The sequence below is a fragment of the Cyanistes caeruleus genome, chromosome 4 (genome assembly GCF_971803275.1).
Source record: "Cyanistes caeruleus chromosome 4, bCyaCae1.hap1.1, whole genome shotgun sequence".
Classification (NCBI taxonomy): domain Eukaryota; kingdom Metazoa; phylum Chordata; class Aves; order Passeriformes; family Paridae; genus Cyanistes; species Cyanistes caeruleus.
Window position 1 is genome coordinate 10,280,662 of NC_141704.1, and position 144,179 is coordinate 10,424,840.

The following is a 144,179-nucleotide window of genomic DNA, read 5'->3' on the forward strand; positions in this document are numbered from 1 at the left end:
TGCGTGTCATGAAGGCCGGTCTCATGACTTTAAACAAAACCCAATGTCATTGCTTCCATGAGGTTAAAATGAAGTGCAAGAGAAGAATTACAATGACTTTGCCTGCGACAGAAGGAAGGTCAGGCATCGCTTTGGACTGAAGCTTGTCTCCATGGAGCCACGCCAGCAGCTGATACTTGACCTTTAAATTCCCCAGAGCTGCCACAATTTTGGGGAAGTGGCATTTGTCAGATGGCCAAAGAGGGTGATGGAAAGGCCAGGCTGGTGGCAGCCGTGGGCAGGTCAGAGGAAAGGTGTTTCCTTACAGTGAAATTCTCCATGGGGTGGGAGAGTCCCAGTGAAATGGCTGTGGATGGAGGTGCTGCCTGGGGATGGGGCCAAGGGGCAGGTGCAGAACGTGGGACGTTGTGAAGGGACACGTCTGCAGGGAAGGAGAGGTCTGTTCTGGCTGCAGGTGAGATGGAATTGGGGTGTGTGAGGGAACCATGCAGCAGGAGCCACCAGCCCCGGGCCAAGAGCTGAAGGACCCGGCCCGGCCCGGCTGCTCCTCTCGAGCCTCTTAGGGATGGAGAGAGAGAGGCGGGGTGGGGAAGGAGGGAGGGAGGGAGGGATGAGGCGATGGAAGCCCTCTCCCTGGGCTGGTTGAGGGGTGGGAGGGAAGGGAGGCAGCTCCCGAGGAGGGGAGGAGAAGAAGAGGCAGAGAGGGGATGTTGTTAAACAGTTTCTTACCGTAAGAGGGAGTTGGGACCCAGATCTTTCTAGTTAATCACACAACAAACTTAGATCATCGCAATAAAAAGCTCGGCTCACTCTGCCTCCTCGAGTGACCGGCGGTGCACGGGGTCCCTCCGAGGAGCCATCACCCCTTCTCCTCCCCGCCGGCCGCCGCGGGGGCCGCCAGCACCATGCGGGCCACCCAGCTCCTGCCAGCCTTGCTGCTCCACCAGCTGCTGCTGCTGCCCACCGCCATCCCCGCGGCAGGTCAGTCCTTCTATCACTTCGCTAGCGACCCCCGTCCGCCTCGCAGCCGCAGCACGTCCCCTCTCCCCCGCTCCGCCGCGGCACGGAGGCTGCAGGGGCGGCGAGCCGGGGCAGCCCGCAGGTCGGAGCCCGCAGGTCGGAGCCCTGAGCCCGCAGGTCGGAGCCCGCAGGTCGGAGCCCTGAGCCCGCAGGTCGGAGCCCGCAGGTCGGAGCCCGCAGGTCGGAGCCCTGAGCCCGCAGCCCGCAGCCCGGAGCCCGGAGCCCGCAGGTGGGAGCCCTGAGCCCTGAGCCCGCAGGTGGGAGCCCGCAGGTGGGCTGGCACAGACAGCCTCACCCTGCGCGGCCGGGCGCGGAGGCAGCGGCGCGGAGCCGGGCGCGCAGCGCTGCGGGAGGCGGGTCCCGGCCGCGGCTGCGGAGCGGCCGCCGCTCCCCTCCGCACGCACCGTGCGCGGGGCTCGCTCAGCACGGGCAGACCTGGAAACCGGGAGAGAGGGGAAGGAAAGCTCATCTTTGCCCAGAGGTGCTCCCGGCCGTTATCAGGACGAGACCGTGTATCCTTAATTTCCAGTGGTAGAATAAACGTTAAATAACAGAAGTTGACGAGGAATACCCAAAGCACGGGATAGTGCGTTGCTGTACGGGAATGCCCTTGCTGAAGTTCAACAGCATGAACATGCTATTTCCAGACTGAAATACTTGTAATTTCATTAGATGTTCCTGCTGAAATCCGGGAGATGGAGGGGGGGCAAGGAACAAACAATAAGTAATCAAGTGCTGGATGCTCTTTAGCTGAATTTCTTTCCTGAAGTGTCCCCCCTGGACCGGTTATCTGAAGAGCCAACTCTGTGCTTTCTATTGGCCCTCTGGGAAGACGTTTAAGGAAAAAAGTTTGTAAAGGTTTCTACAAACCTTTCCTTCCTTCCGGCAACATTGTTAGGGTCAGACCTTTGCACAGACAGAAACAAAGGACAGATACAATTCAGGGAAAGAATCTGCCAGGAGCGGGCAAAGCAAGGGCAGGGAACTGTGGCAGCTGAGTTCTGGGGCAATATCTGAGGGCATTGGGCAAGGAACGCTGATGGCTTCCAAGATATAACTAGATGCTTTCCAGTTAAAAAAAAAAAAAAATAAATATTCTGAAATGGGATTTCAAAGTGGAATATTTTGTGATCTGAGTGGGCAAGTCAAAAACAAACTGGCAGCATCACGTGCAGTAAAACCTGTTGTTTTCCCCCTGCAAGCAAGAATGTGGTTCTGTAGGATGCTGATCAATCTCATTACAGCTTCTGAGCTCAGTCTGCTCACTGGGGATATTGTTTTCACAGGCATTCTTTAGCAGGTGACACAGAGATACAGACACTGTGATATTATACTCTTCGGAAATCCTTTTCCATGAACATTGGAATTTCCATTTTTTGGACATGCAGCTTCTCTGAAAAGTGATGACTAGACCTGGTTAGGAATTTTCTGAGAAAATAGTTTGGGTTTCTTTTACTGGAAAATGCTGATACATTGAAACTTTTCACAAAAATAATTCCTGTTAAAGAAAAAATTTCTTTGGTTTGTTTCCCTCAAATCAAATGACAGAGAAATATGCAGCAGGGGACTTTGCCAATAGCTTGTGGTAAGCTGCTATTGAGAAACCTTCACCTGTGACAGAAACTCATCAACTGATGGGCTAGGTAGAAATAAAAAAGCAAAATAAACACTGCAAACACACTCACACTCACACACACACACACACACACTTCATTGCATGGACCAAAGGTACACAGCTAGTCTATAGCCAAGCTCATAAGAAAGGTCATGTTTTGCTGTCCTGGTAAGTCAGGTGCTTTACTTGAGTGAGAGAAAGTCCTTGCTGTCCCTGACTGTAGGCTCTTAGTGTTGGTCTGTAGTTTACCAGCTTCAATAAATGTTGGACCTATTTGATATTTTGAGAGGGACACTGAGAGACACCTTCTGTACTGCCTGTATCACTACTGGGCTGATGAATAGGGTTGTGCCTTAACCAAGGGGACCTCCAGTTAGGAGTGAATAGTTCACCTTGATGAGGAGAAAAATTATATTTCCAAAACTTCAGGGTTTTTCAGAGTAGGACTTGTTTTCAGACCAGTTCTCATGGTGACAGTTTCTTGACAACCCTGACTTTCTTAATTTTCCTCTTCCACCTTCCCTAATATTAATTAATCTTGTTTTTTTCCTTATTGGCAAGAAAGATGACTTATCACAAGCTGCCATTTTGCTTACCTTGTTTTTAAAAACACATGATCTTCAACACAAGTGTCTGTATATTTACACTGCAGGCAAGAGAAAGTTGTGCTACTTCTTTCTGAAGTACAAATTACAATTTGCAAATTTATGGATCATTTCTGAAAATGATTGCTTTGTAAACATACGTGTTGTCTTTGGGACAATGGATCCTTTTTACTGGGATGTTTTTAAAAAAGATTAAGATTTGCATACATATTATTGTTTTCAGATATGAAAAACAAGATAAATAGTGAAAACAGAATTAAAACATGAATTAAAACATCTTTTGTTAATGCACATCCATACTTCTAGTGCTGTTCTGTTAAATCGAATTTCAAATGTACATAATGATGAACATAGCTTCTTCTGTGAATGAATATTCTGGGTTTGTAATCCCATGTCCTAACTTCTGTGCAAAGACAATGTCCTGTGTAACAGAAGTTGCTGACTAATACAGTTGGGTTATATTAAGGGGCAAAGAAAAAGGAGGGTGAAGAAAACACACGAAATTAAAATGTCAGCAAGCTGTCTACGCTATCACTTTCTGAGTTTCTCTTTAATATATAAAAGATAAGACTATGATTGATGAAAGATAAATGTGCATGGTTCCTATAGACTGCTTGCCTAGTCATTATCAATATCCTCTAAGTCTCTGTCACTTGCACAAAGAATTTAATCTGTAGCTAATAACTTTATTAAGGAATTTTCATTCTTGTTAAAAAATACTTATGATTCAGTATTCTTGGGAAGTATCTCTTTAATAATGTTCATCTAGTGAAACTAAAAATGACTCTTTAATCAAAGCAACAAGTAGATTGGCATGTTGCAAAAGAGTGAATGTTAAAGATTTATTTAAATTAAAGATACATTTTTCTGTGAGAAGACTGCCAGCCAAGTGTGTTTATTTAAATTTATTTAAAGCACATTCTGTAGTTTGGATGATCTGAAGAAGTTGCTAATGAAGATGTGGGAGTTGCTCTTAGTTCCTATATATATAATTATCACTTAAAGAAAAATAAAATCCAATTCCATAGCCATAATCGATTTTTGAAAGTTGTGTATTCCTGTGGTCTGCATAGCTCAGTATATTTTTAAAAATTAATGTGATTTATACTTTCCCATCCCAGCTGTAGATAATCATTATGCTATATACTGTCAACAAAGTGAAATGATACTGTGCCAGTTGGAAGAGTGTATTCCTTCTGTTTAATGGAATCCTTTTGGTGCTCAGTGCCAGGGGCTGCTTGTTTTGCTCTCACATGTAATACAGCACTTACCCTGCTTAACAGATTTTCTGTTCCTATTAATGCCATTTTCATAAGCAACATAGCAGGAGAAGATAGAGTTGAAAGACATGAGATTAAAATGTTGCGTAAAACTGGAAAATTGACCACTGAAGTCAAGGAAAGGAAAGCCTCTTATTGGAGGAGCTCATCTGTCATTATTGTAATACTTCAACTGAGGCCAGGGTTGGAAGGGAAATATGCAGTCTCCCTGAGAGAGCACAATATCTCCCTTTAGATCTTTATGCTGAACATTAGTTTGCCACTTAAGCATTTCAAACTTTTCCAAGGAGGTTTGAAACCAGGATAACTGGGCCTCTTTTTGAGTTAAAAGCATGATGTGGAGTGAAAAGCATTGCCCTGAATGTTTTACAGTTACTTGTACTGGTTGGGTGTTGGAATTTCACTTTCTCCCCATCAGTGTTGAGGTGGGGTGGAATGGCAGAGACTGGAAAGCAGAGGAGAGAATGGAATGACTATGGAGGTGAGAAAGGATTGATCTCCATGCTTACTTGGGAAGCAAGGGTAGTAGGACAGCTGCCATAATGGAAGCAAAACTTTGCTGTGGGGAAAACATGGCAGCTAAAAAAAGCTGTCAAGAAGAGGTGAGGACATCCTCACTGCTACCCTATCTTTTCCTGTAGGTTTTTGTGGCAGTGCCCTCAGAGGGCTGTAGAGCTGTTCCTGAATGTGGTTAGTACCTACATGCAAAGCAGCACTGTGGCGAAGCAGAGCTGGGAACACGCTCCAGATTAATCAAATGTGCTGGCAAAGTCTAGCTGTAGTTTTCAGTGCCTTGTGGGCCTCCACCCATGTGCTGTCTGATGAGCCCAGCCGTGCCTGGCAGTCCTCGGTGCTGCTGGCCCAGCTGGGGACTGGCTGCTGCCTCTGTCCCCCTCAGCTCCAGCTTTTCCTATGACTCGCTGCCTTGGCCAGCAGCACTGTTTTTATGTATACAACATGCAGCAAGGCTCTCATCACTCCTCACAGGGGCTGTTTTGCTGCCCTCAGACATCTGTTATGCTTTGTCTTGCCCAATCCCTGCCCTGCCTATTTGTGCTTTTCTCCATACCCCTTGCTGCATGCCCAGAATTCCAGTTGGCTGGGACACCATCACAAAGGAAGGGCACAAGATGCTGGGTGTCTTGAAAGAGCCACCAAGTGCTTGTAAAGATTGTGGAATGCAATGGAAAATGGTGAGGATTTAATGCTTGTGCACAATATGCACAATGCATAAGAAGACAAATCTTACAAGGGAAAATCCTCTCAGTAATTTAGCCAGAGGTTAGATACAGTACGTCAGAGTACAAACTGCAGCACATTTGTTTCTGCCAGTGGGTCCCAGCATCCTGCTGAGCAGATAACCTTTTCTTGGAAGGAAAAGAGCTGTCCATTTGCAGCTTCCATCCAATTTTAGAATATAAATATCAGTTGTTAGCACTGTCCTTAGCTCCTAGAGCTTTCATGCTGACTATGGGAGTGGGTTCCAAAGGCAGGACTTAGCATAGAGTTGGGTTCCCAGTTACATGGCAGTCTTTGCAGTTGTTAATAAGGGGGTGGGGCTGTGTGATGTGAGTGGTAATGTAAAGCCAGAAAGAAATATCTTTTTGAATTTCCTGAATCTCCTCAACAACTAGACTGAGAGCCAAAGTAGAAATACTGAAATCATTATCTATTATATATAGATATTGTATGGATAGTTATATATATTTCAAACTGCTTTCTAAAAATTGTGTTTTTTCCCATGAGGCTCTTGTGCCAAGAAGATAAATTTCAGAAGTTAAAATATTCACATCATCTTCCAGGTACTTCTGAGAAACTGTTTAGTTTTGACAAGCTAGAGATGCCTCCTGGACAGCTGGTTTTATTTTGGTGACTTTCCATCTACACAGCTGACTGCAGATTTTATGGGTATGGTTGGTAAACTTCTTTTACGCCAAATTATTGTCTTACATAAATAACCGCATTAAACTTAATCTGGCATTTTTAAGCCTATCCAGTCTACAAAGTTGTTTTCTTGGGCACAGCTCAAATTGTTCCAGTTTCTCATTATGTTGGCCTGCCTTTCTTCATTTTTTTTTTCCTTCTCCCCCCAAATGAGAAGTCATTTGGAAAAGGTGTTCACTTTTTGCATTCTAGCCAGGAATCTGGATATTTCTGATACTGAAACAGGCAGAAGGAAAAGTCAAAGTAAATGAAAGTAAATTAAAAGTGTTGAGCATTAATTCTTTGTGTAAAGTGACTCTGTTATGACTTAAGAGACAAAATTACCTTGAATGTATGTATTGAAAAAGTGCTTTCTAGTTGTTCACACAGAAAACAATTCTGTGATGACCCTATTAATCACCTTAGTATCAGCATTCATCTTTAACATCTTTTTTTTTTTAAAGTGACCACACTGTTAAATTAAGCATGTTGCATCCAAAAGCATTTAGTAACATCTACTTTTACCATCTGGTGAAGATTGGGTTTGTTTGGTTTTTCTTTTTTTCTTGATGAAGCCAGTATATTTATGTATAATACTGAGGCACACACCAGAATACCTTTACCCTCAATATTTTATATCCTTTAAAAAGCATTGTCTTGGAAATACTTTATTGAATATAATCAAAACGATCCCTTCTATCATATTTTATAGACAAGTTAAACACCTCACTCTATTTGCATACTGGTGTCAACCCATATATGATGAGAACTCTTGCTTTTTTTTCAAACCCCACTCACTGATTTTTTCTTTTTACACAAGTTTTGCCAATGCTATTTTATGCATATAAACATGCTTTTTTGTATTAAATTGTCAATGTTTATGCTTAGATAAGCATTCTGCTTTGATATATCTGACGTTGTAATCATACATTCCTTTGCAGATTTTTGCTTTGCACATTTTTCCCATTCAGAAACTTATGAATATAAGTTATATATAACTTATTCATATTCTTATAAGCTACCATGCATTTTTTGTCAAGTATGGTGTCCCCTAATAAAATGTTTGACATATTTATTGTGTTGAACTGTGCTTTCCTATGTTTACTTCAGGTGTGTTTAATGTTGGGGATTTTTTTATTTTTTTATTAAAGGCCTTTCATAGGATGGTAGATTTCTGATTTCCCACCCTCTGCATCCAAATTTTAAATCACATGATATTCCCCTCATCATTGTTTTTTTCCTAGCTCATTGGGAAAATCCAGTTTACTTTAGCTTGCAGTGATGATTGTTTGCAAAATTAAATTAATAGCTCATCTCATTTTAGCATCTGACCTGATTATCAGTTATAACACAAATAAGTCAATCTCTAATTAGTCCATCTATGAACTGCTTAAGGTCAAGTGACTTTATTTCATTACAAACATGGTGCAAAATATTAAACAGAGATCTAACATGCCAGTTGATACTAAAGAAAGCGCTTATGCCTGTTTTATATTTCTGAAATATTGTGTCACTTTATATGACCATTTTTCTTCACTGGAATATATTTTGAATCATCAGTTTCTCTGTGCTTCCTGCACAGCATGTGGACAATTTCCCTCTTTTAAATATTTCTCCACATGCCATGTTATTTTGTGTTTCATTCTCCATTTGGAAGGACTGCAGTTGATTCCTGCAGTTCTCTGACAACATCTTCTAGTCTAAGGAATTCAGGTATCTTCATTTTCCTGATTTATTTTCCCTATAGATTTAGTTTATCTCTTACATCTGACAAACAAAGAACAGTGATACTTTTAAGTGAGTGTTCATATTTTTTTAAAAACTGGAAGTCATAAAAAGTCCTCACACAGTTGGAAGTTTAGCTCAACAAAGCAAATAAATAGTAAAATGCTCAAGTTCTTCAAGACTAAACAAGCAGAAGAGGGAAATAAAACTTAATCGCAAAGCACCAAGTATTCATTAAGAACTTCAATTTAAAAATAAATATTTAATTTAAATGTATTTATCTTCCCATTTGAAAAACTTGGTGTTAAGCTTTGATGGTTTTGTTCTGTATAATAAAGTGGGATGCAAAATTAAAAAGAAACAAAAGGAATAAGCTTTCTTTCATTATCAGGAGACTTCAAGGTGTGCTTCTTTAAGAAGGTACTAACATTTGCATAGAATAGAGTGGAATTTGGAAACCCTGGAAGCTGACATGATGAGTGCACCATAACTGGTATTTAATAAAAGATTTGTAGTCTGTAACAAGTCCATGGACATTAAGATTTTTCTAGGGGAGGCAGCTGTAGTGCTCCAGTTGTGCTCCAGTTGTGCTCTGTAATACCATAACTTTGCAGCCTAAAATGTACATCTTTATTAGAAAAAGATGGAGGGGTGGAGGAAGGAGAAAGGGATTACCAATTAAGCAGGTGAATTCAGGTAATCTCTTAGTAAAATTTTGCTGTAGATAACACAAGTAATGTTTTGATCTCATTATAATGAATAAAGGTGGTCTTTGGGCCCTATCACACCCTGTATGTTATTTGGATTACCACAACAATGGTATTGTATTTTCTATATTAGGTTTTTTTACTACTAAATAGATAATGCAAAACCAAATGTTTTTGTGATCAGACTAAGAGCTGAGGGTGTAAAATGTGACTTGCTCAGGTGTTTGAACTTTAAATTACCTGCAACTAGATTTACGCTGCATTTCTCGACTCTCATATAGCTCAGTATCAGACTAATTCTGCAAGGTGTAAGTTTTAATTTGAGATACAGAACATAATCAGGTAGTTTGAGAATTGAGGGATGTGGTAGCTTGGGAGCCCAAAGCCCTTTTCTGGTGTGGGACATGAGGCCAGAAGCAAAAAAAATTAACTATTTTGATGTCATTTTTCTATCAGCCCAGTGATTACAGAATAACTGGAGAGAGAGATCAAAATACAAACACCTTTGCTGATTCAAACCTGTTTCTCTTGTTAATCAAGAAAGTGTCTTTCTATGATATTCATACTGTGGGTTCCATTTCTCACAGTTCTCTGTGTTGCTGGTTCTTTATGTATAAATATAACTAAAACTAAAGTTAAGCAGGTTCTAGAATACAGGCACTGCAATTTGTTGGTGAGTTTTCTTACAAAAATGCTGCAGAATGTCAATTCTGATCATCTCTGATTATTGAAATTACTTGACATGGACTGGAACTGCTCCAAGAAAAGGTATTGTTGAAAATTTTTTCCTCCAGGTGCCCTATAGTTTGAGCAGTCTCAGTCAGTGATTCCTGTCAGAAGACTGTACAGAAATCTCATTTGAAGATTTAGTAAGGGAAATGAAAGGTGAGCTCTTGTAGCTCCAAGGTAAATGTATTTCCCTGTGAGGTACCTTTTTAATTAAGGAAATATTTAAAGTCTCTTATGAAAATGGGGAACACCAGCAGGGAGACTGTGGAAATCCCAAATGAAATTATGGAGCTCTTGTCCAATGCTGCATCCTACTAGAGCTGATGTGTCAGTTTCAATTTCCAATTTCCTTGGGCACTGACTGAGCTCTTTTCTTTTTGGTTCAACTTCATGTTAAGAAACAGAAAAGGGAATCACCCCACCTTTTTGAGTTTTTTTTTAAGTTGACTGAAGAAATATTTTTAGTTAGTGATTGTTTCTGTTGAAGAGAAAAATGTTGGTTCATATTTGACTGGATTCCTTTGTGTTTGAATCAGCTGCTGATATTTTCAAATTTAAGTGGAATGTCAGACTTCCTTGGTAATGTGATATGAAACTACATAAAACATCAGAGGACATGGCCCACAAAATGAGCAGAAATCCTGATTAATCAAAGTTTAAAAAATTTAAATGAATAGCAATCACAAATTAGTTGCATTGTTATAGCATTCTGAATACCTAAGGCATTATTTGAGTTAACATTTTATTAATAAAGGCACCTAATTTGACACAAAAAGAATATTATTTTTATATATTTTGTTGTGAGAATTCTTAAAGTAGTGCTTTGCATTATTCTGATGTTTCTAACAGTCACACCACAGATGCACTTGGCCCTTTGCCTCTTGGATTATAAGCAAGACGTAGAATGTTGTTGTTTGAAAGCTAAACTAAATCAGGCTGTTATGAATTACTAAATGCAAGATCAAACCCATAATCCTCTTTGGACAAATGCTAGGAAAAGAAGGACAAAAAGAAAAAGCAGAACTCTGTACCATATTTTTCAGGCAGAACAGAATTTCTTGATTTTTTAAATCATATTCTTGCATGCTGGCTGGTGAGTTTAAGAAGCTGTTATCGTTAGGAATTAAGATAATGACACTTATCAGTAGATGGGAAATGTTAGTATCGGGAACTGAAAGAAAATACTTTGATATTTCTCACAGATTCCTACCACCATTTGACATAAAAATCTTGGCTGAGACAACTCAAAATGAACAAGTATGTCTTGGAAGATAATAGATTGAGAAATAAACCGCAAAATCTTTATAGCAGATTTGTTTTCCTTTGGTTGTCTTAAAGGGCAAATCCAGTCCTTTTTGGAGCACTTTGGCTCTATCACAGGTACAACAAAAAATAAAGCAGCTTCAATGTAGACACCACCTTTTCCAGTAGCAGGGTGAGGACCCTTAAGATGAAAAAGTTATAATAACATTTCTCTGTGCAGTGATTCATTTAGGGTGCATGTGCACTGTACAAATTGAAGGCTTAAAATGCTTAAGAGAGCTGATAGAAGTTCCTAACACAACACCAAAATTATTAGCATTTGATTTTTCAGTCAAAATCTTCTTCATAATACCAACTATATTTAAAAGCAAATAAACTCTTTTTTTTTTTTCTTAATGTTTTGTGATTGGGATTGAAATTGTGAGTTTTTAAATGCTGGAGAGTAGCACAGTTTACTTTGATCAGTTCAAAAAGAAAGAAAGGAGGATGGGGTGAAGATTATTATATTGAAGGGATGTTATAGCAGAGATATTCTGCTGTTTTGTTTTTCTTTTTTTTAAAGATGAAGCTTGATGAGATCTAATGTAAATGTCTTTGTTATATTTCTGGGTGTCTTAGGGATAACTGGCCACTGAGAGGTGTGATTTAGCTGAATCCAGTGAAAATGGATCAGTGATCAGGATGGAAGTTCTGCAAAGGGAACACCCCTAAGCCCTCTTTGGGTTTCTTTCTGTATGTGGAGCTGTCATTAACTATTCCAGAGCCTCAGCTACTGCAATTTACATTAATTTAAATTTTTATTCTGAGCTTCTGCAGAGTGCACCAAAAAAAACTGCACTGGCCTAAGTACACTGCACATGCATGAGGATCTATTCAAAGCACTAGACTGAGGTTTTTTTTTGGAAAAACTCTGGCAAAATTTAATAATATGAACTGGAGAATTTGTGTTCTATTATTGTTGCAGTTTGTAGAGAAAAATGAAAGGACAGATGTGAATACAGTTACATGGAAATAAGTTACGGAAAATACTGTTATCTACTTTGTAAACTAAGGAGGAATTTATTCACCTACCTTACATGGATAAGCCATCTAAGCCAAAAAGATCATCTGGGATCACTGAGTGAAACTGGAGAAATAGATCCACAGGGCAATTTATTCTCCCTGTGTTATTCATCTGACAGAACAGGGACTCTCCAGATGTGCTCATCTGCCTTCACAGACAATGGAGTAGCCTTCACTGGCAGACTGGTTTTCATGAAATGCAATGCAAAAATATAAACAAACACTGGCAAAACTCTGGACTTTTCTTTCATATATCAAAGACCTTTCCTCTTGCACTTTTGCCAGACATCTCTAACCAGTCTTCCTCCCTCCATTTTATACCTCTTCCACAGGGCCTTTCAATAGAGACATGGAAACGATATCATTGTGTTCGTTTTTGCAGGAATTTTTGCAACACTGCAGACTGTTTCCATGCTATGGCCTCTGTTTGACCTTGTAATCTTTTCTGTGAGCTAACAACTCTAGTTCAGTCACACTTAAACTGGACACAACACTCACACAGAGACTTCACTGGAGCAGCGAGTGGACAAATGATTATTTTGTGTCACTTCCAGAATCCACTTCTTTTCGCATTTTGTGATAAATGTATTGTTTTAAGAACAGTTTTTTTTCATTCAGCAAGTGATACTCTTTCACTTGAGTTTTTTGAATATTTACAAGCTCTCAGGTAACTATTGGGCATATTCTGGAGGTTCTAAAAAAATTTACAAAGGGTGAGAAATTTTCCTTTTACCCTCTTACAGCATGTCTTTATTTGAAACTATGTTTTATATATTTCCTACTATTTTGGTTTTAAAAATGGAGATCACCATCTAATATAATCAATTCTTCTGCAGTATATGCTTATACCCTATTTTTGTGAGATTCTTTATGCTTTAGGTACTGAAGATGCTAAAATTCCTTGGAAAAGTTATCCATATCCATATCCAGTGCCATCTTTACTCTCAGCATTCTTCTTAACAATGTTTTATTTTGTTGTTTTGTTTTTTTTTTCTTTAATTCTTTTATTAGAGGGTAAAGGAAAAAAGAGAAATCCTCTTCATGACTTCAAAAAAACAGGAGAGCTGATGCTCATTAAAGTAAACAAAACACTGGAAGTAAAAACGAAGCTGTTAAATACCACAGAGCAATGTGCAAAGAGATGCAGCAGGAACAAGGGCCTCTCCTTCACTTGCAAGTAAGTTATGTATCTCTTTTGTCTGTTTTTACCCCTAAGAGATCTCTTTTGTTCAAAGGTCTCTGCAGTTATCATCAGTGGTAGCTTGTACCAAGAACAACCCAAGGATTGTGATTTTTGATTTCAGTGATCTGGCTCTACCTGTCCAGTGTGTGTCAGTCTTTTCTGAGGCTTTTAGAGGCTTTATCTGAGTTGCCTGTCTTAGCTTGTCCAATATGTAATCCTTTTCGTAACATAGCTGAAAAAAATATTGAGATGCAGATGACTTGGGCTGCAATGTAGCATTAGGTGAAGATTTCTGAGATTTTTATGTCTTTTATAAAATGGTTATTGTCACACATCACAGCTGCAGGATTTCAGCACCACTTCAGACCATATTCTGTCTTCATTGTTTGCACATTAGTCCTGCTTAAATCAACGAGAACCTCACACATGGAGCACAGATACACGCTCTGCTGAAGTTCACTGGCAAGTGCTGCAAATCTGATACACTGGGATCAAACCTGGGCTGTGGATCCTTCAGCATCTGCTGTCTCTTAGAAACACATCATGCAGCTGATCACTTGTCTGCCTTGTACACATTCTCTACTATTTTTTGGAACAAATCACTATCATTTTTCTGAAGTATTAGGCTTATACAGTCCCCCTGGCCTCTCTTAGTCTAGACCATGAGCAATGAATGAAAGGCCATGAATGCAGATCTTGGAGACAGTGGATCACTTCTGCACTGGTGAGTGCTGGGCTAAATGTGACCCTGAACTTGAAATGTAAACAGTTTTGACCATTGGTACAAATGGAAGCTAGGCAAAATATGATAATGAAACTTCTTCTTTGGCAGAGAAGGGTCTCAACTGTGATTAAATTCTTCCATAAGCCTTTAATTCCATTGTTGCAAGATCTCATTTGTATCATTCTGTACTTTGACTATTTGTATGTGTAAATAATGAGCAGAGTTAACTTTTTTCAGACAGAAAATATTTCCAGGCACTAATATTTTCCCCATTGGCAGAACTTCCATTGATGTCATTGCCAAAAGGATCAGGTTGTATTCAATACAGCAAGACAGCCCTGAGTTCTGATGAGCAGCAACAAGGAGTATTGCAAAATTAAGTATCACAGTATAAAACAAATTCTGAATAACACCAAGCAAACAACAATTCTGCATTCTAGCATCAGTTTAGGAAAACTTTCTCAAGCCACTTGTAGTTGCTCTGGATGCTATATTTTGTGTCCTGAAAATAAAAAGCAAGTTAATATATGTGTCTATTCTCTTTTATAATAAAATTAATTTAGAATCTCTCAGAATTTTTTAAATTATTTTGCAGATTTTTTTTTTTCAGACAGTGTCTGATGGATATAAGGGGCAATTTCTACTTTAATGAATCAATGCAACAACATAGAGGAGACATGAGGGACTTTTGAGAGTAGAGCTTGGAAAAGCCCTGCTCACAGATAACAGAATGGCAATCTGTCATGTAATTATTTTGCATTGAGTGTGGAGAAGAATTACAGATCCTGATGACTTACTCTCTGAATTTCTGTTTTCCCTGGCAGCTTTTTAGCATGGACAGTGCTAAAAATCTGCTTTAGCAGTAGAGGTGTAGGTGATGAGGTCTTGCCTGTGCTACCACTATGCACAGAGCGCATGGGATTTTCTTTTCTGGAACCTCAGAGCACTCTTGTGGTTTCACTTTTGGCCTCATATGGGTCCTATTGTAGTATGAACTCTTCTTTGATGCTACTGTAAACACTCATTTTACATGTGTTCCCTTTTAAAGGATCCAGTGTTTCCTAATGATTCCCTTTTATTCCTAGGATCCCAGTCTTTAACTTCATACCAGCACATGGTAACTACAAGGTGAAATTTGTTGCCAACTTAAATGAAAACCAATTAGCTTCCTGCCTGCTGTGGGAGCATTCTAAATTAAGAAGTAACACAAAGTGACATTTTAAATGCTTGAAATATGATACTTGAAATTTCCTATGTTTATTGACATTTTCATGGCTTTATTCTTATACTCCATAGCCATGCAGCAGTCCATCTCTTGGGCCACCGCACTGATGTTTTATTTTCTGTATGCAAGCTTTTAAAAATGGAATTGCTTTGTAACATAATTGTGACAATAGCACTGGGAGCAACAACATCTGTGTCTGTGCTCTGTGAGGTATGCAATCAGGAACAGTATTAGGTTTCTTTTTTGCCAGAAAGTGGTGAAAGTAGCAGATTTCAGGCCCTACAGACTTGTAAAGGTTCAGGTACTCCTTATTTTCTGGAGTGGGGGGGAAATTAAGACAACTTTTTATTTCTTCATTGTAAGTTTCTGCATCACTTGTAAGTAAATTTTGAGTATTTTATTGGTCAATCATTAATCCTTGCTGGTTTTAACGCTAACATTTTTATGTTTAAGCTATTATATGCCACTTTTCATAACAGATATTTTCTCTATTCCCTGGCTGTCATGCTTGCACAGATCTTGTTCATTTCCAACACAGTTACAAGACCCTTATCTAGACTTGTTTCTTTTGCATAACATTATTCCTAAAATCTTCCATCAAAGAACTTCTCAGATTCACTTACACTGTGTTTTTGACTTGATAAATCTCTGTACCTCTTTACCTGCCTTCCCTATCAGTTTTATCAAGCTACTGCTGCTGAACTGTTCTATTCCTTTGTTTCACCACCCTTTGCAGTCCATTGCTCCCTCTGTTTTCCCACAGACATCCTTGCAGCTTTTTCCACTAAAATTCCTATGGATAAAAAAGCCAATATAGTTACTATTTTATTTGCTATACAGGCGACTTTTGCACCTATCCCTTCCTTAGCTGCAAAGCTGTCACTGTCTTTGTTATCTGTACAGAGTGTCTGTATTTACACAGGAAGGGATTTCAGTACAGACAACAGAATTTCAGTACCTGATAAGAAAATTTACACTATCTAAGACTATCTCAGTAAAAAGAGAAGCAAAAAAAAAAAATTTGTTGTGATCGGCAGTATCAGTAGAAGAAAGTCCAAGAATTTGCTCAAATATGTTGACTTTGGAGGTATAAAACCCCTCCAAATTTGAGTCCAAGAAAAGATTGTTACAAACTTTTATATGAAGAAGTGTTTGAAGCCAAACTGGAAAGAAACCATAAGGCAACTGAAAGGCAAAAACTGAAAGAATAGTTTGTAAACAGTGCATTCTGCATTCCCACTTTAGGAGGGAGGAGCAGAATCGAGAATGTAATTGGAAAGGCAGGAAAGGTCAAGGATATTTTTGTGAAGATGGAGTTAGAGGCATTTGGATATGCTCAAATTTGAGAATCAGCCAGAAGAGAACAGAAGGCTGCACAAGGGCAGAGGGATGAAGGTTAGCAGGTTGGAAACATTTGGAGTCAACAGAGTAGAGAGAGCAGTTGGATGAAAAATCTGTTTGGTGATGGAAACGATAATGAAGAAGATGTTTGAAAGAGAGAAGACTGGGGAGATTGGATAGGATCTTGTAGCATTTTTAACTGAAGCCAGCAAGATCTCACATAGAAAGCTTGTATGGTGAATTAAATGAAGATCAAGGAACTTCTTGTTGAAGGATGCAGTACTGAAGAGTATGGCAGAGCCAAAGTATGGATGAAGTGTAAGAAATCTGTGTGACTCTTGGGTATTATCAAGTAGTGTTAAAATGCCTTCTCAGATGAGAATAAATATCTCAGAAGGTATGGGATGAGTAACAAAAATGTAGATTTTGTGGTAGGCTGGAGGAAATAATGTCAGTCATTATTTGCTTCAAGTGAAAAATTAAGGAAAAAACACCTGTGGTGTTTTTTATTTCTTTTTTAAAATTTCCTTATTGGAGTAACTGTTGCCCCCTCCAAGGTGGTCAGTTGTGATTTTAAAATCCTTTAAAATATTTTACCTATAGTTAAAGACTATCCTTTCAAAACTGTTATAGGAGAAAAAGGTCTGCTTTTTCCATATCAAGTATTGAAAGAAAGTATTTTTGCTCTGTGGATTTGTTTGTCTTTCTTGCCCACCTCCATATCTAGTCCATTCAGCACACATTTTACTCACTCCTAGAAAGTAGTTAAAAATAAGAGAGAAAAAAACAAAAGTAAGCAAGGAAAAACTTTAGGTACACTATCACAGTTTATTTTATTATTACAAATAAAAATATTCTTGTTTTTAAACAACTCTGTTTTCTCTGTTGTTCTAGGCAAGAAACAGATTCCTTGTGTTTGAATTTTTCTCAATCCATCAGTGTGAGATACTTAACTATTTCAGAGGCATATTGTGAGCATAGCAAAGATGATGTTTTAGTCTTCATGTTTCTTTTTTTTTCTCCCAGAGAGCAGAATAACTGAGGACACAAATGTTGTCCCAGTCACATTTATCTAAGTTTTAAAATAAAGATCTTTAATGACAAGGAAACTCTTAGATTAGTGTGAACAACCAAACTGGTATTTAATGTAATGACCACATCAATTTAATTTCTTTGTTTCTTTGCTCTTGTCAGCACAGTTGTGGGTTTAAATAGTAATTTGGACTGTTTCTCTGACTTTCCCAGTAAAAATAAATCTGATGTCATTGCATGCTCCTTGGCAGACCATGTGTCATTATTATAAACCACACAGAGATTTTTTTCTCATCCAGATTTTCTTTGCAGGGCCTTTGCTTATGACAGAGTTACAAAACGGTGCCATTGGTTATCCTTCAACAGCTTGACAAATGGTGTGAGAAAGAAGCAAGACCATGCGTTTGATCTGTATGAAAAGAAGGGTAACTGATTTATTTACTGATTTTGTTTTTCCAGCCAGGGAGGGGAAAAAAAAACCCCTGAGGTCAGTCAGTGATTTTTTGGTTGTAGGAACATCCTGGACATGGATGCTTTTATGCGTTTTGAAAGCTGTATCCTACAGTTTGATCTACACATATCCTGAGTTTGCTGTCATGCAAATTTGTCTACATACTTGCTGCTGGTCAGTTTTCCAATCTACATTTTCGCCTACATACTAGTTTCATACTACATACTACATACATACTAGTCTCAGTTTTGTACTTCAATTTACTATTGAGCAGCTCAGTTGTATGAGTTACTATTTATTACTTAACATTGCTCTTATTTACCTCATTAATGAGTAGGATACTCAAGTCCTCAGACATAGAGTTTTTTTCAGATATATTGGAAACATTTCCAGGATTTTTTTTTGGGGGGTCAGATAGTGATCAATATTTGGAAAAAAAAAAAAGGATGGGCTTGCATGTCAAAAAGTAAACAGCACCTTGAAAAATTAAGAATGTAAAGGCTAATAAATATATTATTTTTATATAAAACCAGATGATGAATTTTAATTTTTCATACATTAACCAAATCCCTAATTTTCTTCTATTTCAATAGATTATGTCAGAAATTGTATCATTGGAAAAGGAGCAGACTATAAAGGAACAATATCTGTTACCAAAAGTGGTATCCAGTGTCAGGCCTGGAATTCAATGATCCCCCATGAGCACAGGTAAGAGTTCAGGAGCAGAGACAAAGGGAATCGTGCACAGACAGTTCCCATAAAGCATAAAAATTTATGGGAAAACTAACCTTAGACAACAAAATCTCTTAAGTATATTCTTGCATTTCTCCAAGAGATGCCATTCTCCAGATCCCAGAAAATCCTTATCTTGGGCTTTCTCCAAAGAGGTCTCTCCTAATGCCAGCCTGTGTGTCTGTATCTCTTTCTTTCCTGTGGGGTTTTTATTGTTTTTTTGGGGTTTTTTTTTTGTTTTTTTTTAGCTGTTTATATCCTTTTGATCTCTTAGCTACTGGCAGAAACAAAACATCTGCATTATTTCAACCCAGAGTCTGAAAGTTCATCACTGTTTTCTAATTGACTCCCAAGGAATGAGCAATTTTGGAAACCACATTAGGAAGCAGGAGATACTGGACACCTATTTTCTTAGTGTATAATATTGTTAGTATATTTTTCATATTTATTGTCAGTTCTCTGTTATTTATAGACTATGTTAAACTCTATGGAGCACTTAGGCCAGGCGACAAATCCATATAAAGGACTGAAGATGCTTTTGAAATCTTTCCCTTCAGATCATACAATCAATAACTAAAGACTGAGGAACCATGCACAGGACTTACCTTTTCAGCTTAGGACCTGGTATAGTGAGAAACTGAGGCTAAACCTACACTTTGAGAGTAAATCTAGTTGATTCCCTAAGGAAAAAGAGAAGAAAGCCAAAACCTGAAGCCAGGAGGAGTAATGGTAAAAACAGATTAATCCCCAACAAATGTTCCCAGAAACCAGTAAAAGGACTACAAAGTACCAGTCTACTTTTTAAAAACTACTCTTTAAACATTTTTGTACTGGCTTTAGCCATGTAGATAATAAAACTTTAAGAGACAAAACCAAAATGTCCTTTCACCCATAAGCCTAATATCCACATTGCCGCCTTTTGCTCTGTTCTCCCAGGGTCAGCAATTTGTTTAGGAGCAGCCAAACTGGAGATGGCTGGTGAGGAACTGGGCTGTGCACTGCTCAGTCCTGTCCTGACCAAATCAATCCAGTGTGCAAGAGGATATCTTGGAACAACATTAAAAGGCGAAAGATAGTTGGGTTCTGTTCCCTTATGATGTGTTACAAAGCTGAGCCTCAGGCTTGGACTTAGTGGACTTGGCTCTTACAGTATGGACAGCAGTGTCTGCTTTCCAGTTTGGGACCAGACCTGTTCACTGGGAGCACACCATAAATACCACCAGATCCCAAAGCAATGACTTCTTGAGACTCAACACCTTGAAGCATATATCCTCAACTTGCAGAAGTGAAAGAATTCTAAGTCATTATACCCTAAGCAAAAATGAGCATTTATTCTACATAGTATAATGTGTAGAATTATACATATAGTATACATGTGACTTTATATAATTAGAGGAAGGAAAGTGTCTGGATAGCACACATTATCACTAAATAGCATTTTAATACACAGCATACACAGTTTTATTCAATGCATCTGGACAGCCACTCTTCTATGATGAATTTTATGAGAGTGACTCTTCTCCTGCCTTGTGCAATAAGTTTAATTTTTAAAAGGTCACCGGATAAATGAGGTGGCTGCATGCTAATTTTGTTTTTCAACATCAGAAAATATGATTTCATCATCAGAGACATGAGGGAGGTGGGAAGAAGCAGGCAGTAGTGGTGTGTTTGGAACTTATTAGTACAAAAGACTCAGTTTTTTAGGTCAGTTTTTTCTCAGCAGCTGATTATCACAAAGTGCCATTGGAAAAAAAAATCATTTTCATATTTAAGGGATAAATGTATTTTAATGATTTTTAATTATATTTCTAAGAAGAATTGAAAAAACTTGAAGCTTTAAACTTTTGCTTCAATCTAGTAAGTCATAATTTTATTTATTTGTATTCAACCAAAACACAGAGATTCCCAGCAAAACCCTGTTTTTTTCATCTACATCTTAGCACAGATTTTTGTCTATTATCATTTCCAACCTAGTATAGATTTCAAGACTCTTAGAGAATTTTATATTTAAAAATCCAATGTAAAAAGGGCTCAAAGAGAAATTGTCGAAGAGCAGACCAGTGCTTCATAGACTTTTGGCTAGTTTCCATGGCTTTTTTGTGGTTGAATCTGTTTTTACCATTACTTTTACTGGCTTCAATTTTTGGCTTTTTTTCTTTTTTTCCTTACCTAATGTAGATGAACTAAATAATCAGTTTTAGGAGTGGTACTTTCTTCCATTTCTGGGTAGATCTGCAATTCATCCTTTCCTCGCTCAAGAATGTTGCTTCAGTACCTGTTGAGGCCATTTGTATATCTGACCCATCTCACAACCCTAGTGCTACTCATTTAGAATTTTTATTTTTTTAATGCTCCTACAGCATATCTGATGTAATTTGAGATGCCTTTTCCTATATTTTCTAATGAGCAGCAAAGTTAAATAGAGTATTCTAATATGCACTGACATACCATTTTAACACATATGCAGGTTGGAATGTCCCATCAAAAATGTTTGCCTGGGGGTCTTTAATTAAATAAAGTTTAAGATACTTACATTATAAGACTACAGAATCTGTTATACAGGCAGTAGGAATGACAAAAATTTAATCTATTCAAGCACCAAAAATAAAAAAACACCTTTGTGTAATGCTTCCACATTGCATTGACTAGAACCACAATGTGATTAAGAGAGGTATTTTCACTTCAGTTACTTCAAGAATTTCATTAATGGGAATAAAACTTGAATAAAATATTACATGTCAAAATTTTCTTCTTGTTTCTTTTGCTCAAAACACTCAAAATAAAATGTTGGGAATTTTCAGAATAAAAGGTGCATTATTTATGATATTTTCACCAAAGCTTAAATAGTGATAAAAAAAAAAAAAAGAAAAAATAAATGGTATAGATCTCAATAATTAAATAAATAAATAAAGTTACATAACCAGTTTTATGTGATCCCCTATGTAGTTAGCCCAGTATTTCAATTAAAAAAAAACTTCATGGGACAGTTCTTTGATTTTAAGGTGTTTTCTAACTCCAGAGGTTTTGCTGTTTAGCATGTTTAGCATGGCTGCAATGTAACAGGTAGAGAAATGTCCCTGGATTTGTCTGCAGTGTGCAGCCTGAACGTGGTCATGAGCTGTTGAACCAGCTCTGGGGTTGGGCTCCTTACTATGGGGTTAGCTGTTCCTTAATTTGTGGGGTAAATAAGCTAGCATTACTTTTATGTGTAAAAATTTATGTATATCTATATAACTCATAAATATCATGAGTTATATGATATATATATATATATATTTTATATATATATATATATATATTATATATATATATATATATATATATATATATATATATATGTCACTGTGTGTGACACGGTTTCTCTAGATTTAAGCACATACTTTTACAGATACCTGAGAAGAAAACACCTTGACCCTGGGCATTTTAAGTCATCTGGGGTGCTGTTAAATGTCTGAACATATACATGAGTAGGTCTGTAAGTAGCAGACCCTAAGGTGACAACAGTGGTGCTCGTGACAGAGCATGAAGGAACCCAGCTAAAACGGCATCTGGGGAAATCTCTTGAGCTGAAATGCAAAGCAGTCCCCCGTTTCAGGCAGAGAAAGCCTCTCAGCGAGGTGCAGCACTCGCATTCTGCTGATGATCTCTTCTTGCTGCTGCCTGACCAGGGGTGCAAGGAGGTTTCTCTACTTGTGGGTTTCACAAAGTAGGTGAGCTCTGAGCCCAGCTGAGTTGTTTGTGCCAACATGAACGGGAAAGAAAGGCCTCACCCAGCCACAGACCCAGTCAAACCCTGTGGACCCAGAGCTCCTGAAGGAGAGAATACAGCGCAGCCTGGCAGGGAGTGTGTGACTGCCTCTGGCTCTGCCCTAGATAGCTGGCTCTGGACAGCTGAGGGATGGGAGTAAAACTCTCTAGAGCACGCTATGGGCCAGACAAATTGTCCCAGATTTAGGCCATTTAAGTTGAGTAATCCCAACTGAAGATGTGTACTTCTGTACGGACAGATTTGGGTGTGTGAATTTGCTTAGGCAGGGTGGAGGGAGAAGGAAGCAGAAATGTGATTGTTTCTAACTTTGTAAAAATAGTATGATTAACCCCAACATTTGCATGCTCTTATACTGTAATGATTGTCATTTTAAAACTAGCTTTTTGCCTTCGAGCTATCGGGGAAAAGACCTGAGGGAAAACTACTGTCGAAACCCCCGAGGGGAAGAGGGAGGCCCGTGGTGCTTCACCACCAGCCCAGAGACGCGCCACGAAGTCTGTGACATCCCCCTCTGCTCAGAAGGTAACCCAGCTCAGCTTCTGCAGAAAGCTGCCTCTGCTGACAGCAGCCACACAGAGCTCCCACTAATCACTTGCTCATGGCCTTTAGAGAAAGAATACGTGATTCTCAGTGAGAGTAACTCATATAGCAAGAAAAGAAGTTAGAGGGAGAGATCTTTTGAGGTTCCAGTGTGCTGGAAGGTTTCAGGCTCAGCAGCTTTTTTCAGGTTATGCAGGAGCTTGAACAAAGAAGTTGTGCTGATCGCACAAATGTGACCCTTTTTTTTGCTTGTCTAGTCCATAGTGAATCCATTAACAATTTCAGTATTACTATGTGATAAAATCATCTAGTGTTATTCCATGGTAAAATCAGCTTTTCGTCTTCTTTTTGATGAAAATAAAGATACTGGATTACAAGATGAAAGCTTAAGATAAGCATGCATTTTGTTTTTTGAATAAATACTGTAAATAAGTACAACTCTTTGCAAATCCAACCCCATTTGACTTTGAAGTCACAGAATTTGAGAGACACTTTCTATGCACCATTGCATTTGTTGACTTTTAAATTCTGTTAACCTCCAAACTAAGCTCTTATATCTTACTCTTAATCAGCCAATTCAGTTCCAGTCAATCAATCTATTTAAATCTTCAAGATAGGATGCCTTTAATTTTCCTGCTTATGGGTCACGTGCAATAGCGATGTTGTTAGGAAAGGAAAAGGAGAGGGAGGGAGGGAGATGGAGAGGAGGAGAGGAAAAGAAGGATGAATAGAATAATTTACACAGTGGTTGAGAATTTGTTAAAATCTATCATTTAAAGATAAACTTATGTAACTTCAAATGGGATATTTGACCTGGAGCTCACTTTAGGATGAAGGCTCTGGTAGCTGATGTTTTATAATATCTGTAATTCCATACAATAGTATTTTCTAAATATCCTTCCTTACAATTACTCTAATTAGGGAGTATTTGAGAAGTTTATCTACAGTTAATTCTGGTGAATTTATTTTATATCTTTAGACCTTTCATTTTAAATTTTGTTTAACAATGCTTTCAAATTCCTTTGGTAACTTTCCCTCTCCCCATACCTCCTACCTACTTTGCCAAACCAGGACTGAAAATATATCTTAGCTTAAACTGTCAAAAACTATTATCATGAAAAAGATACAGTATCATACACAGCTGAAAATTCTGGGTATATAAAGAGACATACAGTACTGCACTGAATTTAGGATTCTGCCAATATTCTGCACTTAAACTTGTCCTGTAATTATACTGTGACTTAGAGTGATTTAGAAAAATAATTGGTGCTTAATTAGATATCACCTTTAAAAAATACTTCTTCCATAGATGTGTGTCTCTCTCTCTTATTAGCCATAAGTAACTTTAAAAGACTGATAGGAACATGAATGCCTTTAGTAGCTCCTCTCTACCTGCTTCAAAACTCTAAGTGTCCCATAAAGTAATAAAAAATTTAGGCCTCCAGATTAACACTAACAGATACAATTATATTCTAAAGGACATTACATATACCAACCCAACAGAAAGGTACCATTTATTTTTACTACCTCTTTAGGTTGGTGTCATTATATAAGAGCAGGGACACAGGGGTTTTTGGGTTTTTGTTGATTTTTTTTGTTTAGGATTTTTTGGTTTTGTTGTTGGGTATTTTTTACTCCTTTTTTTTTTTTTCTTTTGTGGTATAAGTCATCAGTGTAATAAATGACTATTGTCTATTTTTTTTTCTTAGTTGAATGCATGACCTGCAATGGAGAGAGTTATAGAGGGCCAATGGATCACACCGAGACAGGCAAGGAGTGTCAGCGCTGGGATCTTCAGAGACCACACAAGCACAAGTTTCGTCCAGAGAGGTAACCTCTCCTCCTCCCCAAGCAAGACCATGTGGTCATAATTTCAAAATTACACACATTCTGGAACAAGTTGAGTAAAACTAGCATTAGATCAGCTGAAATTTTTATAGAGTTCACCGGTTTTAGATGCTTGGGCTCCTGGCCCATGGTGTAGGCTGGCTACTGACATGGTGGAGATGCAGGGTGGGATTGGTGTAGCTCTGGTTACATCACTTGCCTGACTAGTGTACTAATGTTTCTACTGCTTTAATTGATCAAAAACTCCTCCTTAGTTCATTGACAGTAAATAAACAACCTCTGAATATTTCTGTATGTATTGATACTCAGCTGCAGTCAGCTTAAATAACTTTTGTTAGATTTTTTAACACAATTAGTGAATATAAACTTCCAATATTGTCAAATAACAATATCTTCCTACTGCAATATTGAACAGCTTGAAAGCTGTTGGTGACCTTCCATTATAATTACATTTAAGTATCCAATTTGTTTGACCAAATTGTTTGCCCTCTACATTTGTTTTTTCACCCTGAGAAAGGATTTAATCATTCTGTTTAGCATTATATGAACATTGATTTCCTTATTAGACTTTTTTTTTTATTACTATTTTTTTTATTTAGTGCCAAAAGCTGAGTCAGAAATAGTAAGACAAATTTTATATCTGTTAGGGTTTGTCCTATAGGGCCAAATTCACCCAACTACAAAGGGTCATCCATAATACACACTTCTGAAACTATTGAGGGAGGGAGAGGGTGTGCAGGGGTTAGGCCACACAGGATGGGGTCTCTATTAATCTCAAACTAGACTACAGTTTCATTTAGTTTTATTCTGGATTTTGGATTAACTCCATTTATATATTGTTTTGAATAAACTTAAACTGCCAGACGATGCATACAAGAATCAACAGAACCAGAATGATGAAGACATTCCACTGAAAGTATCTTTTTACATGTTAAAGTGTTTCACCAAATAAAGCATTATTTTTATTCTAAGAAATATGGGTACTGATAGGTTTTAGAAAGCCTGATTATTCAGCAAAATATTCAGGATCTGCAGTTTTGGAGCTTATGAGGTATAATCTGTTTTTTCCCTTGGCATGGATGATCTGCTTTATGAATAATAGCAGGCTATCCCATTGTTCTGCCACAATAAATATTTTGTATTAGTAGAGTGGGTCTGAAGATAATCTGTTTCTGAGTTTTGCCATGCACTTACTGTGCATTCTACAATAAGTCACAGAAACAATTTTGTTCCTTGGGAGTGAAACATTTATAGAACTCCTGGGTACAAACAATAATAATTCTACTGTCAAGAGGAAATTTCTTTTTTTCCATTAATTTCTGATTGTTTGCAAAATGACTTTTCAGACTAACCACAGTCTTACGAACAATCGTGTTCCTCTTTGAAATAATTCCTTCTGAGAACATCTTCTTGAGAATTTTCAGACAGAAATAAAGGGGTTTTTTTTGTTTGTTTTTTCTTTAATCAAAAAGCAACCCATCCAGATTGAGCTGACCTGTGTGGGCCTTCAGAAGCATAATGTAGTTCAGCATATTTCTGATATGTTGATGTTAATTAGCTCTGCGAACGGTCACTAAAAGTAGCAACAATTATACTTTGATTATACCACATTTTTAAAATGTTGAAGGTTTTGATTTGTTGTGGTTTTCTTTGGTAGTCATGTAAGCTGAAAATAAGAGAAAAAGGTCTGGAACAAAGGACCTATTAAAGTACAGCAGTCTCTAGAGACAATTATAGTCTATATCTATATCATCCAGGTGCGATGTAAATAACCTGGAAACCAGGAAGGATTATCTGGATAGATTTGAACCTATTTTCATTTATGGCTTTGTAAATTGCAATGATGAAGAAAAGGAATAAAGATAGTAATCTTTCCAAATGCACCAGTCTACCTGTTGTTGGACAGTGCTTTTGGCTCAGGACAAATACAACTCACTTTTCTGTCACCTCAGTGAAAAAAAAAAAAAAAAAAAAGCGAGCAGAAGGAGGGTATCCTCAAACAGCTCCTGCAGGGCCTGTTTTTAGCTATTAGTGGATGCAGGATTATATTCTGAAATTCCACTTCTCTTGTGTACTGCTCATGGGCACAGCTATGCCTCAGGATCGAAGGAGGACCACTGAGGGTAATGTCTTGGGCATAGAGCAACATAAGGGGGATAAGTTTTTTGTCCTTTTCTGCTTAAACTCAAACATCCTGTGAAAATATTTATTGCATGGAGGAAAGCAGGGTTTGAAGTGTATCATAGGAGGTGAATAACTGCTGATATCCTTTTATTAGTACTCTGGTTTATATCCCTTGTATGAAAATTTAATTTGTAAAAAATCAAGTTTCCAGTTCTACATGTTTTTTTTAAAAAAAACTAAAACAAAGGGAAAAAGAAATATTGGTGAAGGGCTTTAGATACTAAGTTTCTTTTTATTTCCAGGAGAGCTGGAGATAAGCATCTGTCTCTTTAAAAAGAATACATTTATCTCTTTGGCTAATACTTTCCTCCCTTTTCTCCAGAAACGGAGATAAAGTCTTGATTTTGACAACAGATATGTATCTTGATGCTTCAGTTCAGTTCTGGAAGTGAAGTACAGCTACTGCTGTTTGAAGGGGGAAAAACCAGAAATATGTAGAGTTCTGGAAGATCTCTGACACCTCAGGCTCTTTCTTAGGTCTAAGAAGGAGGTCTATGCCCAAATGTACTGGGGAAGAGGAGTGTGCACAACTGAGACAGCTCTCAGGGAATCCTGCATAGCTTCACTGTTGAATTGTGTGGAACAGTTTGAAACTCTGCTATATATCTTATTGCTAATATTTGTTTCTTAAAGGTATTAGTTGGCCTTTTTTATATCAACTGTTGCTTGATGGGTATGAAGGAAGGCAGAAGCCTCCCTGAGTATTGGGGGAAGAACCTTTGACTGGGAAGCCTAGTTTTAATTGAGGAAAAGACAAGTACATCCAGTAGGATCACAGGAAAAGATACAGCTCACAGGCACTACTCCATCCCATGAAGAAACTCAGAGCTTGATTCTGAAACATCTACCTAAGTTTTAATTAGTAAATAACATTTTTGAAATACTGTGGGAACATGCCATATAACATTAGGCAGGATGGAGCATTCAGTGCAAAGACAGACATTTGTATTATAGAACATGGATTCTTTACATCAAGAGCTGTTCCAAATGCTTTTTGTGAGATGTGACTACAGATACTTTACCATTCCTGGACTCACCTTTGTTCTTGGGTGGTAACATGCACTTTCCATGCTATTTGACATGGAACATGCTCCAGCAGCATCCAGGCTCATCACTGCACCTACAGGGAGGCCAAACCCATGTAGTTTTCTGATGTATTATTAGCCCACTAACTATTTTTTGGGGAAATCCTTGGACACAACTTGATCCCTACAGTTTGTTTTATACCTAGCAGAAAACAAGTTAGTGCTGCTAGTTCTGAAATTACCACGTTCCTCACTACCACTGAATTCTCAGTTTTGTGAGGTTTCTCCTTGGTGGTTTTGTTGTCATTTTGTTTTGTTGTTTGTTTTTGGTTTTTTAAATTCTACTTAAATCTTATCCTTGTCCCTTGCATAGTTGAAGGAATCTGACTTTTCCTAAGAAACAGGAGATCAGGTTGCAATAGCATGATCATTTGAAAGAAAAAGCATCGTAGCAAAAACATACACTTATAAATCATATTTTTCTCTGCTTGTGTGAAGCACATCTGCTTGCAGTTGTAAATGGATTCAGGTTCCCAGGTAGTTAACTTTATTGTTCTCTTATATACTTTATATGTTTTCCTCAGGGGCAAACTTACATTTTTCTTTATTTTGCAAACACATTTCAATAAAATTGGAAGGCCCAGACAATTTGTACTAACTAGAGAAAGAAAAAAACCCTGATGTATTTATCTCCTTCAAGTTTATAGATGTTAGTATCATGTATTTATACAAAAAACCCCTGCCTATGTTGGATATCTGTCTCATCATCAGTGATGGCTGTAGGAATGTGGAAGCATTTAAATATAACAAAATATCACAATATTATCAATCCTTAATGAGCTAAAGTGAGACAGAAGTTATTTCCTTTTTTTATCCTTCTTTCTCCCAGTGCTTGAAATGAGGGCATGACCAAAAATGAGCTCTGTTACAAAAATGGAGCTATCATTATTAGCATAGCCACTCAAAATAACTTCCAGTTTGAACCCAGGGCTGTTGCACTGAACAACCTGTTTTCTTAATGAGTCCAGAATGGCAGGCAGTATTTAGATAATCCATGTTTAATTGGTCTGTTTAAAAAATAAAAGAGCGGCTTAAGTGTCTGGTCATCGGTTGACAGACACAAGAGCAAGAGTTTAGCAATTAGCAGAGTTAGTCTATCCGGTACCCTGTGCATTAGCCCAGCAGGGAGTCCCCTCAGTGGAGGTCTGATTCTGCTGCAGATTTGGAAAGTGTTTATATGTTATTAACTTCTAACAGCGTTAAAAGCGTATTTGCATCCATCCTACAGGATCAGACCCAAGGTTAATAGGAACCGGTTCTTGTTTTCCTCTGCTGAAATCTGTCCTTTAAGTACCTTGTAGAAGGCAGGGCAGTGTTGCCAGGAAGGCTTCCCTGACACGTTTCTCATTGTGGTTTGCAGATATCCTGACAAGGGCTTTGATGATAATTACTGCCGCAATCCTGACGGCAAGCTGAGACCATGGTGCTACACTCTTGACCCTAACACCCCCTGGGAGTACTGTGCAATTAAAACGTGTGGTGAGTTCAAGCAAAATTTATTACTTCCTTTTCCTTTCCAAAATCTGGACACAGATATTTCAAGCAGTGTAGGACCACCTCTAGTTCATTCATTGCCATTCATTGGCTTTTAAAACATAGTTTTCAAAGACCGTCTCCTATAAGCACTTTATATTTAATCTGGAGATGAAAGAAGAGTTGTGTGTTACTTACAACTGGAATATGTATATGTCTTATGTACTAAATTGCATTAAAATGTAGGAAAATCAATGACATGAGGATCTCATGTGCAGCATTAGTTTGGTCATGTTGAACATTTGCATTATCACTTGAGAGTACCAAATATCATTTGTTGCACATACACAATGCCTCTTCAGTGTCCTCTGCTGACAACTCTTCACTGCTTTGCAGTTCTAGGCCTTGGGTCCTGCAAATCATTCAGTCTTGTCCTGAAGATAAGTTATTAATTTCCTCGTGGGCGTCTCTGTGTTACTCAGCACTCCAAAGCAGTCCACAGGCAATGAATTTCTTTTCATCCATCAGCTACAAGGGTTTGTTAACCACACTTTAGAGACAGGGAACTGAATCAAAGGGGCATTAAGGTATACAGTTATTGGATGAGCACTTTGAGATGCTCTTGTTTAGGATTTTAGAGCTTACTGCAGCATGTTGTGTCTACAAAGCTCAGACCATCTTAACTTTGGTGACAGCTTTGACAGCTCTGTTTCACTGATAATTAGATGTCTTAAATGAGAGGTAAGGGGACAATGAGGAAGGTAAAACTCTTGGATGTTCCTTGAAAACTTGCACAAAGCGATTTTTCTAGACATTCATTGTAATACTGGGGCTAAGGCAGATGGCAGAATCAGTTTCATTGAGACATGCTCTAAATATTAGGAGGAGTGGTGGGAAAGAGGTAATAGCTCTGGCATGAAACTTTATTCTCACCTAGAGAGAGATTCCCCACCTTCACTTAGAATTCTTATCAAACAAATTATGCCATGCTTTCTGCCTGAATCACCAATAATTCAGAAGTTTCTCTCCTTGGCTGCTCATATCTTAGGCCAGTTCTAATTGGAGATTCAGTCTGGTCTAATAAATATGTCAATTTCTGAAATTCAAGGATTGAGTAAGAATATTATGTACCTCCTTATGTAGGGTAATTTAATTTATTCTATTTCATGTAATTGTAATTCCAGTATAAGGTAGTTAAAATATCAAAATTATTCCACTGTAAAAAAGGCAAAATTATTTCAATACTTAGGCCAATATCTAATGAGGCTTTCCAGAGACTGAAGAAACTTGGCAGGATTGCTGCTTGTTTTGGGTCAGGCACCCACTAAGTCACACCCATGGTGGAAGTCTTACCTGTGAACTACAGGACTAATTCCTGTATTTGTACCTAGGCTTACTGATAATCTTTGATTAAGGGGAAAGCTCAGACTTTCTCCTTTGTGAACACAGATTGCTTAGCTGTGCAACTGAGTCATCTCTCAATTGTTTCGTTACTCCATTAAGTAAGGAGCTGTTGCTTTGGACTTTTGGCCTGTGTTGGTTTGGGTTTTGTTTTGGTTTGTGGTTTGTTTTTTTAAACTAAACTGTGCTTCCTACACTTCTCCAATTATTAGATAACTTATGAATCATGAGTAACATACTAGAACTGTTCTTTTCCCCTGGTAAATATGTTACTATTATGAAAAAAAGTATTCCTAAGTTACAGCTGACTGTTTCACAAATGCAACTTTTATAAACCTTTATCCTTTGGCATTTCCTGAGCTGATGTGTCAGTGTTCTGAGGATTCACATCTGGCTTTGCTGGTCACGTAAGCTTACTCTCCATGCAGCTTCCAGCATCTACAGTCTGGCCTCAGCCTTATAAAATAGTTAGGTGGGAGATCTCCTGAAAACTACTGAATTGCCAACCTTTGTCTACAAAGTAATAGTAGAGCCCTCAAGAAAAGGTAAAGATCAAAATGAAATTAAAAAAAAACTCCAAAACACAGTGTAATGATTTTCATATTGTGATGAAAGCCTTTTGTCTCATTTCTAGGCAAAAGTTCACTGAAGGAACCAGAAATTCTTTCCTTCAGTTAGAAACTATATTAAAATCAGTGGAAATTTTGCATGTAAAACTTGTAAAATATGAATTTTCCCTGTATCTCTTTTGAAATACCTTTGTATACTGTATCCCTTTTGAAATTAATAAGGAAATCTATATGAGAAAAAAACCCCAAAAAGTATGGGTCTTGAAAGCTTAAACCAGCAGATACTTTCAAAAGGTTTTTCTCACAGGCATATGACATTGCCCTCTATGCAGTGTTCAGTGCTTTCCTTTATAACCTAGTGAGGGAATTTATTGCTGATGCTACTGTTGATTCACCATCTTGATGGCCAGAATACTAACAGAAAATATCAAAACTCTGCTTTCAGTTTTCTATCTTTCTTGAGACTCATAAAAAAACTGTTTTCCCACCTCCTAGCAGGGAGCCCAAAACACTTGGCTATTCTGGGTTTCGGTGGCTGCTCTGTGTTTCTGAAGCTGGGGCTGTTTGCAATCTCAGAGCACTAAAAAGAGAACATCATGAGTTATAGGTCTTTATAGCTTTGTGGTTTGGATTCCCACACAGGTTTTTAATTCCTATGCTGAGGACTGTTTATTTAATTTACAAGAAATACTAATTAGGAAAAATGCTTGCAAATCCAAGTCCTTGGACCATATACAAAAATGTAGGTGTCCTCTCTTCGGGGAGTGACCACAAGGCAGCATGCTGCCTGTGGCTTTTGCTACATGTCGTGAGTGCTCTATAGCCAAAATGCTGACAACAGCTCATATACAAAATTTTCGGCAAAAAAGTTGGTGGAAGGAAGCGTTTAGAAAATAAATATGGTTTTAAGACTGAAGAGAGAGAGGGCATTGTAATTTTATTTCCAAGCACAGAATGCAGCATAAAACATTGTGGCTTACAGCCAGGGCTGTGAGAAAGAGATGACAGGAGCAATTAGGAATTAGAGATGGCTCAAGCTGCAAAAACTGGATTTGGATTAAGACTTTGGGGACCCCAGGACTGGTTTGAAGTTGCTCACATATGTGTCTGTGGTTTTGGCTTGAGACAATTTTTATTTAGAAGAGAGGATAAAAGGACAACTAACAGCAATGAAGAAGTGTAAGATGAAATGAAGAAATGGAAGCAGTTCCAGCAAACATGAAAAAGGAAAATTACTGTTGTTTTGGCATGAATGAGAGCACTGGCTACAGGGAAGATAGGAGTAGGGGACTTATAATGCTTTAAAAAAAACCCAAAGAGGTGGCAGCTCCTCTATAGAAGAGCTTTAGAGAGGTGCTGAGGCCCATAAAGGAAGATACACATATCAGTCATTTGAGAACTGCAGAGCTTTTTGGACTTACTGTGTTAAGGACAGTGTTTCATTGATGCCTACCTGGTGTCCAGCCAACCTAGGTGCCTTTACTATGGATTTAGCCTTTTCCCCAGTAGTCACTGACAGTAGTCAGTGGTGACCAGAGCCTGAAAAGCCTTGAGGAAGTTCAGTAAAGGCCTTGGTTTGTTGGGAAAGAACAAGTAATGAAACACCAAAATTGAGAATCTAGATCTAAAATGAACTGTTGCAGTGTGCTCACAGCCTGTGGGAAGGCAAAACCCCACCAGTATTGAATTATTGATTCTTTAGAAATAGATATTTTAACTGCCCATTTGAATGCACAGTTCTGGTTAAAGAGTTAGTTGTTGAATCATGGTATGCAAACAAATAAAAGTAAGACTTGTTTAAGGTTAATATTTGTGTAAGATAAAGATGTTTATAGAAAGGAGACAGTGAAAAGAGACTGATAATTAACAGTTGATAAAGTATTACCTTCCATCTTGCTTTAAAAGGAGACAAAGGATAGGTCCAGTGTTCAGTGTTTATGCAACAGCTTAATCCATATTTCCTCAAAAAAGATCCTTCTTAAATAATTTTCATAATTTCTATGATAATTTGAAAGTGAAATTTGAGAACTCTAATTGTGAGGAGATTTTTATTTTTTCTAATAGATTTAAAATAAAAATTGTTTAAATTTAAAGCCTTGTTGTAGATACTGGAACAGCCTGGAAAGATCTCTCTGTGCTCATGGACAAATGAATTGTATGTGTGAAGGTTGTAGGTGACAATGAGTTCTTCCATACTGTGATTCTTGAGCTTGGCTATAATTGATTTCCTCACTTTCTCATATGTTTTTACTGAAAAAGAAAAGCAAAACACTGAAAATCAGTGGGTTTTTTTTTTTTCCATTCTTGTACTGTGTCATGGTACATTGAAGAAAATGTGGAAAGGAAGGAGCTGCCACTAAACTTGTGCCAGAAGTGTAAATGCATTGCTAAAGGAAGGGATGCCTGAAAGCAGTGTAACTGAGCATGAGCAGCTTCAAAACATCTCTCAGCTTTCTTACTAACATTTGCAGAATTGCATGGATCTCATTTAGAATCAACTTTTAAAATTGTTTTGTTACAAATCAGGGCACATTTTCCTTCTGTTGACTGACACTGTAGAAGAGACATCACATGAATATAAGCAAGAACAGGTATTCTCCTCATGATATAATTTAGGACTTTGCCTCTTTTCCAACTGTGTCTTTTTCCACAAATACAGAGGTTGTGTTGTCATGAAAGAACATGAATTCTACAGCAAAATCTCTAACTTCTTTTAAGTCAGTGTGATTCTCACCACTGACCTAAAATTTTTGCAGGATTTTCTTCTGGGTCATTGGGATTAAAGTCAGAAATAGTATCTAGCTGCTTACTTCAGCTGTCGAATGACTCAAGGCCCCTGCTGATTCCCTCATGCTGGCGTTGCTGTGAGAACCAGAACTGAGAAGACTATCTGTGGCTTTACACATAAGGCTCAGGATAATGTTTCATCTTTTTACTTAAGCATTTATGAATGCATGAGCTGGCCCAAATTAATAAAGTTATGTATTTTGAAGTATCAAAAAAAGGGAGGGTTTTTTTTAATGGGAAAAAAGGGTATCTTTGCGCTACTGCCCTTAGATTGAGGACTTTAGAGTGAACTTGAGGTAGAAATTCTACTAGTGGGAAATCCCCTCATGTGGTTGTCTGAATTACATGTTTAATCTTAGCCATCCAGAATTTAAAAAAGAAAACAAAAACCCACAAAGTTCAAAAGAAGGAAAATGTTGCCAACAATTACCAAATTCTTCTGTTCATAATGAACTTTCCTACAGAAGTAACAAGTGATACTTAATCCATAAATTATAAAGAGTGGTCTTTTGCAAGGTGGTATTTTGTGTCATCTTTCCTTAAAAGTGCCTGCAATCTCAGTTCAGAACTAAAAAAAACATGAACTGAAGCAAAAAAATCCTGGGAACTTCCATTATGAAATACCAGTAAGTACTGCGAAGTAAGGATTGCTTGTTGACTTTAAATGAATATAACTAAATTAAAATTGTTTTCCTCATTGGGACATTCCCTTGGATTTTCAGATCTTAATTTATATTTTAGAGTATTTATTGGGATAAGGATGGGAATTCAATTTTATAGATTTTGATCTTGATCTTGATTTTGCCTTGTAAGAGAACTTGGTGAGTGTGGTCTTAGGGCTCTTTCACCACTGCTCTGCACATCTGATGTTCATGCTCAGAGTTATTAGATTTAGTTAATTTGGTATGTGGGTGATGAGTAATTAGCCTCAGCAACAAGACCAGTACTGAATGGAGATATCTATGTAAGTTGTAGGCTTGGACAGCCTGGGCACTTCTTAATTTGGCAAGTGCTGTGTAATCTGCAGTGTCTGGTGAGGCAGGCACTGCTCCTCAAGCTCTTGCCTGTTCCTGTGCACATCCAGCCCAACTTTCATTAACAGGAATAGGGAGACTGTTCCTATCACGCCTGTTTGTGGAATCGACAGATGAATGAAGGATTTCTCAAGCCTTTATTGGTAAGTTTTGAGTTTTCTGTGAGACTCAATAGCCAGAATGGGAATGGGTTCTGAGGCCACGAGCCCTCATAATTTCAGAATTAAATTTCAGAAATATTTTGGCATCTTAGTTTTCATGTTCCAAATGAGATATTTGTAGTAGATGTAGGTGATAGAGTAAGAAGAATTTGGGGAGGGTTCTGTGGATCTTTTGAAACAATGGAACTGTTTTATTAGTTAAAATAAGAATATTTTAGTGATCCCTCTCATTACTAGAATTCTTAATGAGACCTGCCGCAAAGTAGTAACAGATAAACACGTTGCATATTTGAAATAATTTTCTCTTAGTCATTATAGTGCAAATCTTTCCAGAAAGGGGCTTGCTTGGCTGTGCAGGTGTTCATGACAATGTCAAAGTTAAATTCTTCTGTTGCCTTTACGTTGTGTATTTTGACATGGCCAAATTGTAAAATCTGATCTACAGGTAGAGGTCACTGTCCAGACTCATACATCTGCAGATGCACAAGAAGGAATGCTCTACAAATTTACTGTGACCTTGCTTAAACCAATTGAGGCATTACTGATTTCATTTCAGGCATGTGATTGAAAAAAACCCCAATCCCACATAATGATATATAAACACTAACCTAATGATTTTTTCTTTAGCATGACTGAGTATACAGTAGGTGCCGATACAAGTCATTACAGTTGAAATAGTAACTTTTTTGTGCATAAATAAGGTCTTTGCAACAGCTTATAATGGATTGATTTTTTTGTACATTATTAGTATTGTTTAAGCTTTTTGCTAGAGTTACATACTTTTAATTTATTAATTTACTTAGGAAATATTATGAAGGCAGTGTGTATGCTCAAATTTATCTTAGGGAACTCTTCTCCCCTGCCCTCCTAGGTTTTTTCCCAAATCACTTTCATCTGTATAAAAGAAATGCATGTATTTTTGAAAAAGACTAATATGTATTTGAATCTGGCATAGCTATGTTCACTCTAATCAGCTTAGATGCTATATTAGAATATATTGGCATTTGTTTTCATATATTATTTATGATGGAAAACATAAATATTGCAACTTTTTATTACTTTAAGTTGTATGAATTCACCTTTTAGTAGTTTAATTATTTAAAAAGTGATATATAGACAAAAGTCTATATATTTTGCTAGCTGCAGGACTGTTTGATGAGTCCCCTAGAAAGAGTGCATTTGTCAGCCTGCAAAAACCTCCTTGTGATACTTGCAGTGCCATATCCTTTTGACTTGGGAGTGACCTTGGAACTCAGAATCCCGTTGAAATAGGACAACATTTGCCTAGGGAAGGAGGGACAGGAAATTAATTTGACCATGAGACACTGATTTAAAAACATCAACCAGATGAAGAGCAAAAGGGATGCATGGATAAATGTAAAATTCAACTGCACAACTTGATGTTATCATCTGACAGGGAAATGATCTTTAACGTCAAAGATCAGTCAGCAAATCAGCCAAAACCATCTGTTATGACATTTGGTTTCCTTAAGATCCATATTTTCTCTGAGTTCAAGGAACTGGCTCAAGTTACCAGGAGAGAAATACATTATGAGTAACACACAAATACTGTTCTATTCACTGGACCATTTGAAGAAAACTAATTAAAGAACCTTATTAACATACTTTTTTGCTGGCAACTATTACTTTTAAGAGAATTAATAAAATTAGTCTTGTGAACAATAGCAATTGCCAACAGATATGCAGATACTTTTAAAATATTTTATTGGGAACTTTTGAGGATATTGCAGAAGAATTACTTTTACTGCAATGTATTTAGTTTTGTACTACTTTGTATATATCTGATGCAATATCTGTGCCATTAATTTGCAATTATGAAAATTGCATAAGAAATAAAAAGAGACTTTAAAGTTATGTGGATGAGTCATTTAAAAACCACTGTTTTTCTGACTTTAGTTCAAGACAGCCCACACCAGGGTGAGTGCAGAGTATATCAACATCTGTAACAGATCTTGAGTCTGATGAATTTGTTAGTTGTTAAAACATTTTTCTCTCTGTAGAGAATACTGATCTTTGATTTCAAAAGCCAGGCCTTTTCCCCCTCTTTTAACCATAGGAAAAGCACCCAAACTTTCTAACAGAAATTAGCAAAATAATTTATATGATCTATTTTTTTTATTACTTTTTATCTGCATCTTTTTTTTTTTCCAGTGACCCGATATTCTGGGAATTCTTTAGAGAAACCCAATTGTATTTTAATCCTATATAAATATGTGTTACCATGTTTAACAGTGCGCATGTGGGTGATCACTCAGTTTATTAAAGCTGAGGGAATGATATTTGCTGAACTTGAAAAAGTAACTGGGAAAATATTCTAACCTCCAATGGTACAGCATAGGCCAGGTGTCTCATGCAAGAAAATATGGCAGACTCTGCATACAAGTGGATAAACTTGCATAAAGTCTGGCATTTATTTTGATTTCGGATTTTTGGTGGGCGTTGTAAATCTGAAAAGGAGAAAACTATTCTATAACCACATTGGCAATTTCACCAAAGAACTGCAATTGCCATGATTTCAACATCACGTAATCCATGACTCCATCAGTAAAGTGGAGTTCAAACCTGACATCCTGAGCCCTACTTGGGAGAATGAACCAGCCCTTCTTGTCTGGGTCTGCAGAGGAAAGCTCCGTGAACAGCACAGAGGCGGCAGCTGAGACCACAACGTGTGTTCGGGGACAGGGCGAGGGCTACCGTGGCACCGTCAGCACCGTATGGAGCGGAGTCCAGTGCCAGAGGTGGGACTCCCAGCATCCTCACCAGCACAACATCACTCCTGAGAACTTCAAATGCAAGTGAGTAGAGACATGTGGGTATTTTTACTGCAGTGGGAAAAGAGCTGAGGTTTAAAACGTTTAAAATGTTTAATAATTCAGGCCTCTGGAGCAGACCACAGGGCCCTTGTCCCTGCCCCATGTTCCGATGCATCCACTCTACCTGCTGAGGCTCAAAACCATTTGAGCCTGGGAAAATCAGTCCTTCAGATCTCAAAGCAGTAGTTCTAGATGAACTTGGGTGAAATCCTAGGGATTTTTATGTACTTTTCCTTCAAGCATGTATTCACCAATTTGATTGTGAAGTGTCTGGATGTGTTCCAGGCAGGGACCTGAATCCTGGCAGTGCTGATACATTGGCACTGGCTTTTTAAATGGAACTGAAAACTTCTTCGCAGCTTGATTGCTGACTTTAATTTAATAAGCAGTAAATATTATCTGAATGTAATCTTCTTTGTTATAATTAACATTTATAATACTTGAAAGCATTTTAATTTTTCATATTTTAAATCCTTTTTCTGTCTAATTACTAAATATAGATGCATCAATAGGACTGCTTTTACTTGTCTGACCACTGGTCATACTGAACATACTTTCTGTATGGTTCATGAACTTCCAAGGTGTGAATAATCTACTAATTTTAGGCAGTCCTTTTTTAACTAAGCATAGGGGAAGCCTTGTTGATCAGATTGGAGCCACAGCCCAGTTTGTACTAAATATCTTTATTGATGGGTAAATATCAGTAAGAATTACAGTATTAGGCCCATTCTTTCCATAGTCTGTTATCAGTAAGTGCTGCAGATGTAAGAAATACAGTGAAATATGGAGATGCACAGAACATGGCAACAACTGTCAGGAGACGGGGAAATAAAACTTACATTTAAGAGCTTTGAATATTTCATGCAAGCTGAAAAAGACATTTAAAGATGCTCCCTTGTGACTAACTTTTACTTTAAAGGTAACAGCTGTGTAGAATTTCAACATACACTTTTTTTATTTTCCATGATTCAGTTTCTTAAATGAGTTACTGATAGTCTAGTTCTGTTTCTCCAAAGTCAGTAGAACCATTCAAAGTACAGGGAGTTTTAAGCACTCTGGCAAATGTTTGTATTTAAAAGCACTTGTAATGTATTGCAGGTGTATCCAATGTCAGCTGAATGAAAATTTTGATGGAGGATCCTGAATAAAAATATTGTTAATCTTCAAATGAAATCTTATATCCCATCAAAACATCTGTCTGCTGGAAATGAATTTCCACAAACATACTCTTATTACAATTAATATTTTTTTTCTGGACACTGAGTTTTTAGTGCCTCCTCATCTCCTTGCACTTGACACTGATCAGTAACACAGAGACATGAATGCGCCTGTATTTTTGTTAATTCATAACAAAAAACAATCAACCACATTGGTGAGCTTAGGTTATCCCTGCTGCGAGCTAACATATTTATTTTTATAGGGATTTGAGGGAGAACTACTGCCGAAATCCAGATGGATCTGAATCACCCTGGTGCTTTACCACTGACCCAAACATCCGTGTTGGTTATTGCTCCCAGATTCCTAAGTGTGATGTATCAAATGAACAAGGTAACAGAGGAAAGGGTGATAGTGTGATTTTAAGTGAATGCTGTACTTTCCCAAACATCAAATAGACAGCCTTGAAAACTGGAGAAGTTGTGTCTGTGTTGCACCTATGTAACTCTACTTTGGCTTTATTGGCATGCTTGGGATTAATTGTGGTGTAAATGAGATTCCTTTCTCAGGTTAATTTGTGAGTCCAGCAGGGAAAGCTGCAGGAAAGATTTGATTTGATCTGATTTTTAGACAAGGCCAATCTATGCATCGACTCTATTGTTTTTACATTTCTTAGTTTGAAAGGCCTTTTTCCACAGCTGAGATGACTGCCTTGGTTCATAGTCTTTTCATAAATGCATTTCAGACTACCAAAAGTGATTTTTTTCCCTGTTTTATTTTCTTGCACATGCCTCCTTGTCTAGAAGGGATTGATCCTCTGAGCTCTTACCTACCTCTGCCTGGGAGGTTCATTCTGAGTCTTCACGCAAATGTTTTTCCCATGAGATTTTGATATTACTGTAAGGAGTAATGTTGCATCCTAAATGGATGTCAATCACAGCATCAACTGAGGCCAACACCTCAGACCTATAACCCTACATCAGGCTACATTAACACCTCCATCTGTAAATTTTAGATGATTTTTCTGTAAATTTGAAAAAGTTTCAGTTCCAAGACTTATGTCAGAGAAAGGATGAAACTTTTATAGTCATTCTGTGTTTCTTGTAAAGTATCAATTATCAAAAAGTAAAAATACTGATGAATATGAAATTAAGTGCTTTATACAAAATGTCTTTATAGTTCTGATCATTTTAAACAATTCTCTTGAAAATTCTCAAAAAGGCTTGTGATAAAAGCTTATGAATTAAACATGAGTTCTGATGGAGTGAACAGCTAAGTTTTGAATTACATTAAAATTGAAGTCATGATGATTTTTTTGATTTTTCTGAAGAATTACTTGACTCTAGAATTGTACACCATTGCTAATATCTGGAAACTACACAAAACTAAACTGAATGCCAGTTTTTTGTGGAGGGAGAAATAGAGGACCACTTTTTCATGGTTTTGTATAAACTAGTTTTGACAGCTTCTAGGATATTCTGTGTGACCCTTCTAAATTAATCATAAACCAACTATTTATGAAATAAATTTTCCAAGTATATGCAAGTAAGACAAAATTTAAAATACTGCTGTGTTGGGAATGAAGCTTTTAAACAGGAGATTATGTACGTAAATTTGAAATTTATTTTCCATTTTTCTTCTGATCTGACTTATACAATTGTCTGATTAATAGTGTATAACATTTGCTAAACAGCACTTGTCTTTAATAATTTGGATTACTGATGGAAAGGAAGAGTTTTCTTCTTAATGTTGCACTATCATTCCACTTTTTTGTCTCAACATTCTTTTTTCAGACTGCTATCGTGGCAATGGCAAGAGTTATATGGGGAATCTGTCCAAGACAAGATTTGGGCTAACTTGCTCCACATGGGACAAAAATATTGAAGACTTGCGTAGGTGTGTACATATTAAACAGAAAGAGATGGTTCAGTGAGTCCTGAATAAATACTGCCTCCAGATGGCAGCTCTTTTTCATCTGCATTGATTTTAAAGTAGCCCTTTATGCCCTGGAGCTTTTAATATCTTTGTTTTCCTAATCTTTATTTTTATCTTCTTCTTTTTTTCCTTCATGTTTAAATATATTGCACAACACAACTTTGTTTTGGGCTAACCACTAATTGCAGGCTTTGGGATGTTTCTTAGTGTTTAGTTTACTGGCCTATTTTACCCCATTCTAGTCCTTGAAATGTTGGTACAATGAGAGGATATCAGAAATGAGAGGAAATGGTCTCATCAGCCTCGTCTCATAGCTCGTCCTGCTTCAAGGAGGAGGTTGAACTTGAAACTACCTAATGTTCCTTGCAGCCTGAAATTGACTCTTTAGTCTACAATCTAGTGACACTGATGTCAAATGCCAATAAACAGACCAGCAATTTCCACTGTTCATCATTACTTTGGCTTCATATTCAAGTAGTAGAAATGACCAAGTTAATTTATTTGTTGAAGTAAAATGAATTATCAGGAGAGATTCATAAAATGCTTTGCTATGTATCACCCACACTAGTGGCTGTGATGAAAATAATCTCTCCATTTTCCTCTAGTTTCTGAAGCTGATGCAAATGTGTCGCTATTAGCTTTGGTAGTTGTTTTAGATTCACAATGCTGAACATATAAGCCATTTTCCTTTGGAAGGACTGTGTGAGTCAGGAAGTCAGCCTTTGGGGAGGCTATATTGCAAAAGACTTCAGTGGCCCTGTCTGCTACCATCACCTGGATTGCGTGTTTATCCCACAGATGGTGAGAGAGAGGACACATGTTCCAGTGTGCTGCCCATGTAAGGGAAGCAGAGGTTTAAGTTCATGCTTTATGAGAAGCATGATAAGTCTTAGTTTGCTGTGAATGAGGCAATATAAACCTACTGGATACTTGATGCAATTGCATTGATCTAATAGAGCACAGATCAGCCTTTCGTTTCTTATTCCCACGCATTTTCCACCTGGGAACTTCTCTGGGGAGTTTTCTGTCTCACTCCAGCAGTTTCTCTGGTTATGTGTGTTCTAATGGCAGCATGCATAGTTGGTTATGAACTGAAGGAGTGGTACAGCTGTAACTAAGTAAGCTTGTATCCTTGTATCTGACAAGCCAAAAATAAACATCTTCCTCCACTTCAGATTTTGGCCTCAAAATTTCACCTCTAAAGTGCTTCGCGTAGGCTTGCAACTTAGTGATCTATCACTGAAGTTTGTCTGAGCCATTCATCTTTCTCTTTGCCTGCTGCTCATCCTTTCTAACTTCTTAGTTTTCCTTTCTTTTGCCTTTGATTCAGCATTGTAGATTCAATGCTCCCCTGTGCTGTTAACCTGCAGGAGAAGGTACCTGTGCTCCCCAGAGAGGCCTGCAGATTTGCTGAGGGCATCACAGGCACTCTTCTAATCAGTATAATGATCCCTCCTGAGGGTATCTAGAGATTTTAGCTTGAGTGGGAGATCTGGAAGTCTCCCAGCTGCCCAGTGGACACAGTGCTTAAAATACTAACCAGAGGAAAGTTGGGCCCAGATCCAGAAAACACTTGGGTCTCATCTTCCCTTTGATTTTAACCAGCCCTAAACCCTGACCTGTAGGCTTCTCAATCAGCTAATAATACAATGTGGAGCAAAGCAACATTTAACCTTTGAAAATTTGGGCTATAGTATAAAGCTTTTCAACACTTTGAATTTTTTTTATCCCTGTAGGCATATACAAATATTCAGAGAACCAGATGTTAGTAAACTGAAGAAAAACTATTGCCGCAATCCAGATGATGATTTTCACGGTCCCTGGTGTTACACAGATGATCCTCTTGTTCCCTGGGATTACTGCCCTATTTCTCGATGTGAGTACTCGGCACGCCGCTGGCGCTGTCAGCGGTGCAGTCCCAGTGAAGGCACGGTGTCACATGCCTATGCACACCTTCCTGCTGGCACTTGTGGCAGCAGAAAATGTGTGATTCTATCAGGAATCAATTGTGCGTGACTGAGAAGGAGCAGACAGAAGCTGCTTGTGCAACATATGAACAAGGGGTTCTTTTCCTTGACCAGCTTGGAGATTTCAAGACTTATTTATGCAGCAGGAGCACAAAGGGGCTATTACAGATGGTCAAACATTTTCCAACAGATCTAGCTATTGAATGAGGGCTGGATGGAGACAAAGAATTGTCTAGCGGTCAGAATGCTGGCTGTGGCCTCAAGAAACCCAGGAAGAGTTATCTTCTGGTCTAAAAGCTTCAGAGACTCTTTGTGTGATGTCTTTGTAATGTTAGGATAACTCACTATATATATGCTGAAGTGTATATGTGCTATAAAGATTAGATTTTGCTTTTGGATGTTTATGAGGTGATTTAACTCCTGGCAAGAATTAGAAAATTCATGCCTCTGAAGCTGAATGTTTAAATCTAAATAGCTTAAATAAACAGAATTAAGAATCCTAGGGAATTCAGCAATAAACTGATGACAAGTAGAAAAAGATAGTTTTATGCTGAAAAATGTGCAATTCACATTTATGTTCAAAATCTTTCTCTTCAATTCTTATTTCTAAGTTACTTTGTTGTATGTCCTGGGAGAACACTTAAATGGTAAATCAGACTTTTGAATGCGTGTCTGTGATCTCTAGAGGTTAAGGATAATGTTACACTCATTCCTAGCGGCAATCTGCTGCATTTCCTCACAGCCCAAGCTCCAGCAGATCTAAAAAGTGGTATTTGAAGTCTCAGGTGATATTTTGGCATCTATGTGAAGAGTAAACAAAAATGTGAAAAAGGTTATTTGTGTAAATATAAATTAAGAATAACAGCAGAAGAAATATACTTTTTATTCATGTATTCTGAGCTCATTATTTGGATCTGTGAATTCCTTAAGGATGTATTCTCAACAAACATTTGTAGGGTATCCAGAATTGGTGTGTGGTACATTTCTGCAATAAACACCAGAGAGAGAATATGCCAGTTTTACAATTGTAACTCATATGGACCAGCATTACAATATTATATAAATATATATGCACATACATACAGTGATACCTAGAAACCCACGCGGGTATCCACACAAATGCATACACATATACACACATATTTATGCTGTTGTGTATAAATGCACATAGGAATTTAATTGTGGGTATAATTGTATGTATATATGAATATACCTATATATATGTGTGTGTGTGTGTGTGTGTACACACACATATTTTCTTAATGATGGAAATCTAGTTGGATGAGACTGTTTGAATTTTCCTTGTGCAGTTTCCCCTGTACCTCTAGGTCATAATGCTGGGTCACTCTGTATGTGTCACTGAAGGTAAACATTTAGAAACAAGTTTAAGCAAACCTGTAACTATTTTTTAAATTGGACTAGATGGAAGAGCTGAACAAAATTTATGGGAACATGTGCTGATAGGAAAAAGTTTTTGCTGACAGGAACATAAAATGTCTCTCAAAGTTTTTTAAGGAGTTGAGAATTACTTTCAGTCTTCTTTGGAATTAATCACATGACTTCTAAAGCTTATATACAAGTGATAACTTTATTTTTCAGCATTTGCTTGTTTGAATGAAACATGTAAATTGAACATGATAGGGAACCTGATGTCTTCAGGATTCAGACAAGAAGAAAAATGCTTGACATTCCTGTTACAAAATGTTTATTTCTTATTTCATTCTATTGGAATAAAATTTTGCCCTTTTGTTAAGCCTTACTAAATACTGATTTTACAGTGTATTGAAAAAATCATTGAAGTTTAAAAATTTGGGAGCCATTAAAGTTAATGATATGACATTTGCTGTTGTGTTTTATTCAATTTTTAAATATATTTTAATTTTGTACTATGGCTATTTTATGTGTCTGTCTAGGTGAAGGTGATACAACTCCTACTACAACCAGCTTCGATGGTAAGTAAGTTTGTGTATGAACAGTGCATGACTATCTTCTCAATCTAGATGTTTTTTTTCCAATTGGGAAACAAAAATAGATTATTTAAGGTTATAAAAAACCCCACCATATAGACTGAGCAAAATTAATTTTACAAGAAAAAATGGGGAATAGCTTTATTATACTCTTTGTCTATTCTCACTGTCTTGTTTTGCCAGTGGTGTGAATTGGTAATGAGTGTCAATGTTTGGTTTTTAAGTATGTAAATCTCAAAAAACTATTTAAATTTATGTATTTTATATTCCCTATGGATATTTAAATAGACCTACTCAGCTGTACTGAAGTAGTTTTGATGGCCTAGAAATACATTCCATTAGCATAAGAAAGCTAATATATAAGAAATATTGACTTTCTTGTTGTTCTTATATGCAACTGTGATGGTTTCCTACCACTGTTTTTAGTAAAATATGATCTCTGGACCTGCTTTCAGATACTGCCATTCCTTGTGCCTCAACAAAACATTTGAGAGTTGTCAATGGAATCCCAACACAAACTAACGAAGGATGGGTGGTTAGTTTGACATACAGGTAACTATCACTTTAATTAGAAGGACAATACAATTACTAGAATATTCATTTTAGAACTGTAGAAAATAGTGACCATAATAAGAATATTTCTACATTGAAGTTAAGTTCTGTAAAAGCAGAGAATAACATTCCTCTAATATCAGGTGATGCCATAGTATTCACTCTGCCAGTGAAATACTTCATATGTTCATTATCACTAACTTATACACATGAACCTGCACAGCAATCATAGTGTTCTGCTCTTTCTATTAGCTACTGCAGGCCTTTTCATAACATTGGCTTCACATTCAGCATTAAACTGTTTTAGAGACCATTAGAAAAAAAAATTAATTTCAGATCCATATTTTCACTTTGATGGCAGAGCCTTTAATTGTGAATGTAGGATTCAGGATTTACACCTGCATCAAATTAAGCTTTTCCCTGCGCCATTGCATAGGGGATTAAAATTTATTTTAATTGCAGTTAATATTGATCTGGCAATAAAAAAAAAAAAGTAGGAGCTAACAAGAAACAAGACCCTAACATGCACAACTTGTGTGTAACACACGTATTACATTATGACAGATCTTCACTGCAGCATAAAGGCCAGAACACAGAATGGCTGTTTCCTATGTTCTTTACTCTGGTTCATAACTCATCAGCTGGAAGTGTGAGTCATTAGTTTATAACAGGAATCTCATGCATTGGCCCTGGATATTCTGTCATGAAAAAAAACCCAAATAAACCAAAAAAACAAAATAAGGTCTTTTGTCTTCTGGACCAGACTAATTTCAATTCTATTAGCTTATGATTCATCATCTGTTTAAAAACTATATTGTAAAAGAGGTATTAAATGAAAAATGGGAGTAAGATAAAAAGATACATTCTCTACATCTCTTCATTGCTAGAGAAGTTCAGGGTGGGGTGTTCTACCCATCCCTGGTAACTTTTGCGTTTTCTGAGATCCAACAGATCTCAACCTTTTTGGGAGTGCATTGGATGGTTTAGGGAGACTTTTCTAGAGGAAGATCACTAAATTCCTGGAAAAGTAACAAACAGGTGGGCTAAATCACTCCCTGGAAAATTTATCTTTGTACTGTTTTAAAAGTAGCCATGATACTTGATAAACTTTTAGGCAGGTAAGGTGAATTTCATCTTTGTGCCTAAAATTTAAATAGCTATTTTTAGGATAGTTGAACCTGGATTTTCTGATATGCAATAAAATTCTATGAAACATGAGTACCTAAATGATTGCAGATCCTCCTATGAATAGGCGATTCTTGGAATACTCCAGAAGCAAAATATATCTTGAAGTATTACATGTAGGCATAAAAATGTAGTTTTATTTTGTATTGTTACCAAGGAAGCAAATAGAACATTGTCAGAAACAAAATCTTAATAACTTCTGACCTTTCTGCAAGAAAGCCTAACTGTACACTCCAAAATGGAACTGCTTTGTCTGAATGGTGAAGGTCCAATGAAACTTAGAAACTACTTGTATTTGGTAACCAAAACCCACCTCTAAATCTTAAATTGATCAATGAAATTTTCTTGTATATCCAATTCAGATTCTATAACAAAGTGTATTTAAGTGTATTTAAATGGATTTCATCTGTTTCATGGAACCAGCTCTAATTTTTCCTCACACTTAAATGAGGAACTTACCTTTCTATGTGTACTAATGAGTCTTCTAATGCAGATAATGAAATTCTGTATAAGATAATAAGTGATGCAAACATAACATGGAAGAACATAGTTATATTCCTGTGATATTTTTGTAATAAAACAAGCTAGAACCTACATGTAGAAGACTCCAGTCTTTTGGACCAGATATTTTGCTCCTCAAACAAAATATGATTAAAAAATAATAAAAGTCAAAGCTCTGTGTTATTATGCTGTCTGTGAACTCCACAGATAATCTGTTATCCATCCAGTAATTCTTTGCAAAGCTTTGAACATTTGTGTGATTTGAATTTATAAATTTTGAGATTTTAAGTTTTTCTGAAATTGCTGACAATTCTGACTCACTTTCCAGAGAGCTACAGAAAATAAATGTGATTTTGGAGGCACAGAGAAGGAAACTAATTAATTTACATTCCACAGTATTTTTTTTTTTTAAGAACTGTCATGCCTAATTGCTTTAATTTTACTTGATATATTATGCTTCAGGTTTTCTATAATCACATGTAGGATGTCATACACTGCAGATTGTTTCCAACTGAAGTATGTGGGGACAAATCTCCTAGGGCTTGTAATCAAATAGGAACTCTCCACCTTGAGGTCAATGCTTTGAATAATACTTACATGAATAATGACCAAATATTGTTTACATCTGGTGGCAGTTTGGGGACTTGCTAGAAAGTTTCAGTCCAGTTCCTGTTACAAAGAATTGACCCTTTTATTAAAAAAAAATTTAAATTAGGTGTCTTATTACAAATTTAACTTTGAAACCACTAAATGAACAGGGTAACTGAACTTGTCTTTCTGATTTTTGCACATTGGAGTAAAGCTCTGCAATGTTATGTTACTGTAAGTGTTGAAACTGTAGAGCAAAGGGACAGAGACAAGTTTCCATATGTTGTCAGTCTGCCACTTTTCACCAGCAAACTTGTGGGGAGCTAAACACTAAACTTTTTGACTATGTAGAAGCTAATACTAGTGGTTCTGGTTTTTATTTTAACCTTTTTTCTTTTCTTTTTCCCCCCAGGAATAAGCATATCTGTGGTGGTACTCTAATAAAAGAAGAGTGGGTTCTTACAGCAAGGCAGTGTTTCCCTTCTCGGTACAGTAGTCTCTAACTTTGCAGTATTAAAATACATCTATTTTCAGGAATTTATCAGCACAACTCTTCTTCAACTTCAATGCAGCAGTTTTTCCTCCTGTTTGGCTTTAACACTGCTTTTCTGATATAAAAGGCCTGTGGGACCTTGATATTTTCTGTTATTATTGCTATAAATCTAAATAGCTCTGGCTATTTTACATAGAAGAATAAATAGATTTTCCAAGTGTTGCGGTTAGACAATTGCCTCTTTATGAGAATAATCTCATGCTTCTGCTTAACTGGACAAAATAAAATAGAAAACTTGGGTAAATCTAAAAAAGTTCAAAGGTTCATACTGTCCAGTGATTTAAATGTTTGGATACTAATATGAAAAAAAATAGATTTTAGTAACAGTTAAAGATAAAATTATGTAATGGCTTCAGGCCAAAATCTTACATCCAAGCATGTTGATTTTGGAATAGCAGTTGGCAGCATGAAGCCATTTCTGCTAAGGAGCGTCAGTTAAGATTTTCCAGCATAATCATATTAAGCAGAGTTTTTTTAGTTATTTTATTATAGTCAAAAAAATCATAACCAACTTTGCCTCATTTAGGTACAAGGATTTGAAAGACTACAAAGCCTGGCTTGGAGTCCATAACATCAAGGGAAAGGGAGAGGAGAAGCGTAGACAGGTCCGGAATATCTCCCAGTTGGTATATGGCCCTGCAGGGTCAGATTTGGTCTTGCTGAAACTTAGCAGGTTAGTAGCTGTGATTGTGAATTTCAAGAATTTCATCTGCTGGGTGAGAGTCTTCCTAAATGGGATTTGGAAGTTAATTGCACTGCTATCTCCAGTACTACAGATGCTGTCTCCATGGGGTAAACTTCCAACTGAAAGGAAGTTTGACTTGGTATACACAGAAATGCAGGTCCATCGACATTACTCAGAAAACAGATGATACTCCTGTGAAATCATACTGACATTATTCTTCCTGTTAACCATGTTTAGGTTTGTTGGGAAATTTAAAGAAAACCCACAAAGTACCCACATGGACTAGTATATGGTTTTAATTTATAGAATAAGCACCAGATTGTAGCTGAAATCCTTGTGTATATACAAGCTCTCAAAATTTCTCCATATTAACAAACCTATATATCCAAATGAAATGCCATCACTGCTTACTTTTAAGAATAAAACCCAAGTTAAATATGCTGTGGTGACAGCATTTCAAGAATTTTTTGACAGTTGGCAGCTGTAGTACAAAAAATAGGTAGAAGAATCCATCATATTCTTCAAAGACAGAAAATGAAAGGAAAAGAATTGGCACAGATTTTAATTGCGGTGGTCTATAATAAACTTAATGTAATTTTAAAAATACATTTTAGAAAGTTAAGTAAAATCCATTATATCTATTACTTTTTTCCTCTTTTCAGACCTGCTATATTGACAAATTTTGTAGAAATAATCCGACTGCCCATTTCTGGATGTACCATTCCAGAGAAGACCAGCTGCAGTGTTTATGGATGGGGATACACTGGATGTAAGAAACTATTTTTAAAAACTAAATGAATACGTTGAGAACTTACTTCCTCTTGTCATTATAGGTGAGGCTGCGGGTATTGCCTGATGCCATGGTTGTCCAACACTTCTTGATCAAAAATAGAGTTGTTGTTTTCTTTTCTAATTTTGTCAATCTCTGAGCCTTTTATCCAAGTTAATTTAATATTAAATGTTTTCCACTAGTCTCTCTTTGTTGTTGTTGTTGTTGTTTAAGGAACAGGCATAAGGATTCAAACATTTCAAGGAGTGAATTAAGAGAAAAATACCAACCAACATGTTAAAAAAAATAGCAAAATTGATTTACAGAATGTTAACAGGGTTTTTTGACAAATCTTTGTTCATCTACTTGAGCAGTCTCTTTCTGCAATCCAAAGCAGGCCCGTGTGGAAAAACTAATACAGAAACATGTAATCAAAGACTTTATTAACATACACAATAACAGTGAACTAGGGATGCACAGGCAACGCTAAGTCTGGCATTTCCTAACTTTTGAGTACTTGACTTTGCAACCTTTCTAATGTTTATTAAACACAGTTTTGTGTGAAGAAAATACAAATATGTGGGAGAACAGACATTTATTTAGTCTAGTAAATGCTATATCTGGCTAATTATGTGTTGATAAAAAGTTAATAGCTGCCAGTTGACAATAATTACTCCAATATTTACTGTGCTCAAATGTTGTTTTGCCACAGACCCTGAGTAAGCAGCACTAATATGCTCACACTGTCCTGGAAGCAGAGCAGAAGCTAGGCTGGAATTTTGAGACTGTCTTCCTCGTAGCCACTACTCTGCCATTTCTTTGTGGGTGGCAATTAATCTGTACCAGCCCTCTCCCAAATGACTGCCTTTGATGTTCCCAGCATGTCCATATTAGCCATCCTCTGGGGCATCGGCTGTCTGGGGGACAGGGACATCAGGCTGGAGCACAGTACAGCATCACAGGAAAGCTTAGCTTAAGAGAACTGATAAGGAATTTGCAATGTTCTGGAGTTATGTAATACAGTAAATACATAACATCTGTCATCCAAGGACTTTGTACTATATTTTTTGCACTGCTTATTATAATCCTCACAGAATCCTGGCCAGGGAAGGAAGAAGTGTTACATCCATTTTTTATTTTTTTTTTCAAGAAAACAGGATAATAAGTCAGTGAAGGGCAAGCTTGGCATTTTCTTTTGATGGCTGTGCTGAGAATGGGCAGGTCCAGACCCTTTATTTATCTTTGCAGCTTGTAGAGGCTTGTCTTTCGACATGTAGAACAAGAGTAAGCTCCACAGGGCTCCTGCTTCCTGACCTTCACACTGGTGAATGGAGATTGCACAAGGCTGTGGCTCTGCCCTTGCAGGCACAAAGTCATTCAGGGTAGCTGAGCCAGCACAGAATGAGAAAAACTCCACTCTGCTAGTGTTTTTCAAGTCACACGTCCTTCCCTAGGCCATGGCAGGCACTGTTACACATTAACTCATGTTTAATCCTCCCTCCACTGATGGGAGTGATAACAATTTCAGGCTCTTTTTCTGATTTTTTTGGTGACTGGGCAAGCTGGTGGCGTGCTGTAGAGGAAGCCCAGTTAACCTGTTCTTTATCCTAGCACCAAAAACTTATCCAGATATTCTCAGAGAAATAAACAGACATGAAATCCAATTTTTTCCATCTGGAAAATCCCATTAGCAAAAAATATAAGAAATCAAAAATACTAAACCATGATAGCAGCAGGGATAGACAAAAATATGAGTTTTGGAGAGAAAGTACAATAACTGAAATTACATTAATAAGTTTATCTAGACTGTATCTTGAAACACTTTTTCCCCTAAAATACAATATTTTTTTTTTATTTTTTATTTTCTTTTCAATTGTAGTAGTTAACTATGATGGCCTTCTCCAAGTAGCAAACCTGTTTGTTTTGGGAAATGAGAAATGCAACCAATATCTCAAAGGGAAGATTACTGTGAATGAGTCTGAAATCTGTGCTGTGGCTGAAACCATAGGTGCTGGGCCTTGTGAGGTAAATATTGCATTTCCTAATATATTTAGGACCCTGGCTATTTCTTTCCCCAAAAAATTAATTACTGGAGGTTTCTATATAATTATTCTCATTGTACTAATATTTTGCACTGGAAAATGATTAGTGTTACAAGTGTTTTATTTTATGTCAGAGTGCAGAAATTAATTTCACTGTGATATCACACCACTGAAAGATTTACAGGAATCATATACTAAATATACTCATATACTAAAACACTTCACTAGACTGAGACAAACTTGTGTTCTGTATACTAAGGACAAAAGTGGACTCTCTGGTAGCAATACCTGTGTGTTTTGATTGAGTAGAAATCAAATGCAAAATGCACAACAGTCAGTACTCAACAGAGCTGATAAAATTATAAAGGAAAGATCCAAAAATGTACTGAGGTTTTACAAGCCAGAAGGCTGGAGCATTTTTGGTCTCCTGAGTATGAGCACCATATTGGACAGAAGAACTATTTCAGTGGTCATGTAGTTTGGTACATTTGTTTTGTTTAGCACTGGTTTTGATGATGGAGAGAAGACATTTGAGGAGAAGAGCTGTAAATAATCTATTACAGGAAGATAAAATTTTTATTTTTTTTAATTTTATTTTTGGAAAATAGATATCTAGAAGGAGGGAAGAGAGGAACATAATTAAGTATTTATTATATGGAATATAACTTTTGATTTCCTAATACCAATGTTAACCATGTAGTAAAATTTTCGCTACCAAGGCTAGTACCAAACCAGGAGGAACAGAGGTCATCTTCATAAAGCTGGGGCCTCTTCCTTTTGTTATTAATATTCCATGGGATCATTTCTTATTGCCAAGTATTTTCTTCAAAATAAAATATTTAATTGTAAATGAGGTCTTAGACTTGTCAAGGCTTATAAATGAAACATCTGCATGGAAGTCTGCTGGGGATCCTGCGCTTTGTTTTCCCCTGCAAGAAGAAATGGAATGAATTAATATTAGCAATCAGTCTTAATCACTGAGCAGTTTCCTGCTCCCTAAGTTCTCCTTTGAAGCTACTTTCCTCAGCAGAGAACAGGCAGAGGAACAAAATCAGATTGGCAGGTGAAACTCCACTCCTGAAAGTGTTGTATGAGCCACTCTGATGGCGTTGACACAGTTCATTGTTCATGTGGGAACTAGTCTGCTGTCAGTCAGAAAAAATCCCAAGCCAAATAAAGGTCAAGCATTGTTGTTTCTCTGGTGATCCAGAGAGAATGAAATGCTAATTGTCAGCCTTCATTTTTTGAAACAATGACTCACTATCTGATATGAGCATTTGCTGTCTAGTTTTGCAGCAAATTTCCTTAGTCCAGTCTACCTTTAGCCTGGGTAGAAAATGCAGCATCTGTGTTCAAGTCCCAGATCTATGTGATTGTATCTAACTCTGATCTCGTTGTGTCATACTCCAAATTGTCATAGAATGTCTCATAGGTGTCTCATTCATTCATAACAACAAAAAATATAAGCTTAACAAATTATGTCTCAAAATAATGCTTAAAAGTATTACCTTTTATTATGGTTGTTATCCCCCTCCTGCCTTTTAGTACATACAGATTCTCATCCTAGGGCCTCGCAAGAGATTGACTGAAAGGAAGATACTAACCTGACTTTGTCAGCAGTGTTTGATGCAAAGCCTGTCATCATAACAAAGATGTTATGTCAACTCACTTTCTGCTCATCTGGTTTATATTCACAGAAAAAAATATTAGGGTTGCAGGTAGCTGAAAGAAGTGAATTAAATCTGGTAGTCTGAAGTCACTAGAATGACATGTACAGACGGATTATAGAGTTTAATTTGCACAGAAAGGAACAAAAAAGTCAGAGACTAACTCTGACATTGTTTCTCATAAGTTCTGGTTATGAAAAAAAGAGACTGGAAGTTGGTTTATGTCCTATGGCAGGAACACTATTGCCTGGTGCATCCTGCCAGCCCCAAAAGAAACCCTTCAGTAGTAGAGAGGTGAGAGCTGTGTCTTGAAGCATTTTGAGAAGTGACACTCATGCTGTTTATTTTTCCTAGCGAGATTATGGTGGTCCTTTGGTCTGTGAACAAAACAGGCTGAAGATAGTAATTGGTGTCATTGTTCCTGGCCGAGGATGCGCCATTCGAAATCGTCCCGGCATCTTTGTTCGCGTCTCGTATTACTCCCGGTGGATACACAAGATTATGATGACCTACAGAAAACCCTGAAAAAGTCAACAACTCCCATTGAAAGATTTTGGACAGCATGTAATTAATGTATAATGTAAAGATCAACAAATTTTTAAGTACTTGATAGTCAAGTTTGTTGAGCTTCTTTTAATATTTATGGGTGTTTTTGGTGTTTTTGTCTATCAGTGTTGTTTTATAATGTTGGAGTGACTTACAGTATATGCAAGTATGGTGACATATCTCCTGAAGAAACTTGAATGGATAAACAATTTTGCTAAGACATTACTGGACGATAAATGGTTTTGTAGAAATAAAACAAATGACCTCCTTAAAGCTGCTCTTCAGATTATCTTAGAAGGAGAAACAAATTATAGTTCTACTTAACACTTAACACAGATCATTCTTTCTATGAGCCATATATTTCTCTTCATATATAACAAAATCCCTACTGAGAGATATATGCATCTGTCAAGGACAGAATTTATGATCATATTTCTCTTTCCCCCTTCTGAGAGGTCCAAGATTTCAGTATTTTATTAAAAAATATTATCTTTGGTAAGTAATCTTTTCATTATTGATGGGCTTTGACAAACCTGCTGTAAGCAGAATTCTCATAGAAGTCACTACCACGTTGTTTTACACAGTGCTTACAGACTCCAGTTCTGCACTTGGTCCCTTCACTGTATATATCTAACAGATATCTCAAACCCCATTTTGGTTAGCAAACTATTGATCATTTCTTCAAAGTCTGACCCAGAAATAACTGTGGATTTGCAATGCAAAAGACAGCATATCATGCAATTTGAAAAAGTAATCCTGATTAGCTGTTGGAATACTTTAGGCATTAAAAGAAATTTAAATCAAATATGCCAATTTTTTTCTAAACAGAGAAGTATTAAAAAGTCATTTGGTTCTGGTTATTTCATGAAATTCTGCATTTATATCAAGAAAAAGAACAGTTGAATCTAGCACCTGGCTGAGAGATTTAAAACTGGAAAAAGTAAGTAATATATTAACAGTTTTTCGAGACTTGAGAAATTTAATAAAACCTTAACTAGATTTGGACAAAATTCTGTCCTTTGTATAATTCCTTTCAGGATAATAAAACAATTGCAGAGATTGATATGATCTTGTATTTAATATGGACAACATCACTGATAGTTTAGTTCCTTGTTTCCTGCCTATATATAGGACAATCTTTTTCCTTTATGCTGATAGGGAAAGGGAACAAAAACAAAATCACAGAAAAGTTCTTGTTCATCTGTAGGTATTTAGTTTTATATCTGGAAATATTGTACAAATATATTGTTATAGGTGGCACTGATTACCCTTTAATTTCTGGAAAATTGATACAACATATATTCAATTGTTATTTTTACTACTGTACATGTAATTGCATAAGTAACAGCACTGTTGCTTCACTTGTGACTGTGTAAATTGTAAATGTTTGCAGTAGTGTTTGGTCTGTGTATCATATCTAACTGCACAGTCATGAGGCTGACACCATGATGTAGACATATAAAAGGACACTTGATGCAGAAGATGAAGAGTTGAATTCTGCCCTGTCAGAAAGCAACCACTTCAGGGGAGGTGTCTTGGGAGATAGGCCTCGTCTTGACTCACCAAATTTTCTTCAGCAGTGCACTTTGACTTCAAGGGGACTCAAGCATGCTTACATCTGGTGAGCTGGGATGAGTTTCAGCCCTTGCTTAAACGGTTTGGCTTGCTGAGATTTGCGTCAAACATGCAGCAGATTCTACTAGCACATAGGAAGAAGTCTTTCAGCTTCTGAAATTCCTCCTGATGTAAATAGTCTCTTTGGACAAGATGTGACTTCTCTGTACAGCAGATTCAAGGTTGTGGATGCTACACAGACAGTCTATCTCAATCTATTCTGGCCACCTCTGAAGGCTTTATGCTCCCTTTGGCCTCCCTTACTTAACAGGCTTAAAGAGGGCAGGAATTAGCCTGTTGTATTTACACTTAATTATTGTCATGTAGATGAAGAGTGTATTCATACTAAGTATATACTGACCACATCTTATTAAAGGATTACATTTTTTAAAAAGACTTTTAAGAAACTCCAAGTGAGTTTTGTTCTCAGCCACAAGTAGAACGTGGATAAAATATACAATTCCATGTTCATTCTTTGTATTCTAAAAATTGTTATGTGCTCACTGTATTATATTTGCAGGCATTTTGTTATGTCTATCTAAAAAAATAGAATCCTAAAATATTTTAGTTATAAGCTTCTGCTGTGCAGAAGACTGTGATTTATATATATATATATATATCACACACACACACACACACACACACACACATATATGATAAAAATATTGGGTTTTGTTATACAATGTGTAAGGATTTTTACCTGTTTGTTCTGGGCAGTGCCTCAGTCAAATAAATTGTGCAGAGATGATGCTCCAGAACTTAACAAGTTCTTATGCACTTGCTTACCAGGTACTTTTGCTCTCCCTGTCTCAGAATGGAGGGCACCTGAGATCCTGAGGAGCAAGGGAAGAGAAGAATAATGATATGTGGTAATGAATCTGTACTTCATTTATTCCTGTGAATATTTCTTGTTGGTACCAATGGTACCGTACCAGGCAACTGTTCTAACTACAGGACTCTCCTAAGAAAGGACACTCTATAGATATTTTTCATTGTTCTAGTATTTTTATCTCTGTTATAACAAGGGAACCTGATCTAGTGCCCATCTAAATTGCTGAAAAGCCTCTAAATAACTGGGATTTGAACTTTACTTCATAAATGTGATTTAAATCAGATTAGAATAAGGGCTACAGAACCTAAATTTTTATCTAAGAACACTCTTAAACTCCATTGAATTTCATTCTCGTTCTCCTTGCTGTAACTAATCCTTTATGTCCTAAAGGTGAAATACCTGGATATAAAATTCTGGAACTAAATCCTAAGAGCTGATCTTGTGCAACTGAAGTTAGTCTAACTTAATCATTATTTTCTTTGGGCATTGGAACTGTCTAACACTTCTTCCTCTTATTAAAGAAAACATTTTTCCATTAAAAAAGTTTTCCCCCTATCTCTTTTTCCTCTCATGAATCTCATGACCCTCAGATAAAAACGTAGCTCTGATTGGGAATGTACTGGTCCAGATTTTGCTGCTACTGCTGAAATCTCCTTCTCTAGTTTAAGATTATAATTCTCTGAGGCATTCTGCAGTCCCTTCCTGCAGATAATGCCAATGTACTTGACAGAGCTACTCACTTGAAGTTAGAGCTTTTCAGACGAGGGTCCAAATATATTTCTGGGGGTCAAAATCTACTCAGGCAAAATGTCCCTTGAATTCAATGAACATGATTGTCAAAAGAGCAGGGCCTAAGAATTGTTCAGTGCTTTTCCACATGGATCCTTGTACACAGATTCTCAGCTCCAAGGCAACCTCAGCAGGAGGTTTGTCATCATCCTTGTGCAAAGCTGGTTGTAAACCCTCTGACCCCCATGGAGACTGTATGAAGCCTATTGGATTAGTTATTTAGCCTTGTGTCCTTATCAATTATTTTCTTCCTCCCTCATGTGCACTGGTATATTACTGTTTTTGAATGTTGGGGCTGCTGGCAGGAACTGACATGGCTTTTCACCTTAAAGTTTCCAGTGTTCCTTTTTAAACATATCCTTGGGCATTTATGTATGATGTTTTCTTGCATGGGATCTAACTTCAGGGAGCTGCCTGTGGAGTTTAGTGTATGATAAAAGTATTTTTTTCTTATTTAAGTGGGAAAAATAATGCTCCCATTAAGTACAACTTGCTGAATGCCTAATGAAAAGGGAACACTGTGGTTATAACTTGTAATACAAATTTTCTGTAATTAACATCTTCATTAGTTAATAAAGTTGGTATTTTTGTAACCTTGTTTACTCTTATTATTCTTAATAAAGTATTTTATAAAAAAAAACAACTTAATTAGCATTACATTTCTTATTGAAAGAACAAGGTCAGAACCCCACTGCAAGTCTCTCAGTTTCAATTCCAATGAGGGAATTAATGTGCAAAGTAAGGAGGACTGGTGCTTTAAAGATCCTCTTGTGTCCAATTGCAGAACTGAAAACAAAATGAAAGAAAGAGTTGAATACACAGTGATCTTGCTGAGACTTCCCAAGACCTTTCTGGAATGATTCCTGCGCTGAGAATGTTCTAAGAATGTCTCGTTAGGGACTTTTGGATTGGGTTCTTTTTCCCTTTGAACTGAAGATTGATGAGAGGGAGGCAGTTTTCTCTTGTTTGGTCTCAGTTGTTTATTCTTTTCTTATCAGCATTACAAGGTACAAGGAGCTATGTGCACTATGATAGAAAAGGGGCAAAATGGCTAACAAAGATCTTCTTCAAGGTCTTTTATGTACCCATTTGCCCAATTAACAGATGCCAACTAAATTATTTTTCTTAGTGACCCAATGTACCCAACACCTGTGTGCTGCACTGCACTTTACCCAACCACTTACTGCTACCCAAAAACCCCTAGGAGAAGAACATGAAGAAGAAAGGAGGACAAGAGACAACACCCTAAATCCTCCATCTTGTCTCCTGTTCTCTAAACTATTTTTTCACCCAGTGATTTAAGAAACTTTCTGATCTACACACTTACACTTTTACTATCTAACTTTAGCATGTTTTCATGTATCACCATGAAAACATGTTCATGAATTTCATATTATATGAAATTCAGTGTTTTTTTGAATCCTATAACTAAGTATTAGAAACAAGGGCACACACTCTGTATCTCAGACTCCAACATAAGCATATTACAGTGACAGTGTATTTGCAGTGGAAAGGATTTTCTCAAGCTAAACATAAATATTTTCCAGGAGTTTTTAGTTCCTTACAATTTCAGTACGAGAGGCTTGGAATTTTACTTATTTGTATAAATGCACTTTACACTTCTGGAAAGGGCTCCCCTGTCAGTATCACTTAATACTACTGATGTACAAAAGATGATACAAAGGAGAGCAATAACTTGAAACAAACCTTGGTGCTTCTCCTGCCCTTAATACCACAACCAGCCAGCAGCTACTAGAAAAGGAAATAAGCAACACCCTTACTAAGCCCACCAGATCAGTGCCAAGTATTGTCAGACTCCTGCAATATCAGAGCATTCTGGTGAGTTCAAATAAGGGACAGTAAGTTCATTCTTCTTTGTCATTATCCAACTGAAATGTCAAAGTTGTAAGGATTTCTGGTTACACTGTGATTTTTATGATTTAAATATATATTTGCTCCAGCTATATCCACAGTGAATAATTTTTCAAATGAACTCACATGCAGAGTGTTTGAAGTATTTTCTGAGGTTTTCCATGGCAAACATCACTTCTTTTCTTTTTTTTTTTCCCAAAATATGGTTTTCTAATCAATCTGTAAAATCAATGGATTTTATCAGGAATTCCTGAAATCAGTGGAAAGCTTACAATAACTTCAACCATGCAGGAGTGCTTCCAAAGTTCTAAAAATCTATAAGCAGTCCATATGTCAAAACAATACTTTGCTATAGTTTTACATTCAGTTTTCAGTATGTTCAGGAGACCTGTGTGTCTTCTGGGAGTCATGAGAATTAACTGCATGTACAGAAATTTACACCACAAAGATCTCTAAAGGGATGTAGCCTTCATATTACATTCTGTTGTGGCTTTATCTTTTGTAGCTGCAGGAACACTAATCTGCAGATGATAAATGATGGAAACCCACACTGATGCTCACTGCTTGTGTTCTGCTCTGTGTTATTTAAAAAGCCTCATGTAAACAGAGCAGGCCATTTAGTAGGGTTCAGTTGTGCATCTACTCTGCCTACAAAAGCACTGATTTCTGGACAGCTATGCTCCAATAAAACCCACGTGCAATAAATAGGAAAGAAAACAGCTGGGAAGGAAAAGACAGACCATAAAAAGATTAATAACAAAATAAGCCCTAAAATAAAAAGATTTTTTTCTTATATTATCTCAGTTTCTAAAGCATAGGATATATGATATGAAAAGCTGCAATACAATAGCTTAATAACTAAATCTACTTCACTTTGTTGAGAACACTTGGGAAGATGCAATAACTTCTCCACATGGTCACAGAACATAAAGGACAAGTTGTGATTCTGTGTTTGAGGTCCTGATCCTACTTGCATTGAAATCACTGTCTCAACACTATTTTACAACACTATTTAGCCCAATCTAGAGCTAATGGATATGTCTCAAAGCTTCCTTCTGGTTCCCTTGGACCTTGTTATGACATTGTTTCAGATCCTGACTTGAGGAAGTGCTCAGGGTGTGTTTTAGACTCTTAATGAGTGTCAGAGGGAGAAAGTATACATTTTGTTTCAAATCTGGGCACCAAAGTTCAACTGCAGACTATCAAATAGTTTCAGAGTCTGATTCAAGATGGGAACTGGTTAATTAATTTACTATTCAAATATGCTTTTGTTAAATAATAACAATAACAACAGTAATTTTATTATTATAAATTGTTAAGAAAAATGAGAAGAACAGCAACAACAGTCTTAAAACCCATGATGAATACAGTTGCTATTAATGTAGCTTTTATACACAAAAGAATAAATTCTTTAGGGAAAAACGCCTTACCAGAGGAAAAAAAAAAAGTCCAAGAGATGTCATTTGCTTGAGATATCTCAAGTTTTGTCTGTTGAAGCTAGTATTGACCTCTATATAAAATTATATAGAGGACAATTCAATTCATAACAATTTATAAAAAATTAGGCAAGAAACACAACATTAGAGGTATACACTGGATTAGATGAGGCTAGTGTAAAAAACAAAAAAGGATTCAGTCCTTCTCCTCCACAGAGAGAAGTTTTGCCTTCAGCAGTATATGAGTTTATAGTATTTAATTCAGTTCATATACTGACTAAAAAAATTCCAGATGGTTTTCTTTTCTTGAGGATTAATGTCAGCATTATACACACAATGAGCAAATATGCATTTACATCAACATTGCTATTACAAACCATGTCAACAACAGTCTCATGTCTTGGGCGTAAATATGCCATCTGCTGTTCAGCCTTGTGTTTGACAGTTCTCTCACTTCACAGAGCAGTTACACAACTGCAATCACTGGACTTCTTATCAATTTTTTTTAATTAATTTTTTTAATTTTTAAAATTAAATCAGAGAAAATTTGCTGATCACAGCCTGTAAGTTGTGGAAGATTTTCATTAAGTATTCACTTGAAAGCCTCTGCTTTCCATTTCTCCGCATCCTCACAAGGCAGATGAGTCCCAATTATTGCCTGATCCTTCAGTTCCTTGAAGCCTATGTTTCTGTTGGCCAAGTCCCCACATGGCCTCTGTTTTTCTTTTGTAAATAACCAGAAAAAGTCCTCAAAATACCTTTAGGAGGTGAAAATTCATTGCACCTCACCCTTCAGCTATCTGCCCTGATGTTCCCAGCTTGCCATCATGTACATTAATTCATGGAAAGGAATATTCTAGTGGGCTAGATGGCTTCTACACATCCCACATCAGCAAAGCCTGGGGAGGTGCTCCACAGCCATCTATACCAAAGCAGCCATACATTGCCAGAGGTCTGGGGTGGCTGAACACTGGAACCAACTGGAAACAAATTACACATGGATGCAGAAACAAGTGCACATCACACCCATCCAAATGCATATAAATGTCTTTACAGTAGTATCTAGCTGACTAATTAACAAGTCAATTAACAATTCTCAGTCTACACATATACTTCAGGAAAAGGATTATAACCTGGGGGTTTCCTTGTGGTGCTAACTCAAGTGCCTTAGTAAAGGAACAGGACAGCATGAGAAGAGAGGTTGTCCTACCAGACAACTTATTTCACTTTCAAACTTACCAAGAATAACAAGGGGAAGCTTAATAGTGCCAGCCAGACATATGAACTTCTGATATCCTGATTTGGCACATTTGTGATAACAAACATTTGCAGTGTAAGCCTGAGCTGGAATAAAATCTTATGTACCTCTTATCCTTTGGCCATGCTCTGGGTTAGCTGGATCAAAACCAATCCACTTAGTTCTGTAGAGATTGCATGTTTGCACATGTTTTTGTGGGTGTGTGTGCGTGAGCATGTGTGCAGAAACACATGTATCTATTCTTCCTGGCAAAATGTACAAGCTCTAGGATTTCTTTTTATTGTTTTGGAAGCAAAGTAGACCTGGCTAATTTTCAGCCATCTGTGTTCTAGTTTTTACACTTTGGTGTAACTATAACCTGCATGTGAAAGCCCCAACATTTAGAAGTTAAGTTCAGCCTTGGCCCTTAAGATGCTCAAACATTTCACAGAATCAGTGCTACCCAACTTGTATCCACAATGCTAACTGAAAAAGTGCATAAGCCTTTGGAGATCCTTCTAGATGGTTTCTTTTTTGCTTTACTTCACTTTAATTTTTGGTAGGTATCAACAGAGGCTGGCCTTAGTTTTAAAGCTGTCTTAAAAGCTAATGCTCCTCCTGTAGAATCCTCCTTCCTTACCAGAGCTCGTTCTGGGCTGTTATCTTAATTAACTTGGTTAGCAGTCTCTTTTAAAGTCCTGTTTTCTCAGGCTGACTTCTCACTTTATTTTATTTTTTTATTTCAAACGAGACACCAGGCTGTATTTGCAAACATTGTTTTTTAATCCCCTCTGATGTTACTTAGTGTTAGCCACTTTTTACTTCATATAACTCCAGAACACTAATCCCTGAGCATTAATTCCTTTAGCTCTCTGTGTAAGTTTTTATACATATGCCTGGAAAATAAAAGAAGGAAGAAAAAAAAGAAAAAAATAGGCTTTTCAGTTTTCTTTAACTGGCCTTTGCATGAATGCTGTTAAATTTTCTTATCGGTACTTTTTCCCATCACGACATGCAGATCTTACCAAGTCAGTCTGCAGGAACATGTCAGTTTTATTGGTATGTTTGACAGAGACCAGGCTGGTTTCCAACTGAAATCCATTTGTTTTCCCTGCAGCATGCTCGCTCACCTCCCCAGGCTCACTCTCTGTGTGGCTTCCTCCAAAGAGGTATTTCCCTGCCTCTTTGGGTATGTATTGTACATCGCCTTTCAAAACTGGCAGCAGAGTTTCCTATCTTTTCCAAATTACCCTGTGGAGGGTGGACTTTTTATCCCATTTCCTTGTCAAATTCTTCAGAAGAGTAAAATACTGCTTACCTTTAAAGCAATTTCCAACTAAATGCAGGAAGGAATCACTGAAGCTGATGTGGTCTTGGACAGCCAAAGCTTACAGGGAAACATCTCACTTGAGCATAAAACAAAACCTCTGGATGTGCTTCCCTGTTAAATATTTAAATATAGTCTTGGCATTCCCATATTCCTCTGAATTGTTATTTCAGACACTTAAGAGGAGTTTGTGAATTCCGTTCTTGGATTGGACATGGTGAGGCAGGGGTGTCCGCACAGGCTGCTGCAGACTGATCCAAGAGACTTCTCTGCACTGCTGACAAACAAGGTCTCCAAGATGCTTTCTTCTCTAGTGGGTTTTCTTGCTTATTTTCTTGTCTTGTTTGTTTGTCTGGTACTTTATTATTCTATTTTAATGGTGACAGGAAGAAAATAAACAGGGAAGAGCAGGGCTGGTGGAAGTGTTGTGTTTGAACTGTCTTCTGGGTGAGATTTATAGTCTGCTAAGGACAGCTTTTTGGAAAGTTCTCTTCAATCCTTTCTTGGCAGTTTTTTTGGCCTTCTTTGCTGTTTGAAGACACTTCACTTTCTCTGTTTGGAAAGGGCTTTGCTCATTATCTTCCCTGTAAGGGTGGAAGTGATGAAGTCACTTTGTCTCCCCCCTTCCCGTGCCGCTATCTGTGTCCCTCGGTGCCGATTCAGCAACAGCACGAAGCACTCACTGCAGGACATCTTCCTTCTGCAAAATCCTGACCGAGGGGATACTTGAGAAAACTTGTATCAGGGAACAAAATACAGCAAAGGAAGGGAGCAGAGTGGCATTTCTAAATTTGCCTCATTCTCTCCAGAGACCATGCCTGTAAAGACAACTATGGTGTGTGAGAGGAGACAAAGAAAACTCATTCTGGAAAAGAGAAGAATTGTTAGACTCAAAAAAGAATTGTTTCTCATATAGAAGGCTTTTGACTGCTCTTCAAGATGCCTGTCTGCCTGCACATGCATAGTGAATAGAAGCCTGGTGTGAAACAGAGACGCTCTGCAGAGACAAATGCAAAGGTTAGGGGCTACCCTCTGAGAATTTCAGGTGAGAGAAAGCAGCACAATAATTTTAAGTCCCAGCCCATAAGAAAGGCTACTGAGGATCTTGGGAACCACACAGCTTCTGACCACAACCCATGAGCCCTATTGTTTTCAGGTCTCTTTCTATGAAAGATAAATCTAAGAGAAGAAATTAAACTTTGAGGGAAAAATTTCAGCAAGCTCTGCTGAAAAAACTCAGCAGCACACCACTGACTTCCTTGAGATCAGCCCTTTGCACATGGAGCTGGTTTGGTTTGGTTTGGTTTGGTTTTTCTGTTTGCTATGGGCAAACTGCAAAAGTGGTCTGAACCAGTTTAGGTCTGTATCTGAATTCAGAAAGTCTTTTGAATCCAGCTCAGAAGATGAAGGGAAGAAATGTTTGGGTTTTTTTTTTAAATGTTCTTTTTCAGGCCACATCCTTCTTATCATTTTCCCAATTTCACACATTCATTAAAAGAAGAAATGTACTCATGCAGAAAACAAACCAAGCCCTCCAAGTGAGAACATATAGCAATTTCATTCAAAAATGCTTCTTTTAAGGCACAGTCTATAAAAACCACACCAAGAGAATACAGTACTCTGTGGTCATTTGTTAGTAAAGCTGACAGGAAATCAAAACTGAAAGGATTCTTCTGTAACTGCCAACTTGCTGTAATGGAAGCCAGGGGAAATATATTTATCTGTTTACTTGACTAAGAAGAAAGAAACCAAAACATATTTTCCTCCAATAGTAAAAGGAGATTAAACTGTTACTAGTCACTTGTGTGCTAGACTTCCCTCCAGGCCTTTCCTAATGTTTTGTCTCACATTCAAAACAAATAAAATATGAGCTCTGAGGAAAAGAAAACATTTCACAGATTACAGAAACTAAAAAGATCTTTATGTACCTAACATTTCACCTTATTGCCTAAAGGACATTGCCCAACAGTACACATTATTGAGAACCATAATTTTGTAAATCTTTTTGGAAATAGATTTCATGCCTGTCATGTGGTACAAAACTGCATCTGCAAAGAAGGACAAGCAACCTAGAATATGACTCATTAGGACTGGTTTTCCCTCCAAAATTAATTTTTGTTGCATTTAAATAAATAACATGAAATATAATGGATCTGATTCTGTCACCTTGCTTAAGACTTGTTGATCTATAAAAGTCTCTCAAAACAATTTTGGACTTCTTGTAATGAATGATAAATGAATTGAATCATAGACTGGGGGCTATCACCAATATGATAATAATGTGATCTCTACAGTCAGATCTCTGTAAAAAACAGTTTCATGATGATGTGAAGAATAAAAATAGTATGAAATATTCCAAGGTTAGGCTCAGCAGTGGATTTTGTCATTGTTACATGGCTCTGATGATGCAGAGCTGCAATAAATGTCTTCAATTAATGTATTTATACAGAACTTTTCCCCTGCCATGTAGCAGTCAAAACCAGATGGCAAATCTTTTCACAGATACTTCATTTGATTAATTCTTCTGTCTGGGCAGATGCAGTGCAGTCTGTCAAACCATGAAGATAAATAAAAAATTAAGATGTTTTTCCTAGAGACTGCTAGTTGGGTAAAGCTTTGATAGCTGTAAGAGGGCAAGAATTAAATGGATTTTTTCCCTAACCATGATTATTTACCCTAACAGGGTATCTTTGATGTGAATTTTAACATAACTCTTTTTAGGGTAGTTGCATGAGGGAAATCAGTCAGTTTATAGTGTGCAAGATAGTTCCACCAGATAAACAACACATTAGGTTTTGCCCAAGTTTAAAAATGCACAGCAGGAACCATCATATTTGTAGCAAGAGATGAATCTGCACATGTTCCCACCACGTATCACATCAACAAGTTTCGCTGTGGTTTTGTAGGCTTTTCAAATTCTGTCATAATGTTCAAAGTGCTGAGAAAGAATCTCTTGCATACACATTACTCTTGAACACTGAATATACCAATGGAAAATCAGTGTGAACATGTAGACTGTAACTTACGATTTATTTAGCACCATAATAAGAGCATGAACAGATTATGCTGCAACAAAGCATTTGGGTCCTCATTTGGAACCATAATTAAACATATGTTTAACTTCAAGCATAAACTTAAGACCCATTGACAAGTGCCTGCCTTTGAAGATGCAAATAATCCAGTGAATTTATAAAGCATTGTGACTTTGGCTGAATGTGGGCAAGGACTCCAGTTAGAGATGAGACTTGTTTATACAGTGTCTAAGACAGGAACACCATAAACATAAAAAAAAAGGGCTTCCAAAACTGACATTAAAAATGTTAATGGCTCCCTTTAATTCCTCGTCTCTTTTCAAAGTAAAATGTAAAATGACATTCAAAGGCCCAACGACGGCAGCTATATGAGAGAGAACACATTGGAATTTACTTCTGATTTAACCACAGTTTGTGTGACTTCTGTGAAAAATGATGTAGTGCCATGGTTTAGTCTTCAGAGCCTTATTAGATGTCTTATTTCATGTCTTTGTGCAGTTGAAAGGTAACGCAGGGAACATTTTAATACAGTTGCATTTTAATGGCATTCCATCCAATTACTTCAGAATCTGTGGGGAACACCTATAACTGGCCTGTGCTCTGGAGCTGTATTTAGATTTTATATCTCTTCAGCATCTATATTACTTGTCTAGACACATCTCTTAGGATTCAGAATTACAAATGACAGATTGTATACAAGGCCTGACATTTATGTGATTGAATATAGAGATATATTTATAATATGATGATAACTCTATCTGATATGTGCTTCATCTAAGATCAGAATGAAGCCCAAAACATTCACAAGTGGCAGGGTCAACACCCCTTTATGATTACATCAGAGAATACAATATATCTGTATATGTGCAAAAGCACCATATCTCAGCTTTCGAAATTTTTTTTACATAAATTAAAATCAGGTCTATTCTCAGAAGGATTGAAAGATTAAAAAAGACTCAGAAAGCATTTTTGATATAGTACAAATAGCTAAGTCATATAAATTGTTTGATAAAGCCAACTGAATTATATTCAAGAAGTTATTCTATGTCATTTAGTAAAGCTCAATTCCACCAACAAGGCAATTGCTTTGAGACTAGCATGGAAGATTTGTGGATTAAAACCAAATGCTAATGACAAGCGTCACATGGAAGAACTTGAGGACATGCTCCTCTCTAGAGGAAGAATCAGTTCTGAAATAGTTCTTTGCAATCAATATATGCATCGATTTTATTACTATTAAAATTTCATTCCTTTTAATGATTAAACTAGAATTTATTAGAGTTGTATCCAGTTTTTTTCTTTGGTCAGGAGGAAAAACTCCCATCAGCCACCAGCAGCTTCAACTTCCTCTCCCTCCAAGCTGTCTTAAAGGTAAAGCTACCCCATGACACTCTGACTTTTCAAGATTTACTTTATCTTTGAAAGTCTGTTGAGACCCTGAGTGTGCTCAGGAACCCTACTATCCCTGCGTGTCCCTGGCACAGACCATCTCCCCTCATCCTGCTCAGGACCCCACTCCAGTCCCAGGAACTGTCAGATCTTGTCCCAGGGAGGTTGTAGGATTCTGTCTCCACTCATCCTGGCTCATCACAGCCACAGCCTACCCTCATTCCCACAGAGGTCCCACTGCCTGCCCTGCCTTGCCTTGGCTGCCCTGCCACTCCCAGCCCCTGGCACATGGACCCACCAGCCCTGCCAGCACCATGATAACATTTCTTCTTTATTTTTAAATACTTATAATATCTTCTTTCCCCCCATTTCTTATTACTAAACCAAGAAGAAAGCTCCTGATGCTTCTTTCCTGCTGTGGTTAAAGTTTTGTGTCTGTGAAAAGGAGTCAGTCAACCTGAATTACTTTGTTTGATATGACAGATCCTCCACATCTTTACTCCATTCAATAAGTTTTTCAACACTTACCTTTTTTTCAACTGAATTTTTTTAACTTCTAAAGGACAGACTTTGTTTCAAAATGGAAATTAAAGGCTGCTCATTAGAAAGTGTTGGGGAAAAAATATTGTTTGTAGATAGAAGGTTTCATTTTAGAAATGTTCTCCTTTCACAGTTACCTTTAATCTTAATTCAGGAACAATTTTAAGCAATTCTAATAGAAACACTTCCTTTGTTGGTTTTGTGACCTGTAGGTAGGGGTCGAGGTGTTCCGTATAAATTCTCACTAGGCTGAACAAGGACACTTGACACGTGTCAGGGAACGCTTATGTTTTATTATGTTGTTGCCCTAACTTCAGCAACCAGCCTGCTATTTAGGCTGAAAAGATGTTGCTTAACAAGCACTAACATTCTTACAATACACTTCCACAAGAGTGGAGGCAAACAAGCCCTTAATTAAGTACACTTCAGTAAGTTCTCAATTCCTGCAGAAAACTCCTCAAACGCTGCTGGCTTACAAGCCACAGAACCCTGCCACAATGTCCCCCCTCCCACAATAAAGTCCCCTAGGGAGTAGGGGGTGGAATATGGAATATGGTAGCTGCAGTTTACTCAGGCAAAGCAAGGGAAGAAACAAATAATATGACCAGTATTTAGCTCTTGCATTGGCTGCACCGTGTGGATGGTCTGTAGCTGGGGTTGCAACAAAGAAAAAGAGCAAAAAGTCAGAGAGCCAGGAAAAAGAGGGAGAAAAAGAGAGTGAAGGGGCCTGATCTGCTCCCTTTTATAGTTAACCTGGTGATTGGCTCTTATGTAAATTAGACTTCTCACACATTTTGTTCGTGCTTTCACAGCCAGCAATTCTCCAAGCAGTGAGGAAGTGGACTGAGCCCCAGTCTCCAGGAGCAGCAGGAGGCTGGATCAGAGCAGCACTGCCCCATCTCTGCAGGACCCTCTCCTCTGATCACACACTCCTACAGCAATACTCAATGTTTCAGATAAAACATGCTTCAGTCTGGTCCTTTACAGCTGAACATCAGTGTTGAGTTCAAGGACACAGCTCTGTTGCAGCTCTGTTATGATTAATGTTCCAAAATGCTCTACAAGAGGCTGTTGTTTTCTCCTGAGTCCTTATGAGATAGAAAGGTAATTGGCAGATATTTGCTTTCATCTCACTACAGAAAACAAAGGTGATTCCATGCTTCTAAGATTCATAAGTTTTTGTTTTTCCTAGCTACTTACATCAAAAATATTGAATAGAGCATGAGAAACAAGAGAAAACTTCAGTTTTTAAAGGTGTCAGATCTGAACATAAGGACTTCTAAATCCCTTATATGTGTAAAAACAGAAGCTTTTCTTTTGTGTTTCTTTGCATTTCCTGAAGAAAAATATACCAGTTTGGGATTTATTGATAAGGTGTGAATTTTTTACATTTAACTGTAGTAAATTATATATCATGGTTGTTGATATAAACATACATAAACATATGTGTCTATATATATATATATATATATATATATATATATATATATATATAAAGAAACCTACCTTTCCTCCACCTTAGAGGTTATCAGATATGAAGAAAATAGGCTTAAGCATCTTTAAGACAAAAGCAAATATACTATCACTTTTTTCTTTTCTTTTCTTTTCTTTTCTTTTCTTTTCTTTTCTTTTCTTTTCTTTTCTTTTCTTTTCTTTTCTTTTCTTTTCTTTTCTTTTCTTTTCTTTTCTTTTCTTTTCTTTTCTTTTCTTTTCTTTTCTTTTCTTTTCTTTTCTTTTCTTTTCTTTTCTTTTCTTTTCTTTTCTTTTCTTTTCTTTTCTTTTCTTTTCTTTTTTCTTTTCTTTTCTTTTCTTTTCTTTTCTTTTCTTTTCTTTTCTTTTCTTTTCTTTTCTTTTCTTTTCTTTTCTTTTCTTTTCTTTTCTTTTCTTTTCTTTTCTTTTCTTTTCTTTTCTTTTCTTTTCTTTTCTTTTCTTTTCTTTTCTTTTCTTTTCTTTTCTTTTCTTTTCTTTTCTTTTCTTTTCTTTTCTTTTCTTTTCTTTTCTTTTCTTTTTCTTTTTCTTTTTCTTTTCTTCTTTCACTTTGAAAGTGGCTACAACCACATCTATTCGATATTTATTTGATATTGAGGTTAAAAATTATGATAGATATTTCCAGATACTGTAGGATTTTAGTTTCACATCTGGCTATTTTTACACATTGAATTTTCATATTTTTTTCCTTATTGTTGAAGTAACTGAACAGGATAGTAGCTATATCCACCCCAAGAAGAAATGCACACATTTTTTGCAGCCATTGTGTACAAAACTTTGGTGCATGAAGTAATATATCCAAGCTGAATTGAAAGCGTAAGAGAAACTTTAAAGAGGTAGAATAAAACCAACATTGAAAGTTGGCAAAGATGCTACACAGTTTAACACAAGCTGTTCCTCTCTAATATCGTAGTGACAGTTTCATATAAATGACATTTCGTGAGTAATAAAATGACAAATACATCATTAAAATTAGAGACAGATTGCTAAATGAATTAGACTACAAGTATCTTGGATTTTTTTTTCCTTATTCTTCCACATGAATATTTCATCTTGCTGAAAAACTATATGCCAATGTTGTTCATATTGCCAAATCTTAAAATGAGCTTTTAAATTCATTCAGTTCTACCATGAAACAACTCTTTGAAGGGAGGAAATTCATCACTGATTTTTTTAGTATCCTTGAACAAACCACTCCCAAGCTCTTGGATGTATGAAGTTCCAGGCGCACACGGGGCCTTGTACATGTATCAAATAATTGCAGAACAATGAAAGGGTGGGCCTTCTTTTTTACATTATTTTTCAAAAACAAAATCTAGTTTACGGCTCAGGTTAGTGTATCAAAGGCTGTTACAAAACTTCTTCTCAAAGTACATAAATAACTAAAGTATTTGGGGTCTAGACTAGGAACCAGTCAAACCACATTCACACAGGCAAATATTATACAAGATAATAGAAAGAAAACCAAATAAAATAGACTCCTCTCACAAAGAAACAAGGAGGCTTGCAAAATAGGTATTTTTTTAAAAAATAATCATAAAACTATAGGACATCTAACATAAAGAGAGGCAGGCAGAGTTTTTTAAGATGGTGTCAGAACCCTATGGTAAAAAGTAGAGTTTTCTTTTGGATTTTGGTCTTATTAAGATTATTTATGGTAAAACTCATTATAGAATAACCTAGAAGCAGTTTCCTAGTTTATTTATGTCATTCAGGAGTCTACTAATTTTAGGGTCTATTTTTGTATGTCATTGCATTGTAGACTTGTGCCACTTATCAAGGGTAACTATAGTATGGCTGTAGCCCATGCAATAACAATAAACAAGATGATTTTCTGTTAATAGAGGAAAAAAGAGGATTGGTTTCCTATGGATGTGTCACCCTTAAACATCTTTCTCTGTAGAAACACCAAATCTGCCTCTCTGAACAGTACGGGGCAATTATGAGAGTGATCCAGAGCTCTGCATGTGCTGAAACAATTTTTTGGAGATACCTACTCTTTATTAAAGTGAGTTTGACCAGAGGATTCAAAAGTTGTTAGAGATGGACAGACCATCATACACCTGAAGGTGGAGGCTGCCCACGAGCCAGCAATGCACCATCACAGCACAGCAGGCCTCTCATGCCAGAGAGACAAACACCTTCCAGGTCTTGGGGCATCTGACCTAGAAGGAGAAGCTGAGGGAACTGTGCATATGTGATTCTGTACTCCCATTTCCTGAGGAAACTCAACAAGTATATATGAAATCATCAAAATATCTGTGCAGCTGCTTCCATTTATTCATTCCCATTGAACAAGTAATTTTGCTTACTGGGAACTGCTTACACATACTGCAAACCCCACCTCTTGTAGAAAGAGAGAGCATTTGAATGGAAAAAAAATTTGACAGAGAACTCTGGATTTGTTAGAAGTGCCATACGTTTCTCTCACAGTGATTTGTTAGCCAAACTCCTCTTTTACGATAGCACTAAAATATCTTTTACTGGGGAAACTAATGGGCATCTTATCTTAAAAACAATGTTTTTAACAGTGTTCCAGTGGAAACCAGCAGGGAATAACTGGACACAAGAGAAAAGAACCAAATTATCTCCTTTTTTTTTTTTCTTCACTTTTTCTCCTGCACAAACCATAGAATTTGCACACTCAAATGGCAATTGCAGCCTGTAGGAGTAATCTTAACTTTAACTTGGCACTCTTTGATTAATTTGCAAGCTATTAAAAAGGAAGTGGAGATTCCACCAAATTGTCCATTAAGAAGTAAGTACATCTGATACAAATCAGGGCTATTAGTGGCTTGGTAGTTTCCACTTTTTGTTAATGAACTGTGGAAATGAAAAATTGGTAGACTTGGCCAAGGCATATTGTTTATAATAATCTTCAGGATTTTGCTGGTCTTGGATCTAGCAGTACAAAACTGTACAGAACTGTACAAAACTGTCATCATGCCAAGGCACAAGTGAGAGAAACAGTACTGAAAAGTATTAAAGAGCCTGGAAGGTACTGAATTACTCTTGTGGAAGACTAAGAGCCCTTGGCTTCAGCTAAAGCAAAGACCCACTCAGGGTGAGCACCTCACTCAGTGAAATAATCTGATTAAGCATGTGCTATTTTCTTCTCTCCTGAAATGAGCGTGTGCCCATTAACATCTGTAAATGTCAGACAAGTGATCTGCTGTACTGAGCAGTCTCACTTTAAACCTGTCTAATGCATGTCCTGTCTTTGTAAAGATACAGATGCTTTCTGTGGTCCTATAAAAATGTGCATTTTAATGATAAATGGGACAGTTTATAGTTCCAATTACTCTTGTCTCCTTTGAAGCAGGAAAATTGGCAATCCCTTATCTAGACTTTAGCAGGTTGAGATAAACCTCTATAGCAAAAAGTATCTGTGTTGTCAGAGCTTTTAGTTACAGTAAACTGCTTAAACTAAAAGCAGCTGTTAGTCAAAAAGGAACAATACCCATTCATTTCTAAGTTGTTCTGTGGCTGGGATACTATTAATGAGATTTTTCTTCAGATGAGACTGTTGTAAAAAGTCTGAGTTACACACACAGACACTCGTATGCACAAACATGCACATCTAGTGATATAAAACATGTAGAGTTTGAGGAAACCTTGTCTGGCTAACACACAGTAGTCACTTGGAAGAAATAATCCCTGAAGACTGTGTTCAGAAAAGCATGGTTTGGTTCCAACAGTATAATAGTGAGATTCCACTCACAGTTATGAAAATGTTATTGTTGCCTTTACAGATCTATTATTCCCATTTAATGTCTGGGACAGTAAAATTATCCTCACTGAAAAATCCTCTGTCTGCTTCTTATTTGTTAAGTATATTGGAATTACACAGACAGTACAGTCTTCTATCATGTCTTCTGAATCACTACCCATGTATTTCATTGTATTATATAAAACAATCCTTCTAGGCTTTGTACTACATTCCTTCTAAGCTTCTATAAAGTTTTCTGGTGCAAATTTAAGCCTGTTGTATTGCAAACAGGAAAAGATACTAATTCAATTTACATCATATCTTCAGTGTGTTCACTTTTTTTTACAAAACACTGTTGCAGTCTTAGAATTCTGTGTGGACTTATTCGATCAAGAATGAAGACTCTTGTAGTTATGAATTATGCCCCCAGATCTCATAAATGTATATACTATGCACCTATTTTCCCAAGCCAATCTCCTGATTATATGAAAAACCAAATTTACAAGACGAAAGCTTTAACTGACAAACAACTACAACTGACAGTGACAACAGTACATGTGATTTCCAAAAGGTAAATACTTGCACCAGTTGAAAACTTGCCTCTGTCTGCAAAAATCTCTGTTCTGTTTGATTTTTCTGTGCTCTTCAAACTAACTTCAGTAACTTAACTTCAGTATGCGACTCTCAATCAGCTCTGCTGGGATTATAGCATATTTTCTCTTGAAAACCAGTTTGAACAGTGATGAAACTGTTCAGGCTGTACTTCCAACAGCCTACACTGATACCTGACTTTCCAAAAACAGGGTAATGTCAGGATTGCTTTCTGGAATTTATGTATTAGTTCACTATTGGCTATGAGACAGGGGTGAGCATCTAGTGGGAAAGATTAGGCTGGCAAAGGAGGGGGTTTGGGTTATTGTAGGTAATCTCCACACAGTTTGTCTCCAGACATCTGCCAGTGGGTCATCATAACTATGCAGAAGCACAGTTTTCCTTCTGGTCCATTTTTGTGGAGGCACCAATACCCAGATGAAGTTTGAACCCCTGCATTACACTCTGAAACTGAAGCTTAAATAAATAATTTATTCTAACAGAGTGAGAGGGGAATTGGCAGCCCATGAAAAGCTGAGGATTAGCCTTACCCCTTTCTTCATATTTTTGCATGAATTCAGGCTTAGTTGATTTCCAAACAGATTTTCCCATTTTCATATGCATATGCTTATTCTTGACATGACATGATTTATGCCAGAATTTGGCAGTTTGATCCACAATTGTGAACTTCCCTCCCAGACAAGGACCTTGAGCCTCTCCTGTGAACCAAAGATCTGAGCTCCTTCTGTCAGGATTTCTTGTGTAATACTATAAAACAGTGGAGGTCGAATCCATTCAGTTTAAGCCCTGGTACCTTTCCAGTTTGAAATGTCTGGTGTCAGAAAAGGGAAGAAATATTATTTGAGTTTCACTAAGGTAACTGCCTGCATTCCTTTATCAGTTTTGAAGAGGAAAAAACACTACTGAGATCTGCAGATGAGATGCAAATTCAGGTTAGTGAAATCAACTGTCTGCTGTGGGACCTGTAACTTAGGTACCACAAAAGAATAATGCAGTGTAGGGTATGTGCTTATCTTTTTCCTAGTGAGAATACGATAAAATAACAGGAAACATTCATCTCCATTCACTTGGGATGCATTCTACTGCTTTCATCTGAGCAGAAATTGAAATCTCCCAATCTGAAAAGTGAGTGAGATTTCACATGTGCAGGACCCCAGATATGCTCTGGATATAACCCAAAAATCCCAGTGGTGTTTTCCTCCCTGAGACCATGGCCTGCTGACCTGAGTCACTGTGCAGGCACTGGCCAGGACCAGTTAGGTATATTTCCAGCCAATGGAAATATACCTAACATATGTGCAGGTATCCATTCTCTATCAGAATTATGACAAGACAAAACTTTCTGGGTTTCTCCAGAACATTTAGACAGAGTTGTGGTGTAATTGTTCAGAAACCAGGTGCCAAAACTAAGCTTTAGGTGGTGATTAAAAGGCTGCCATCTCATCTGAAGAAGTACTAGTGATCAATCTGAGAACTGCTTCTTCTATCCTTTCTCTTCAGAATTTTGTTGTTGGCTGATACAGCAGTTATTGTTAGTTAGGTGCAAATGATGAGTAGAAGTGAATCAAACCATGCTATTAAGCAAAACTGAGCGGTCTGGACTTTATACTTTCCCTAACACAATTAAATTATTTCTTCATTTGCCAATGAATTAAGACATCCTTGTGTATCAAGATTGCCAAGGGACTGAAATCAAATTTCTAAAATATGGGTAAAAATTGTAAGGGATATAAAAGGATAGGAAAGTCAGGCAGTTTTTTAACATAATTATGAATTACAATACTGTGTTATACAACTTTATTTTCAGTGTTGGTATTATTATAGTGCCAGATATTTTGATCCTGCCACAGCCAATCAGATTTGATGAGAACATTAACTTGGCTTGGAGCCAGGAAATAGGTGTAAATATCAGACCTCATTACATTTTCCTGAACTGTACTGAAATTGAGGTTTATTTAATGCCATGTATAATTAGACAGTTATTGTAATTATTCCGATTTGTTTCACATCAAGACTTTTCCATTCCACCCTTTTAAGATGAAAACTGAAATCTTCTATGCCCTAAGGCAAATCAAAACAAAATTTGTCATGTCCTATCCATCTAGAGGACAATCAACATTTGTATCTGTCCTCCAATAACAGCCAACTCCTGATGCCTCTAAGAATGGCAGAATTTCAGCAGAACAGAGAATGCCTGTAGATGACATGTGTGTATGAGAAAGGAAGAATGTGAATTTTTAAAGGGTTATTTAAACCCACAATAATTAATTCATTTCTAAACTACTTTGTAGACTGAGTCCATCTTGAATTGTCTTATGAAAAATGATTCTGCAGAACTGACTGACTGGATTGAATGATTTGGGCATAGATTATTTCATCACAGTTGAAAGCTTTTTCCATCTGCTGTCCTTGCATGCACAGCCTGTTTCTAGAAGCATTTTTGACAGATTTAAGCTGACTGGGTTTATGAATTTTGTTCATTTGTACACAGCAGGGTACGGCATCTACAGGCAGCTTCAGAACTCTGAGTCCAGTGGATGAAAAAGTAATAAAAATATTTATTTTTTTGAATAAAACCAGATAAGCTGAAGGAAAGTATATACGTTGGAAAAGAGGATGTAATTTTTTTCATTTGTGCTGCTTTTTAGTACAAATTCCATTGTTTGTAGTTCATCTTGTGCTCTTTAGAGAATTCTAGACTGAAATCATCTTCTTCCCAGGTTGTGACTATTGTGATCTCTCTGCACCAGCCCTTTAACCTTAGTCTCCTAAGTCCCTCTCCTCCTCCAGTCATTCAAAACACTTGAAATTGTTGGAGAAACATTTTATCTTTTTGGGTCATCAGACATTTCCCATTGCCTTTGTCTGAAGTATCTTGAAGAATTTTTTTTCAACAGCTATAATGTTCTGACATTTGAAATAATTTTCAATTGGGGTAGAAGTTTTCTTATAAAAATGATCATAGATCTGCATTATACTTTTATTTTATTGTCATAGTCAATCCACTTTATACTGCCTGGAAATTCCTTGAATAGTAAAGGGCAAGTAGTGCCTTTGGAGCTTAATGGAAGGAAATAAAACTTTCTTGAAAATTATAAAATAGTACATTACATGATTATCTCCTCTCAGTTAATAATGAGCCCACCACATAATTCTCTTTGAACCTGTACTATTTACTAATTTTTACTTAATTTAGTAACAAAACTGATTGTACAATAAATATTCAGTATGCCTTGCTGATACATATTTTTCTATTTGGAAAGACAGTCCTGGTCTTCTCAGTATATTAATACTAAGTGGAACACAGGATTTTTGAGAAGGGGTTAGAGGCAGAAAACCCAAGTATAAAGGTAGCAATGCTCGAGTAGACTATGGTTAGTTCTTATGGCCATTCACTGTGTTAACATGATACTGATTGTGGCAATTGACTATAATAATGTGTTGTTAATTGTCATCAGAGAAACTGATCTGCGGTTTTAAGGCTTTGCAAGCTGCATACCAGGAAGTACAATTTCTAAGATTAACCTATGCAATGAGATTCTAGACCACCTTTTAGCTCTGAAAGTCTTAAAAAGCTTTTAAACTCATAAGCAAAGTCAGGTTTGGCTTCATGGTCTATTGATAATAAAATTGTTCTGTTGAAGTATCCTATCAAAACACTCTAAATGGTTGCTTTGGCTGGGAGATATGTTCTCTGAATTAATACCCTTCTGAAATCAGAGCAGTGGACAGAAAAGAGCAAAAGATGAGATTCCAGAGCTATTTCTGCACTGCTCTGATTCAGAGAACACAGCTCTGTGGAAATTAAGACACCATGAACCAACTTCAGTGGTTCAGGGGAAGGTTTTCTGGTACAGAAGTAATAGCGGGTGCAACTGCAGCTAAACATTGTTTCATACTTAATTTTGTCATAGGAAAATGTGTAAAAGCAGGGCTGGATCAAAAATGAGTGTGCTACAAGTAGAAAGAGAAATGTGCATATCACCTAGTGCTGCCACAAGGCTTTTGGATTGCAGTGAAGACTACAGTGATCAACCAGTCATCCAAGCCAGTCATCAGACAAACATCCTCTCCTTCCAGTGGAGAAGGACACCTGTTAATGTCCTGATGGCACAGTGGGGCCACATGGGCTCTCTAGAATATTGTTTCCTCTGTTGTGCTGACTGTCCACCAGTGCAACAAAGAAAAACTCATTCCTCCCTTATTACTTTGTCCAGACATTTTCTTAACTTTCTCTTCTTGCACTTTGATAACGAGGCACAACCTGCCTCCAGATCACCTCCTGCTCATGGAAACTTTATTCTCAATACATCTCACAGCCTCCACCAGTTTTGATATCCAAACAGCACCATGAGGCAGAGAAAAGGAATTTAGGTAGCAGATTAGAAAACAAAAGTGCAGATATAAATTAATCAAATTAATATCAGAGGGATTGTGAAGCATCAGGCTAAGAGGAAACACGGAAGTTCCATATTCAAGAGCGAATACATCACTTCAGATGGTATTATACTGCAAAAATTAGGACAGCATATGAACCAGAATGTTTTCTTTTGATGATTCATGATGTTTTCAATCCATAACAAGACTTGAGGACAATAATGACAGTGATTTTTGAATAATGAAAGATTTTTCATTACAGTTCAGTTGATTATATTACAAAAAAATGCCAAAAGCACTGTCCTTTCATTATACACTTGTCTAGCCATTTTGTCCTTGTATAGTTAGAAGGACAACTCTATTGGATTAGGTGGCCAACCTATCTTCAGAAATTAGGAACAAAGTCATGCAAACCAGGACTGGAAAGTCATCCCAGTAGTTTATCTCTTGTACAAACAAGTACTGCTCTATCCCCATGCTCCTCCCTGAGTATCAGAACATAATATAAACTTTCTTCGGGGGAAGATCCACCATGTCCCCAGGAGAAAAAATTAATGACCTGCTGAGACATTGGTCATTAATTCTAGACACCAAAGACAAAACAGCTTATTTGGAAGGTAAATTATAACTCCAGTCTTTATTTTAAATCCATTCTTTTAGGATTTTTTGGGTGGGTTTGTGTTTCTTGGCTGTTTTTTGTTTCTTTTCTGTTGTTTTTCTTTTTGTGGAATGTCTTACAATGTGGACTTCAAATATTGCAGGCAAAGAAATTTTTCTATATTTTCATTTCTCCTCTTTTTCTTTTTTTTTTTTTTTTTACATTATAAGTCTTCTCACAGAGCTACTACAAAGGAAACTAAGATTTCACTCAGTGGCAACTAAAGTAAAAAGCAAGTCTGCCCCAAAACCTGTACTTTCTATCCACAAATCTGTCCATTTTTTCAGTCAGTACTAATGTGACAATGCCAGTTCCATTACAGGAGCTTGCTTTTGCCATGCAAATTATGATTAAACTTTCATTACATTTGAAACATGTTTTCACACACGTTTCTACAGACTTCCAGGCAAAACAACCTCACCTATTTCTTGACTTACTCATTTCATTTTGTGAAAATTAAGCTAGCTCGAGTTAAAACTGGAAGACAGGAGAAAATCTTGTCTCTCTTTTTGCCCTCTAAAGAAGTTACTGCTTGGCACATTACTAGTTCTTAGTCATAGTAGTTGTGAAGGAAGTCAGTTCAGGCTGTATCATGTGACAGTGAAATAAATTGCTGAATGTTCCATCATCCAAATGATCAAATTGCAAAATATTTGTGTAGAAAAAGGGCAGCACTTTGTCCCTGCACTTACATGAGAATTTGTGTATACGCCAAAGCTGATGGTCAACAGATGTCAGAGGCTGGAAAACTCCAATTCTGTGAGTCCAAAAGGAGCAAAATATGAGATAGCCACCAAGTTAATATATGATACTTTACTCAGACTGGGCACATGTGTTACAACAGAATTCTAAAGGCTTCAGATGAAAAATTCAGAAACTGAAAGAGTTATCAGGGATCTTGGAAAGTGTCTAGTTTAGACTAGACCTGTACATTTGAACTGGTTAAAACTAAGTGAGATGAACTCAAACCACTAACACTTTTAAGTGGGGGTTGAACTTACATGCTAGTTTGTTCTGTGAGTCAGGCCAAAGTGCCTGTTATGACTAAGGAAGTTATTTGAGACTTTCTAGGGGCTAGATCACTGGAGACTTACTCAAATGGCTGAGTCCTCACATTCTCATCTAGCTGATGTCAAAGACACTCCTGAGAAAGGTCAAAAACTTGACTGACTTTTCAGTTTATCAGTTCCACACCACTTTCAAGTTACAATTGTAGAACAAGAGGAGGATTCCTCATTAGTTAAACTGACTGTCTTGGATTAAAGTTTAGTTGTGGAAGGGAGGTCCATCATCAGCTAATTTGTTTGTCTGCCTGGCAGGCTATTATTTTGCTGTGGAAAAACCTTAAGCCCACACTATAATGGCATTACTGTCTGGTATTCGTAATTCTAGCCACACAGTCCTCTTTCTTCAAAATTCATCTGCTCATTATTTGCTGAAGCCAACTTTATTTTTTCTGCAAGATGCAACAATAAGTAAACAACATATGTTGTTGATTCAAAGAATTAACAAAAGAGTGGTTTTTTTTCCTGCTTGAAAATCCTGTCTGTTGACTGTGTGTAATATACTTGCTGCTTTTGCTAATTTCTCCTGCTTCTAGATGTTTGCATTCAGAAGCTGAAAAGGACTTAGATGTTAATTGCACATGTGCTTTGAGTCATGAATTTATCCTTCTAAATATATCTTATATACACTTAGACAAATTCCTCTCTTTTTTCTTATTCTATCAGTCATTGTACAAATGAGTACAAACATTTGTCTTGATCTTCAGGAAACTGTTGTGCATGGCTGGGTGAGTTGAAGTTCCTATTTTTCTGCAGTGGAGTATGATTTCATTTCTGGATTAGTGACACTATGTTTAGAGTACATGACTTATGAGCGCTCTAACAGCAGCCAGTATCTAAAGTCTGCTCTTACTGACATTGTTTTCAGTTGTGCAGAACTGTTTCTCAATTGTCATCACTTTTACCTGCAAGGACTCCAGGCAATATTATAAATGTGATTGTGGAAACAAATTTCTGTATTATTCCCAAACCCATATTGCAAATCCTATGAGAATCAATAAAGAACATTTGCCTGAAACACATTGGTGGATTTGATGGCCCTTTTCAGTCAGTGATACTGAAAGTGTAACTTTATTGTAAATTCAGAGTGTAAATCCTTCCCAGTAACCCTACCCACCCACCCAGTTTTCAGGAAAGCCTCTGACACATTTTTGCTGACATCCTCTGGCTCTTACTTTGTCTAAATTGTTCTTTGGCTTTGAAGATCATTTATGTCAGTGAAGTGCCTGTGTATGTGTTTGTCTAAATCTCAGTCACAGGAGGATTTACATAGGAAATTAAGATTAAATCCCAGCAAATATAATTTGTAAAATAGTTGTCTAGACAGGAGATGTAGCCATGTGAGACTTAGCTGGCCAATGAAAAAGCATGACATTTAATGAGTCACATGAATATTCATACTGAAGTGACAGGAAATGATCAGAGTCTGAGAAAAAATCCAATCATAAAAAAGTAAAAAAATATAAATTAAAGTATCATTAAAATATAAATTAAAGTATCATTAAAATATATCATTTTGTAAAATTAACCTATGCCCTGGCTTTTCACAATCTCATTTCTAAAATCTATTAGTTATTTGAATATAAAACTTCTTTTCCCAGTGCTCACTGCAGTGCTAATTATGGGTAAAATGTTGTTATGGTTTTATAGAGAGTGCATTTTTGTCTTCTGCTATCGCTCGAAATCCTTCTATTGTAAAACATCTCCTTCCAGATACAGCTGAGAATAATGTTTATACAAGATATACTGCATGAATTCAAACCAGTATAATACAACATACAACACACTACATTCAGTTCTCTGTGTCTGTGTGGATCAGGTAATCATAAGAGGAGGTGATGTATGTTTATATATATTTTTATATATATATACATGTTTTACATGTATATATGTTCTTCAGAGTACTGGGGGAGACAGACATTCATATCCAGTGCTCCTAAACTATGACAATAAATTTTAAAATTAGTTAAGAAGAAAAAATCAAACTTCATGCAGCTCCTGTTTCTTTTATCAGGCATTAAAACACATTCTACATAGGGTATATCAGATAAAACAAAGATATATGTCAGTAATGAGTGAAAGGTTCCACTAAGCTGCAGTAAAATTTACAGTATGAAACAAAACAGTGAGATAATGAATATAATAGCAAGTTTATTTTTTACTTATTCTATGATTTTTAATTGATATTCACTAATAGGAACATTTTAAAATGCAACCCACAGTTTAGATTTATTTTAAGATAACTATAAACATGAAATTTTCAAAAGGGTGCATAAAGTCTATATGTTAATAACAAATTTCATGTTTATATGTTTATATGTTGAATCTGATGGTGAAAAATATTATCTCATATGTCCAATTTAATCAGCCATTTCACATTTTTCCAATACATTTACATATGATGTACACACTAGCTATTATTAATTTCAATAAGGTAAAAAGTAATTATTATTTCAATATATATTCTCTGTGGAGACTGCATTTAAGCTATGCATACCTACATACTTGCACAGAGTTCTGTCAATTGTTTCTACAATGATGGAGTCTGCATTTCATTGTCTCCATCTACTCAATTATTTCTAATCTTTTCTGACGTCTTGTCCGTGAAGACCTGTCTGAAATCAGGCATCTGCTTCTGATTAGAATCAGTTGTGATTTACACATATCAACTTCTAATCTTGCTTTAGTCACTGGACCTTCGTGTGGTCACTAGTCTCTACTGGCTGAATGATTTCTAATTTGATTATCCTGCATTAGTCACCATCTCGCAGATGTAGACATGAAAAATTTCCCAGTAGGTTTATAAAGTCATTTATGACAGGAAGCAATTTTTCAGTGCATTCATCACTTCTGTCTCCATCACGCCATTTCTTTCAACAAAGGGTTTTTGAAATATAATACCAAAAAAGGTGAAACTATACAGCTCCATCTACAATTTTAATGATTATGCTTTCAACTTTTCCATATTGCCCAAGATCTGCTAGGCTGTTCGTTGAAAAGTTAGTCTTTCATAAATAATTTATGCTAACATCTGTATTCTTCTGGTTTTACTTATAATTACCAGTAATCATTATATCTGTGAATATATTATAGTTCAGTGGTTATTCTCAAAGTCATTAATTACTTACTCTTCGTGCTATATGATTGGTTGCCAGCCATACTGTGCTAACCACATTGTATTAGCACTGTATTAGCTGCTAGACTCATTACATCTCCTTTTTATTATTGAGCTAAAAATACATGATAGACTAATGAATAACAAAATTCAGATTCTTTTAATTAGTAAATTCATTCCTCACTGAGACACAGCTTCCTGTAAGGGAACGCCTTTGTTAGAGCAGCTGAGATAGTTTGAATAAACAGGATATTCAGCACAGAAGACTTTCTTCAGGTGCAGTCCTCAAACTCAGAGAGAGATTGCTCTAAGCTTTAGCAAAGCTGTTATGAATTAGATGTTCGGGGAGATAACGTAATTTGGAACTGTGAAACAAAGAGGAGGGAGGAGATATTTACATAACTACGTATTTACATAAGTTAACTAAATTATATGGGAGAAAATAAAGAGAGGCAGGTGACTTGCTGTCTGTGAGACACGGAAAATAAATAAGTACTATGGTTAGATATTCATGTGAAATATTCATTTTTTAAATAGTTATGAGAGGTAAATCCAAATGTAACATAAAATTTGATAATACAGGAAATCATGGGATACAATGAAAGCTGAAAGATGCGGAAGAAAATATATTCTTTATGTTCATTATTTAGCAGGTTTTAGTCAGCATAGAATTTAAAGACTTCTAGAACATCATTGCCCTTAAACCCTAAATTTCTTAATTTTTACTTTCTGATATGGGTTATACCCAACGATTATAGGGTATAAATGTGTATTTAAAAATGTGTATTTGTTTGTCTGTGAGTTAGCTTAAATGGTTTTTTGAGGGTAGTAATGTTCAAGAGGAAAAAATCACTCTGGGCAGAGGAGCAATCACATGGTCTAGGTTCTGAAAGGTCTACAATTTATTTTTAAGCTGATCTCTACAAGGGAATAAATGCATTATAATAATGATCTTTGTTTTATTAAACATTTTATTAACATGACTTAAACATCTTGATTTCCAATTTTATATTTAAATCTATTCTGGCTCTTACATTCCTCAGGTCACGATCCGAAAAAGGTCAGTGATTGCATGTGTGCTTTTAAAACGTAATAAACACAATGTTTCAGAAATTAAGTAAACATTTAACTTTAAACCAAAGATAGCTAGATACAAGTGCTAGCAAGTGTATGTTTTTGCTAAAAATCTACAAAATAATAAAATTAAATTGATCTCTTAAAGAAATGTTGATATCATAACAAAAATGGTCACATCATTATCAAACTATTCACAGGCATAGCCTTGCAGTTAGGACAGTGAGCACTGAAAAACCACTGTATATCCATTAAATATGCAACAGTCATTTTGCCTTATCTTATATTTGAACTTATTTATTCAAACTCAGTTTTAACCAAAATCATTTTAGTTTTTTAGTCTTACAGTGAAATGTAAGTATGTATGGAAAGATATATCTTTTTTCTTATTTTTGTTCTTTTTCTAAAGACCACAAGCAGAATTACTGCTACTTCTATTACTATATTGTGCTTGTTTTGACTGGCATGGAAGCACTACATATGGAACAAAGTCCTTTTTACAATCCCATCCCTATTTCTCTGCAATGAAGTGAATGGGTAATGATGGTCCCATTCATGGAAGAATTCTCTTTAATCTGTTTGACCACTTCAGCTGGGAAAGAACATTTGGTGACCTAGTAAGTCCTGCATAACTTACTCATGATTAGGGTCTGAACTCAATGAAATGAATATTTTAGGAAAATGTCAATATTGACTTTTCATCCAAGAGGGACAAGATGTACCTTAGAGCCAGGACATTTCAAATATTGGGGCTGAAACCCTGTCAGCCATTTAAGACTTTTTGTTCTCGCATCAGGAAAGTTTGTTCACCTGTTTTTTCTGGACTTCTTCATTCCCCAGTGTATATCTAAGGAATTACACCAAAGCAAGCTGACCTGAAAGCAATCACTGTGTAGATTTAGTTTAAGGTCTGAATCAAGACCAAATCAGGTTTTATGAAATTGAGAATGGAGTATGATTAAGGGGGAGTGAAAAAAAGATAGAGGTAGAAGCAGTTACAACATTCAGGATCTCAGCTTTCTTTCTGGTGCACACGAAATTTTGCTCAAAGAAAATTTGTTAATACATACATTTTGGAAAATCTTTGCCTTTTGTTGAAACAATGAAGTACTAGGGAAAAAATCTGTCAAAAAATTCCTAAGCAGTATTCCTTCAGTATTGCTTTTTGTGGGGATAGAGTCAATTTGAGCATGCTAATCTGAAAACTAAGTATGAAGTTTCTCTCTATATTCTGCCTAATTAAAGAATGGAGAAAGTTAATCACTTGTTACTGGGGCTTTTTCCTAGTACTTTCCCCCCCTATTTCCAGCTTTTCCTTTACTCCCCAAACTTATTTTTTAATACTTTTTATTGGATGTGTCCAATAAAAGTCCTGAGAAATCTGTTAGCTATGGCAAAGTAAATACATTATATTTTCCTGGATTTTGTAGTAAGCTTTCAGTTCTTCAGGTTTTTTTATATCCAGGGACAAAGAATACCTTAAGCAGCATGAGGTCCAGCATTCACTGGGAATGTTTGGCCTTGAATTCCACAACTTATTTTGATATAAAATAAATAAACATTGCCTAAGACAAGGAGTTGGGTGCATCTCTCGTTTAGGGCTGCACTGCTAAAAGCAGGGGATGGCCTGCTCTTGGAGGGCTTTTCTCATTCTCATAGTCTATGCTAGCTCATATTTCTGTTTGTTTCTCTAAGGGCCACTTTGAGTACAGCAGATATGTATTTACTCCATGATCTACAGCTAAGTCATATTTCCTTTGCTGGGAGCCGGCTGAACCTGAGCTGAAAGCTGACATGTGGTTTATTTTAATGGGAAATTTCTTCTGTTTCACCATGGTATTTGTCATCTCAAAGTAACTGCAAGTTGTAGTCATATATACCTTCTCCCTTGAGTGGGATTTCCCATATGATGGGAAAAAAATAGCAGTGTCATGAAATTTGAGTACTGAAAAGGAACACCTTTTCTCAATCTCCAACTGTTTGAAACACAGAGTAATAGCACCTCAGCAACAAGACAGGCAGGCTATTATCAAAGCATACCTGTTTTTCACTTTGTCATAGTGGAGGCAGAATATCTCTCACAGAATCTATACTAACATTTTAACATTTGCAAACATAGCTAATTTGAATCCTTTAGCAGCACCTAAAGAATCTTCCCCTCTGTGAGCTCCAATTTTTATCTAGGCTTATTTTACAAGGACTATGGTTATCAGGGAATTTTTCTGTAGATAAGTGATCTTCACCACAGATTGAGATTAGAGAAGTTATGTAATTAAAGGTATTACCTAATTTATGAGTGACAGATTTTGGGACCTGGCTTCATCCACTCAAAAGAGACTCCTGTAGATCTGAGAACCCAGACATCTGTAACTTGGGAATGAATACTGAGAGTCGGTAAGAGTGACTCAGTAACTTGGTGAGTTGTTTTGGATGAGTACAAAAGCATATTCTACAAAAGCTCATGCCACTGACATCCTTTGACATTTGATTCCTTGCGTTCTTAGACAGCAATTCCACAATATAAGTATGGGTCTCTTAGTGAAGAAAATCAACATTTTCTAAAGCACTGATCATCAGTTGTCTGAATTGGAGTTGAAATCAGAAGAGTCCTCCTGAAAATACTTTCAATAAGCTGAAGGGTGTTGTGATGCTGTGGAAATCTTTTTTTCACTGAAAGATCCATGCATGGAGAAAATAATGTGCTTTCTTCAGCTCTTGTACAAGTGGAGGTCAGTGGTGTGCCTGGACCAAAAATGAAAACTGGGGCTGATCACATACCAAACAGATTAGATTGTTGGCTCTTCTCTACAAAATAAAAAAAAAAAAATATATATATATATATATATATATATATATAAAAGAAAATTTATTATGTTTTTTAAGTTCTTTTTAAACTGTGACTTTTTCACTCACTCAATGACATTTCTCTTAAGTCCTGTAACAAGGAAAAGGTTTAATAAATAAATAATAATTTTTTTTATTAAAAAAATATATTATAAAAATTTAGGGTTTTATTCATAATACTGAAACAGAGGATGCAGGAAAAAAATGAGTTAAAAATAACATTAAGGACTGAAATTTTCATGTGTGGAAATATGTTACATCATTAAAAAGTGCTACATCTTGATATGGTTGACCAGTTGAAGCTTCAACAATAAAAAAATTATTTTGGCTGCTTTTATAACTAAGTGTCCATAGTTTCTTCTCTGTTTCTAGATGCCTTCACATCTTTCTTCTTACCCCTTTCTTTTTCTTTTTTTTTTTTTTTTTTTTTTTTTAATTTTAATATAACCAAGGGAATTTTAAACTATTCTGCCATCCAGATTTATCTCTTATGATGGAACTAAGATGCCTAACTTAAAAACTTAGGTGATCAAGGGAAAGGGACATGTCCTTCCAGAGGGAGAAATGTGGTCCTGGTTGGACAGATTTGATGTAAAATGAATGTTGGTTTGTCTTCATGGGTATCGTCTAAGCATTAAAAATGAATGAAGACTTGCATGTGCAAAAAGGGCTCAAATATACTGTCAGATGGAAAAAGTCACTAAAGACAGAAGACAGGGGTAATATAACTCAGGAATTTTGCTCAGGGTGAGGGGAACTCACCAGAAACTGTGACAAGAGTTAAAAATACAAAACCATCTGGTTTTAGTCAGATTAAAAACTCGTGTGCCAACATCATCTTGTTGATAGTGGTCAGCAAATACCTTGGTAACTGCACAGCTGTGCATCTTCCAACCATCTCTTCTTGGGGTTTTCTCAAACTGATGATTACACCACATCATCTGGTTTATTAGTTTTTGATGGATCTTCCAGTTCTTAATTTTTTTAATGTGTTTTTGAATGCATTTACACTTTTGGCATGGGAAATTATCTGTGGCAGTGAGTTCCATATAATGAGGTGTTGGGTGAAAAAGTACTCCAGTTGCTTCCTTCAAACCTACTGCCTGATAATTCTACCTAGTTCTTTCTCATCCTTGTGTTATAAAATACAGAAAATGATTATTCCCCAGTGACCTTCTCAGCCTATTCATGATTTAACAGCCTGTCAAATCACTCTTAGTCCCTTATTTTCCTGAGAAGAGTTCTAGACTATTAAAATACTTCTCAGGTGGAAAGCATGCCTCTCCTCTCATCATCCTTGTCAAAGCTTTCTATACCTTACAAGTTTTGTTATTTTTATTTGGAGAGGAGAGTGCTGAGGAGCACTTTGAGCAGTATAGCAGGTGTGTTTGAGTTTTACAGTGGTACAAGTTTCCCTATTGTGTCTTAATCAGCATTCTATATTCCTCTGATTGTTGATTATCACTGAACTGGTGATTCTAAAGAAATAACAATGATTCAAAGATCCCTTTCCTCATTGAGAGCAATTTATTTAAAGTTCAGATTTCCATATGAGACTTAAACTATTTTGTATTTATCAACACTTAATTTTCATTTGATCTTTTAACCATCCAGTATCATCTAGTGTACTCAACACTTCAAAGTCAGTTTCTGGATTTACTGTCTTGAAAAAATGTATATCAACAATTTTTGTTTTTCTTTTCATCCCTAGGCATTTATATTCAGCCATTTGCATTGCAGTGCAGGTCTTCGGGGGTTAAAAATAGTAACATTTCTTATGGTTCTCATTATTTGTTTCCCAGCATTTAACTGACCATTAGTCTATAAGAAAACCTTCCCTTTTAGAATAAGAACTTTGATTAGGAATTTTGAAAGTTCTTTGAAAATCCAGTTGTATTTTTTGAAAGACCTCCCCTGTAATTCTTTTTTTTGTTCTCCCAGCACACAGTGGAGCACAACTTCCTCCTGCTAAACTCGTACTAAATATTACCCATTAAATCATACTTATTCATGTGGTTCATTATACAATTCAGCTACTTGGTCCAAGAAAAAAACATTTTCTTATGTGTATTTTCCTGGATAACTCCAGTCAGATTCTTTGAAAACCCACCATTTTGTTCAGCATCTTCAGTCTTCCAGCTTCCAAGATGACTCGAAATTCTGATCATCTCAAATATAATCTGATTTTGAGTTCTCAAGGGAAAACTATTTTGCTTTTCTAGTGTTATCAATGATAAAAAAAGTCATAAAGACTCTAGAACTATTCTAAGCAAACTTCACTTTGAGTTATTTCCTTGGATTTGTCTGCTATAGGGAAAGACTCAGTGCAAGAGCTTACCACCGTTACTCTACAGTGAACACCAATGCAAATAATTCACTTAGCATTTCTGCTAAAACTGCATCTTCTTTGAGAAATTGTCTTCTTTCATCTTTTATATCAACTATCAATCCTGAAGACAAACTGGAATGCTCCTGCTTTTGGTATGTTCAAAAAAGTTTTATTCACAGTTTTTATCCCTCTTGCAATTATTTAAGAAAGTGATTTTTGGCCTATCTTATTCTAGGCTTGCCAGACTTTATGCTTAGTTCTGCCACTCTTACTTGAAAGCATTTCCTATTTCCTGAAGAAAGCCCTTCTGCTTCTAATACCCTGTGTTATTCCTCCATGATGACTTTCTGTGGATCTGTTTGCATCTCTTTGGGTAGGTGGTACAAGTTTACTCTAAATCTTTCTTGCAGTGTTTTAAAACAATTTCCTTGCCACCTGTGAGCAGTTTGCAGAATATGCGGGAGTCAGACATCTGTTAATAACATATTTGAGGGAAAAAGAGATTTTGTCTTACAGATGCTTATGTGTTTGACAGTATTTGAGATTAGGATTCACAGCCGGAAAAATTCTTTAAGCTATGCTTTTCAAAATTAATTAAGGCAAACGCTCATGGTTGTACTCTATGATCTTCAGGTTCTTTTCCAATCTAAATAATTCTGTGATTTTGTGATTAAATAGTCATTAACAAATAATATAATATGAACAAATAATATAATATAATATAATATTAACAAATAATATGAAAAGTTAGTTTGGTGTTTTTTCCACTTTGACAAGGGTTAGCATTCTATTTTTCAGGGGAATCTTCCATAATTTATTGAATGTGAAGAAAGTAATATAATTTTCCATTCTGAACTTAAGCAGAGGTTTACAGATATTTTCTTCTCCAGGGTTGTTCGTGCTCATTATACAAGGAGGAATCATGCAAAACACAGAAACAATACTGGGAATAGAGTACTCTTAAGTGAACAGCATGGAAGAAGAACAAATGGGTAGAAGGAAATTTCTTTGCTCAAACACTGGACAGGCTACTCAAAAGCTCCATAAGGAGGAGCAGTCAAGAGTGTGGCAGCAAGAGGAAACACCTAGTAGAGGTCCCTTTTAAGAGGCTTTAAAAGCAAGTTTATTGCCTCTGAATATATGCTCTGGCACAAGGACAGACACCAAGAAAAGAACATAATTCTTTCTTCTCTGACAGATGTCCTTCTGAATGAATGCCCATGGCATTTGTGAAGTCAGACATTTGAGAAATCAGCACTTCTAAGTAGAATTACGTATTTTCTGAGCCCAAGAAATGGCACTTTCAGGATACAAGCTTTTACAACTTTTATGATAAATGTTTGACATAATGTCTTTTATATCAGTTGGCACTTAAAGGTGTGAATGAAGAACATGTAATGAATGCTTGACTCATAGGATGTGGGACAGTTCTTTTTGTTAGGATATTTCCAGTGGAATGGGGAACATAACCTGGTTCTGAGTAGCTCATCTTACTTTCGTTAAATAAAATAAAACTTAAAATAATAATTTTGTCATAAAGATGACTGCTACAAACCACTTTTGTTCTGCTGTGACTTCAGACTGCTCTTAGTATATTACTCATTTCCCTTAAATATCTTCTTCAGGAAAAACCTAAAAAGGTCAAATCCTGGTTTATGCAAAGCTGCTTTTGACTCAGTGGTATTGTTGAAATAGAAAAGTGAACAGTATTTAGACACATGGTAGACAGGAAATATATTTCTTCTTTGTCAAGAGATGACATAAGTTTTTCTCATAATAATCCTTTGCATTTTATTAGGGGAAAAACATTAACCATAAGAAACACAGCTGAGGGGGAGTTGCTTTGTAATTAAAACAGGATGATTTCACCTACTTAACTGTCATGATCCAAAAACATAATCATGTCTCAATTACTATTTTATATGGCACATCATTATTTCAGTACAAATTGGATTCAAAAGTCTGAAACAGTAAAATCCTCAAACTAGTATGGATGGATGGAATGGAAAAATATTAATTTTAATGATGTCTTGTTCCCTATGTGGGCCTATGCCTTCAGGAAGAACAATGAGTTATAAAAATTTCAATTCAGTTTATGGTTTACTCTTCTTCTTAAGATATTTCCCATTCTGCTTTGCAACTAAGAGCCTAGAACTTCCTGTTAAAAAAAATGTGTTAAAAAGAGAACAAACACAAAAAATGTATCTAACAAAATGTTTAGAGTTTCTGAATCCAGTTTTCAGTGAGTTTTTTTCTCTTTGGTGTGCTTGGATTTCAGGTAAGACTTAGGGGCTGGTTCAGCTTAGGACTGCAGTGCCTAAAGCTTGGGTGCCATAAGTGTGGGGTGGGCAGATCTCTGCTCTGTACCTCGAGTGCTCAGATGGAGATGGGCTCTGAAAAGTGGCTCAGCAGCCCTGCAGCAGTCCATAGGAGATGTCAAAGCAGAAGTTTTCTTTGATTCTTCCACAGGAGTGTTTTGGTGTACACCTCAAGGCTGCAGTCAAGAAAGTCTATGAAACTACAGTTTAATTCTTGAAACTCTTTTCAAGGCTTAGGTGCAAAGTGGTCTGGGTTTGGGTTTTTGTTGTTTTTTTGTTTGTTTGTTTGTTTTGGCTTTTTTATTTGTTTGGGGTTTTTTTTCTTAAGCATAGCTGTTAGTGGAGCAATTTTTTCCCTTTCACATATTACTCTCTGATCCAGAGGACTTCTCAAGAAGTTTTTCTTGAATAGAAAGGTGAAAAAAAAGAGTGATGAAAGAGTACATTTTGCACAAATTGCCAGAAGCTCTGCAGTCCACTAGTTCTACATCTGGAGAAGTTTCTGGAAAGGTCTGTCAATGACTCTTTGGAAAAAATCAAGAACTGATGTGCAAAACTAAGTTTTCTTCATTGTCTTGTTTAATTTCCAGTGCAATGGGGACCCTGCTCAGTCTGTAGCTTCTTTTCTGGAGGAAAGGCAGTCCCACAGGTCCAGTGGCATTGCATTCTCTATGGTGCTATGAGCTGCTGGCAGTAAATCTCCTTGAACAGCTCTTCATGCTGATTGTTGATTTCCTTGAATGCCACATGACATATCTGGAAGTTGAACCTGTTCCACATTTGAAAGATACAGATATTACTTTACTGATTTTTATTTTTATTTTTTTTTTTAATGTTCAGATCCCTGAGTTTTTATTTTACTCATTGTAAAAGAAAGACAAATTTAAATTCCTTTGATTTGTGCTCACTCAGGGTCAAAGTAATTTAAGAAAACCAGCAATGATACAAACCTAAAAATGACAGTTCAGGCTATGAACCATCAAAAAGCATTTTCTGTTGTTATGATGCATAGAAGCTGTTCACAAAAGATCTGGATTCACACTTTGAGAGGTACTCACTGATCTTTTTCCATTTGAGCTCCTGTCATGTGTTTCATGTCATATGTCTGGCAAGACTGCCAGCTCTACATTGTTGGTCACTGCTGTTTGCATCATAGAAGGAAACTGCTGAGGAAATAGTTAAAAGGGTAAATGTCTTTCTTATGCCAAGTACTTAATAGGTTAAGCTGTTGATTTATGCTGTGAATGCTGTATGTTTATGTTTCAATATGTTTTAAGTTACTGTAATTTTGGGTTTTGTTTGTTTTTTGTTTGTTTGTTTGTTTTGTTTGTTTTTTTTTTTGTCTCTTTTCTTTTACTTTTAATCTTCTGTTCTTTGAGCCTGTTATATAATCATAGATTTAATTTACCAGTTGTACTGCCTGGCCTTAGATATTTACCACACAAGAAAAGAAACACTAAAGAGTCAGAGTACTGATAGAAAACAATTTTCCCTGAAATCCCCTGTACATAGAACATGATTAATTTCACAGCTGTGAATCAGACCTGGCCTTGCTTAGTATACACAATCTACAAACAATGCATGTACATATTTATACATAATGAAACAAAGGAAAGAGCACAGAGTTTACTTGGCCAGGAACAAGTATTGCATCAGTCTAATATCTGAAAACCCCCAGAGACAGGATGAATCTCACAGCTTTGTAATACGATAATTTGATACTTTAATAGTTTTTTACATTGATGTTATAATAAATACTAGGCAGATGTTTAATTCATATGTAGTCTATAGTACTGAAATCATGTGTCTTTGTAATATAACTATCACCAGGATACAATAGAACACTGGTTTTTAATTAGGAAGCCTTGGGTTCAAACAGCGTGTTATTTCATAAAATAATGTCTAGAGTAAGAGCAAAAGCTATTTAAAGTTATCTTGATACATTCTCTTTATTTTATTGAGAGAAGTTATAAGAATGGGAGTACACTTGAGTCTTACATTTTTGTAAAAAATTAAAAATTAAGAAGGTCTGTGGAAAATTATATTTTAGAAGAAGTTTTGATAAAGTTTTCTGAATAAAAATAAATATTAACTGTTTAAAATGATGGAAAATGCTTATAAACTGCAGTATGTAAACTGAAATTTTGATCTGTTCCCACCTCAGCTACTTTAAACTCTATTTAAATTGATAACAGGACCTAATGAGAGAATAATTATCATTAGCTGAGGAGTGAATTAATTTGATACTTGGAAAATTGAGGTCCTAGCTAAAATTTGTAGACATTATTTTAATTCTATAAACTAAAAATCTATTGCTGTTTTTTAACTGATGATTGCCACAAGCTTGATATTTTGATTTTCAGTCCTCAAATGCTGCAGGTTCTGCAGTTTCCCTGCTGTGTTTCACACACCTGTCTCAGTGCCCCTGCAGGGAAACCTGACACCTGCCTTGTGTTTAAATTCTACTAGGTTTTGGAAACACCACCACCACCATCCATCTCATCTGCCGATTCTTAGGGTATGGGTATTTTGAAGTATTGAGTGAAACCTATCATGTATAACACCATCAGTTGTAAAAGGAATTAGCAAACTGGCAGAAATAGAAGTGGGCTGTCCAGATTAATCCAACAAGTAAGTGACAGAGCCAGGAAGAGCACCTCAGTGTCCAGAATCCCCCAGAAGTCCAGTTGGCTGCCCCAAGTGACCTTGCAAGGACTTCATTTTACTTCATGTGTCTTCAATTTCTGTGCTGCATAAGGTAATTTTGTAAATTACAGAATTTATGTTCAGCATGAACTTTAATACTTTTGTTTGCAAAAAATTATGTAATATCTTCCTTTTTTTCCCCCACATTTCAAGTTAATTTATATACTATCTTGGTACATTATTATCTAGTTAATACAGAAATTTGTGCATTTAATGAAATTCATGGCTATTAATTGTATTACTTGTTTACATTATCACAGAAAAAGGGAAATTAAATTGTTTGTCCCCTCGGTATACTTTGGTTATCAGTTCAGAAGATCTTGACTTGCTCATGATAAGTCTGAACTTTTGTTCAGAGGGAAAAAAAAGTGATTCACTGACTGAGTCAGAGCTGCCTTTCCTTTTTCCTCTCTGCCTCCCCATCACTCTCCTTCTCTCATGCACCCCTGGCCCTCCTAAATTATTTCTTTTCTCTTGAAAGTTTAAAATAAATGATAGCAGCAAGCTACTTGGCTGCTATGCCTTGGTCCTCTTTTCTTGGTAACTGAATTAATCCTGTTTTCAGCCGTTCTGTGGAAGTCAGACATGCATGTGTTGGTGAGTGCTGTCTGGACCAGTCACTCTGCACCTGTGAGTTATAGTCTGGAAAAGCACAGCCAGCCTGAGGCTAAGTTGTTTCTCTTTGGCAAAGAAACTACAACACCAGCCCTGGCACTCTCTAACCAGGGAATAACTGACTGCAACCATTAATATGATATTAATACAAATGGGTTTTTTGATGACAACTTTGTACATAAGAATGAGTAGTAATCTTCTGAGCTTTGAGAGCATGCCTGATAGCTTTTCAACAAGGCCTGAAGGGAAAATTCCCACCTCTAGGCAAGTATTTAAAGCTTTATTCACTCTGTATTACACCTTGCTCTTTGAATGGCTTTGGTGGTTTTATGGTTATCTAAGATGAACAAAGGAAAGAGAATTTGATCCTAAGCAAATGTGTAGATGTGCAAGAGAGAGGGAAAGACAGAGGCTGGAATATTTTTTTCTGAAACTGGAGCTTTAAATGATTATGTTTCAAGCATTCCTATCTACAGTGGAAATCCTTTCCCCACAGTCAATCCAAAGCCTATTCAAGTCAATGGCTTTTGGATTTCTGTCATCTGCAGCTATGGCAGACAAACAAAACAAACTGCTATCAACTGTAATACGACCTAAGTGTTTGCAGGCTCCTTAGCAAAAAAAGTCTGGCTTTGGGTAATTTCAAGGAACTTACCAAAGTGTTTGTTTCAAGTGTGTTCTGTTTCTAAGCAAATTCATATAAAGGAAGCAGGAGAAAATATAAGTTCTCACTGAGTTGTTCCAAGCACCTAATGCAGGAAAAGGTTTGAATACAGTTTTGAAACTTTTTTTTTCTGTTCTCCTGATAATAATAGGATTATTGAGCTGTAGTTTGAAGGCAGAAAAATTCTATCTGTCCAAACAAAAAATGTAAATTATGCTTAAAAACATCCAACAGAAATAGTACATGTTGAGTTGGCCCAAGTTGTTTTGTTTCCTTGAAACACTTCTAAGGACCTGGCCCAGTGTGTTTCATTTTGTCCAAGTGCTTTAGATCTGTGACAACAAGGCCCTGAATATATCACTGGTCTTGTTTATGAAAGTGCAGTTATTCTGAGAATGAATAAAAAACCCTGTCTTGGAGACATCAGCACAACAGCTTCAGTTTGTTCACTTTCTGCTGCAAATTTCTGGTGTATGTCTTCACTTTTACTGACAGGGGCTAGGTAGTCATTCACTCTTGGAATTTAACTTCTTTTAGCAGAACAAGACAAAAAAATAAAGGACATGAACATCAGAACTTTGTCCCTCGTTGTCATAAAGTGCCTAATGAGATTGCTAGGAAATACAAACTGAGTCATTATCAATTTTCTGATTGCAGTAACAGACAGAAAAGCTCTGCATAAATCAGTTTTGAAATATACCTTCTCATGTGCTGTCCTGTCAAAATTGGAATTTTTGGTGAAAATTGTAATCAGGACTGATGTCTTATGTACCAAGAGAAACTAGAGAAAAACTGTGACATTAAAAAGGGATTAATAATAAGGAGATTTAGAAGCATCATTAAGAACATGACCAAAATTTTTGGTAAGTGGCTGGAGGTATTTTTTTCCCTTATCACTTTGTTGGATAATCTGAAAAGGGGTGACAGTGTGTTTATACCTCTGAGGACAGAAAGGAGCAGAATTGCACCAGTCACTCTGCACTGAGGCTTAAGAATATTCAGTTCTATTACCCCAGTCCCACTGCATAACTTCTGTCAGAAAAAAAACAGACAGAAAGATGATGGGTTTATATCTTAAACAGTTTGGTGCTGCTGTTTGGTCTGCTTTGGGATTCTGTAGCTAAATAAGATGTTCAGCAAAGAGACTCCAGTAATACTATAGTGAAGAACTGCTAACAGTGAAGATCAGTTCACTTGTTGTATTGCTAAGATGTCGTTCATTTTCTCTGCCTTTAGAAAGGTGTTGGACCTTGCTCCAGTGTCCAGGTTTATCCCATCTTCTAAGGTTACAGCTGAACTTGTATTTATCACTAACTCAGTGAATCTTGGTAAGATCAAACCTGTTGCCACAGAAGTAAGCCAAGCTTATGATCCTATTGATGTTGGCAATAAAAAAATCTTACCAAGCTATTGGAAATCTGCAAGAATTTATTACTGACTTGAGCGAGTTCCTAATTTTATTTCTACTCAATCATTTAAGCACATTTCTGATCAGCATTTCGCTGGACAGAGATAGATTTGAAATCAGTATTCGTTCCACGGATGTAGCTTCCAAAATAGTTTCTTTTACAAAAGACATTCCACAAGCATGAGCAAATAAAACATGTTCCTATTCCACCACAATGTACTTCAATAAAGGAAATTTTTTATATATATTTAAACAGAACTGACAGCATAAGCAGACAAAAATGCCTTAATGAACCGTATCTCTATAAACCCTTGGGTTCATGAATTTTCACTTTCTTAAAACATGGGATTCCAAGATAGGTTAAAATGAAAAAAAAAAAAAAAGTTTTAAATTAAAAAATGATACAGAATAACTCATGGTAGGCTATGCCATTACTTCTTAATTCAAAATAACAGCACTTAACTCTTTCAACAAGAGAAAAGGGAAAGCTTATCTTCCATTGGTATTTCATTAGTACAGTGGTCTTATGTCTTATTCTGTTTAATTACACTCCACACAAGTTGCATTTGTAAAATGAACTATCAAAATATCAGGCATGCATGGGAAAACCTTGAAAATACTATATAAAAGGAAAATCATGTTTCATATCTTGAGAAAAGCACACATGAGAAAAGCATGTTTATCTGTGCTTTTTTCAGGTGCTCGTGTCATTAAAATGACAACACATTCACTGAAACTGGATTAAAAAGATATGAATTAGTGACTTGAAAGATTTATTTCTTCATGGGCAAAAAAAACAATTCACAACAAATATTTTGGAGTTCGCTGAAAACCTCAGATATTACTGATTCTAAATTTATTGAAGGAACATGTGTCTGGTGATGCTTTTTCTCCCAAACCCTTTTCTCTGTAACTGGTGAAATATGAATGACAAGGGTTTTCTTAGAGGAAAAAATCCTGCCTGCCTTTAGTCACCTTGCCTGCCTTTTGTCAGAGACATAGATCACATCCTTTCAAGAAATGATGAAGGGACTCTTAGGACAGGGCCTGAGAATGTTCCTGGGCAGGCATCTTGTCATGCTTTAAGTCAGTCACAGGACAATATTGTATTAAAATTTAGGGGCAAGTACAGTTGGATTTCCCTTGGCATCCAAACACCAGCCAGTGTGCTACTGGAGATGGAACAGAAGTGAAAATCTGGTCATTAGCTTTGACTCAGGGCCAATTCTGCAGTGTCTATAACTCTAATGAAATCTTAATGTGAAATTAAGGTGCTAAAATGTCCCTTTCTAAAATATCACTTTTTGCTACCTCATCTCAAACCTAAACCAAGGGGACCATTTTCCTGCTCAGGAAAAACTTCAGACTCCATGAGCAGCCAGATTCTGACTTGCCTTTGAGAATGGTCAGAAAATTTTGTAAATTAGTGTTCATTATAATGAAGTACATCCTCTTCCACTGACATCAGAACTGGAAGAGATAAATTTATTATTTTTATGGATTAGTTACTTATTTTCAAGTAGCTTTTGTAGATTGTTCATGTTATTGTATAGCTTAAGTTTATTTTTAGAATAGTACTTGTATAAGTGGAAAACCATATCAATAACTCCCTACTCTAATTATTATCATGGGTACAGTTCAGGACAGAATATGGTAAATGAAAGCAAGTTAAAACTAAATTGAATGGAAAAGAAGCCTTTTGTCCATTCTTTTAAAGGTTTAGATGAAGGTAAATTTGGATTGGCACAAAATGGAAACCTTTTGAGAAAATTACAATGAGATGGACTAGCATTAACCAAATTCACCGGTAACTAAGGTTATAATTAAAGTTGTCATGTTAAAAACAGGCAAGAAAACCTTAGAATAAGGCCTTGGCCAATTCTAAAAACCTGTCCAGGTCAACTTTGAAAGGATTTCCAATGCAAAAGGTTAAAATAAGTACCAGAATACTGAAAAATACTTTCCTCTTGGACTGAACTTCTGAAACATTTTTCAAAACATAGCTTTAGAGGAATTTGAAACAAGAGACAGATATAAATGTCTCTGCACTACTCATATTTTACTGTACTACCTATGAACAATTCGAAAAACAAGCCAAACTAAACCAGGTTTTAGTTTTGGTCTAGAGCCAAAAGAGATATTAATGAGAGTTATCCAATTTTTACTCAATCTAAAGGCTTTTCAGTACAGGTGATGATATGAGAAATGGTGACAGATAAATGATGCAGGGAGTAATTTAACTCTTCAGTTTGCATTATGTCTGAAAGAGAATGGCATTATGCAATTAGTTATCCACTCTTTTTGAAGTACTATGGAAACAGCAAGTAGAAATTTGTGGTAAGAGTGGAAAGCCAAAAGCACAAACACAATATCCTCAGAACGACACAGAACCACAGAATAGTTGACTTTGGAAGAGACCTCTGAAGGTCAGTTTTTCCAACCTCCCTGTTCAAGCAGGACCTTGTACCTCCTGCCAAGTCCAGGAGGCTTCTGAATATCTCTAAGGAGGAAGATTCCACAACTGCCCTGGGACACCACTGCCAGTGCTCAGACATCCACCAGTAAAAAAGAGATTGCTGAAGTTTAGGCAACATGTCCTACATTTCTGTTTGTGCCCATTGTGACCATCCATGTTACTTAGAATAAATTTATTCTTCTGGAGAATTTATTCTTCCTTCCTCAGTGTCTTGAATTCTAAACTGTAGTTTTTGGTAATGATGACTAAGAAGTGCAAAGTATGTAGAATATAGATTATTTAATGCTCAAAGCTGCCTCATCCTTCCTGATAAAGTTCACAGTCATCTACTACAAAACTTAAGTAAATAAAGCTTGGAGGAGACTGTTCTTTTGCATTCTATGAAAGTAACCGAAAATAAATCAGCTGGAAGGAATCTAACAAGATTAAAAAGAAAGGAGAGATGCAAATAGAATTATCACCTGTTCATTTTCTCTTCCACACTGTTTTACTTGCATGCTAATAAGTCCAATATTTTCCATTCCTACATATAAATGATCAGATTTTTGTTTCTGAAAACAGAAAAAAATTTTAGATTCATAAGGTTAAAGTTCATTTAGCATTTAAGAGACAAATGAGGTCAGCATTAGTACTGCAAACGTTTTTCATTATAGAAATTTAGTCACAGGCTGGTTCAGAAGTTGAAAACACCATAAGGAGAGCACAAGACACTAATCTCCTTCGTGACAGTGACAATTCCCAGAGCTTTTTAATACCAGTAAATGCTCTCACATATTTGAAAAAGACCAGCATTTCATATGGATAGAATCCAAAATATCATGGTTCTTGAAAATTTAAAAGCATATTTTTTGGTTTGTTCTTTTAACTCTATTGGGAATCTTATATTTTGTATCCAAAATAAATTTCAGGTTGATTTTGGCAGGTGTTTATTGTTGCTGAAAATCACCAGAATTAGAACAATATGAGGAGGAGCTCTGGCTGAGGAACCACCCTAGAAAGTTGCTGAAATATCATCTCCTCTGATCAAATTTTAAATTTATCTCCTTTCTTCCTCATGATTTTTTGAAATCCAGATGTCTTCCACTGTTTCTGAAACAGTGTTATAAGCTGCTGTTCATCCTATATGTTTCCAATCCTGCTATTCACGCTTCTTACGTCACTTCTCACATGTTCATTTTAGTCTGGAATTCTTCTGCCAGCTCAGATCCTACTTTACTACAGTGTTTTTATATCTTCAAAATAAATGAAATTTTTATCCCAGATTCTCTAGCATTTTAGTGTTTAGATCTGCAATCCTAAACTTTGGCTCAATATTATCTTGATTTTGGATCAAGGATAAAAATATCATTTTTCAGCACATTCTCAGTTTAAAATGTGGATTTCTTCAGTTCTGAGGATTATTTTCTGCTTTAATAAAATAAATTTCAGTTAAGGACTTCAGTAACAAAATAAATTTGGTACTGAAGGGAGAATTCATACTAGTCTTTTCATCTGCTCTCCTGTTTTTGTACTTGACTGCTACCGAGGCTTACACAGATTTCACCAAGGAGAACACTGGCAATAATAATGTGAATATGTTTGGGGTTTATGCTCACTAATATTTAAAAAAACACATTAATGGATCATAGCCCCTGGCTATAACCACCACAAAACACTCCCTAACTAGAACCTTTTATGAATATTCAGCTTTGAGCCTGGAAATGCTATAATACAGCAACACTGACTACAAACTACCTTCTCCACTGTGAAAGAGCCTTATTTGTCAAGCTGTGTTGTGCAATAAAAGGACGTGCTATATTCATTATCAGTCCTTGAAGTTTCTCTTTCCATAATAGCATTATTGATAAATTTTATTTTCAGTCTCAGCAGTTCTGTTGGATTTTAACTAGACTGCTGCTGAAAGCTTATTTGATTTCTGTATTTAACATCTTATTTTTACAAGTCGCATTCTGAAATCTGTTTTTTCAATAAGATATTCTAAACCAATATTAATATTTTATTTTTAAAATAAGTCATGAATAAGTAATGATAGGCTGCCTTTTATAAATATCTGAAACAGTTAAAATTGTTGCCATGATAGTAGAAATCAGTGGTGGGCTTCAATGAGATCTTGCTCATTTTCCTTTCTTAAAAAATGAACAAAACATGTAACAAATAGGCAAACAAACACACCCCATATCCAGCCATGCTTCTTTAGCCTGTTCAACAGTGTTGAGAAGCCCAAAGTCAACCCCATGTCTCTAAAATTCAGAGAGGATTGAAATATGTCTTGTACAAGCTAATGATATTTCTGAATAATGTGAATATAAACCAAGTTTTTCTTTGCAAGCAGGAGAGTTAGCATCGAACTTCAAAGTGTGTTTGGTAGGAAAAAAGGCAGAAAATTACAAAAATTACAAATTAAAAAATGACAAAATTTATAAAATATAACCTTTTAATAAATCTTTTCTTTTTCCTATGTTATAGACAGTAAAGCTGCAGTGACACAGTCAATAGCAGATATGGGAAGCAAAGAGCAGATCCTATAGCATGCTATAGGCAGAGAAACAATGAAAGCTAATGTTACTCTGCCTACTCTCTCTCATCATGACTGTTCAGCCAGCGTCTTGAGAAAAATTTGGTCTAGTCACATAAATTTGCAGTAGCTTGAATCTGTTTAGGTGGAGTGCAAAGGAACTGAGGATCTGGAAGTCACCCCTGCCAAGACGAGAGTCAGAGCACATGTCTTTTGCATAACCCCTCACTTCACAGCTGCTTTTCAAAACACGCCTGGCTCCCTCTCCCGCAGGCTGTGCTAAGAGCCAGGGGTACTGGATATGTTTGAACAAGTGCCCTGGACGCTCTCTTTAGCTATTAAGCCAACCTTCTGTAGCAGCCAATGTAGATTTGGCTTGGGGAATATTTCAAGGGTGCAAAAAACAAGTATGCAATGCAAACCCTTCCTATAGGCACTTTATGTTTTATTTGCACAATTTACATTGTCCTTGGCATTTGGTAAATGTGATATTTTTTCATGCACACTTTCAGCTAACTCTTTCACTGCTGTGAATATAGGGTATCTAGCTAGGCAGGCTGAGGGTTTATTTAATAATGTGAAATGAATGAACACCCTATATTAAATAGCACTTGACCCAGTGGACCAGAAAAATAGCTGTCCAAAGGCAAAAAACTAGTCTCAGCTATAGAGTACAGGCTGGGGCAAGAAAAAAGGCTACTGACACATGGTGAATCGCAGCAGAAAACTACAAGAAAGTAGTTTAGCATGATAGTCAATAGGAAAATTTCTACAGCAATTATTAGGTAAAGGATAATTGTGAAAAAAAATAGGAATAGGATGAGCCTTCAGAGTGAATGCACTTTTGTCTAACCAGAAGAGGACATGCAAAGAACCATTTCCTAATCCGAAGTGGAAGGTCCATCCTAGCTCCTCATTCTTGTATTGTTCTTTACTTTGTGTTCTGAGAGACATTAAGGCGAAATAATTCCAGTGAAAATTTGGAACCTAACCCTAACCCTAACCCTAACCCTGCACTTCAGGAATGAATACAAATTGGTACAACACAAGCTTTTGAACTCAGACTCTTAAGTGGCTCTTGGCATATTTTAAAAAAACATGGCCTTTTTCAGACAACGATATATAACTAGGCTTGGGTGATTGTTAATTTTTCTGCTTGAAGTCAATTAAATTCAATTTCTCTTTTAAAAGAAAGTTAATTTCATTGAAATCAACTAACATTTTTTGTCTGAGAACTATAGATAGTTGGTGCTGACAACTTTAATGTAATGCATACTCATATGTAAATAAAATCAGACATTTTGAAAAATTAGGAAAACTTTATCCTATCCAAGTGATCTGTCTTATTTTTATTTTATGGCTTAAACAGATTAAGACAGTAATTCCTGAAATGGGTACTATTTCAGTAGCTGTCTGTGCAGTTCTTGCAAGAGATCCATATCCTGAATAAACCCTTGAAATAAATTATAAAACCTGCTGAAAAAAATGTCCTACATAATCAACAGAGATCTACCCTTTTTATGATTTCTCATTAAAAATTCCTGGGAAAATTGCCAAACTGATGTGATACGAACCTTCTCTAGAAGGGACTTCTGGACATCTGGCACATTATGTAGCCTAGGAACGGCCTAGGAATGACCTTTTCCCACTGTTTTCCCTGAGGAAAGACAAAGGTAAACAGAAGTCCCTCTAATCCTTGAGGAAAACAGCAAGGGGGTCATCCCTGGAAAGATGATGTAGCTGTTTTGATCTGTCAGACTGAACTTGAGATCCACTGACAGAAGCCTTGTTTGAGCAGATGGATTATTGAAGAGGAATGCATTTAAATGTAAGTATTAGGGCATTCATTTAGCATGGAACACAATTATACACATATGTTTCAAGAGATAAAGAGTGCTTTTAGAATGCATTTTTGGCTAATTATATTTGTAATTAGATTAATTAAATGTCAATTATTTTAACTATTCTTCTGAAAAATAAACATTTTTCATTTACATTTTATTTTCTATAAAGATGCTGCAATTGCAACAATTTCTGTTTGATTGCAGCTCTTGGACTTCAGTAGGACTTCTGCATGCACATGAAACTGTCCTACAGAAGTTGCTGCACAGATAGCACCTGGGAAATTCTGCTAGCATTCCTAGCTGGTATTAGTGTTCTCATAACACCCAAACAGAAAAATAACCCTGACCCAGGAGGGTTTTCTTTTTTATGTTATGTGTTCCCATCTTTCTTCCCTTGACCTAGTCCATCAGGGCTGAGTTGCAAAGCTCACAGTGCTCTTGTGAAATTGCTTTGGCTCACAGCAGGAGGATGGTTGATATATCTAAGTCTAAAGATATGTTCTTGAAATGTTATTGAAAGAAATCTCAAGTAACCACGTTGGATTTTTTCCTATGAACTCCCAAAGGAAAAGAAACTGTAAAAGGAAGAGACTTACATTCCCTTGAATGTGTCACTGCCTTCAAAGATTAATTTGTCTTCCCTACACTATCTTGACCAGATACCTAAGAGACTGTTGATGTTACTTGGCAACTTCCTTCTCCATGGACCTAACTTTTCAGTGTGTAAAAGATCACATATATTTGTAAAGAAGATCAGCAGTAGCAGAAGCATGTTGATTGTATATAAAGCTCGAAATATCTAATTCTTTCAAAGTCTACATAAATTGCACACACTTTCTTCTAAATTATATATATTTTTAGATTTAAAAATATACCTTTTTAAAAATTTAGGCCCATTGCCTAAATTTGAGGTGTTTTCATACTGATGCAAGAAGTACATTTACTGTGTTTTTATGTATTTAAAGAGCAGCAACTATAGGATGCTGAGAATGTTTTGATTAATGTTTTTGTTTTTCTGATATGAGAAATCCTTGATGAATGCATAGGAGCTCCCTTTGGAACACAGTAACTTAGAATTTTGCACAATAGAATTTTGGTCTGAGCCAGAAAAAGGAATTTACACCCTAAGACAAATTGTACCCAGTCTGGGAACTCAGTGGGAATTAAGGTGATATAAATTAAAATTAAATTTGGAACACTTGATCCCCAACCTTTGTGTCTTACAATGAATTACAGTCACAAAACAGAAAGAGAATGAAGTATATGGCCCATGTCTTTTATAATAACATTCCTCTTGTGAGCCAAGATATATCATTATATAGTTCAAGTAACATAACACACCAGGCTGGCCCAACTGAGCCAGACTAGTCACACCTAAGCATGGACACTTTCATATATTTTTGTGTTATCACATTTGTATAAAGGCAGATTTTCTTCAGCTAGCATGTAATTCCAAACAGTAGAGCATACAAATAGGAAACAGATTTTGTGCTGTATCCGTAAATCCTAAGCTACAGGGCTGTAAAGTAAACTGATTTATAGTTCTGAGAATTATCAAAAAAAAAAAAAAAGTTACATTATAAAAATGGTTTGGTTGAATAAAAATGAAAATTTAACAGGATTCACAGTCCTTCTGAAGTTTGGAACTAGATCACTAGATAGGCTTTGTTTACGTGATCTCTCCTCATATGATTAATATTAGCTCACAGTATGTTATTTTTAAAAGTACTTTTTCAAAAGGCATAAAAAAAGTCATGTTCTCATTTAACTATTTTGTTTTTAGTTTTTGTCTGTAGCATTCTTTAGCTAAAACAACTACATTCTTTTTAGTGGATCCAGATAGCAAATGATTTATAAAACCTCTGAACTAGCTTTGAGTTATGAAACTGACTATAAAGTAAGACTACAAAATGATCTGTAAACAATGGTTATTCCAAAAAGATGGTCTCTTTGTTAAACTCTTCCTATTACTTTCTATTGATTTTAAAGATTAATTTTGCTTTAAGGTGTGTTAAGCAATAAAAGTCCTATGGAATAGGGAAGAGGATTAGACAATAGGAGCGGAAAGTCTTCAGAAAGAATTTATTCCTACAATTTCCACAGCTTCCTCTTATATATGAAATTTACTTTGCAGCTAAGCTGTTAACAAGTAAGAGAATTTGATATTTATAGAAGCATGTTCTCAGTCCAAAACTATACACTAATACACATTTTCACTATTAATTCCTTAAAAATCAAATTGGGAAGATATTTTTTGAAAAAATCACAGCTTAGAATGACAAATTAAAAACACAATTCTAGTTCACATACTTGGGAGAATTTCGGTTGAATTCATTGGGATTCAAACTGAGCCATAAGACATTTAACACCACCTCTAATTGGATTCTGTCAAAAACCTGAAGTACTAGAATGATTATTGTCTACCAGGAGCTCCTCAAGTACAAAACCACCCAAAGTATCATGGCAAATGCAACACGGACAGACATGGAGAAGAAAACATGCTGGGAAACATTTAACTAAATTTATGTTAATGTGGTGTTGAGTTTTGAGCTTAATAATCCTTATTTATATTCAATGGAGTAAAATAGACAACTGTGAGGTGTATAACTTATTTATTACATGAATCTCATTTTTACAGTGTCTAATTATTTTCGTTCACTGTAAAGGGAGCTTTTTTTGACTAGGTAATATATACTAATCAGGGAGGTATTCATGCCACCCTCTGCATGTCACACAAGTGTGTCTTGCCATGTGTGTCCCCTGAGTCAAAGCTGAGGATGCTTTACCTTGTGGATCTCACTAGGCACAGGAAGGGAATGAAAGAATGGTTTACAGATGCTCTGAGGAGAGGGAGGGGAAAAGAGAGGGGGGGAAATGTAAATATTTTCAGAAAAAATTGTGTAAATTGTCATACAGCTTTGCTGTCCTGGCTTCTATGGGTTCTTATGGGTTCAACATTAATTACTCTGGTAGAAGTGCACATTTCAGTCATGATTTAACTAACACAACTAAAATGTTCAGAGCTGTTTTTATTTTTCATTTCTACCCAGGGAAAACAGATATGCAGGGGAATTCTTTAGACATGCATGTTCCCTGAGTTTGTGAAGGAAAATGGGCATCTGATAGCAGTTTAGAGTTGTCCTGACTGAGACCTGGAGCATTTGATTTTCTAGTTTCCTCCCTTGAAAACAGCCTGTAACTTTCAAGTTATGACAGCAGGAGCAGTTTATGGACATTTTCAGTGCTGGTCTGTGTGCACAGACTCCTGACTGCACAGTTCTCTTAGTCATACCACGCTTTGATAATCGAGCAGAAAAACTGAGCAGGAACACATCTTGTAGAGCCAATACCCTGGAAAGATCACACCCAACATCCTGTTCATCTGTGAGTCATAGTGGAGGGAAAACAAAAGATCATTAAACAAACATTCCTGTAGATCTCCAGTTAAAGGTGTTCTTTTTTCTGTTTGATGTTTCCTGGGAATTCTGCAAGCACATCCATCTATCCATCAGCAATGTGTCACTTACGGAGTCTGTGCCCTTTTAGCCTCCAAACTTCCACTCGTATGAGCTGTTTCCTCTGCTCCCCCTGCCACTTCTGCAAAGTCTCCGTCCCTCAGCTTTTTATGCTGTTGGTTCACCTTTGGGAATTTCCTATGGAAATGACTGTAAGTACAGATCAATTACTTCATCTAAGTCCAGCCTCCTCCGTCGTTGCCTTTTGTGCCTGTATGTCAACCAGTAAGGGCATGACTGATCAGGGCAAGAGGAGATTATTGGTTTGGTCATGGGATACTTTGAAAAGGCAGCAGGGGAAGATTTTGCCTGTTAAGGCTTCAAGAACTCTGCTGGCAGATAGGCTGCAAGATCTTCAAAACTCTTTCAGCCAAAGGACTGGCTATCCTAACATGAGATTCCAAAGTCTTTCCCTAAAAAGACTTATCCCTTGCAGCGGGAAGACCCTGGACATACACATCATATTTTGTAACCAAATTTTATCAAGTTCATGGTCATTTCCAGTGGTATGATGCTGATAAGAATGTCAAATTCATAGAAACTTGCATAGTCCAAGGCCTGAGGTTGCTTTGGTAATATTGCATTTTGATTTCTTTTGAATAAAAGTTCTTTGCAATTCCCAATTTGCTTACAAAAATGAAAGAAAGTATTTCAGTCTCAACTGAATGCATCCCCTGAGTTTCCTGTAAAGAGGCCTATTCTTTAATCAATTGAAGCACTCTTTTATACACAGAAGTGTTCACAGATTTATATAGTAGTTTCATGGTGATGACCAATTACAAAAACAAAAAGCAAATGACAGCTGAAAAGGGCAACTTGTATTCAAAAGCATAGCCCAGATTGAAGAAAGTTTGAAGGAGTTATTGTTTCTGCATATAAATCCTATTTCTTTTATGCACTTTTAGCATTTCCAGATGTTAAGATCCTGTGTGATAGATACAAAAAAAATAAACAAAAAAATACACATATAAAATTATTATATTGGCACAATCACAGCATGAATCAAAGCAATAAATAATGAGGATTTTTAAAAATTTTAATTCATTTATTTATTTATTTATTATATGCAGGTAAATACTTCCTTCATAATATTTTGGAATCACTGCACTGAAAGACATGAAAAATATTTAACTACAGAGTAAATGGCCAATGGAGTGGTGTCACTTCTGTGACTACGCTGGAAAAGCTTATTTCTTCTTCCCCTAACTCGTGTTGTAGTAAATACAGAATTTTAGTGATTTTTAACTATTTTTATGACTTTTCAAATACCAAAAATCACAGCTTCCTATATTAGTAATTTAAAAATAAATATGATAATTTAATCACCATTTGCTTTGTAATGAGCACAGTATCAAAAGTTGATGTATAGACTATAGTGGATAATGACAATATCATTTTGGACAAATCCAAATGATGGATTTAACTTGTTTTCTCTCTTTCTTTCACATATAGATTTTAGAGAAAGCTATAATAAACATGAGAAAGAATGAGAAATAATCTGAGGTAAAACAGAAGATAAATATGTGAAAATATTAAAAAAGTGACAAAGCATGAAAAAACAAAAGATAAAACAGAATGAAAAAAGGAAAGAAAGAAAGAAGGGCAGAAAAACAAGTAAGGTGATTATGACACTGATATGGAAGCACACATTTAACATTTTTACTAGGGTATTTCCAGAATATTGTCATCTATCTGTGGGAATATATCTTGATTGTTTTCATTATGGAATATAATTCCATGGTGGCTGGACTTCCATGCTTGGGTTCCAGTCTTCAGATTTTTGGCACTTTTTGGATCTTCCTTTCTATAATATTAGTCTCCAATAAGTCATTGTGCATTTGCTGAGCTAGTTTTTTTCATATTTATCCAGCTTCTATTTAGAACTCATTGGGCTTAAAATTATTTAGTGATCTTATAATGCAATTTTATTTTATAGGAAAAAGAAATAACTCTTGCATAAATTCTGGCTAAGACAAAAGGATGTAGGAACAGACCCAAAGCATATGGGTTAAATTAACGCCTGCTGAGTTGCAGTGCCAGCATTTGTCTGATTTAATGACATGATTTTAAATAATTGGAGGGGGGTCTTGAGCATCCTCCCTGTGATTTTCTGATGGATTAATTTTAAACAGAGGCGCAGGGAACATTTGGGACCACTAGTGTGAATGTTTTCTGTTGGTTAACAGTGAATAATTGGCCTAGTTTCTTGTCCCATTTCTCCTTCAGAAAAACATAATTAATTCAAATGTGCTGGCCAGTGATATGCATAGCAGAGCTGCAAGCCATGCTAATAAGGCCAATCTCAGGAGTGAATAAAGCAGATCAGATGGTCAGGAGTGGGACAGGCAACAAAAATGAATCAATAAGAAACAGGTCAGTCAAGTTCAGCCTATCATTACATAGGCCAAGAATATTTAAAAATATAAAGATTTATTTACAATTAAACACTAATACGAAAGTAAAAGAATATTAGAAGTGACATTTTAGGTGCTGATCATGATTCTGGAGTTTAGGAGTGAAAATCAAATGATAAAGTCTGCTTTTCCTAGTGCCTGAGGAGCTCTTTCTAATAGATGGACGACACAAAATGTTATTTTCAATGACTGCTTCAAAACCACTTTTTTCAACATATTATTTTTCCTTCAACAATCACCTCTTTTGTTTCATGGTATAAGATGCTATCTGGTTTTAAAGGATTGCTTTTCAAGCTGTTAAGACTAATAAAAAAAATAGAATTATTTTCTCTTCTGATTAACTTAGGCAAACATGCAGATGCAGATCTAAATCTGCAACTCCATTTATGTAACAAAGATTAAGATTCCTTACAAAATCTGTTTTATGAAAATGTTGTAAAGAATATATGTGTATACATTTAACATAGAGAGCCATTTCAGAAGAAAAATTGAATTATCTATTCAGAAATAATATGTTGTGCTGCATTTTGGCAAATACTGTTGCTTAGAACACACAAACAGGAGAGTGGATCACAAGTACTTAATGCTCTACTTATACCAATTTATTTTTAGGATATGGAATACCTTGACTGGGAAAATGAGCACATTCATTGCAAATCCAAAATTGAGTGTGTAATGTGACCTGCAATTTAATCACAATGGTAGCTTTTTCTTGGTAGATAGCTCACTACAGAGACCTTATTTCCTATATTTCTGCAAACTAAATACAATAGCCCCATACTTGGAGTTAATCAGTCTGTTATTCCCTCAAGGTTTTGAGCAACTTTTCTAACTTGGCTAAACAAGAAATACCCAGTTTTCAAAAAGTAGGCAGGTTTTAAAAAGGGATGATGCAGACTTTTTCAAATATAAATCCACCTTCTTTGCATTCTTTGAAGATAAACACGTCAAGGTGTCTCCTGTAATGCTGTGCATCTGCACAATGTGTTTTAAATGAAAGCAGAATTTAGAAATAAGAACTAGTGGGACAGAAAACTGGATGGTAACTCAATAAAACACTTAACTCATGAGCTGAGAAATGTTTGGAACTTGAACAGAACAGCTGGAATTTATAATTTCTGCTTTGTAAAAATTTTGTCTTTCCTGAAAAATATGAGGTTTTATGACTGAAAAGTCTGCATGGTTTGTTCAGCAAAGAATCCCAACATTTTGCTTTCGGATAAATTTGCAAATTGTGAGAAACTTCCCATGTTTATACTTCTAAAATGATTTTCCTTGTTCTTGTGTCTGCCTAATCAAGTGAAGTAATCCTAGAAACAAAAAAAATTTCAAATGTCCCATTTTCCAAGTGAAAACACTTTATTTCAGAAATATTTTTTCACAAAAAACTTTCAAGAAAATTAAGAATTTTCAGTACAAGCAGAACAATCTTCCCTTACTCAAAGCCGTCCTGGCAAAGTAATTCTGACCAGTTGTTTGCAATAATAATGACCTCAGGATGATATCTCAGTTCAATATCATTTACATGAACCTGGAAAATGTAAATCAGTCTATTAAGTCAAAATGCTGTTTATATTTAGACTTAATTCCACCTTGAAAAAAGTAAATTGAGTCTTTGTGTTTTGAAAAAAACCAAAAACCAAACAAATAAAAACCCAAAAACAAAACCTAAAATGAAACTACTTGCTAGTAATATTTTTACAAGTGTTAAAACCAGAGGAGACTTCTTCACTCAGCCAGTCTGAGTTTTTCTCTACCACAGTGCAAACCAGGAAGAAAGGGAGCTGATAGCAGCCCAGATCTGACCTGATTTTTAGAAGAGCTGAACACTGAGAGTTTCAGCTGAAGCCAGCAGGCCTTGCAGCTGTGTGGTTTTCTTGCCAATCAGACAGTTGGCCCAAAAATAAGAAAATAGCTTTAAACTTGCTAAGGACTGGGGAAGATGATCATTGGTTATTAACAGTAATAAAGGGGTATTACTTTTATAGTAGCTTGACCTCCTTTATTTTAAGAAAGAATATACAACATTTATTTTGGAATATACCATCATGAAGCTTAAGCTGAAATTTCATTTTCTTTAAGATGGTGGTATTCTTTATATCATACCTGGGATAATGTTACAGAGACTAGAAAGGAAAACATTGTCCAATCTCTGAGTCGCAGGGGGGATATGTGACAGAGTCAAAACATGTCTTTTCATTTTACTGAGCTGTTTCATGTGATAGGTATTTCCAACAGCTTGAAAGTTTATTATCTATAAACTGTGCTATAAAATCAATTATTTAAGTACTGTTTAATATTATTAGAATATTAGAACTGGTGAAGTAATATAAATATATATTCCCAAAGGAAGGATTCAAAACCATTTGTTTCAGGATAAAAATCTGCACATTTTAAAATATCTGCTTTCACAGTACAGTGACAGTACATGTATGAGCCCCTAAGTTATCTTGGATGATACCTAAAAACCCACCAAAAATTCATGAAAGCTCATAATAAAATAAATGGAGAAATAAACAATTCTTATTCCATAAGTTATCTCTATTGACTTCAGCACACGCTGGCTGAGACTGTGCTCTACAACCCCCACCACTTTAAACTTCCAAAGGATAGATTTGAAAAAATCAAGACAAATTCCTGAAGTCAATAATGTTCTTTTTCTTCAAAATACATGCATTTAGACAGAAAGATTAAATGCAAAATTCAACTAAGATTATGATGCTTTTCATACACTTTTTTCTTCTCAGTTCTCTTCTGGTCTTCAACAGGCACAGAAATGTGAACTCAAAATAGCTGCCCATGTGCAGAGCAGCCCTTCACTAACTCCTTCTAAAAGTAAAGGAAGAAATTAAATTATTTGCAGCAGCATCAGCCATGAGCTTGTTCCTCATTTGCTCTCTACTCTCAGCTGGGAAGTTTTCTGGGAGTGCTGGGCCATGGGAAGCTGAAGCCATGCTATGCCTTAGCTTCCTCTGATGTCAGTTTTCTTCCAAAGTCTAAAGGCCAGTTTTAATTGATCCTTCACATCTAATTAGTCTGAGGACCAGATCTCAGATCTAATTTTGTTCTATTTCCAGAAATGCATCTCAAGGAATTCAATAATATGTCTTTTCCCATTTCAATTGTTCCTTGAGTCTAGTGTTCTATGTTCTTTTTTTGGCTCTGCACAAGATACCTCACAAAAACTTTTCATAATGTCCCCTTCTGGTTTATCTAATTATTTATTTCTATTTTCAAAATACATTTCACTGAGGGAGGCCACAGTCTCCTTAAACTATGAGGACCTTGCTGCTCCTCACCAGAGGGCTTCAGCAGTTTGAGGCAGTGAGAGTCACAGAATGTACCTTCCCACTGCCAAAGTACCTGTTATTTCAAAGGATGTAGACAATAATCTTCCCCTTCTATTTCAGAAATCTCCTATGCTGTGCTACTGCACAACCAGTTGAAATGTCAGTCAAATATGATCACTGCATTTTGCATGAAGTATTTTTGTGAACATTGAGGAAACAGCAAGAAAACCCCATGGTTTATCTGCATAAGAGAGAGATATTTTATTTCCTTGCAACTCACTGCAAATCAATCACAGCAGATGCAACCCATAATTCACTTGATCTGGGGTTTCCAGTAACTTGAAGTGACAGTCTTAAGCTAAATCTTCATATTTCTTTAATTTTCTGGTTAGTGTCACTGGCAAAGCAAACCACAATGGAGAATTTTACTTCTGAGCCCTGCTGCTTGCTCCTCCAGGCCATCAGCACTGCTCAGTAAGGGGAGGTTCAGCTTGATGTGGTCCTTTTGGAGGCAAAACATGTTATCCATCTAGTTCTTACTCAGTCCTCCTCAGTTCTAACACCTGTTATAAGCCTTGGCTGTAAAGCATCTCTGGAAAGAGCCATATTTCCAGGGATCCTTGATCATGTGGCGTTTCTTCTTTATTTTTTTTTTGTTTGTTTTAGTTTGTTTGGCACTTTGTTGTTATTTTTTGTTATGATGCTCTCAATATTATAAGAAAAAGTCCATCATTATTTTCTGCTGAAGGAATATGTTCTATAATTTTTCTTCAGTTTGTTTGTTGGTTGGTTAGTTGTTTGGTGTTGTTTGTTTGCTTGTTCTGAGGTTTTTTTTAGTTTTGTTTGGGGTTTTTGGGGTTTTGTTTTTTGGTTTTGTTTCCTGATAGTAACAGTGATACTTTTATATCTGGGGGCTACCTTCTTCAGTAACTGAATTTATTTACAGAAATTCATTTGCAGTGCAAGCAGATAATTTCCTTCCATCTTAGGTGAACTGGTAACACCATATTAATATTATTATTTTCTGCTCAGAAAGTGTAAAAGTTGGATTACTGTGCATATGTTTAGAAGACTGGCAAATCTTATGCTCTTGATAGCTTTTGGATCATCTTATTTTAGATTTTTTTGTTGCTCTTCCCAACACAGTTTCTTTCAGAGAACTCCTGGTTACTTTCTTAAGCAGCTCTAGAGATGGAAGAAGCTATGGTAAACTTCTCACAAAAGATTTAATTCTTTGTGAGTTTTAAGATTAAAAAATTGCTCTGACTCCTAATGAAATTAAAATGTTTCAGTCATACTTCCTGATTTGTGATGACACTTTCACATAAATAAATAAAGTCTGTACTGCTTATCTTTCAGTCGTGAGAACAACTTGTGATCCACTTGGGATCCAATTCAAGGTGATGAGAGAAGTGATGGAAATACTCCATACACTAAAAAAGACTTGTCTGGATGGAGGATGGACATGCTGAGCTCTTTTAACCTCTTCAATAATCTTGTGATTTCTCTTGGGAATGAGCAAGTTCTTTCTTTTCAGTGGATTCCTTGGCAGTGACTTTGCATATATCCATCTTGACTTTGACCTCCAAAGCTCACAGCAGTCGATTAAGCAGCATATCTGTGAATTGTCCTACTTTAAATAATCCTGTCATAATGTCAGACTTATTTTCTTGAAACTCTGCCTAAGTAATAAGGCATTTTGGATATATCCTGGTATTAATAGCTGAGCAATTTTATTCTGTGTTTTGAACCTCCCATGGAAATTGATTTTTTATTACCTATAATTAAGCTCAAACCAAATTGTGATCTTTAAATGGTCCTAGACTTACGTGTACCAGCCAGCATGGTGAGTACATTGGAGCACACAGCCAAATTGGAAACACCTTGGCCCAGTGTGTCTCTGCAGAGTATTTAAAGGATATGCCCATAATGGTGAATAAAACAGGCTTAGCTACTTGCCATCTGTAAAAAAGGCAAACAAAATGGTTCTTCTCTGGCTCTAAGGACAAATATCACAGTTTACATCAGAGGTATGACTAAACTCTGTCCCCCAAACCTCCAAAACTGCACAGCTACATCCAAACTACGTTAACCTGTAACCTTACCTAAAACTCCCCAAAGGGCTTCTGAGCACTGGGAAAGCCCCAGCTGAGGTGGGAAAAGCCCATTCCAGGGCTGTACATTAAACAGTACATGTCAGTGGGTCAGTGATCGAGCCTGTGCCCTGGATGAGTTTTGTCTGCCTCTATATTGACGGAGCCTAATTATCTGCAAGGTGCTAAACTGCTGTGCAGAGATATTTTGAATGTGTGTGAGGAAGGTAAAAAGCAGACAGTGTTCTTTAACCCCTTTGTCATGGGTAGGAAACACAGGAAGATAATCTGATTCCAATTACATTCATAAGAAACAAAACTTCACTGCCAGCCAGGAAATTCACAGCCCATTTCCAACTTTAAGCAAAATGTCATGGCCAACATATAAACTGCTTAAAAATGGCTTTATGTAATGAAAGTGCTGACAGATCTTTAATTATATCCGTGAGTGTGACTATATAGCTGAATAATTTTCAATTCTTCTTTGATTCCTGAGGTCTGAAGCAATTTTAATTCACTGTGAAGTGACATCTACCAGAGTACCAGTGTGAGGCACTTTATTTTAATATTAAACATATGGAATTACAAACTGATTCTTTCCTGACTGTCCATAACTTTGCACTGGTTCCAAAGTAGTCAATTAAATTAAAAGTATTATCATTAATAAAAAATGTGTTTCTGTAACTGTGGAAGTGGGGGAATAATAATATTATAATATTACAAATGTAATAAATGTAATAAATGTAATAAATGTAATAAATATAATAAATATAATAAATATAATAAATATAATAAATATAATATAATATAATATAATATAATATAATATAATATAATAATCTTACTTATTTTTGGTAACTTATTCTACCTACTAATTATCATTATGGCAGCAGGAAAATTCATTTAACATTGGCTAATACTTGAAAGTTTGGGAATTTTTGTCACCCTATTATAATTTTTCCAGACTTCAACAGTTTGCTGCAACTTGCCCCTGCCAAGCATATGCCCAAATCTGAAGGATTTTCTCTTCTTTGCTTTCTATCTTTTTTTATATTTTAAGTGTTACAAGCAACTCAGTTAATGTGGAACTTTATAAAGATGTGATAAATTACAGACTTATGTATATGGTTAAGCCATATACAAAGAATATATGTATATGTACGTATATATATGTATATATATATATGTATGTATGTATGCATGTATGTATATATATAATATAATATAATATAATATAATATAATATAATATAATATAATATAATGTAATATAATGTAATATAATGTAATGTAATGTAATGTAATGTAATGTAATGTAATATAATATAATATAATATAATATAATATAATATAATATAATATAATATAATATAATATAATATAATATAATATAATATAATATAATATAATATAATATTATATATATATATATATACAGCCCAGCAAAGAATTATATGTTTATGTAAAGTTATGCTGTCTAAATAGTCCAGATGATTCTAATGATGCACATTTAAGCTGTGCAATATAAAGCATGTCTATATCTATTTGTGTAGAAGAAAGTACCTTACAGTGTCTATTAGTGGTGAAAGCATTTCAGTTTCATAGAAGTTCAAATAAGAGTAAGATCATTCATGTAGAATTATGGCTGATAAATCTTAGATACAAGGAGGAGAGTACTCCATATGTTTTTCAAATATCACTATTTAGTCCAGCTCATAGTCCAGCACAAATCCTATTAACAAGACTGCTAGATCTAAGAGCCTGAAAAGGAAATTAGTATGAATAAATTATTGCCATAGATCTAGTCTAAAGTTTAATTTACAATTCAGAGGCTTTTGTGAGGATGCAGTTTTAGCAAACACTGATTATCTATGTATCTGCTGGAAGGACCTTATTACAAATAAAGGAATATTTTTCAAGCCTTGAAAATTATTAAAGGATAGAAATTCTCCTGCCTTGCAGCTGAAATATATGGATGTGCAAAGTGGAAATGGTCATGCAGTTTTCCCATTGGAAAAAAATAGCACTAATTATGCAAAAAAAACCCCAAACAAAACCTACTCATCCTCCCCTCAAAAAAGCCTTATTTATTTCATACCAGAGCCTCTTGGTTGACTTGACTAAAGGTACTTTTCTCTAAAGTTTGTCAGTAAAGTAGAAAATTCAATTTCCCTGATACAGACATATTTCCATGTATCATCTACTCACAGATGAGCAGCACCTGATGATTGCAATACAGGGCTTTTAAGTAGCAAGAATGTCTTTAACTCCACTTACTTCAAAGAGGAAAACAAAGTTTGCATCTTGGCTGGAATTTCAAATGTTGCTAAAGCCAAGCGGGTTGATTCCAATAATGTAGGTGGAAATAGGTTTCTTCGTTGCACCTTTATGTAAAATTAAACAGTGGCAGTCATTGACTTACAACCCCAGAAACCCCAAAGACTTTTTGTGCTGGTGGGAAAGCAAGATGAAAGGATAATTCACGAATTAAGCATAATAGTCTCATGTGCCATCTATAAAAAACATGAAATCTGTCCTATCACCTTCTTTAAATTATTTGTCTTTGAGTCAATTCATTAACTCAATTGTTTTACGTTCTTCCTACAGAAGTCCAAGAATAACACACTATTCCTCCATCTTCTTCACAACAGTAGCCTATGGTATTATGGTATTATGGGACATTATTCCACCACCCCTATCCACACTTCCCCAAGCCATAGAAAACAATTTGTGACAGTTGAGGCAAGTACTGTAAGCAGCAAAATAAAAGGCAAACATCAGGGGTCAATAAAATTCTTAATGTATTTTTATAGTACTGCTAGCTAGTGAACATGGAAATTGCTGATTTTTTCCAGATTATTAATAATGGGAATGTATTTTTCTATTTAATAAGGAGGAAAGCATCCATTAGTTAGTTTAATGTGGCATATTTCTATGTAGGAATTGCTTTGATTTAAACTAACTAAATTTATCTGGACACAGGGCAATTGTTAGAGAATTTAGGGTTCTTTGGGGTCCTTTTTTTTGATGAGGAGTGCAGGCTGAGTGGTTGCAGTGTTAAGGCTGAGCTGCCAGAACTCTGGCAACATTAGTCTCGTTGGAACAGCGTGTCACGGAGAGCTGTGTTGAGCCCCGGGCTGAGGCTGAGCAGGCTCCACAGCTGTCCTGCACAATCCCTCCCTGGGGAGCCCCACAGGCTCCTGCTGCCTGCGGAGCTGCTGCTCACCACTGTCAGCACAGGAGATGTGATGTGTGCAGAGAAATGCATAAAAGTACACCTGGGAGCAAAGCAGGCAGGAGATAAACAACTGTTCTTTCGGGGCTGTGGAGAAAGTGCAAAGGCAATTTGAAAAATTATTATTATCATTATTATTTTTATTGTTATTATTTATTTTCTGATCAATCAATTTTTGTCAGATTTTTTCCGTGTTTTGCATTGATCTGTCTCCCAATATTAATTGTCTCCCAATCTTAATTTCATAAATTGACTTGGTTTTCCAGAGGTATTGACACAGTTATTTGAAAGAGGTTGATGTTAACGAGCAGGCTGCCAGTGTTTACATGTTTTTGACAATTGCTGTACAGACTCCCTGTTTAGGAGATTCAAATTTGGGTATTAGAAGTGGGCAGTTCTTTTAAACTGAACTGCTACTGATAGAAATTTAGATACCTCTAAATTTTATAGAACCAGGTATACAGACAATATCCATTTTTAAAAATCTGTACAGCTTCATTTGAAAATGTAAACTGATTACCTAATTATAAAAATAAATGATGATGTATAATTCTGTGAATACAAGTTCATTTAAAGTTGCACATTATGGTTATTTTAAAAGTTTAAATAGCCCTTTTAAAAATCCTACACTATAATCAAAATCAGTAAAAAATATACTGGTTGCTTATGCTGCCAGGTATACATAAACAAAAATAATTACACTGAAAAACAACACTGAATCTCAGCTAGAGTGGTAGATTGGAGTATTTTCTAGTAAAAATACTAATTATATATACATATATATATATATATATATATATATATACTAATAGTAAATCTGATTCCATCAGACACAAGGCTGTCTTTCCTGTCAACACAATCAACCTTCTGATGTCAACTAATAGGTAGATAATAATAATAATAATAATAATAATAATAACAACAACAATAATAATAATAATAATAATAATAACAATAATAATAATAATAATATAATTCTAAATCTTTTACAGACGTTAAATTAGTATGATGCAACTTTGCAATTAGACATGGTGAGTATGAATAAGAACTCTTCATGTTCTGTATTTCCCTGGTTTTGCAAGGAACAGAAACAAGATTTTAGCTATAGAACAACATAATAGGGAGAGACACTGATTTTTTTCTCACATATAAAGATCCATTATATGCCATTGAATGCTTAATTTTACAATTGCAAAATTCTGCAGACCATTATTGTTCTGTTCAAATGGAGAACTATGCGTGTGAAAACCACAATTGCAGTAATATGATCTTCTTCTGCCATAGACTGAAAAAATATTGTGGAGGATATGTGTCTTCCACTTTCTGAGCATTCAGAGGAGAAAATTTCAAATCTGTGCCTGTAGATATATGCAGACCCATACTACTAAGAGGGAGGTGGCACATGTACACATGTTAAGGATATATTTACTTGTGTACCGTGACTATAAAATGAAACAAAAATTCATTTTTAACGTAAAATAGAATTAAGTATTCTAATAATTAATTCTAATTATTATGCTAATAAATAATTCTAATCAGTGCTCTAACACACACACACAAAGTACAGCCTAGGGAATACATTGCAAAATGCAGTCATGTATTTCACAGAATCCCATATTCTTACTTCAGTGCTTCAGTGTAACTCTTACACCAAAGCACTGCATAAAAACATTGTAAATACATTTTGCACAGTGTTTAATGAACAACATAATTTCATCACTGTAAATAATCATAATTGATTAAAACTCTGTGAATGACTCATATTTGGAGCTGGCACATTCTGAGTACCTTCACTGAACTCAGTGGGTTTAAGCAGTTTAACTGATGTCAGTATCTGCCCCTGTGACTGAAAGCTGCGAAAAACAGTCTATTGTAATATAGAACTGTTTATTTATGAGAAACTCCCTGTGAAGAACAGCAGGATGCCAGCCTAGCTGAATAGAGGATGACAGAGGAAAGGGGAAAAGAAAATGTGGAGAGGGCAGAAGCAGGGAGGGTCTGCCCATAAGGAATGTAGAAGGATTAGATAGGGGTGGAACTGGGAGGACCAAACCTTGATTTGGTTTGATTTGCGAAGGATGCTAAAGGCAAAACAATGGCTTATAGCTGCAAAGGGCAGACCATGAGGGCCCATAGGTAGGTGGTGAAGAAGGCTTGTTTTTAAGCCCATGGACACAGAAAAAGAAAATATACTGCTCATGATCTGGGAGTTCAAGGAGAGTCCAGGAAAACATTGGCTGATCAGTCACAATTTAGTCCCTGGCAAAACTGTAGTGAAAGTGCTCATGAAGGGCAACTCATTCCAGTCTAAATCTTCTATGATTTTCGGCAATTCAGTATCGCTAATACAATACATCATTTAAAAATTTTAAATAATTATAACAGAGGCTTATAAATGAAAACATCACCTCATAAAATTAAGCACAAATCTTAATTTATTTGATATGCAAGAAATAAAACTATACTTCATGCTTAAATAGTTAACACTCTTCTTACTTTTGATTGCTGCTTATGATTTTGGGGTTTAATTCCATAAAGGGAAACCTTGTTTACCATTCCTGAGTTTTGAAGTGATACTTCCTGCTGCTGCCATTCCCTTTAGCTTAATATTTCCATATACTGTAATACAAGAACACTTTTAAATATAATTTCTTACCTCATTCTGTACCTACTTTTTTCTAATCTTTCAGGGTAAACATTTCCGTTCAGTGTTTCTACGTTGGTGCTCACCTGTCTTTTATCTAGCTTAATGCTTGTGTATGAGATGGATTGACAATTAGTGGTTCCACATGGAGGCTCTATTCCTTTCATCCTGGATGTGCTAAGGTGCTGTAGGCACAAAGCATTTCTAACTCATAAACATTTAACCTGCTGTCTTGACTCCTTCCATTTCTGTCCCATTTCCCATTTGCCCAAAGTAAGCAATTATACAATAAAAATTAAGCTGTTGGTTTTTTTTAAAAAAAGGGTCTCATATTAATTTTAAATTCTTCTGCTCTTCCTTCTCTCCTTTCCAGACCCATATTTAATATGTCATCACTCTATTGCCCTATAAAATCTTTCTTAACACTCTGGGAATGCTTTGAATCTGCTGCAAGTCTAAACTTCAAAGGAGATAGAGTTTGTAGATTGATAAAGACAAATTGCTTTAGAGATCTACATTGAAAGACTTGAACTAAAAAAAGAAAAAAAATCCTGTCCATGGAATAAATGGCAAGAAATTACATTTCTAGGGTTCTCAAAAAGGAAATAAAGTTCTAAGCATGGAACTACCTAGAAATGTTAGATTGTTGAAGAAACCTGGAGAAGAAGCTGACCTGGAAATATCTACATTAAATAAAATACATACTGCAATGGATAGTAAGCTACAGTCCTGCAGAAGTGGGAATAAAAACTGAGCTGTATGAAGCTCTCTTCTTATCACTGCTTGTGATCATTTAACTAGCTTGGATATTTCCTTCAATCTCTCCTCTCCTCTCTTCTCTCCCCTCTTCTCTCCTCTCCACTATCTTGTCCATTTAAATAATAATATTAATAGATTGTGGTTGCACAATAGCATATGCAAATCACTACCAAAAGAATGTTTACTACCCTGCCTGTTTCAGTTTATAACACCATTCTCTAATAACATCCAGCTCTTGTTTGAATCACAGAGCTATAGAAATGATGGCGTCACTGTCTTGGGCACAGAGCAGATTTGTCTGGAAAATAAAATTCAAATACCCTAAAAACACAAAAAGCTGATGTGGAGTGGAATGTGTGACTGATAATGTGACTGTATAGCAATGCTGATGTGTATTTATAGAAATCATTAAGAATGGCATAAACCTCTGCCAGTGCAGTTCTTGGTGCTAGAACTAGTAGATTCCACTATCTCGACATGTTTATATATTCCTAACTTGCATCTCTTGTTAGAAGTCTCTGATCTTCTTATTCCAATTAAAAGTTTACTCCTTAAAAATAACATGGATGGCAGAATGAAGACTAGAATTTATTTCATACTCTGCTTTCTGTGCTATGATGTTTGCTTTAGTTTGAGGCTTCCAGATGTTGACTTCCCTCTGTTGAGCTCAGCAAAACAAAGACTCGTGGAAGGAAGATTTTGTGATCTGTGAGCAGTGTTGACCACCTGTTGTTTAATTACTGTGGTTATTTGGTCACTGTTTATAATTAAGTTCAGTTTATAAAAGACTAATAAACTTTAAATTAAATTCTGTCAAGTCCTAGATGTCAGTAAAACAATCTATCACACTTTCTATTGCTGGGCTACTGATTATCTACCCTGTTAGCCATGTTTGGCTCTACATTTCCTGGCCAATTCTTCAGCTTTTGCATTACTTCTCAGCAGAACTTTGATATGATTCAAAATTTCAGTTTTAAAATTAATAGAGGAGTATAATTTCAATTAATACATTTCATTTTTGTTAATATTTATCTTCACTGAGGCATGCAGATTTGTTTTTTTGGTTTTGTTTGGGTTTTTTGTCCAGAGGAAGGCAAGAAAGATGGTGAAGGGCCTGAAGGGGGAGCTGGGTGAGGAGCAGCTGAGGGCACTTGGTCTGTTCAGCCTGGGGGAGATTGAGGGGAGACCTCACTGCGTTACAACTCCCTTGTGAGAGGAGGAGGAGAGACAGGCACTGATCTCTGCTCTGTGATCAGTGACAGGACCTGAGGGACTGGCCTGAAGTTGTGTAGGGGAGGTTTAGATTGGATATTAGGAAGAGGTTCTTCCCCCAGAGTTTGTTTGTGCTCCCCAGGGAGGATCACAGCAGCAGCCTGACCCAGCTCAGGCGGTGTTTGGACGCAGCTCAGGCACTCTCGGGGCTGACCTGCACTGGGCTGGACTCAGTGATCCTCCTGGCTCCCTTCCAACTCAGCATATTTTGTGATTCTGTGATTATTTTCCTTTCCTTTATTTTTCTCCTTAAAGAGAATAATGTTATATCATGGCTTCAGAATCTTACGTAATTTTTTAGTCAGTAGAACCCTCCTAATAAGATTTACCTCTTCTGCTCCAATAATTTCATTCCTGAGCAGCCACACAATCAGACTCCATTGTATGGGCCTTCCCATATGTAGGAGACATGCATGCTTTTATTAGAGCTTTTGTTTTGCAGTTTCTGATTTTATTTAATAGATGATTTAAAAATATGGGTTGAGGCTATTTTATAAAGGACTACAGTACAAAATCTGCTTTTTCAGGCTCAGGTCTTGTAAAGTGCTACAGGTATACATGTGAATAAAGCTGAATTTCTGAAATTTAGCCAAGCACAGATCAGCACTAAGAAACTACCTTTCTTCCATTTAGTCTTATTTTCAATGAAGGGTATCTCAGACAAAATATATGTTTTACAGTTTCTGAGGCTTGGTGCTGTTGCATTTGAGCAAATGGCATTTTTTGATTTGACTGTACTATCCATGACCTGCTGTGGAGGGGGGAAAAAACCCAAACAATCAAAAACATATATCTATTGCATCATTAACAATTTTGATATAGTTTATAAAGCTTGTAGATGTCTTATTATTTTATATTAGGAAAAAAAAGCCTTTTTATAACTATAGTTTGCTTCTATGATTTATTTATTAGAGTTGCCACCCAGAATACTTGAAAGCTAATGTGATGATGGAAGGACCTTTTAATGCAGATTAAGTAGGATTCAGATATGAAAATCTAATTGCTGTAAAAGAGAATTACACAATATGGCCACCCACTATTGAAAGGTCCTTTAACCTCAAAGTGTTTAAAGTCTCGTCCCAATCATGCAAACAGGAGTTGTTGCCAAGTCATGTGTTAAACACAAAAATGACATTGAAGGATTCTGCCAGGAGCCCTTTGAGACAAGTGAAACATTGTAGACTTCCAAGAAAGCAAGTACATGTATATTTTAAAACAGGGAAAGCCAAATGAAAACTTTCCACTTAGCACTGAAATGCTCTGTGGAAGGCTGAGGCTGAACAAAAGAGGTGAGCATGTGGAGGTCTGCACAGGCTTTCCCACAGCATTTTGGAAGGTCTAGTCTTTGAACATAAGTGAAGACAAACACAAGTAAGACTCCAGCCAACACAGCATGCTGACACCAGCTTAATCTGGAGTGGAGGACTGTTTATGCTTCAGATGACTAATTATCATAGATAGAAGAGTACTTAAGTTATGCAGAGGTAGCCAAGCTTTAAAAACCTCACAGTGAAGCAAGAAAGTGAACTACAAGAATTTGTAAGTAATAAAGCTAAGAACTGAAGTGTCAAGGAGAATTTTGCTGAGAAATAACAAACCACAAAGCCAGCTATAGCTACATCTGCAGAAAATAGCAAGCAGTGACACTCACAGACTTTCAGTTATTTTCTATAATACTGTACAGAAAAAATGGATGGAGAAGACATAAAGGCAAAGAAGAGTAGTTGTGAGATGAATTTCAGGAAAGTGCACCTAAAAAGAGAAGACTTTTGTAGTTTTTCACAGGTACTATGCAATAGCTCATGTTGGCTTTTTTGTTTTTTATTTTTATTGTATACCTAAATTTGCCTCAGCATATTCTTAACAGAGAGAAATTTGAACATTTCATCAATGACATGACACTGCAGCCTACCAGAGACAGAATTTTCTGACCAATGTGTCTCAGATTTCTAAACTAATCAAGGTTTTTGCACACAGATGAAACAAAGGCACTGTGCATGTTTTATTGCTTGCATGGTACAAACTGTTGATCTTCTGTGACCTATCCTTTTGATCCTTATTAAATACCTTTTGAACTACTCACAGAGCACCTAATAATGCAATTAGGCAGATGAAGAAAACACATCTAGACAGTTAACTATGAGTGGGATGGGACAGATCCATTTTGCAAGAGTTATCAACCCATCAGCATTTTACAGTTTCTTACTGCCTTCATTTGGCTGATAATTGAACCCTAAAGCTGAGGAGTGAGGTTTCTCTGCATCTTCCTCTGTGTCCAGTGGAAAGAATTATGTGAAAAGAGGCCTAAGTAGATCCAAAGTCTCTGCTTGACCTTAGATACAGGAACAGTGATTAGAGGACCAAAATCTGATACTCAGATAAAAAATTAGCCTAAAGTATGAGACTGTCCTGAAAATACTGATTTTGGATGGGAAAAAGCACCTTCTGAATGTACCTTCATACCTAAAGAAAGATTAAGCTATGAGACCCTTCCAATGTCCAAATTTTAAGGAATCAGAGTTAGATTTCTTGAAACTTCTGATGATTAATTTGAAATAATGCCACACTTCGATATCCCATTATGAAAATAGAGATGTGCTGCCCAGCTAGGTCAGCTCAGCAGCTCTCAACAGGGGTAAAATTAGCTGATGCTAATTTTCCTCACATTGAAATATATTGCTGTCACTCATAGGGTCATTGAATCAAATACCCAAGAACAATTCCATGAGAACTCTGCACCACAGTTGGCTTTCATGGATGTAAGCAAAGTTCCAGTTGCAAACAACTGTTTTAGCTTTATATGCTCTGTTGATATAAAACAACCTTTCAGTTAAGTTGGCACCCTCTACACATTAAGCTGCCTGTCTGCTTTTTAATCCAAATAGAGATCAGTTTCTATTATAATTAACTTAAAAACTACATTTTTTTGACAAAATACCTACCTGGCTTGCAATGTGAATCACATGTAATTTGAAGTAGATTTCAAAGTTCTTTCACATCTGAATCTGTGTATTTAAATCAGAGAAATACATTGACACCAGAATGAAATCTGCATGGCTATTGTCAATTCTGAAAGCCATTGCATAATAAAGATTGATTATACTGTTTTCAAACCTAGACTTAAAAGTGGATATGAGCCTAAACCCACAGGCAACAGCAACAACAACAACAAAAAAACCAAAAAAAAAATCCCCCAAAAAAGCAGACCAAAAAACAAAAAAGAGGGAGAGAAAAGAAAAAACAAAATTGTTTGGTAAAGTGCAGTTTTATCCCTCAATTGCCTTTTATTTGTATCATGGCTCAGAAGAAATAAACTGTCTGAATAATTCTGATAAATTTTAAGTTGATGATGTAATAGAATGAAAAATGTTGGTGAGCAGTAATTGAGAAGCACTGTATACCATTTTCAGGTCTGTATTTTACAACTGATAAAATTAATCCAACTTCTTTTATCTGTATGCTTGAGCTTCTTATGGCAAGGTGCCTTTTACATTTGGCATGGAAAAAGTGTAACAGACCATGTGAATCTGAGGCTAAGGAGAGCTATTTTCATTCTTCTACTCAGTGCTGGCAACTACAAAATTCAGGGCAGATTTTGCCATTTTGGTTATGGAATTTGTTGCAGCCATGCACTGTTTCATAGAACACCCACTGTTCTTTAGTCTACCACATCATTATTTTAAGCTACGTCAATCTTTATGTAAATATGGATTGAATATGTGATATTTTGTTTCTAAAAGTAAAGATCACTTATCAGGAGAGAGTAGACAGCTTTATTCAACCTAATAAATAATTCAATGGAATATTTAATCAGATAAGCATTTAAAACTACTTTCCTGTTTACACCATTACAAGAGAGGACTAACTGAGAGGTCGTGATTTGATTAGTTTCTTTTAATTGGTAACAGATTACAAAGACATACAGATTCCCAGACAAATTGACTGGCAGGTCCTTTCTGCAGATCCTGTGAAATATTAGCTCTCTGCAAAGCATTAAAACCGTGGCTGGCAGTGCACCTTTTTGGGGCTAACACTGGTGCTTTCCTTTGAAAGTGAATCCGGGGTGATACCCAGCAATGGAAAAGTAGTAATTCACACTTTCATCAAAGGCTTATTTTATACAAATGCTACTTTAGTCCTGTGCAATTAGAGAATATTGAAAGCATAATTCAGCTTTTCCTTGACAGACTTTGGTAAATACTCAGTAAGGTGTATTTGAGAAATTAGGCCATATATATAGAGAACACTCATAAGATGTGTTTAGCAAAATTAATGTGTTATTCTACCTGGTTATAGGAAACTCGCTGAACCATGGCAAAGCAGAGCTCTCTGCAAGTGTCATTTGCTTCACAGTCCTGGAAAATGATGTACAGACCTAGACAGCAGGAAAAGCATCGTAGAAAGAAAGGGAAGTAAAGTGACTGGAGGCAAGTTCAGCTTGGTATTGCCGAAATTAAATGTTTTGGGGCATTGCTGTGGAAAAAAAATTAAAAAATAGAATTCAAGATTTTTATTTTCATGTAACATAGATTTTTCACATTGCTGCAAAACACTTTGGAAATGACTGCTCACTACATTTTAGCTATTTTGGAACAATGTTAGAAAATATTAATAATCTCATAAATCATTAGGAAAACTTTAGCTTTTAGAGTCTTTGAAGCTCATGATCATTATTCACAATGCTTGAAAAGGAAAAGCACTGTTAAATCTTAGTCCAGCACTAACCTCAGTGATTGACAGCTTTTCCTAAAATACTTTTAGCTGTCTTGAGGGTATGAGACAAAGTTTCTAAGTGTCCTGAATTATCTGTCAAGCTTTCTGACTCAGAAAAATTCTGTGCCTGAGTGCACTCAAAAAATTTGCATCAGAAAACTGTTCATATGGATATTTTCTTAAACTTGATCTGAAACTTCAGCAGTAGACAGAGTATGTCTTTTAACTGGACTATGAAGACTTATTTTGTACTTGCTGTGTGAGATATAGATAGGCAAGCCCATACTGATATTTTTTAGTGATAACATTGTGAACCTTTACAAGCCTGACTATGCACTACCACATTATTTCTGGTAGCAGGCCACAGGATTTGTATTGAGCTGGCCAGGCTTGAAGACAGAAGCTTGTTGGATTTGCCTGTATAAACTTGCTCTGCATGACCTGCAGGTTTGTTTCTCTCTTGGTTTAGCTGAAATAGAAATTTTCTTCACCTGATCAGGTGGCTGAAGCTGGTTTGGTTCACCTTTCCTTTCTAGGGTTAAACCATTAAAATAGTGCAATCATAGTTTTATAGAGGTTGCACTGGCAAGTAATTCTTTTGTGCAGAATGAGATATTTTCAGCATTAACACAATGATGTCATGGAGAGACATTCAATCCTGGCACAATATCAAAGACCTTCAGAGGCAGAGAGGCAGGAGGCAGAGCAGAGGAGTTCAGAGCTAGGGTGAGAAGAAATGGGTACCAGAGATGGCTGCAAACAACTCTCTAGTGGTCAGCAGAAGAAATGCCGACCTGCAGCTGGCCCAAGTTTCTCTTAGGGGTAACAGAATAAAAGAATGATACTACATCTGCTAATCTGCTAAATTCACCACTTTCTGTAAATCCAGATGTAACAAGGAGTTACAGAGCAATGCAGAATGGGAAGGGGTGTAGAAAACTACCCAAGTGAATCACAGAGTGACAAACAATAAATGATTGACACACACGTCATCTTCCTGCCAGTGAAAACTCTGGACAACTCATCATGGCATCACTCCAGCACCAGATTCAGCCACCAGCCTGGGATTCAGAGGAGAGATGGTAGGTGAGTCCACCACCACATAAAGGGATAGAAGCAAAGAAGTGTCTGTATAATAATTTAAACTATATTATTATTATTATTATTATTATTATTATTATTATTATTATTATTATATTTTTCATTAGAGAAGTATTAATTTCTTAGTTTTCATTTTCTCTTGCTATGATAATTTTATCTGGGCTCACAGTGATTCTTGAACAGACTCTTGAGATTTCAATTATGTTAACAATTATCTGCTTTATATACAAGGCATGTTTTCTCTTTTCCCTTAAACAAGATTCTGGGCACAACAGTAGAAATAAAATATTCTAAACTAATAAACAGTGTTCAATTAATTACATATGTTTGCCATTAGGAAATTGTAACACATGAGAAAATGAGAAACTAACACATCAGGGTACACCACCAGCAAAGTGTGATTATGTGAAAAACTTTTAAATATCCTCCAGTTTATCAATATTTTCTAATGAACACTACTCACCAGTCTCTGATATCACAAGCCAAAATTCAGACAGATGCATATTAACATCTTTGTCTTAAAATCCTTTGGGTTTGCAATCAATAGTTGCATGTGTGAATTTGTCAGTGCTGATTAAAGGCTATCTAACCTTAGTCATAGGTCTCTGCATGCATGTCATTCTAAATATAAATAGTAATAACAGATAGTAGAATTTTTCATGTCAAATTATAGTAGATTGAGAATGACATGTGTTCATGCAAGTTTTTGAGTAATGTAGGTATGTGTTTGTGCAAGGGATTTACTGGCTGCTGGAGAAGTGGAGGTACTTGTAACAGTAATTATTTTTTTGTTCTTTAGGATGTGACTTACAAACCTTCTGTTTGTAGTCTGGCATATAAAATAATATATATTACACAAGCCAGAGCCATTTTCTTCCTTTGAAGTGTTTGGATAAATATTTACTTATTCATTTCACTTATTTTATTGTGACAAATAATAGTGACAGACATTTTTTATTGATAAGATAGGTCTCTATTACTCTGGAAACCAAAAATGAAATATTAGGATACTTTGTGTGCAGTAAACCCCATCAGCTTAGAAACTAGGAGAAGAGCATAATAAAAAACAAAACCAACAAACTTGGAATTTAATCTTCTTGGATTTTTTTGGTCCTTGCTCTGCAACCTCTTTGTTTCCAGACAACACAAGTAATTAGTTCACACTCTTTCTCTTTCAACTGCTTAGGCTTTCCAGCAGGATGCATCTAGATCAAATCATGATATCATTACACCTACAGCCACTGACTGAAGTGATTTTTGAGTGAGCTGAGAACAAAGCTACCCAGCAAGAATAACTGTACTTGTGTATTTGATTCCAAAACCTACCATTCTGCTATTAACAACATACCTGTGATTGCACTGAGTGATACAATCAGGGCTTGGTTTCCCTTCAAAGTAGCATCAAAGTGACATCAGTCTTTTTCCATATTGGTCAGTGAGTGAATGAAAATTATTCAATACAGATTAGAAACTTTTTTTTTTTTTTTTTTTTGGTAAGTGCAAGTCCATTTTATTAAACATTTGTGAAGAAATCAGAAAGTGAAATATCTTAATTTGAATTTAATATCAAGAGAGCACTTTGCTGACATAAGGTCATGGTCTGACTGTGACCCCACTATAGTTTGACTACGACTTTGTAAAATAAAAATAAAGTTGTTTTGAAAGGATATATCTGCTTTACTGAATTACAGACCTAAGAGTGGCAGTTAGGAGGAAAAAGACTTTCAAAATAATGCAAAATTTCAAAATATATTTCTGTCATCTGAAATTTTTCAATGTGGATGTTTATTCTACAACACATAGTATGTAGAAAGTCTGTGACAACTATATTCTTAATTTAGATGCTAAGTGTGTTGCCTAAAATTAAGTGAGAACAATCTGGAGCAAGCTCTCTGGATTGCTGTAACTTCGCTGAAAGACAATTTAAAAATTATATATCTAGAGCTTGAAACTAAGCCAGTAAGGATAAGAGGAAGGATATGTTATCTTAGAGACTTTTCTGCCTTGAATGGGATAGAAACCAGGAACAGTTTTTACTTTAATGATGATATACCCATTTTTACAAGAACTTGAAACTTGACATCAGTATCCTTGCCAGATTTCTGTATGGACGCCTATGTTCTACTTTTATGTATTTCTCTCCATGTTCTGCTTGGCATCACACTCACCTTCTTGCTATTACTTACACTAGTATGTCATAGAATACTACTGTCCTATTATAAGATTTGAAATTGCATTTGAATCTTCTCATCAGCTGCCTTTCTACTTAGGAATCAAGAGATAATGATAGATTCCTTTGCAGGCAATAAAGCATTTTAATGAAACACTCGGAACAGATTGCTTATCCCACAAGAGTGTGTCCTCCTGCTGTGTCTGTGCATGTACATAAATAGAGGTAGTCAGCTGTGGTTATTTTACCTGGCTCTTGTATGTCCTGCATTTTTATATTTTTTTTGTGGCACTTTTCTTATTTTAGCTTTACAGATGGATCACCTGTATCTTTCTTTACCTTTTGCTAACAGCACAAATGCAAACAGTGGTGCTGGAGCCGTGAATTTGCCCGTGTACAATAAGGTAGAACCTGCCTGATTCAAACTTGTGCATCTTACAGGGACCAACCAATCCATTTGACACCAAATCTAGTGCAGAGTTATATATTTTACTGTGCCTTGTCACAGCTAATGTAGGTATTTCAGGTACACCTCCATCTTCAGACCTGAGTTTCCACACTCATTTTTTGAAAGAATTAAAGTGTATTTGTTCTTGTCTGACTTGAATAACCTAAGATATTAGTTGCTCCACTTTTTTTTTTCAAATAATCTAATAAACAAGAAGATTAATAAACTACTTGGGTACTCTGGTGTTTGGGATTCACCACATCTTCAAACATATTAATTACAGGATGGTGGTTGGAGTAGAAAGATTTAAGGAGAGATTTTGAAGGGGCATTAATATTTAGTAAATTAGGAAAAAAATTAGGAAAGTCTACGTTTTTTTTCTTTCTGACTCTTGTACCTGATCACTCTGGGAACTTTAATGATATTTCTTATCTGGAGCTTGTCCCTTGAGAGTTCTGCCTAAGGCAGCCCTGAACTAGGAGACCTATAAGTGCCTAAAAAGTTTGGAAAACACTTGGTGAAAAGTTTGGGAACTGTAAGCACACCAGTGCTTAATAAGTGTGGGTGCATGAATCACAGGTTTGCATTTATTTCTTTCAAGTATATTTTTCCTTGTGCAGAGAAGTATTTTTCACAAGAAACACTGAAATGCCTTTACAATCATCCAGTGAGAAAAATGAAGTGATATGGAGAGACTCACAATACCTCAGTGCAATTGAATCAGGCCCAATCCCTTATAAAATAACCAAATTTATTCTTTCTATATGGTATCTATTTCTGGTTATTTCCTTGAGACATACTATTCCAAAAATGACTTTCACTTTGTTATGACCCGTCCAAATTCTAAAAATAATACAACCTGGAATGAGATAGCCAGATAAGTAATTAACACACTAAGCCAGTAAATCAAATTAAGAAGCCACAGCCATAAGGAACTCAGAGTGTCAGGACACTTGCAGACCAGACACAACAGATGGTAACTGTCTAAATCCTTTAATTTCATTGTTCAGTGACACAATATTGAAATAAACGTCTCTCACGCATATCCCTGCAGCTACAGATATCCCCAGTGTTTAAAGACTTCACTAATTCAGTCTTTCATTCCACTCAAACCCATTATTTGAGTACTTATTTCTGACAAAAGGTTACTAAAACCCTCTCTGAACTTTTCTCTGGCCACTTCAGTGGTGCAGCCTTTGTCTTGTCACTGCTGCTCTGCATGTCAGAGCTTTCTGCTCAGCCCAGCAGCACAGAGCTGGGATCCAAATTCCACGGTGCTGACATTGCAGCGTGCACAAGGTTTGTGTTACCCAGGTAAAAACATTAGGGAACACTTCTTGGAGCAGAAAAATAAAATAGCCAGAAACCTTCTGAAAAAGATTGTCAGCAGTGGGTCTGGGAGAAGCAGAGACTGAAGAAGGTGGCATACATATAATGGAGAGAATGAAAAAAAATAGAATCAGAGATAAATAATCCATATTATAAAATACTAATGCAGTGGATCACCAAAAACACAAAAGAAATACTAAAGGGTCAAATTTGATGGACATCTTCTCCAATGTATATGGATGAGTTAGTCCTAATTAATAGAAAAAGGTCGTCAGGGGGAATCTGCTACAGAGAAAAAACACCAAAAACCCAACAGTGAAGACTTGAAAAAAAAAGTCAATATTAATTTTATAATACAGAAGATAATGCACCCAGCATGAGGAAACAATATTTTAGGCCACATTTTATAAAATGAAGTTATTAAACTTTGTAAGGCTATGTCTGACAAGGGACTTGTTATCATTACCTTGTTACAGTCAGTGTAAGGAAATGTATCTGATAATGTGTAATCAGTAGATCATTTATTCTGAAGACAAAAAAAGATAGAATGGACTGAAAAAAAATTATGATATAAAAAGTAACAAAGGCTTTCTCACATGGCTGAAAAGCTATTGTTAAAAAACTAAAAAGAAAAAAGAAAATAGAAATTAATTTGATTTATTGGAAGAGTAAATATAGTAGTTAGAAATGGAAGAAGAATGTGTAAAAGATCTCTGGATGGAAATACGGTAGTCTGATATATTTATAAACTAGAAAGTACAGACAGGAAGAAGGAAGAAAGAGTGAGACAAGAGAGTGAGGGAAGGAAGGAAAGAGAAATTAAAGAAAAAGTGGAAAAGAGAGAAAGAATGTGAAGAAAAAGAGACAAGAAAAAAATAAGTATAAGAGAAAGAGAGAGTTAAAAATAAACTAAATAGGAGGGAATAAGAGAAATAGAAAGAGAAAGAAGAAGAATATAAGTATGACAAATGAAAACAATTATTTTTAAAGTTTAGCAACAGTAATGGTTTGTTACTGAATAGAGATAACAGTGGTCTTCAGTGTTGCACTTATCTTCTATAAATATTTCTGTCCTGTATTTGGAAAGTAAGATGACACACTTACTAGACAAACATGGTGCTTTCCAGATAAACCACATTTACAGGGAGTTAGCATTTTAAAAGAACAGGATTAAACTATTCATTGACACCCCCAGGGCTGTAGAAGACTATTAGTGGCTGGGGTTAATTTGCACATATATATTTCAACATCCAGAGGCATTTAGTTGGAGCACTTTACATCAGAAAGAACGCAAAAGTTAACTCACATCTGGAAAAATGCAGACAATCAAGCCATGACGCATAGGGTCACTCTAAACAAACATCCCTGCAGTTTGTTGCAATGAAGAAGATTTGGTTAGTGAGATGGTAGCTCATTTTTGTGGTTTTTCTAAAGAAGAAGGACCCCCTTTAGCCTGTGTTTTGTGGTGAGGGTTTTGTGTTGGTTCAATGCAACTGCTTATGGTTGATGCCCCAACAGATGCTGGGAAGGCAATTACAATACATCCAAAGCAAATTCTAACTAAAATATAGGCAATTTAATTAAAATCTGTTTAGATCTGTGACAGGGAAAAATCTTGAAAGTTTACCAGCATTACTGGTAAAATTTGACTAGCCTGACTGGAAGACTAATTTATTTTTGCAAACATTTAGCTGTATTTTTTTACTCTGTATCTAAAGCTTGTTAGGAAACTGAGATAATATCCAAAGATCTGCAGATCAGTATATTGTGCACACTTTTCCAGGACTGAAGGGTTCTCTATTCATTTTGTGTATTACAATTTATCAAGGCAATAACCCTTGCAACTCCTTCGTGTGGATTTATGGCATTGTTGTCAAAACATTTGCAGAATGATCACAGGATGAGGCGGTTTCAGAAGGATTTGTCAGAGCCCAGAGAGAAGCTGTCCTGGTGCTGCCACCTACAGAAGCAGGAGCTCCTAAGGAGCTTTCAGAGTGACAGACAGTTGACCAAGAATTCATCACTCTCATGAATTATCTGAAATTATATTTGGCTAATAATAGCTCACAGATGACACAGGGCTGACACGGGGGTGGGAAGCAGAAGATGGAGTAGCTGTATCCAGAGATGCAGCTTTCCTGACAACATCCATTCCACAAAATGCTTTGTAAGCTGCAAATACTAAGCTACACACCTGGAAAGATTGAAGGTGTCTGACATTACTCATCATTGTATCCTAATCTCTTCTAGGGGGTATCACAGAAGAAAATATAAAATCTCTGCAGCACAGATGACTGTTTCATAAAAACATAAAAGTATGTCCTATTCTGAGCATTTTTTATTTTTTTTACAGGGAAACAATCAACAGGAGTGAAGAGAGAAATATTTTCTTTCTGCATATTTTCCAGGAATACAATTTCCATATTTTCATGTTCAAAGTTTTTAAAGGCTTATGAACATGAACAAAAATTAAGAAAATAGGGGAAAATTATTTCAGTGGCTGAAGAAATCCCTTAATTGAAAGATGCAAGTTTTTCAGAAAGTGATACTTAATGTGACCATTGCTTAATTGAAGTGCCTGCATGCCTTTAGAGAAAGAAACACTCACATCCTTTGGTTCTTTTTATAAGCTAGAAAAGTATGAAACCATCCATACAGTTAAAAATACAAAACAGAAGTCCTTGATTTTGATTTATGGCACAGCATAACTGTGAGTTGTTAGCTATAGGTGAAGAGTAACAAAAAAATAAATAAAATGTGCAATTCTCTGTTGGACTGGATTATTTTTTAGTTGGTAGAATTTAAATAAATACCACTTACTTGATTCAGAAAATGGATAATTAAATCAAGCATAGAAGTACCCAAAGAGTAATAATACTTGAAATTAATATCAGAATTTCTTTGGGGGCCAAATATATGTGTTTGGTTTTGTTTGTTCTTGGTTCAGTTTGGATTGGCTTGATTTGCTTTGATTTCACAAGTCTGAAAGCCTCTGTGTGAATAAGAGCAAGGAAAGTTCTACAATTTGCAGTCAGTTACAGTAAATATAATGAGGATTCTTCAGGATTTAAATTTAGTAAATCAAATAAATATTTCCTTTTCAGAAGTATTACAGCCGTGGAAACTGACAGAATTTGGGTACAGATGTACTTCCATACTTATAATACATATTTGACATAGGAATATTAATTGATTTTATATTTAATTTGTATGTTTATATTTTTTAAATAAGAGTTGTTTACCTTTTCTCTGCTCCTACAAGTCCTTTTCAGAAGAGCATAACATTACTGTTATAGGTTCTGAAACCTGTAGTCCTCTTGTGCTTGCTTTCTGCATGAAAATATATTACATATTTATTTAAATGTGTTCTTTTCTCAGATACAGCAAAATGATCTCCAGAATCAAAAACATATTCTGCTCCCTTTTATGCAATATTTCTGTAACCTATTTATTCAATAATATTTTAATGCTAGCAAATACAAGGTCCAAATTTAATCATAAAAGCATGGACCAAAGTTACTCTCCCTGCAACTGAAATTTTATAAGTTCAACTTTTTGAACTATTTTCTTCTTAATTACTCTCTGTTTAGTTTTAGTTTTAGCACTCCCACTCTAGAAGACTGATTAAGTTCTGCAAAAGTCTTTAAGAGTATGCTACCATCTTCTGGAAAGAGATGAAAATAGAGCTTTTTCCTATTTAAGATCAAGCAGATTTATGTTATGATCATCACTTGCAGACTGTATGTTTATGCTTCCCAAAAGCCATCTGAGATTTTTCTGAATAGGGAAAATATTTCTGAAACCCAAAATAATAGGGATTAACTATGGGTGTTTAAGAAATCTCTCCAGGAGGGAGCTTTTTTTTCTCCTCTCTTTAAACTGAACCTCAAATTACATAACTCTTGAAATTTTAAGGCTCAATAACAATTTACTTGCACAGCATCAAAGCTTCAGAGATAAAGTCAACTTTGCTGTAAAGGACCCTCATTTCATCAGCTGAAAATTCAGAATTCAGCTCATTTTATTTTGCCATTAACATCAGCCTAGAAAGCAAAGTTCATGTCACATCCAGAGCAGCACAGATTTCCAGTAAATGTATCCAAGCTTGTGGGTTGGCCTGTTACAGAGATAAGGCTGTTTATAAAGGTCAGACCAGAGAGCTGAGGGACTAGATTCTAGTGAAGCAAGCCAAAAAGTAAAAAACTTTTTGGATTAAATCAACCAATGTAGTGGCTGCAACTGAAACCACATCATCTTTTGAAATTAAAAGTTCTGCTCTATATTAGAAAAAAGACATATGGAGCACTGTAGCCCTGGTATTGACGCTTGCCATATTTAATATTTTATGTACTGAACATTTTACAGAACACTTTCTAGAAAATTTTTTCTAAGAAACAGCATTCATTTAAAAGGCTAAAAATCTTTGATGCAGGACTTAACTATTCTTTTAACTATGATTTTCATTAGTAAATGGCACATACCATGGCAATTCTAGATCTCATTATTATAAAAGCAGTTCACTGAATTTATTTTTTTGATACTTGCTGTAAGAATATGTATCCTGGAATACAACAATAAGAATGATATTGAAAGGTCTGCACAGTAAACTTGGAAAAGAAACTCTTTCTTTTGAAACTACTGTGGGAACCTTTTACGACACTCTAACATGTCTGATGAAATTCGACTGGTTAGGTTACCTTAAAGGAAAACAAGATTTTAGAAAGACAGATACATGCTTAGACTTTCAGAAAAGAAATAAACATTAAAATTGTGGTGGTCATATTTCTGCTCTGAGTATTTCTTCATTTCCTGTTTGAACTGGCAAATGGGGGCAGCTAGTGAGGAAGAGGAAAAAAAGAATTTTTGTTAGTCTGTACTTTTTAATTTGCATGTTTTATATTTTCAAAATCCAATGAAAACACCGCAAAAAAGAAAAGCAGCAGTGCTTTTTGTACCATAGTTAACTCAATTTTTTTTCTGTCTTTGGTGTATGAGAAAAGAAACAAATATAGACAACTATTCTCTTTCACCTGATATTTTGTTTTTTTGGTTTTTTGGGTTTTTTTTTGCCTGTGTTTTTTTTTAATTGATGACTCACAAACAAAATATAAAGTCAGCATCCAACCTTGACTCCTGTTGGGTGACCTTCTCAAGGCAGAATAGAATATTGCAATGATAATAACATTTCTATGAAGGTTAAATGGCTGTAAAGTTATCTGCATTATCAAAATTGGTGGTTTGTTAATTGAAATTTCAGTATTTTCCTTTAAAAATGTGGGAGACAGGGTCATACTTAAAAAAATTCCTTGTGCTAGGACTAAAAAAAAATTATTTGCAGCACAGGAAATATTCAGGTAAGCATAATTACAAATGGTTTAGGGACTGATATATAAACTACATGAAAATTTGGAATAAGTGGAAGATTGCTTATTTAATTCAAGTAAAATTCAGATTTTAACCAGGTGCAATACTTCCATTAGCTGAGCCAAGCAACTTAATAAGAAAAGTAAATCCACCCACCTTTTATTCCTTTTTCCTGTTCTATAATACTTTTGTGTCCTGTGTATTTGTTATTCCACTGCAATTTGTTTATTTAGTTATTTTACAATGAATATTTTCAGTTGTGGTTATCCTGAGTGTTTTAACCCTATAAACCTGTCTGTAAAGCAGAACAGGTTTTATTCTGAAACACTGAAGGAGAACACATGTTTTAGAAAAAAATTTAGTAAGTATTGATCATGATATCTTTGAGGTGATTTCTAAGACACTGACTCCAGTTGAGCTGAAGCTCAATGTTTGGATTAACTGAACATAAAGTGATCATGAACAAACAAATGAAAATTCATTCTGGGAATCACTTGAGCACCAGCAGAAAAAGTATTCTCATTATAGCCCCAGATGTAGTGGCATTTGTCCAGGACTCTTGGCTTAGCAAACCAAGTCTTGCAAAAGCATCAAGGGACTTTTCGTGATCACATCATGCTGCATGAACTAAGGTAAGATGGCTGCTTCTAGAACATGCTTGTGCAAACATTCCTTCATTTTTAAGATTGATATGCCACTTGGGGTTTTTTTTTGTGGGTTTTATTTTTTTGCATTACCATGTATTTTTTACATTACCAGGTAAATAACACTATTGGGTTGAATATCACTTTACTGGGCTACTCATCTGTGTTTTCTTGCATTATTAAAGTAACAGAGCCCTAGTTTTGATAAACCTGTATATCCTGGTGGGATTTTTCGGGCTTTTTTCCCCAAAGATAATATTATTCTTGACTTTTCTTTGCAGTGTATTTCAAATTTTACAATTAGGGGTTAATTAGGAGGAATTTTATTTCAGGAAGTGTAAATATTAAGATTCTACTTTTAAAAGAGTAAAAAAAAAAAATCTCACTTATCTTTTTATCAAGAGTTAGGCTCACTAACTTCACTAAAATTGTTCATGTGTTAACATTTTTATCAATGTTATGGTAATGAGCACTTTTACTAGAAAGCATAATAAACATGGACTTGGTTATGCTTTCTAGGTATTAATTAAATAGCAACATGCATATGTTTCTTCATTGTTCTCTGAAAATTTTGTTAAAGCTCAGTTTTTCCTGATTCAGAAATAAAGGCAAAAGCAGCTAGAGAGGAGCAAATTGAATGACTAAGACCAGAAAAAATGGAAAATTATTATTTTCAAGTCATGACACAAGGAGAGGGAATAACTGGAAATGCATTAGAAAGGTTCCTGAAGTAAAAATAAATTTAAAAAAAGTTTCATTTTGTAATGAAAGATGATGGCATGTAGTATAAACACTGGTACCAGGTATGCAGCATGGTTTTCCTTCTTAAGGAAATGCTAAAATGACTAAATATGAACATTATGGTGTCAGAATTCCAGGGGCATATTAACCCCAGACATCATCCACCAACACATGTGTGTGATCTGTGTCAGCATTGCCCTGGAAAAGCAGGCACTGCAGCCTGGATTGCTTTAGTACCAGCGGGGGATTTGTTTATTCCAGTTCCTTTGTACGTCAGTGGTTGGGGTGTCAGCTTGGGAGACTCGGATGTTGTCTCTGCTTGGGGATGTCAGACCAATTGTGCCTCACAAAAAAGAGGAGCACAGCCCCTCTTTGCAGGAATGGTGCAAGGTTGGATGTGTTCAGGTTTGCTGCTGAAGTAGTGACCAAAAAGGCTCCAGATCTCCCCAGTCAATGGGTCTGAAGGGAGTTAGGCAGGGCTCTGTCTATCTGATGTGATGCACAGACACGCAATGAGGAGGTACAGAGAGAAAAAGAGAAGAAAATAAGCAAAGGCTGCTTCATATTTGCTTTCAAATGTTTCAAATTTTCATCACTGAACAACTTTTTACACAGGCTGATTTACACATTTACTTAAGTAAATGTGTAGAAAGTAAAAGATGAGAGAGGTGATAGGAAGATAAGACAGGTGTTAGGAAGAGATTCTTTAATCAGAGAATGGTGAGGCACTGGGACAGGTAGCCCAGATGAGCTGAGGATGCCCCATCCCTGGAAGTGTTCAAGGACAGCTTGGATGGAGCTTTGAGGATCCTCATCGAGTGGAAGGTGTCCCTGCCCATGGCAGGGGGTTGGAACCAGGTGAATTTCTGAGGCCCCATCCAAGCCCAACCATTCCATTATTCCATGATTCTATGATTACAGTTTTATATTAACAAGTGGCTTTTAAAAAACAAATTACATATGTAATACTGAAGAAGGAGGGTCCAAAACAGGGGAGATTAGTAGTAACAATTGCTAAAAATTTGTCAAATGACTTTAGTATCTTCTAACCTTTAAAGAGAAACAGCACTGGAAAAACTGATCACTGTCAAAAGAATGTCTTTTTAGATTTATCTAAATATTCTAAATGCAATAGATTCCTTTAGACATAATTTTTCAGTTACAACTATAAAATGAAATATTATTAAATGTTGCACTTCATGAAAAATCCTGAGACTTTGTCTTCTTGTCTTGTTTGGCACAAAACCAAACTTCAGAACTAGGGCTTCACAGACTTGTCTAATAAGAATAAGAATAAGAATAAGAATAAGAATAAGAATAAGAATAAGAATAAGAATAAGAATAAGAATAAGAAGAAGAAGAAGAAGAAGAAGAAGAAGAAGAAGAAGAAGAAGAAGAAGTAGAAGAAGTAGAAGAAGAAGAAGAAGATATGTGATAAAACTTTTCATACCTCCACTTTTAATGAAGCATTGTGACCATAGAGGTTCAAAATATGTTGAATCTTGTTTAGGATATATTTGGATACTTAATGCAGAGTTAACTTTTTAGTTAATAACTTGACTGAGTAAAGGAAGAAGATTTACATATTAGTGGTATTGGTGTTCCCTGAAGGATGGAATAGAAATCTTATATGGTTATAAAAGCCTGGTTCTTTATTGTCCACCAAGTGCAATTTGTGTGGGGAAAATAGTGGGGAGTGTCCATTATGGGAGTTACTTGTGATTGTGGGAAAAAAATCCCACCAAATTAGAAATATCTGTTAAGTAATTTATTGTGAGTTATTTATTTATTTTTCTTACAACTTCCAGTAACTTTCACAAATATAATGTAGGTAAAACACAACCTTAATGCATCCATTTTTTATAAAACTTTTTTTTTTTTTTTACTAGCTTTTCCAGATAGTCATTGGAATTCAGAAATTCAATATATGATCTATTTATTTTAAGCTAATCTTTAAATGAACCATTGGAGATTGCTATCAGTACATGGAACAGTCTTTTCCTATGGAAATGTTCCACACATACAGCTTATGAACATAGCTGGCCTCTCTAGTCTCTGGCTTGCTCTACATTTCCTTGTATTTTGCATTCCCATGAATGAGAATGAGCTATTATTTATTCTTGGCTCTCCCAAGAATGGAGTGAAGGATTAACTTAACTTTTGCCCTCAGTGTCTCCACCTCCTCCAGTCAGAGCAGATGTCACGGGCATGTGCTAACTTTCAGCCATCCATATTATGTCTTAATCATGTTCTCAACTTACTCATTCCCAGGAGTCAACAAAGAGTAGTCAAGCAGTAGGAGTAGTTATGGGAAAGAAGAATAAATAGTGCAGATGTCAGGAATTAAATCTGGACCATATTTAAAATGTTTCTTGCCTCTCCTGGAGCCCAGATCTCAACTTTTCTCTTTGGAGTCCCAGTCCAGTGGTTTCACTGGCCCTGGATGCAGCTCTGAACCAGCAGAGGGGTTGCTCAGCTCTGGGGTGTGCCCAGCTACCTCAGAGCAGCCTCATCTCACGGATGGGAGTGCAGGGATTTCAGTGAGCTACACCCAGGAACCACCACCTTGCTCTACAGTCCAGTCAGGATCTGGGCTTTTCCAGGGGGAAGGAGAGAGGTGGGTAATCAGCACGGTGTCATAAAATATCCTGAGCTGGAATAGACCCACAAGAATAATTGAGTTCACTTCCTGCCCCTGCACAGATCAGTCCCAAAAAACACATTATGTCCCTGAGAGCACTTCTTGAAATGTGCACTTGAACTCTGTCAGGTTTGGTGTCGTGACCAGTTCCCTGGGGAGCCTCTTCCAGTGCCCAAACACCCACAGGGAGAGGAATCTCTTCCAAGTATCTAACCTAGACTCTCTGACAGCTTCAGGCTGTTTCCTCAGGTCCTGTCACTGGTCACCAGAGAGAAGAGATCAACATCTGCCCCTTCTCTTCCACTCATGAGGAAGTTGCAAACCACGATTAAGGTTTCGTCTCAATCTCCTTTTCTTGAGGCTGAACAGACCAAGTGAAATTCTCATATGGCTTCCCCTCAAGGATCTTCACCAGCTTTGTGGACCTCCTTTGGACACTTTGTAAGAACTTTATACTTTTTTATATTGTGGTGCCCTGAACTGCACACAGGACTCGAGGTGAGACCACAAAACAGAAAGTGACAATCACCTGCTTGGAGTGAAGAATAGGAGGGAACAGCAAAAAGAGGCAGGAAACAGGAACAGCAAAAAAACAAGAATCGACCTGGTAACCAGGGAGAGGAGGAATTCTGACCCATGGAGAAGCCGTGCAAGAGGGCAGGGCTCCCAGCACCTGCCCTAAACCTGGCGTGCAAATTTCGTATGGCACATGCTGCTGGTTTGCTGTGTGGCCACCAGATGCCATCAGTGAACCAGGAATGGATTTGATTTGTTGGTTTTTTTTGGTTTTATTTTTTCCTCTCTTGAGAAGCTGCAGGAAGGAGCTGCTGGACTCTGGGAATATTTGATGTTGTTTGTGAATAGTCTTTGATTCCTTCTGTGATGGTGACAAGTCTATTAAATTTCAGACACTTGAAAATTCATAGCACAGATGTGAAAATAGCACACTCACTGGACCAAATCTGTGGCTTTAGTTATAGTAAATATCTTCAAAATGCTTTAACCCTTGAAGCTACTTTATCGATTCTTCTTGCTAAGAACTGGCTAAGCAATACTGTCTGAGCAATGAATAAAGTCCATAGAAATTATTTGCATTTTGACCCAGTGTTTGATTCCATTGCCTTTTCCCCATTTTTTTTTTTTATTTGCAAATATGGGGCAAAGATGGTTTTCTTCTATTTTATTTTTTATCTTTGTATATAGTCTCATGATTGAGACACAGTTAAACTTAACTTTGATGAGGTTATTTTTATGCAAATCTTTATTCAGCAATTCTTTATGGGGAATTTTAACCCATCATGAATATTGGTTTGGTAAATTTTGTATTTGCAGAAAGAATTACACAAAATCCATTTAGAAGCATTAGCAGGATAGCAGGATTGACTTTGACATTACAGCTTTTATTTAATTCAGTTCTAAATAGCTAAATAAAATACAATAACAGCACAATAATTGACAACTGAAATTAATATCCCATTTCAAAATCTGTGAATGCCTCAGTTGTTATAT

The 144,179-nt window shown here is 36.2% G+C and overlaps 1 protein-coding gene across 2 annotated transcripts; it reads left to right on the top strand.

Moving 5' to 3' along the window:
* Nucleotides 1-647: 647 nt before the first annotated feature.
* On the top strand, nucleotides 648-58,289 carry HGF (hepatocyte growth factor). 2 transcript variants are annotated; one of them, XM_086886621.1, is made up of 18 exons: nucleotides 648-981; nucleotides 12,941-13,106; nucleotides 17,747-17,859; nucleotides 18,479-18,593; nucleotides 22,766-22,908; nucleotides 24,636-24,756; nucleotides 29,404-29,522; nucleotides 38,110-38,284; nucleotides 39,723-39,850; nucleotides 41,251-41,353; nucleotides 43,129-43,268; nucleotides 45,273-45,311; nucleotides 45,782-45,878; nucleotides 48,565-48,639; nucleotides 49,232-49,378; nucleotides 50,053-50,159; nucleotides 52,039-52,184; nucleotides 54,223-58,289. In XM_086886621.1, the coding sequence occupies exons 1-18, from the start codon at nucleotides 906-908 to the stop codon at nucleotides 54,391-54,393; spliced, it is 2,181 nt and encodes a 726-aa protein (XP_086742747.1). In that variant the 5' UTR covers nucleotides 648-905; the 3' UTR covers nucleotides 54,394-58,289. The 2 variants fall into 2 exon arrangements, with proteins under 2 accessions (XP_086742747.1, XP_086742748.1); XM_086886622.1 differs by having other exon boundaries at nucleotides 720-981; nucleotides 22,781-22,908.
* Nucleotides 58,290-144,179: the final 85,890 nt, after the last annotated feature.

What these genes read in the sequence shown, in the direction of transcription:
- HGF (XM_086886621.1), top strand. Translation starts at nt 906, where the DNA reads ATGCGGGCCACCCAGCTCCTGCCAGCCTTGCTGCTCCACCAGCTGCTG. An exon ending in CATCCCCCTCTGCTCAGAAG is followed by an intron (nt 22,909 to 24,635) that starts GTAACCCAGCTC and finishes TTTTTTTCTTAG; the next exon opens with TTGAATGCATGACCTGCAAT. An exon ending in CCTGAGAACTTCAAATGCAA is followed by an intron (nt 38,285 to 39,722) that starts GTGAGTAGAGAC and finishes TTATTTTTATAG; the next exon opens with GGATTTGAGGGAGAACTACT.